Source organism: Pelodiscus sinensis, chromosome 8 (assembly GCF_052426305.1).
Source record: "Pelodiscus sinensis isolate ZL-2025 chromosome 8, ASM5242630v1, whole genome shotgun sequence".
Classification (NCBI taxonomy): domain Eukaryota; kingdom Metazoa; phylum Chordata; order Testudines; family Trionychidae; genus Pelodiscus; species Pelodiscus sinensis.
In genome coordinates, this window is record NC_143059.1 from 43636107 (window position 1) to 43776597 (window position 140491).

The following is a 140491-nucleotide window of genomic DNA, read 5'->3' on the forward strand; positions in this document are numbered from 1 at the left end:
CACTAAATCTCAACAGTTTGAAATCCTGGTTGCAACCAAGTCCATCAAAGTCAATGGGACATTTGCCATGAGCACAGGATTTTACCCACCATGTGCACATTGCAGGCAACACTCTGCTGGCAGGATATTGTTACTCCTGGTTCTTATTTTTAAAACTCTCAACCCCTTTCCAAAAGAATGTTCCTTAAAATGTGTTCTCCAAGCAGAACCACACAAGCTTGAACTGCAAATCTATAGGAGCCTATCCTGGGCCTATGGAAGAGAAGGGTGTGGGTCAGGTTAGTTCAGGAAGGAGGGATGGAGGTAGGCTGTGTTCCTGGTTGTGGCAAGTAAGGGCTCCCCAGGACTGATGCGAGAAAGTAAAAAGTGAGAGCTGGTCAGTGTTTGTTTTTATTGGACTGCTCCAGAACATATGAATACTCGGTCCCCCATGCCCCATGTGTCTCTACAACAGTCTCGCTGTGCATTAGGGGATTGCATGACAAAACACAGCAGCAGTTACAGGCCTCGGCGGCCCCGCCCCTGAGTGCCAGCGTTAGTGCAAATCCTTGAGTCACAGACTAGCCCCGCGGGTTCAAATGGGCAGCAGGAAAGTCCTGGGGTTTGTGTAGCCCACAAAGCAGGGCGCCTGCCAATAGCCTCCTGGCTCCCTCCTGCAGGCGCTGGCGGGCAGTGCTGGGAAGGTGAAGCTGGCAGGGGCCTCCTCCTGCCCCGGGAGGTGAGCCAGGAGCTGCGGGCAGAGGTAGTGCAGGGGCAGGGTCCCGCTCCGGGCTCCCAAGGGCACGGGGCTGTAGAAGGGCTCCGGCCTCATCTCCTGCAGCTGCCGCTTCAGCTTCATGCGCCGGTTCTGGAACCAGGTCTTGATCTGCGGGGGTAGAAACAGAGTCATGCCTGGCGCCCCGGAGCCTCCGCGCCCGGCCCGGCCTCCAGCCCGCAGCCCCGCTCACCTGCACTTCGGACAGCTGCATCTTGGCGGCCAGCTTGCGGCGCTCGGCCGAGCCCAGGTACTTGTGGCGCTTGAAGGAGCTCTCCAGGGTGCTGATCTGCTCCACGCTGAAGGCGGTGCGCAGGCGCCGGCTGCCCTTGCCGCTGGGCGCCTCGGGGGACTGGCACTCGGAGCGGCCGCTCTCCCACTCGGACCCGGACTCCGCGGCGCTCCACGCCCGCTGGGCTGCGGCTGGCGCTGCTGCGGGCAGAGGGGAACTAGGTCAGGGGGCTCCAGTGGCTGGCGCCCTAGAGCGCGGCGGAGGCCACCGCTGGGCAGCTCCCAGCCGCTAACCGCAGGGGAGGTCCCCAAAGTTCAGAGCCGCGGCTCTGCTGGTCCTGGCGCCTATTGGCGCCTGCCTCACAGGCTCTCCTAGCGCTTTCCGAGGCCAAACCGCAGCCCTCCCCTTGGGGCGGCCTCGGGAGGTCAGAGGACTTGCCCACGGTCACAGCTGGAACCAGGAGTCCCGGCCCGATTCCCCGGCCACTTACACCGGCCCATCCCAGCTCTGCTGAACTCAGCGGCAAAACTCCCCCGAGCTTCAGGGGAGCCAGGATTTCGCCGTTCGCGGCTCCACACACTAGCAAAGAACAATGCACCAGCCCCCCTGGCGCGGACACCCGGGCAAACCACAAGGAATACAATTCTAATCACCTCTGACTGAGGACGGGTCCAAAAGCGTCTCACCCTTGGGGCCGTTGTCTAGGCTCTTTATAGCTTCACCCCTCTGCCCTCTTTGGCTTGCACGCCCGGCGGGTTGGAGCGGTTGGGGGGCTGGGCTGGAGCTGCAGGCTGGGTTTCCGAGCGGGGAGAAGAACCCACGCGAGCTGCCTCGAGCGCCTTCTGCCCTTTGCGGCCGCTCGGAGGTGGCCTGGCTGCTCTGGGAAAGCCACTCTACAGAGAAAGGTGCTTTGGTCATCCTGGCGGCTTCTCTTCCAGCACAAGCTAGAGGCGGGTGGGTTTTTGAGCTGCGGAAGCAGGACGCCTCTGGGTCCCTTCTTTTATAAAGGGAGTGCCAAGGAAAATGTTGTGTGTGTAAACAAGCATCAAAGGCCCAGATAAGTATCATCTAATTGCCATCAGGTCTCCCCCACAAAAGATGCTGTTCACACATTTTCCAAAGCTCGGTGAGGGTTGGCTCCACAAAGTCTGCCAATAGATTAGTGAACTCTGTTGTAAGTGATTTACAACACTTGTTACATCCTATCCCTATGTAAATGACACTTACTGCTTGAACTCACTGCAGCTTCAAAAGATAATCGGGAATTTAAAGGTCTTTTCTCTAAAAGGATCGGGTGTTTAGGAATGTACTGTATTCAAGTCATATATTATGGAAAAAACTATGGCTGAGTGAATTGGTAATTTCTGCAGACAATGGAGAGCCAATTAAGATTTCCATAGATCTAATTTAAGTTTGAGATTTTATAAGTCCAGAAATTAGGTTTGTTAAAAATTTATACAGCTAATTAAGAACCATTGTTGTACTTGTACACTTTTAACAGGGTAGAGGGGAACATGTTGCTTTATGGATAGATAAGAAAAAGTCCAGGCCCCAAAGGGCTGACAATCTAAAGCCTTCTTCCTGGCTTTGACTCTCTGCAGTAACTACTGCACTTACCTCAAGGAAGTCAGTAGGGCTCTGGGTATCTGCCACCACAAACACAAAAATAGCAGGATAAGGGCCTCTGGGTGGGCCTAGCACACACCTCTTATTGCTGAATAGTAATAGAGAGGTAACCGTGTTAGTCTGATCTTGGTAAAACAAAAGGGAAAAAATGTAGCACTTTACCGACTACATATTTTTTTTCTTTTCTTATTGCTGGCATAGTGCTTGCTTCCTACAACCACCCTAGTATTGGGTTGCAGGATGGAATTCAATTCTACACACCCGTCATGCACAGAAGTCCTTTGGACTTCACTGGGATTTCTTTGGTTTACCCCTTACCGCAGCATCAGCCACACAAGATTTCTAATATCCTGGGACCAGGGCTGCAGCAAGCTGGGTGAGATAATATCTTTTACTGGGCCAATTATGGTTCCAGCCAAGGCCCAGAAAAAAACATTACCTTGCCCAACTTGAATGTCTAGACTCAGGAAGAGAGGTGAGAGAGGCAAGGGTGTGACAATCAGTAATGTAAATTGGATTGTGTAAGTAGGTCAGCTTTTTCTTCATTCCCATTTCCTAGTACAGGTTGCACTAGAATTCTGTAGTCTGGCAAAATGTGTGGTCCTGTTTCTTGATCAGAGGACCTTGGTAGCCTAGTGGCAGGAGGGCCATCTAGGAGGGGCCGGGTTGAAGCATCAGGATGGGCTGGGGCTGGCAGCAGCCCCCACTCATGGAGCTGGAACTGGCAGCAGCTCCTGACAGCTCCTAATAGCCTGTGACACTGGGACTGGGTCTGGAAGCCCCTGACAGCATAGGAATGGGCTGGCAAGAGCCCATGGCAGTTCTGGGCCAGGGTCAGAGCCCCAGGCTGCCCACAGAAGAGGGGCCAGAGATCCCAGGCTGCCACAGGACAGGAGCCTGCCCTCTGAGCAGCCTGTGACAGCAGGACCAGGGTTGAGGCTGGCAGCAGCCCCAGCAACAAAAGGCAAAGTGGGGCCAGACCCCGACAGCCCATAGAAGCAGGGCCAGAGTCCGTAGCAGCCCACCCAGGGCCAGAGCCAGCCCTCAGCATCCTGTGGTAGCATGGGCTGCTGGAGCCTGGCAGGCAGGCAGACAGGGCAGCAGGAGCAGGGCCAGCAACCCAGCAGGCAGCCTGGCAGGGGCTGGAGGTAGTCTTCCCCAGCCCCTCACACAACTGGCAGAATTGGTGGCTGGGGGCTGTGGTAGGAAAGCTTTACTAGTCCGGCAAATTCCCTGGTTCGGGACTGGTCAGGTCCTGTGGGTGCCACATAAAAGATGTCCAATTTGTAATATAAATAATGTAAGTAAAGCTATAATATTTGTGCAATACAATTGATGTTAGATGTATATATGTTGTATCTTTGTAGTATCTTATAACCATGAAGGGGCAATTCGTGTCCTGGCTTTGTATTCAATCCCCATAGGCTTTGCTCTCTTTCCTGCTTTCACATTGTTGATTACATTCAGTTTCTTGACACCTCTTTGTTTCCCCCCCCCTGATTATTCCTAGATACTCCTTGGGTAGGATTGCACCTCACCCTCCCACCCCACCCCATTGACCTTGTCTTCTCAGCTCTCTTTTTGTACACCCTCTGTGGGATCTCCTCTGCTCCCTCAATTTCAATACCCATCCTTACTCTAATGTATCTTTTCACTTCTGATTTCTACATTACATTCTGAAACTTGGCCTGTTACTCTGACATACACCTTCTGGATTTCTCATTGGTCACTTCACTTTAACATCTCCTGACCTCTCATTTCTGTCACTGCTGACAATGCACATCTCCATCAATCAAATCTGTGTAAGGGAAAGAGTTAATCTTCAATAACTCCTGCCCAGACTTTCATCATTTTGCATCTTATTTATTGTAACCTTCCTGAAATCTACAGCATTCCCTCCAGTTAATGTAAAACAGTTGCTAAAAGCACTCTTCTTTCCCAGTACTCCTGGCACAATCACCATTCTTTTTGAATCACTCCACTTATCTCTGTATGGAGTTCAAACTTGACTTAAGAACCTTCACAGTTCTGCCCCTCCCTACTTGTTAACAAGGTCCTCTTCTGCTCCACTGGTTTGCCAGCATTTCACACAAATCTCTGTTTTTGTCTACACTCCTCCTTATGCAAGGAATTCCTGTTCCAGTCATTAAGGCCTATACACTCTCCTTCAAATAACTCCTCAAGACTCATCCTACTAAAAGATACCGATGTCAATTGCACCAATTGCAGACTAGATGGGGATTGTTGACATTTTATCTATTTAATGTTACACACATTTACATATTTATTTGAAATTTAAAATGCTTTCTTTGTTTGATTGCATCATTATCCCTAGGTCAGTTATCTCCTTAAACTGTAAAATTAACGGTGTCTTTGTACATCTTTTCAATCATCTAGTACACGGGGCCTGATTTTGATTGTGTCTTCTGTGGCCAAGTACTGCTCTGGCACACCAGGCAATCCAGCCCTCCAATCTTTCTATGCCTTGGATTCCTCATCTTTACAGCATGGATAATATTTACCTTTTCTTTCACATTACAATTTACCAGTGCTACAACAAAGATGGGAACACAAAACTTCCTCGGGTAGGTGTACCAAACAGCTTAGGTAGAGGAGTGGAGGGTTGAGGATTGAATTAATTTGCATGTTTCATAATTAAATGAATACATGATGTGCATAATGGAAAATGTTGTAAATTATTGTGAAAGTAAAATTAAAAATAAATAGAAAAACAAGTAAGTGGGAGGTTTTCTGCAAAGCTTTTACGGCAGACAATAGCCTAGTAAAGCTGTGGCTTCTGTTCTAACTTCAGTAGGGATCTACCATTTGTAAGATCACTTGCCATCTTCCATAATCTCCATGCCATCCATATTTACAATTAGCCAGGTTGAATATGCCTCCTAAGAAAGGCCAACTGGAACAGCATTAAAATGCTAAACCCAGACTACATTACAATGTCAAACATAGGTAACAACAGTACCCCTACTACATACCTATTAAAGATGTTTATAAACATTTCTATAAAAGGCAGAACTGTAGCATATGTCAAGATTAATTTTCCTCAGACCTAAATTTCTCAACTTGTGACAGCAATTGTGGGAATGGGTGCCATCTATAGATGGCCAAAATTTTTTGAAACCCATTCAATGAAAAATGGCATTTTTCACAACCCAAATATGTTCACAGAACAATCCTTAAAATTTAAAAGGAAAACAACATCTAAACATTTGCTTTCCAGTCCCCTTCCTCCTTCACATCAGCTCTCATTAGCCCCTTTTTACTTTCCATCCTCATTTTTAGTGTGGAATAAGCAAAACTAAGGGTACGTCTACACTGAACGGTTATGGTATCCCAAAATAGCTACCCCATGTCTACACAAGCCACCCGTTATTTCAAAATACTTTTCAAAATAACGGGAGCACTATTTCACCATCCCAGTAAACCTCGTTACACAAGGGTTAAGGGATGGCTTGAAATAGTGCGTTATTTCAAAATTTGGTGCTGTGTAGATGCACCAAAATTTCAAAATAAGGTATTTTGAAATAGATTCGAGATAAGATATGCAATTTGCATTGCACACCTTATTTCGACTTTAGGGTACTGTGTAGACAAACCCCAAATCAAAAAACATTTTCAACTGGTATATGAAATGTTGTAGCCATGTTGGTCCCAGGCAGTTAGAGCGCCGAGGTGGATGAGAAATGTATTGTACATTTGTACCAATCATTCCTTCTCTTTCACCAACAGAAACTGGTCCAGTAAAAGCTATTACCTCTCCCACATTATGTCTCTAACATTTTTCACAAAATAGTGAGTTTTTTTTATCTACCAGCTCTAGTGCCAATATTTAACCATGGTATTACATAAACCTGCTCAGAGATGAATGTAGGGTAATTTTAAGGGGAGGCAGAGGCTAGTGCAGACAAGAATAAGAGCTGCCAACTGAGCTAAAATTACTGTATTGAACTGGGCCACTTGATTGCGCTGTATTAATTCATGTGGACCAGAGACCGCCCCTGGAAGTGAGGGTTGGGACAGCCCCTCGAAGTGAGGGCATGGGGATAATTAGTTTTCTTTGAAAGTTGCAGTGGGATACCTTCTTTTGCTAGGACTAAATTCACATGAAAATGAAAGTATTTGTATTTTTTTTCTGCCATTGCTTTTCATTTTAAATCTCTCTCTCTCCCTCCATTTGAGTGATTTACCACTCAAATGGGGCAAGTTAGGACATGTATTTCATCCATGGCCCTGTAAGATAAATATTTCCATTCTCCAGATACTGAATGATGCGTTTTGTATGCAAACCTTTTTTTAAACCTGCCCAATGTCAAATAATAATTATAATGGTAAGTTGTGGCTAATACACAATGTATTGTATCTTACATGGAAACAAAACATTAAAGCTGAGAGTCAGATTTTTAGAATTCACTGATGTTTCCCGTTTGCTTTATTTATGAATTTAATCACGAGTTACATTTATAAATGAAGTTTAAACCCATTAAAGCAACTGTTTCAGCTAAAAGTTCATATGTTAAATGCAGATTGTGCAAAGGGACACAAACTAGTCAGTTGGAACAAAGGTATAATATGAAATAAATGTTAATGCATATCTTACAGAAAGCGAGCCTACATATTTGATGTATAGTTTGGATGACTTCCAGGCGTATTGAATATTACAACAGTTAACAGCCACCTGCTGAACTTTGTGCTTATACTGTGTTATTTTTTAAAAGTCACCTTGGTTCTATTTTGATGTGTTATTGGGAAGGGGTTTGATTGGGTGGGTGGCGGATGGAGGGGGTAACATAGAAACAAGTAGTCAGCATTCAAATGCAACCTGTTTTTAAATTTTAACTGGTGACTTATGCTAAAGAAGATGTTTTCCATGAATTTACATCTTTCTAATCAGAATAATTCTGTGGGTGTGATCCTGCTCACATTGAACTTAACACGAGTGCTGTTCTGTACTTCAACGCAGGCAGGACTGGGTCCCTGATGTATGTTCCTCTCCAAGCTGCCTGTTCCTCTAGTGCAGGTGTGGACATTAATTTTTGCAGGGGGTCCACTTAATCAATTTTGGACTGGAAGAAGTGGCTGTGCCAGAGGCAGGCAGTTACAGCCTCCTGTGAGGGGTGCTTATTGCTGGGTTATGGAGACAACAGAAGCTGTTCAGTAGCTGTAACCCCACCCCAGTGTAACTCCACAGCCCCCTTTGTCTCTGCTACACTGTTACTTCCTGTCAGTAGCTGTTCTCCTTGGATTCCTGCGAATCAGTTGTTAAGGGGGTAGGCTCAAGGACAACAGCAGGGGCCTGTGTTAGCTAATGGGCTCTCCACTTTCCTGCCCACAGGCCTCCCCCCAGAACTTCCTGGGTGCCCTCTGGCCCCGCTCTGTGAGCCTGCTTGGGTTGAAGCTGTAAAGGAGGTACCTCCTCAGAGAAGGAAATCACTATGGTGGGGGGCTTAGGGGGATCTTCACTCATGTCTGTACAGCCCCAGGACCTCCCCTTGCAGCAGAGGGGCATGCTCGGCTGTGCCAGGTTGGTTTCCCACATTAAGTCAGGTGCAGAGGGGAGCAACAATTTCTCTAATCACTGTGCAGCACCACTGCAGGTGAGCCCAGCTGGGGCTCTCCAGCCAGCACTGCTCTCAGAGTGGCAGCGGTGCCAATAAAGGGTCATGTTCAGGCCAAACACGAATGCGTTCACCCTCTACCCAGTGCACCATGCTTGGAGCGTGCAAGCTAACTGCACGCAGAGCTCCTGGGAACTTGAAGGGAGGGGGGGGGGGGGGGAATTACAAAAAGGCAGCACTGCAGGGTTCTGACCTGAGTTCCTTCTCCAGCCACAGTGAATTCAGAAGAACAGCCATACAGGAACTATGGTGAAAAAGTCAATAAAGGTTACAATGTGCCCTTTAACTGACTTCCCCTTCACCAGTGAACTCTCTAGCTGAAAAGAAAAAGAGGTGGTTTTCCAGTGGGTGCTAGACAGACCAAATGCTGACAAATACCAGGAAACCCTGGAAATAAACCGAATGGCAAGGTAGAGATGACAATTTAAATGTCTCTGTGTTCTTGTAACTGATCTAAATCAAAGCCCTACTTAAAATATCATCACTGGACTTTCTATTATAAGGCTCTCAATGTCACTATCAGTGACTAAGGGGAACCAGGAGGAAATTTTCCTACAGGGATGCTGTAACAACCAACATGGAAGTGTGTTTGGGCCTAGTCATTTATCAGGCTTCAAACATGATTTTACATAGAGCTGAAGGCCAGAAGAGACCACTGCATCATCTCTTCCTGTGGTTCTAGACTTTCTAGACTACTTTGTATCACTTTCAAGAGTCTAATTTGTCTTGTGTACTCCAAGTTTCACCACACTTACAAACTTACAAAATCAGACATAAAAATACAAGTGCCACGGCAAACTAATACTGAAAAATTGCCAACTCTCTCATTTTTACCATATGATTATAAAAAAAAATCAATGGACACAAATATTGTAATTATATTTCAGTGTATAATTTATGGAACAATATAAATTATCTCTGAAATTAGTTTTTACTGACTTTGATAGTGTCAAATGTCTTACTAAAGTCTAGTTATTCATCAGTTCATCTAAATATCTGACTAGTGTTACAGCAGGCTACATAAAATACACTGTCTCACATGACCTTCTTATTAATAAACTAGGCAAATACAATTTAGATAGGGCTACTGTAAATTGGGTGCATAACTGGCTGGATAACCATTCTGAAAGAGTAGTTTTTAAATGGTTCACAATCAGGCTGGCAGGGTATAAAAAGTGGGGTTCAGCAGGGGTCTGTTTTGGGACTGGTTCTGTTCAATAGCATCATCAATGATTTAGCTATGGCATAGAGAGTATGATTATTAAGTTTGCAGATGCTACCAAGCTGGGAGGGGTTGCAAGTGCTTTGGAGGATAGGGTCATAATTCAAAATTATCTGGACAAACTAGAGAAACTAGAGAAATAGTCTGAGGTAAACAGGATGACGTTTAATAGGGACAAATGCAAAGTGCTCCACTTAGGAATGAACAATCAGTTTCATACATACAGAATAGGAAGTGACTGTCTAGGAAGGAGTACTGCTGAAAGGAATGTAGGGGTCATAGTGGACGACAAGTTAAACATGAGTCAACAGTGTGACACTAGCAAAAAAAGCAAACATGAGTATTGGATGCATTAACAGGAGTGTTGTGAGCAAGACACGAGAAGTAATTCTTAACGTAAGAACGGCCATACTGGATCAGACCAAAGGTCTTACCACAGTATCCTGTCTGCTGAGAGTGGCCAATTCCAGATGCTCCAGAGGGAGGGAACAGAACAGGTAATCATCACATGATCCCTCTCCTGTCATCCATTTCCTGACAAAATGGATTCTTCTGCTCTACTTTGTGCTGCTTAGGCCTCCATATTGTGTGTTGAGTTCTGGGCACCATATTTCAAGAAAGATGTGGGGAAATTGGAGAAGGTCCAGGGAAGAGCAACAAAAATGATTAAACGTCTAGAAAACATGACCTATGAGGGAAGACTGAAAGATTTGGGTTTGTTTAGTTTAGATTAGAAAAGAGAAAAGACAGAGGGGACATGATAGCAGTTTTCAAGTATCTAAAAGGGTGTTACAAGGAGGAGGGAGAAAAATTGTTCTCCTAGACCTCTGATGGGACAAGCAATGGGCTTAAATTGCAGCAAGGGAGGTTTAGGTTGGACATTAGGAAAAACTTCCTAACTGTCAGGGTGGTTAAACACTGTAATAAATTGCCTACGGAGGTTGTGGAATCTCCATCACTGGAGATATTTAAGAGCAGGTGAGACACACCTGTCAGGGATGATCTAGACCTGTGGTGCTCAACCTTTTTTCATTCACAACCCCCGGAGCTGGGAAAATATTTTGTCGAGCAAAAAAACAAAACAAAAAAACCCGCCTTTAATTTAAAGAGCTGGCCCAGTCCCTCTGCCACTCCCCCCACCCTCGTCACGTGTACGTTGGGTGCTGACCCGGGAAAACAAAATGCCAGGTGGCCTGGATCAAAGTGCTGTGACCCCCCAGGAAGACAGAAGTGATCCTCTGGGGGGGGGGGGGGTCAAGACCCATGGGTTGTGTACTGCTGATCTAGACCGTGCTTGGTCCTGCGGGAAGGCAGGGGACTGGAGTTGACCTCTTGAGGCCCCTTCCAGTTTTAGGATTCTATGTACCCGTTGGAAGCCTGAGCAGCCCTGTTGAGTATCATTGATCTAGTCTGACTTTCTGTACATCGTAGGCCATTAAATTTCACCCCAATTACTCCAGCACTGAACCCAGAAACTTTTCACTTTAAAGCCGAAAAGCAGAAAGACATACAGGTCTCCATTTGAAAATGTCAGGAGATAGAGAACCTACCACTTCCCTACTTTAAAGTGGCAAACAATTTTTTTTTGTTTGTTTAAACTGCAAGGAGAAAAGAAAAGCTTGGGCCAAGACAGCATTTAAACACTATTATGATTGTGTAGTTTGGCATGGGGTCAGAAGCAGACAGAGCTTCTATACTAGCACATAGCCAGTAACCAAATCAGCAAGAAAACAATTGTCAGAAATGGGTTCATTTCCTAACACACACGGTTTAATTGATATGTGGTCATCCATCTATTAAGAACTAAGTTGTCCCTGGAATGGTTTCCAGATGGTGACATCAGATATTCCTACAAAAGAAAATTTACATACACAAATTGCACCTCTATCACCAATTCAGATGACATGGAATAGGAATTTGAATGTGACAACATATTTCACTTTCAACCTCTGACATTTTATAATAGGTAAAAAAAAGTCTTCTTTCAGCTCATATGTTAAATCAAGGTGGTGGCTGGTTAGTTTGTTTTGCCAGTTTTTGCTAAGGATGAAACATTCCATGACAATTTATTCTGCAATTACATTTAGAAAAATCTTAATATATATCATCCTGGTGACTTGAATAAAAATAAAGTTATTCTTTAGTTATTTACTCAACTGGCCTTTTAAAAAATATTACACAAAAAGATAGCTGTGCAGTGAGTAACACATTTGTCACCCCGATAGTAACTTTCCACTTCCAGCTACTAAAACAAAACATGTAATTTTTATTTTTCTTGAATTTGAAACTAGCATGAGAGCAACTGGAAGACAACAGTAGAGTGTGTAACCATATCTGGCACTCCCTAGGTCATTTATCACTCTCTGTGCCCATGCTGGCTTATGCCAGCCAGTGCTGTTTTAAATTGCATTGGCCCTATAGATTAAAACATTTTCATGATTCTTCTCTTCTCTACCCAATGAGAAATCTTATCTTTGTGCTGCCCCTATATCATAAGTTAGTGTATTGCATATGAAATGAAAATACACTTTTCCTTTTATCATCTTTCTAGTCCACTTCTCATCTTTCTTGCTTTCACTTGTCTTCAACTCCATTTTTTCTTCTAGTTTCTCACCCCTCACACATTCCTCTCTCACCATATTCTGTTTCTGTTTCCTCTTTCAGTTATCTCCTACTCATTCACTGTCCCTGAGTTCATTCACTCTGGCCAGGTCTACACTGGTGGAGAAAACAGATGCAAGATTTTCAGCAGGATGTTCAGGTCTTGATTTGAAAATGTCAGGAGACAGAGAAGCCACCACTTCCCTGCTTTAAAGTGTAAAACATTTGTTTTGTTTTGTTTAAGATGCAAAGAGAGAAGAAAAGCTTGGACCAAGACAATTGTGTAGCCTGGAGGATTGATCGCCAAGACAATCCATCCTCTGGCAAATGGAAATGTGGCCTCAGTCTTCCTGGCTCACGGCACCAAATTGAGAGGCAACATAAATAATGCAAATCAGCAAAAATGTTGTAATCTATGTGCAATGAGTTAGAACACTGAGGTTGGAACTGGGATGCTTTGTCTTAGAGGTGACTTGCAATGAATGTTTACAATACTTGATTTCTGCCTTTGATAAATATTTATTTGTGTGTGTTACAGTAGTAACCAAAGTCCCCATTGAACCGAGCATTATACAAAGACATACTAAGACATGGGTGGTTCTCAAAGTTGTACCAGCTTAACTAACATTATGATATTATACATCATTAGTTAAAGAAGTTTTTTTACACCCAACAAATGGTCCTGCAGCACCTTAGAGACTAACAAAAATGTAGACAGTCTCACGAGCTTTCCAAAATGTAGATGCTATCTACATTTTTGTTAGTCTCTAAGGTGCTGCAGGACCATTCATTGTTTAAGTTTTTTCCACTTACAGACTAACATGGCTGCCCCTCAGACTTTGTTTGTGGACATTCTTGTATAGCTTTAGCTTGTCTCAGTAAATTTACTGGTGACTTCTAAATTGATACTATTAGTTTTAATTTGATGAGAACATCCACACACAAAAATATATTAAACTGATTCAAGTTATCCATCTGTAGTCCCTGTCACAAGTCAACCTGAACCAAGTTACTGTTCATTTGGCTTAATTTCTTCCTCGTTATGTTTTTAACCTTTTGCTATCAGCAGTATGAGAACCACTCTTGGAATTGCTCAGGGTGCGGGCAACTCTTGGGCAGCCTCAAGGTTATTTCTGCAGCCACCCACACCTGAAATGAATGGGCAGAACTCTTGGAACTTTAACACAATCTTTTCATCCAAGTGTTCTTTAGGCATTTGAATGAAATCTCCATTAATTCCACTTTTAACCCCCATAAGTTATAAACAGGTTGACCAAACTCCACTGATTTCAGCTGCTTAGGTTTTTATCTCTTGCAATGCCATACATTCAACTACTTCTACAGTCAGTAGAGTACACGAATATCTTCAAGACCCAAGATTCTGGTGCATGCATTTTAAAGCATTCCTGCCTCTTTCCCTTTTTCTGTGGGGGGAGAGGGAAAAGGAGGGACAGAAAACCTTTCAGCCACTGCCCTTCCCCTTGGTTTGATATTGTATATAAAGGAATACAAGCCTGGCTTTATTTTATTATGTAGGTCACATTCTACTGTGTTAAGTACCCATTTGTTGCTACAAGCATGCTCAATGGCCTTGTCTGCACTAGGGACATTTTTCAGAAGTTTCTCACTACTGTAGATGGTTATTTATACACTCATCCTCCAGTAGCTATAAAAAAACCTGAAGCTCTGGTAGTCTCCTCTTGAAGCCCTACAGCCCCGCCTACTGACGACAGTTTGGTATGTATGGGGGTTTCAGACCCACAAAATCCTAGGGCCATGTCTACATTAGGAAACAATTTCAAAATAACTAATTCGACTTTACTCCTGATTTTACAAAATTGAAATAGTGTATCCCCACTACACAGAAGCCTCAAAATTAGTCTAAGGCAGGCTCCTTAACGAGGACATGCTACCTTGACTTAGAGCCCCCCAGGAAGCACTGGGGAGTAATTAGTTCAAATTACTTTGGGGAGTAGTTAGTTTGAAATAGTGGCACCGGAGCATTCACGTTAATGCTATTTTGAAATAACTACTTCAAAATTAGCAGTATTCCCCAAGAAAAACAGGAGTACAGATTTCAAATTAAGTGGCCCATTAATTCCAAAATAATGGGCTTGAGAATGTGGACACCCTGTTTATAAATTTGACCTGGGAGGGTTATTTTAAAATAAAGCCCTAATGTAGACCATATCTAGGTCTGAAGAGAAATTCCCTTACCCCTTAGGAAGATTAGATTATGTGGGGTCCTGGAGAGAACAAGAGGCACCTTGGGCTCAGGAGAAGAAAAGGCCTGGATACCTGCAGTTGAGTGGTGGCTGAAGAGAAACCACACAGAGCTCTTAGATTTCTGCAAGGAATTGAGAAAAAAAAAACACCACATAATGAGGGGAGAGGGGTGTTTAGGAGCAGGGAATAGTAAGGAAGACCAATAATTATGTAAACTGAATTCAGTTTGAGCAACAAACAAGCAACAACAATCACCAACCAACTGCAGCCAGTGAGGGACAAGGAAACAAAAAAATCCAGATCTAAAACAGGGAAAGGAAAAAAGGAGTGAAGGGCAAGAAGGGAAAAGAAAGAACAAACCTAGCCTGTATATATTTTCTCTCAAGTTAAATGCAGAAAAAAGCAACTACCAATAATATTGATTGTATGTTACAATACATGTTATGGAATTGTTAATGATAAGTGTACATGTACTGCTATTATCTACAAAATACTTTGAATATTTTATTTTGAAGGCAGCAAATGTTAATTTACAGTAGCACACAAGTTGAAGCATTTGCTTGAAGAAGCTGATAAAGAATGTGAAAAAATAGAATGTGAATAATGGAGCCAATCTTTGGTGTTACAAATACTTCACTAGCAGATGTATGTGCACACAAGTCGCTGCATATGTGCAATTCTTATACTGAGAAACAACCCACTATTTTACAGTGAAGTAGCTCTGGAAAAAGGCTGATCCTTTTTGTCAGACAAATTCAGCCCCTCCCAGAGGCCCACAGATGGTCACATTTCAGCATCAGACAGTACACATTAAAGCTCCATTCCTGCCTTTTTTTAAAGCGTATGGATAGATTGCTCCTGCAGTTGCCAATTTTGGTTGGATGTATTCCTAGAGATTTTAACCTTATTTAAAGATTAATCTTTAATTTCTGGGACTCCAGGACCATTCTGGAGGGCTGGCAACCCTAACTGCTGTTCCTGTGTGGCACCTCAGTGACAACCCTTGGGCTTTGTGAAGGCACAATATTAAATCTTGTTTTACACAATGAAGGGCTGGGGCTTTCGCTGGTGTAACTGTACTTACACCAAGAATTTGGCCAGCATAGCTAAGTCAGTTAGGGATCCTGACTGATATAGGTCTGCAGGCAGACATGGGTACCATAGATGTGGCCTGAAAAAATTACAAAAGTAAGAGAAAGTTAAAATGGAAAGTGATAAGTAACTTAACTATTCCCAGCATTATATGCTATACCTGTAATTTGCCATCTTGTTCCAGTGCTCCCTCAAGAGTTCTCAGTGCCTTCTTATCTGACTAGCATCATTACTGTGCACAGCACCTTGACATATAGAAATGAATGCTTTAAAAAAAGCTATAGGCAGGGAGGTAATGTGCACATTTTAAACTATGCAATTATGTGGCCTGTCCCCGTAAAACATTCAAATGCCCATGTTTAGAATTGTATTTAATATTTCATTTTAAAATGGAAATTAATAAAATTGGATACCAGTAAGTTTTTTTTTTAAATGAGGATTTTAGCCAGAGACCGGGAAGGTCAAACACTTTTTGTTCAGTACTGATTACGGCAGAGTCTTGCACTACATTTTAAGTTTTGAAAAAGCTGCAAGGCAAGGCTCTCTAGTGCCACCTTCTGATGAGAATACATGATCACATACAGAAAGTATTGCCACACAGAGCAGGATCTGGTGGTGAGAACTTGCTGCTTTAGACACTGTATAACTGGCTGGTAAATCTATTCAGTTCTCCAGTGCATACTGTAATAGGGGCCTTAAATTCACCATTTCCAACTGCTTGTGTAACCATATTTTGAAGGACAGTCAGTCGCCATAAGAAAAAACTGTAAATATAGGGGGAGGAACTAAATATTAAACAAAGGCATTCAGGCCTCTCAACAGAGGGGCCAAAGGAGGTAAATGCCCTGGGCCCTGGAACTCCCGACCACCGCTGTTGGGCATCTGAGCAGTGCTAAGGGCTGACAGCCACTGCGGGCCCCGGGGGCGTGGAGCTGGCCTCACACACATTTTGCCCCAGAGTCCATGGTAGCTGTCAGCCCTACTGAAGGCATGCAACAGGCAGTGTGGCCGGGACAGCGAAGCAGCGAGCTCATGGCTCCGTTTTCTCTGCCTCAGCTGGAAGGTATGCGTGTGTGTGTGTGTGTGTGTGTGTGTGTGTGTGGGCGGGGGGAGGGTGGGTTGCCCTGGTTGTAGCAGTCCAGGGCTGGGATGCACCCATTGTAGCTGAGTTCAGGCAGCCCAGGCAGGTCCGAGGGGGGGGAGGAGGGGGCTGCCCCCAATCATGGCTGGGCTAAGCTGTCCAGAGTTTGTGCAGTAGTAGGGGGCCAGCTGAGGCAGGTTGGGCTCACGGCAGATTTGCATTGGAGAGATGGGTGCCTTGGCCACAGCAGTCCAGCGCTGGTGCTTGGTCAGGCGATCCATCCCCTAGCCACAGCAGGTTGGAGGCTGGGCTAAATAGGGGCTGAAGGGGGGCAGTCCTCCACTTGCTGCGGCAGGTCCCTGGGCAGATTACTTGAACACCTGTGCAGCACTAAATAGGTAACTGTGTGGCCACATGTCTTACAGGGAACTTAGCCAGGGATGCCAAACAAAGTACACCAAACTTTGGGCAGCACCAGGTTGACTGCTCACTGCAGTTTATAAGAGAGGACTGTCATCCAACAGCCTTTGGAAAGCATGCAGCCTTTTCTAAATACATCTGCATGTCACGCTAACAACCTGGCCTCAAGAAAGTTCCATTGTTGCATACAGTGTCACTGTAGCCATGGCAGTCCCTGGATATTAGCGAGACAAGCAGGGTGAGATTTCCAGCCTATAAAAGTTATTGCCTTAGTGACGTCTCTCTCGCAAGAAAACTCCTGAACATAACTGATGGCAAAGTTCAGCGAGGTAGAGGTTGCTAGAGTACAGGCTGCCAGACCCAAGCAGACAAGCTTTCACCCTTCCGAGTCAGGAGAGTGACAACTGACCAGGCCAGTGGTGGGCGGCCAACTGGGGTTGTGTGTGGCCCATGCACAGGGCTGCCAGATTCTATTGATTTCCATCCGTGTAGGTTTTTTTCTACTGGTATTACTAAAGTGTCAAGCACATAGAGCAAGGGCACGTGAAGTGAGGTGCACGAAACACTGACATGAGAGCTGTGCTCTCCCTCTGCATCAGAGAAAAGTGCTGCTAAGCTTCAATTGGCACTCCTGTCAAATTGTAGGTATGCATGTGCAGCTAGCAAAGCTGCCTTATCCCAGGAGACTTGTCTTTATTTCAATAATCTTTGCAGAGATGAAGGAGGACCATTCCTGCAGCTCACTCATTAGCTTAGGTTGTCCATCGTTGGACTAGGCTGTACCACGGAAGACCAAATACATAACAGTTAATCAGAATGTGAAATCACACCAAAACAAAATGAAGCCTTGGTTCACGCATTAGTACTTATAAAGATAGTCTTTCATTACAAGATCACTTAGCACTCGGAAAAGTGACATTTATTTATTAATCAAGCAATGCAGTAAGAAATAGAGCTTTTTGTTTCCACTGTGTGCATGTTGTGTGACCACTGTAATGCAGGTGTTGGTCTGAATTAAGCAGCACATAGATAGCTAATTGAGAATTTTTTTTCCACCTTTGTATTCTTGACCATGAAAAAAAAGTTATTTGTATGGAGAAATATATATTACACACACACTCTAAAGTGAGAAGTACTCTTAAACCTTCCACAATGCTAGTCCAGAACCAAACTCCATCACAATCCCACTGCAGGATATCCAACACAGCTTCCTATTGATGTCACAGAACCATCTCTATTCTCTTTCTCTCTTTCTTTTTCTCTCCAGAATCTGAGAAAGTGAGTTGTAGCTCATGAAAGCTCGAATGCCCTGTCATGGGACAAGCCTGCCTGTTCCCCTCAGGAGGGGTTGTTGGGCATCTGAAGCCCCTCACTTGGAGCTCAACCCCTCATGCATCCCAAGGTGCAAAGTCAATGGTATAGATGCCTGCACACAGTACAGTGTGACCTAGGAGCCAGAGTCAATAGTACAGGGATGATTAGAGCCCCTTGTGGGGTTGGTGCGGCAGGGATAGGGAGACCCAGCCCACCTTCTGCACTCGGTGCAAACCTAGGGCCCTGTCTGCAGTGGCTTAAATCACCAATAGCTCGGCAGAGAATCCAGCCAAAACACACCGAGCACCCAGGGTTCAACTCCCCACCCTGTGCTACATCCTACCTGTTTCTCTCTCGTAGTCTGCTCCATCTCTTTCGTCTCATCGGAGGGCTTCTGCTGTGGTTCCCTGCTGACTGTGTCTGGGTGCACTGGCACACTTCCTGCAGGAGCTCCAGCAGCACCTCCTCCCTCATGAGCTGTCAGCCCAGATTGAGCTGCTCCACAGCCTTTATAGTTGGCCTCCAGTTGGAGCATGCCCAGCAGGGCTGTGGGGGCCAGGCCTTTTCAGCCAGGCTTACCCATTTCAGCCCCAGTGCAGGGTTATAGAATCATAGAATACTAGAACTGGAAGGGACCTCGAGAGGTCATTGAGTCCAGCCCCCTACCCTCATGGCAGGACCAAATACTGTCTAAACCATCCCTGATAGACATTTATCTAACCTACTCTTAAATATCTCCACAGATGGGGATTCCACAACCTCCCTGGGCAATTTATTCCAGTGTTTGACCACCCTGACAGTTAGGAACTTTTTCCTAATGTCCAATCTAAACCTCCCTTGCTGCAGTTTAAGCCCGTTGCTTCTTGTTCTATCCCCAGAGGCCGAGATGAACAAGTTTTCTCCCTCCTCCTTATGACACCCTTTTAGATACCTGAAAACTGCTATCACGTCCCCCCTCAATCTTCTCTTTTCTAAACTAAGCAATCCCAGTTCCTTCAGCCTTCCCTCATAGGTCATGTTCTCTAGACCTTTAATCATTCGCGTTGCTCTTTTCTGGACCCTCTCCAATTTCTCCACATCTTTCTTGAAATACATTGCCCGGAACTGGACACAATACTCCAATGGAGGCCTAACCAGCGCAGAGTAGAGCAGAAGAATGACTTCTCGTGTATTACTCACAACACACCTGTTAATGCATCCCAGAATCACGTTTGCTTTCTTTGCAACAGCATCACACTGCTGACTCATATTCAACTTGTGGTCCACTATAAATCCTAGATCCCTTTCTGCCGCACTCCTTCCCAGACAGTCGCTTCCCATTCTGTATGTGTGAAACTGATTGTTCCTTCCTAAGTGGAGCACTTTGCATTTGTCTTTATTAAACTTCATCCTATTTACCTCAGAACATTGGTACACCCCATCACATAGCCTAATAAGTTTGTTAGTCTTTAAATGGACTACTTGTTTTAAACCTGACAATATATTTCAGGAAAAACAAGTAAACACAGACACCTCTATGAAACCTCCTACTAGTGGTAGTAGAGAGATATCCGTTCACTACATTAAATGCAATACAACAACTTTACTTCATTTGAATACTGAGAGGACTTTTCCCTTACAAAAATTACATTTTGAAAATTAATTCCTTAAAATTATGCATATTCCCCCTTTTTGCAGGGATGGGGAGCTAATTTGCATTTGGGTATTTGTGCCCTATTAATCCCAAGACTGATAGATCTCTCTCACCGACTTCATTTCCAAAGCTTAGAGAGCTTTTTTAAAGGACAATTTGTATTTCAAAGTGTTCAACTCTTTATCTCAAGAACATAAGTTATGAATGTAATTCCTTCAGCAAAGAAAAAAATGTGATGGAAAAGATCCTTAGATTCCAGAGCATTCCATAAATTGCTACAATTACATAAGTGTAGAAAGAATACCTTCACTTTAACTCTACCTTTATAGCTAATACATATAGTGGTTTGTTATGATTAAAGTATATATACACACACATTTTGGAACTGCAAAACTACTATTAGTTTTCCTCAAATAACTGCAACTTTTTTCAATTTGATATTCAGAAATGTGTTTCATATTGCATCAGACCTGAATAGTACACACAAAGCTAAAAAACAGGAGCCAAAATGTCTCAACAGTACCCCTGAAACCTATTCAAAATGGGGAACAAAGTAGAAAAACCAGAAAAGCAAAAAGCTCAATGAGGTATATACAGAATTTGCTCCATTTAAGAATCACAAAATCCTATAGGAAGCCCCCTGCAATTTGTGACTGTGTACACACCCACACAAGGAAGGAATTCTCAGCCATAGATTTCATATGACTTTTCTAATATTTTTATTAAACAGCTTCAGGTAACAGATCTTGGATTCAATTTTAATGGGTATTTTTTGGTTTTCATTGCACACATGCAGTCTATTCATAGGCTTCTGGGACCTAATTTACCTCTCACTTACACTGAAGTTAAGGATATCAATGAATTACACCAGCATACAGCTAGCCTGAAAAGCTGCTACAACTTATGGGTATGTATTAAGGATGTTAGCGTATAGTGAAATAAACGATTAACCAATAAGTCTGATCTTATTGGCTAATCGTACTGACTACATACATTCCCCTTGCCATTGCTGCCTCTGTATCAGAGGCAGCAAGTGGGAGGAGCAGAAGCCAGTGCCCATGGTGAACCTTTAAGCTGGTTCTCCACAAGCACCCAATCCTAGGGAGCTGGCTGCTCTCACCAACCCAATTCTGCTGCCTCTGATAGAGAGGAAACAGCGCAGAGGGTGAGGCGGGCACATGGGAGGTGGTACATACGCAGACTGGCTCCTGCCTCCTGCTCTTGTCCGGGGGGGAGGGGCCCAAACTCCCCGTGGACAAGGGCTGTGTTGGCATCCCACCTGACCCCCTTCCTCACGCTGCTGCCTTTAATAAAGAGGCAGCAGTGTGGGGTGGCAGGACTCATCCTGGGAGTGGTGCCGGAAACCCGCTGGCTGCCGGCTCCACCATGGAGACTATCAAATAGTCTTGTAACCGCTTACTTTTTGTGCAGTTACACAATTATTGAATTAATCTAACATCCCTAGTACATAAAGAATGCAATTAAACACCTGCAGCTGCTTAGGCTCTGGGGTTGTTTAAATGTGGTGTAGATGGTCAGGACCAGTAGCCCCAAAAGCCAGAATCAGCTGACAGAGACCATCCATGGGTGCTTCAATACAATGTAGACATTCCTTAAGTAACAGAGCTGAGCACACAAGTGGGGATCATCATGGTGCAGGGAGGTACTGACCAGCGTTCCTTCTAATCTTTTCCATCCACGTGAGGAATACATTGTTTAGATGTACGGAGGCATGTGTGAATGTGCACCACCACTAGAAACAAGAGCCTAGCTATGGATGCTCTGCTAATCATGTGGGCGGCAATTGAATCTTTTGAGTGGCCGCACAAGTGCCCAGCTTACAGGGCATACTGGACCCAACCTCTCACTTTTCCTCTGGCCTTACCTTTTCCATTTTATGTGACCAAAAGGGCTGGAGAGTGGTGTAAAAGACTCTACACTGGCTTTGCATCATGGAACGATCACTCTTCAGCTTGTGGAACCCTCCAGTTAACTTAGCTATAGGGCCAGATTCAGCCAGCAGCATAGCACAAAGTGATTTTGTAACACTGGAGGATTTAGTCCTATATATTTTGGGAATAGAGCCATTATGTAATTCATTTAATGTTGTGGATTTTAGGGGTATAGTTATTGAATTCTCTTACCATACGAAGTATATTAGAGAATTTTAATGAGAGTTGACAATCTGCTGTTTCACACTTTGGCTTTATTTGATCTCACTTGGTGGGGATGAGCACATGTAACTCTTTAAGAATTAGCAAGGGAATGTAGGACCAGTCCTACAGTCCTTAGGCAAATTTCTCAATGTCTACATTACAGATCTTTTTCAGAAAAATGGCCATTTTTCGGACAAAACTTCACTTAAGTCCACACTGCAATCACATTCTTTCAAAAAAAAAAAAAGTTGAAAGATCAGAGGGGGTTTTCCGACATTGGCAAACCTCTTTCTATGAGGAAGAAGCCTTTCGGAAAAAGGTGTGTGTGGACGGGGAAGAAGTTCCTTCGAAAGAGGAAAAAGCACTGGTGGCCACTCTGTCCATAGTAATCACAGCTTAAATGTGAGATAGCGTCCACACTGAATGGATGCTATCTTTCGAAAAAGCAGTCTGCTTTTTCGATGCACTTTGGCAGTGTGGACGCTCTTTCAGAAGAAGTTTTTCCGGAAGATCTCTTCCGGAAAAGTTTCTTCCAAAAGAAATCTGCAGTCTAGACATAGCCTTATAGATTTCAATAAGAATTTTGCCTGAGTAAGGAGCGTAGAACTTATTCCTTGGATAGAACATTCAAAGTCTGCTTTCAGTTACACATGTGCAATTACCGCCGTCAGGGAGTTTGCATGCCAATAGGAGTTGTACCACATAACAGCGAAATGTCATGTCTCATGCCATCTTACACATCAATTTGGTATATGTGTCAACAAGCAATACAAATAAATAAAACCTAGCTAGAAACAGTTTTATTTTAAAAGCTCTGTTGTACAACCTATAGGCAAGTTGCTTATATTAATGCCCCAAAAAGGTGTCTCCTTGTGAGAAATGATTTTCAGCAATTATTATTTACATTAAATATTTTATTTATGATTTTGGAATTAGATCTATATTCAATACAAAATCTAAAAGTTTAATATTTGATTGACAATATATCTTTCTACCATATAAAAGTATTGCAAGAGTAATTATATACATATATAGCAATACAAAGTCTAATATATTAAAGCAATATAGATATGAAATTAATGTTAGATGCCTGAACAGTATCAGTCATTTCATGCAACAAGTACAATATTTTCTTGGCATAGTAGTTAATTTAAGTATAGGTAAAGGTGAAGTGAAATATTAACTTGTTCACATAGGTTCAGAGCATACGTCATTTCTCAAAAATTTTAAATGCTAAATACACAAGATTTTACAATAATCTGATTGACCATAACAAATTGCTGGTTGTACCGAAATGAATCGACAAAAACATTTTGAGCTGGTCACCCTGGTGGAATGTAAGTCACTTAATGGACTGCTGTCTTTCTCTGACAAGATGTAGCTTTTAACTGGATGACAGCCTTTTAATTGAGAAATAGCCAACAACTAAAGATAATTAGCATGTTAAAATAAGTAAATATAGACAACATTTTTAAAAGATTTATGTCTGGCAATTTTGCATCTGTCATTGCCATTTTCATTAAGGATGTTAAAATGTGATTATCTAGATAATCATACAGTCGATATAAATTGTATCGACTATACAATTAGTTGATAAAGGGATACTCTGCAGAGCCACAGCAGGGGTAGCTCATAGCTCCAGGAGCTGAATCCAGCCAGGACTGAGCAATCCTGGCTCCTGCCAGCTCGGGAGCCACCTGTGCTATGGCTCTGCATTTTAAATGTAGAAAGAGCTTCTGGGCTCTTACTAAATTTAAAATGTAGAGGCGCAGAGATCAGCGTGAACTGGGACTGCTTGGTCTCTGCTTGTGCTGGCTCCAGTAGCCCATTTGCAGCTATCAACCCTGTCCGCCGCAAACAGGGGATGCTTGGTGGCTACAGCCCCTGTCCACGGGAGGGGAAGGAGTTGAGTTCCCTGCTGGGACCACAGTGAACAGGGGCTGCTTCACAGCAGTGTCCCCTACCCACTCCCACTGCGTCTTACAGAGGCAGCAGAGGGGGCAGGAGGCACTCCAGAGATGGTGCTTTGGGGGAACAAACTTTTAAGCTGGCTCCTCCCAGCACCAGCTCCTGTCTCCTCTCAGAGAGGCAGCAAGTGGGGGAGGGAGGCTAACGCAGAGAGCATGGGTAAGCAGGGACTTCTTGAGTGGGGACTACTTGACTGCTCACCCCATGCTCCCTGCGGCACTTCTGCTTTTGAAATGTACAAGAGCCCTGGAGGGCTCTTGTACATTTCAAAAGGAGAAGTGCCCGCAGAGGGAACCGGTGCAAACAGGGACTGAAGCAGCTCCCGCTTGTGCTGTTTCCCTGATGTACCTCTGCCTCCCCTGCTGCTCCCCCCTTGCTGCCTCTCTCTGATAGAGGCAGCAAGGGGGCAGGAAGCGACTAGCAGAGTCACTACTCGACTATCCAATAAGCATTTGCTTATCGGATAGTCGACTAGTTGCTTACATCTGTAATCTTCATATACTGTAGTAATGTAAGTACTTCAAACTCAGTGCTTTGCATGTTGTAAATGTATTATACGAACAAAAAGAATAGAAACAAATGTTACTTCCTTAAGTTGTGATTCAAGATAAAGAGAATAGCAGAAACAGAGCACAAGTTTGGCATTGTGTTGAAAATACATTACAATGTGAAGAAATAATTGTTGTAGCATACCTTTGTGTTTGACAGAGAGGGGAGCAGGAAGTTGATGATAATATATTGCCATCAGACTGGGATCTCTCTCACTGGATACAAACCTCAACTGAACACATGCACATTCATTTTCTGTTAAATATTTACAAATTCAGCAGCAACAGTGAGTTACATTAGAAATGCATGTTACAATTTACAAAATACAAGTGTGTGTGTTTCCCAATTTCTTACTAAGCCACTTTCTTCTACTACTAAAATATTGCCTTACTAAAGAATAGAGAGTCAATGTCATTACAGTAGCATGACCAGAACACTCCAACGACAAGAATGCTTCAAGGCAATCAATTCATACCAGGGGTTTCAATGGATTTTTTCTCCTTTTAGAAACAGTTCTGACTCCATGATCTGAGAAAGGCATTTTGCTTTTTTATTTTAGCTGTTTGTAATATTAACACCTCTTCCTTCAGAAAATAATTTAAAAATACTTGGCTATATCTTGTTGATAAGGCTAACGTCCTAGAGATTTTGCTTAAGCTTTAGGTACCTTACTGACCTTTCTAGCTTTAGCACCACATTTCATTGCCAGTCAGAGTGTTTTATAATAGCAGCTCACTGTAAAAATATTATAATCACCAAATTTTGGCATGCAGTTGCAAAATTGGTGCAAAGTTATTTTATCATCACATTTTTGAACATTACAATACTAGAAAAGTAACCTCAGCACAAGACAATCATGTTCAAGTAAACTCACAAATTTTACAACTAATACTTATAACAAGTGAGATGAAACAAGCAAGCCCTTAAAATTACTCTGTTCATTAGACCACGAGGGCAGAAGCGGTCAACACAGTGGTAAAATGTTGATTCAGACCCGAGTGCTATATGGATATAGGCTGGCTCAAGAGCATTAAAAGTACAGTGTAGTTGCTCCCCTTTTACTTATTCTGTCTGATGTCCAATAGGAAGATTCTCCATCCTCAATATCAAGAGCATAGTTTTGACATTCATAATTTAAAAATACACAAAAGTGAAACCCATCAAAAATGTAAGGCTAGCAAAGCATCAGTATCAGTAAGAATACACAGTGATAGGATAAAAATGTACAGTGCTTGTATAAAAATATATTCTATGATTTGTCAATTATAGTCTGAATTATTTTAGGCTAAAACAACACAAACATTAGCTTCTTTACACACTACTTCTCTTCTGACCACATCTACGGACTATTCTTTCATCCTACAGACCAAATCATCCTTTCCCCCTTAACTTAGATCTTGGATTTTTCATTAGATAGCATTTTATGATTGTGATAAGAAATATATCCATTTCATAAGAACAGCCATATTGGGTCAGACCAACGGTCTATGTCACACAGTATCCTGTCTGCCAACAATGAGCAATGCCAGATGCCCCAGAGCAGTGTTTCTCAATGTTTTTTTTTTAAATGAAGTACCACTTTTACAACAACAACAACAAATTATAACTACACCCAGTACCTACAGTTGTCAGACACACATTTTTTTTTCTACCATTGCAACACATTTGTTTAAACAACTTAATCATAGCTGGCCAGGCAATTAAATTTTTGGGTGTAAAAAGTACAAAAATATAAAGTGCTGTAAAACTTAAAACAAAAATTCAGTTTTCTCCAGATTTCAGTTCTGTTGATGTACCCCCCCTAGACTTCTCTCAAGTACCCCTAAGGGTACTCGTACCATTGGTTGAGAAACACTGCCCCACAGGTAGGGAATACATCAGGTAATCCTCATGTGATCCCTCACCTGTCATCCATTTCCAGACAAACAGAGGCTAGGGACACCATTCCTACACATCCTGGCTAACAGCCATTGATGTACCTAACCTCCATGAATCTATCTAGCTCTTCTTTTTTTTTTTTTGAATCCTGTTAAAGTTCTAGCCTTCACAATATCCTCTGTCAAGGAGTTCTACAGGTTGACTCTGCGCTGAGTGAAGAAAAACTTCATTTTCTTTGTTTTTTTTTACTTGCTGCCTATTAATTTCATTTGGTGACCCCTAGTTCTTATATTGTGGGAATAAGTAAATAACTTTTCCTTATTCACTTTTTCCACACCAGTCATGATTTTATAGGCCTCTATCATATTCCCTCCCTTAGTCTCCTCTTTTCGAAGCTAAAAAGACTTGGACTTTTCAATCTCTCTTTATATGGGACCCATTCCAAACCCCTAATAATTTTTGTTGCCCTTTTCTGAACCTTTTGCAATGTCAGTGTATCTTTTTTAAGATGAGGTATTCAAGATGTGGGCATACAATGGTTTTATATACATTTCCGATAGAGTTAATATTTTAAAACTAATTTCATTGTGTCTTTGCTTGGGAATTCTATGGGAGTTGAAGTCATGTTCATCCATACTTTTATATTCTGGAATTAAAATCAAACAATCAGGTAAAATGTAAACAATTATTGAAATGTTGCCTTCATTCTGCGCAATGTGTCCTGAATTTTTCGAGCACGTCTTTCAGCTGGTATCTGATGGAAGTTGGCTCTGTTGTCAGCTGCTAAAGCAGAAATGTCTGCATCATTAAAATGAGCTATTCTTTTTTTGAGGTAAGACTGGAGCTTGAGATCTGGAGTAAATGTATAGGGGTTTTCTTGAAATGCATGAACCTGGCTCACAACTTTTGCAATGTTTCTTAAAAGAAAATAAAGAAAAACATTAGTCTGCTTTAGTGCTGATAATAAAACATTAAAAGAAAATTGAAAGGCATCATTTCTACTGTATTTGTCTCTAATAATTTGTCAACATGAGTGAAGTGTTTTAAACTCCCAGAAGTGCACTGTTGAGTTACTTCTTGTAACTCACTAGACAATATTCCATCGAAAATGATATATGTATAATTAAAACGATTACCTAAGTTTAGTCCACTTATGAGCTCCATTTGTCATAGTAAATCCTCCAGTTTCAAGCTGCTGGACATGCATGGCCAGAACATGGGCTGATGGAATTGTAGGGAGTGTTTTGAATCTCTGTCCTTCCATCAAACACAAACTGTCACTTTTTAAAAACACCTGGTATAATTTACACAAGGAAAATCCATGATAAATGTCAGAGTAGGCTTCATAAAGTAGTCCTTTAATGTATGTCTTTAACAAATATTTTTGTTTTACAGTAATTTTCATGTATAGTATATAAATTAAATTAAATGAGATGAAAGTGATAATGCATTCGATCAGACTTGTGACAGATCGATTAAGGTAGAGAAGGGAACAAAGTTACATTAATTAGAAGATAGCCCCTATGGAGTTTTTAATGAACACTTATAGTTTACAACCAAAATGTTATAGTTGGAATCACAGAATGCACCTTGGAGCAAACTAAGTTTCACAGATACACAAAAAAATTAGGCCTTGTCTACACTAAAACAGAAGATTGTTATTACCGTGATCGATCTTCTGGGGTTTGATTTAGCAAGTCTAGTTACCAGTGTCTTGTACTCCTGGTTTTGTGAGGAGCGAGGGAAGCTAATGGGAAAGGGAGCGTTTTCTCCTATTGGACTTCTGCTGTGGGGACACTGCCAAGTTTGGCTTAAGGTAAGCCAATTCCAGCTACATATTCTGCGGAAATGCTATAATAGTTACTGAGAGATGTTGAGATTTTCAAAAATTACTAGGAGATGCAGCCATATAACTCTCTTTGAAATCTACAGGAACTGTGCACCGACCTCCTAGCTGGCTCTGAAAATCTCCATCATAGTTTTTAGTCATTCAAAGTAGAGTTTTACACAATAGAATGGAAATGTTAACATTTAACATAAAGAGGCAATGGGTTAGATCTTGCAACAGCTGCCTAATTAACAGAGCAATAGAAGATGTCCAATATGATTTTATTAGCACTACTGATAAAAATGGGTAAAATCTGGAATGTTGCTGACAATTGAAATATTGACGACTCCTTGTTAGGTAAGTAAACTGGCTTCTGTATTTGGCTAAGTAGACCTAGGGGCTATTTGGCAGGACTCTAAACTGCACATCTCTCCCCCTTCGCTAGAGTTTCCACACTGGAAAGCTAAATTTAGTTTTCTTTTGGGTTTGCCTGATATCTTTGGGTTCTTTAACAATACAAAGATTTCTGGTCAGTAAAGTCACTATTAAAACAACAACCTTCCCACACAAAACATTTGATCCCTTATGTGCATTTGGTCATAGCTGCTGATTTATCAACTAAAATAAATGGCTAGTGGATCTGGTGAAAAAAGAAAAGTTTTGGCAAATTTGCCGTTAAGTTGTGTACATGGCCTAATTTTCCTTTTTTTCCCCCTCCCCCCCCCAATTAAAAAGGAAATTAAAGGAAACTGAAGTATTTCCTCAACCAAACCCCGCCAACAGTTTTCCAACCGGCCATATTAGGACAAAAATTCATTATAAAATTTGAAACATCTATTACTGTTCATAATTAACTTCTGTTACCTCTGTAGCGTCAACACATCTATGGGAGAGTTAACTGTTCTGTCCCAGCTATCATCGAGAGAACTATTAATTAAGTGCTAGTTGCACAATATTACAAGACAGAAAAAAATGCAACTTGATTTTTAGAGCCCAGGTTGGCATTTTCATTTTAGCAGGTGAAAAACCCAAACAGTCAATGTAACGACTTCAGGGTAATCAAATTTATTCTGAAGTCATTAAATAAGGAACAATTTTTATGCAGTTTCAACTGTATGTGGCTTCAATCTTGCGAAGAGCACCAATGAAGCGTGACAAATATTTCACAGGAGAGGCTCATACTGTACCTCAACAGCCTTGAGTTCTTCCATTATTTCAGACACTTTTGATGGCAAAATTTTCCAGGCCTTAAAAAAAGTAATAAAATACAGTACTTTGATATATTTTCAGAATAATCTTGGGTAATGGAACAGATTTACTTTTGCTAAAAACAAAATAGCTACAGGGGGAAAAAAGTCAGAATGTCCTCACTTACTGGTAGCTGTCGTACTATAAGATTTTCGAGCCCTCTAAAGATATGCATGGCAGTAGCAAAATTTCTTTGTTCATAGCAAGATTTTGCTACAAGAAGAAATTTTGATAGCAAATTCGCCTGTAACTGAAAAAAAAGTTGCATATTAAAATGCACCAAAGCACACTGGTCCATGATAATATATATAATAAATATATTATTTCTATTACCTAGGCACTAGTTACAAAATAATAAATAGCAGTATTTGTCTAGTGCTAACACATACAACATATGTTTGGAAGTCATCTTATGAAGCCAAATGCTATGAAGAATCTTAAAATGGATTATTCTTATTTCCATTCCAGGACATAGTTGTAAGGCTAAACTAACTCTACTGACAGTAAAACTCTTGATCCTAACACTCTTAAGTAGCTGGGAAGATAAAATTAATTCTAGGAAGGCAAAAGAAAAGAAACAATTGAGAACAAGTGAGGGCTAAATGACAATCACTCATCTAAATGTGTTCAAAGTATAGTACCAAGTGTATAAACTTGCATTTAAAAACAAATAAGTTGACTTTGTTATATTCTGATAGGCTGAATTACAACAATTAATGGAATAATACTATACTCAAAACTGACAGAGGATTAGAGAAATTTATGTTATGGTGGCCATACCCTGATAAATTATGTCAAGTACTGTTTTCAGAAGCAGGAAAAGCTGCTCTCCATTTGTATGTTTCTGAGAAATGTCATAGACGAAGCAAACAAACAAATACAACAGCAACAGTTATAAGGAAAATTCAATTTGGAGGTTCGGCGACAAACCTATCATACTCTCCTAAGATTAACGAAACCATCAAAAGTTCATGCTAAAGTTATTATAGGAGAGTTCTTTATGCACAAATATTCTGACTAAACACAGAGGAGCATGAAGTAATTACCCACCTGTAAATGTTGTTCTTTGAAGGTACACATTTTAATCAATTACCACTTTGGGGTAGATTGGAAGACCTGGATGGAGCTCTCATAGCTTATCATTCTAAGGCACATTACACTACCCCCACTGAGATATCAGTGCTCATTTCTCTTCAAATTGGAAACAAAAATACTTCCATAATAGCCAATTTAAAAAGCAACACAGAAATATTCTGATCAGAATAGAAGGCAGAGAGTGAGGGGTAATTCATTAGCCTCAGCGGCGAGGAGTCCTGTGGCACCTTAGGGTATGTCTATACTACAAAGTTAATTCGAACTAACAGGCCTTAGTTCGAACTAACTTTGATAGGCGCTACACTAGCGCTCCGCTAGTTCGAACTTAATTCGAACTAGCAGAGCGCTTAGTTCGAACTAGGTAAACCTCATTTTACGAGGACTAAGCCTAGTTCGAACTTACTAGTTCGAATTAAGGGCTGCGTAGCCCCTTAATTCGAACTAGTGGGAGGCTAGCCCTCCCCAGCTTTCCCTGGTGGCCACTCTGGGCACCACCAGGGAAACTCGTATGCCCCCCTCCCGGCCCCGGAGCCCTTAAAGGGGCACGGGCTGGCTACGGTGCCCGTGCCAGGTGCAAGCCTGCCAGCACCCAGCCAGCAGACCCTGCACTTGGCACACCATGAGCCAGCCACCCGATGCCCCCCAGCCTCTTCCCGGGACCAGGCTGGTGGCTCTCGGGAGCCTGGCCAGGACCGCAAGAGGCGGGCACCCGCCTGGTCTAGTGCAGACATTGTGGACCTCGTCCACGAACTCCGCACTAGGCACAGGAAAGTGGCCGTCTAGGGCAGGAGAGCTGCCAGCCTGGCCACCCAGGAGCAGGTTTGCATGAAAATCAAGGTGGTCCACTGAGACCCCCGACCCTGAGCCCTGAGCTTACAATGGCTGTACTGGGTCAGACCAAAGGTCCATCTAGTCCAGTAGTCTGTCTGCTGACAGCAGCCAACCCTAGGTACTGTGGAGGGGATGGACCAAAGACAGTGACCAAACCATTTGTCTCGTACCATCCATCTCCAGCCTTCCACAAACTTTGGGCAGGGACACCATTTCTACCCCCTGGCTAATACCACTCCATGGACCCAACCTCCATGACTTGATCTAACTTCTCTTTAAACTCTGTTCTAGTTGTAGCCTTCACAGCCTCCTGCAGCAAGGAGTTCCACAGGTTGACTCTTTGCTTTGTGAAGAAGAATTTTCTGTTACCAGTTTGAAGCCTGCTACCCATTCCTTTCCTTTGGTGTCCTCTAGTCCTTCTATTATGGGAACTAATGGAGAACTTTTCTTTATGCACCCTCTCCACACCACTCTTGCTTTTATAGACCTGTATCATATCCCCCCTCCGTCTCCTCTTCTCTAAGCTGAAAAGTCCCAGTCTCTTTAGCCTCTCTTCATATGGGACCTGTTCCAAACCGCTGATCATTTTAGTTGCCCTCCCCTCTCCCAGCCTCTCTCTTCCCCTCTCCCACTTCTTTTTCCCAGTCTCCCCCAGTTTTGTTCAATAAAGACAGATTCTATTTTTGAACACACGTTTTATTTTGTACATCAGGAAGGACGGCTAGGGAAGGGTAAGTGGAAGGAGGTGAGGGAGGAATGGGGTACGTGCCCCCGATGGGGAGGACTGGGCTGGCTCTGCGGGCTTCTCGGGGTGGAAGTTCTCCTGCAGCCCCCCGATTGCCCCCTCCCTCCGGATGGCAGCCTGTGGCAAGTGCAGCTGGTCTGATGGCCGAGTGCTGTGATGTTCCGCGTGTGGGCACTCCGGGCACTCCAAGCCAGGACTGCTTTGCAAGCGGGGAACCCTGAGAACTGTCTGTCCGGGGTGGGGGTCGGGTCCCTTTAAGCACAGCCCTCGGCTAGCCTGAGACAGCAGCTCCACGCTCTAAGTCCTCATCTGATGCCCTGCCGGCACTGCTTCCGGCCATCCTTAACCTCTGTTCAGGGTCCACTCTGTGTGGACATGCTAGTTCGAATTAGCAAAACGGTAATTCGAACTAGTTTTTAAGTCTAGCTGCGCTAATTCAAATTAGCTTAGTTCGAATTAGTTAATTCGAACTAAGTTAGTTCGAATTAGTGCTGTAGTGTAGACATACCTTTATAGACTAACTGAAGTGTGGGAGCATAAGCTTATGCTCCTACACTTCAGTTAGTCTGAATTGCAAAAGTGGCGAGGAGTCCTGTGGCACCTTATAGACTAACACGGCTACCCCTCTGATACTTGACATCATTAGCCTCAGAAAACCAACAAATGAGCAATACACTCTTCCTTGTAGATATTATTTTAAGTCTCTATTTGTGAGAATCATCATCTCCAGAGAGGTCTTAAATATTAAGAAAAAATGTATGATGGCCACTTGGATTTGGATTAAACTGGTTTCATCTGCATGCACAAATTCAGTTCCAGATCTTTAATCAGGGTCATAAAGGAAATGACCATGAAAGTACTGGGAGTAGCCTAAGCACACACTGCCAGTGGTAATGCTCTTTGCTTGGCATAAGGACTGGAGAATTTAGAACTAAGAATATCTGAACTCTTATCACCACTCGTTTTTATATAACAGTTGTTATCAACACCCATCACAAGTTACAGGACCACTTGTGTTGGTTGACTTTATCACGATTAATTCAGAAAAAGCTGTATTATTGAATTAGTGAAATGACTTCTGATGAAGATATTCAGAAAGTATATAGCAATGCATACAACAAGTTCATGTTTTAATGATCATCAAGCTTTATTTTTTTCTTGAAAGTATTTAGTTCAGTTGACATTAAAAGTCAGCATCTGTTCATTGGATTTCTGATGGGTTAACTGATGCTATTGTCAAACTCAAAACCAAACATGTTATTCAATATCTACAATTAGTTTAGAAAAGTGAGAAAATATAATTACAAGTGTAAGAAAAAGGTACATTTTGTTTTAGGATTTGTTGCTTGTGCTAAAACCATAGAAGAACTGCAGCACCCTGCCTCCCAAAGTGTTAGTTAGAAAGTCCTTCAATGGTAAGGCCATTTCAATAGCAAAAAGTTAAACATCTGCTAACTTATAGTAATAGAAGATAAGAATTCCTTTAAGTCTAACCTCACCATCAGAATAAATTCAAAAGTGTAAGTGGATCTGCCAATGCACTGGCAGGAATATTTCAGGCTTTTTGTGTAGGTTTGTTTTATAGAAATAGTAAACAATAACAAATAACCAACTATTTTCTGAGTCAATAGCCAAATAAAAATAACAAACCTTGGAAGTATGACTTGTAACAATTTCAGCAGCGACCCAGGTGCTGATATTGTCTGCATTCCTTAAAAGCTGCAAGAGATACTTGTCTTGTATGCAATTTGGCAGAAAGAGGTTACAGACTTTAAGGGACAGTGATTCAGTGGAAACAACTCTGTGAAACAAAAACATATAGATAATTTAGACATTACAACTACAAAACATGAAACGGATGTTAGCATTCTAACCATTTTTAAAATGAACAATATGTTGTTTAGCTACAACCTTGATTAATACACTTTAAAAAGACATGTGCTGGGACTCTGTGTTAATCTCTATTCTCTGTGTAGACTTTTTAATTACAGCACAGGTACCAACATCCACTGTACACACATTTGCAGAAAAAGCTACTTAAAATTATCATAAGTTTTACAATTTGAGCAATTTCTTTTATTTGACTAACAATAACAAAAGCATTTATCATATTGTGAAACAGTGGTCAAAGAACCACACACACACCAAAAAGCCAGTCTAGCTCTTGTTTTGTGGACTATAAATATAAAGACAAAAAAAGTGAGATTATAAAAAGAGAGCCCTGTCTAGGCTACAACATAGCAGGAGCCAGAAAATATAGGGCAAACGTGTGTACTCTTTTCTTAGAGATACTGTTGAATCCACAGTGACATTGTGACATTAACAGAAGCTAGTTGAATCCATATGGATTAAAACACAACAAGATTGTGTGTGAACAGGTGATAATGTTAACATTTATTTTGGATTAGAAATGGGCAACTAAAAATATGAATAACTTTTCTTTAAAAATGTCCTATGCTTACTTTGTTTATGAATTATTCAACCAGTACTACATGATATACAGAATTTCAGTTTGTTAATTTATATGGCTATAATTATAATATCCTTGAAATTCAGAGTAGAACTGATCAGAAATATTTGCTGAATAAGCTTTTAAAAATATTGTGATATTTTTCAAGTCACCATGAAAATGTGGTCTAAAGAAAATGTTGTAGTCTGCTGAGCCTCATTTTACAAGTTCTCTGAAGGATAAAATTCAATGTAAAAAGAAAATTCACAGAGAGGAATAATGGAAGACTACCCATTTTTCTCTTTCCATATATTCATAGGGTATAATACAAAAATCAACAATGCATCAGCAGAGAAGGAGGCTGGAAAAGTAACACACTTACTTTTGGATAGTGGCACATTTATCTTTGACGCCAAGTGCTCTTGAATTCAGGAAGTGTACTGGATGGCATTTACAGAACATTTCCTACACAGACAAAAATTTAAATCATAGCAACTATTAGGTTTGCCAACTATGTTAGGTATCATAAGGAATACTTTTTCTTCCTGTTTTCATCCCTCTTCCTTAATGTACTTGGTGGAAACCATTATTTACAGAATTACATTATCAAAACTCCTGATACTAGTGAATACAGACATGGCAGGAACATGGGGAAGAAATTGGTTTTTTCCCCTCCTACGTGTGGTAAACCTCAAAGGCAGGTGAGGGAGGGAAGGAAATAGGGGTGATTACACAAACACACTGATTTGTTCTCACTCTCAATAGAATCTAGTCTTTTTACCTGTTGTAACAGTGTCAGTTGACAGCAAAGCTCTTGTACACTATATTCAGTTAAGAGAGATCCTCCTTCATTTGTTTTAGCATAAGAGCCAGAGAATTCTTCTGTAGAACTGTAATAGCATGGCTTCGGTAAAGCTGACCCCACTGTGTATGGTCTTTCTTTTTGATGATGTGTAATAGAGTCATTTCCTTTGGAGAGTTTCCAGTTAAAGCTCTGTACAAAAAAAGGAGCTTATTCCAGCTGTAGCTTTCCTAAGCCTACATTGTCTCCTCTCAATACAAGTTACTGAGGGAATCTAAATTCTGCAAACTTTTGCCAGTGCAAGTTATGTCAGCATATAGTCACCACAGTCGGTATATTGCTTGTGTGCAGGCAAATGTGGCTCCTTGCATGGACATTGTGCATACTCACTAGAAGTGCATTATCAGTAGGTATCCCAGAATACAACTTGCCAGCAAGCAGCACCCTCTGTTTTGGGAAGTTTCAGCAATGCATGGTGGAGCAGAAACAAATTATGCAAATGGTTAACTTCCCAGCATGCCACTTTCTCCATCCCAATAATGTCGTCTATGTTCTATAATTTTCACACCATTAAAAAAAGTCCCCCAGAGCCCTCATGACCCTATTTGCTATCCGCCAACTGATAGAAGCCTGGATCCTGCACAGCTCTGGATTATTTTGGTAGGTGTTGCATGCACAGAACACATGATTCTCCAGTATCTGCAGAGCTGTAAGAAACACCAAATTAACAGGGAACAAAATGACTTTGTAAAGGACAAACTGCTGTGGGACAAAGCAAAAACAATGCCAGATGGGTGGTGGAATTCATGAAGCATCTGCAGATGGTGGGGTACTGCTTCTGGGTCTGAGAAACAGTCACTAACAGGCCCTGCCTCTTCCCATCCCCACCCTGCTCCTACTCCACCCATTCCTCCAAGCCCTCCTCACTGGTCTGCTCTCCCCCCCAAACCCTTACCTCTACTCTGCTCCCTGCCTGTCTCTCCCCTCAAGCAACATGGGTTGGGGGACTAACAGGAACCTGGAACTGGCAGCAGGCATTCCCTCCCCACACTCACTGGTGGTGGCTGGAAGCAAAGCCACCCCATTCCACCAGCTCCCATCTGAGTTGCTTGGTTTCCTGTGGCCAGTGAGCACAAGGTGCAGTCTCCCCCCCTTCCTGCAAGTCTCCACCCCTGAGTTCCATGGTTGAGACCTGGAGGAGTGGAATGGGCTGGTCTGGATTGCTCCAATTCCTGCTGCTGGTGAATGCAAGAGCAGGCCTGAGCTCTACTTTCAGCTCCAGGCCCTCTGCTAATCACCGACTGCTGGTCTCTTGCCCCTCCCCATCCTGGCATTTGAGGGGAACATGTGACATTTCATGCCCCCTCACCACACATCATCCCAATCTCAGGAACACCAGAATAAGACACTTCAGTGGAGAAGCGAGTAACAATTGCACTGTCTTGCAATGCTGGATGGCTACCAGTCAGTGGGAAAATCAGTTTAGAGTTGGAAAATCCACTGTCATGATGCAAGTGTGCAGAGCCATTAATCATTCCCTGCTAGGAAGAGCTCTGACTACTGGCAATGTGCAGGACATAGTGGATGGATTTGCAGCAAGGGGTTCCCAAACTGGAGTAGAGCAACAGATGGCACACACATATACCTATTTTGGCACCAGGCCTCCTTGCCACAGAACACATCAATAGAAAGGGCTACTTCTTTCTGGTTATGCAAACATTCATGGATCACCAGAGATGCTTCACCAACATCAGCATTGTCTGATCAAGGAAGGAATGAGTGGTGAGTGAAGGTAGGGCTGGGGGAGGCAAGCTCGCAGCCCCACCTTCAGCCCTGCCCCTTCTGTAGAGGCCCTGCACCCCAGGAGCCAAGCTGCTTCCCACGCCATGGGAAGGTGGGGCAGCATCCTGCTCCCCCCCAGCATGAGGAGGGCAGGCAGATGGGCACGAGGCCCCAGCCTCTCCAACTTTGCAGCATGGGGAGGAGGGCGGCTGGAGCACAGGGAGGGCAGGCACTTGAGGATAGCAACACTCTGCACCCAGTACACCTACAGTAGATGTTCTGGGGGTGGAGTGTGGGCAGGGCCTGGCTGGCAGTTTGGGAAAGCAACACTGTCCCCCACCTAGCATACCAGCTGCTCACGAAGGAAGTTGCATGGTGCTCGCCTCTTTAAACTTATATTCAAAAAGCTGCAAGCAGGGGCTTTCTTTCATGACAGTGGCTTACCATTGGTGACATTTAAATGCCAATAGCGATCCCAGGGCTATCATGAAGCTGCCTGCTGGCTACCTTTGCAGCAGCATGGAAAGAGCCAACTACTGGCACAGCAGCTGTGGAATGACAGTTGAATGTGCTTTTGATAAATTCAAGGGACGTTGGCATGGTCTACTGACAATATTAGATCTCAGTGAAAAAAAATTCCAAAGATTTAAAGCTGCCTACTGCGCCTTCAATAATATCTATGAGGCAAAGAAGGGAAAGTTGCAGCTGGGATGGATGGGCTGTCTCCTGAGTTTGAGCAGCCAGACACAAGGATTACTAGAAGAGATCAGTGAGTAGTTATATGGCTTAAGGAGACTCTGAAAGTGAACGTCAACTGTGAGCTGTAGTAATGTCTTGTAGTATACTAGACATTACTAGAAAGCAGCTGTCCCTGGCTTTCTGGTTGGGGGCTATGAAGAATTGTGTGGCGCTTGGTGTACATCAATGAATATATTATCTGTTCATTTTATGATGCTTGCTGAATATTCATGATGATTACATGGACAGTCACTACTGCTATGAGTTACATCACACTATGCAACAAGTACATCAGTACTAGTAGGCATTCTGCAGCAGCACATATTGGGAACGAATAAAGATGTATTATCTTCCAAATCAATAACATTTTATTAAACAACGAAAACATTGCAGAAAATAAGTCTGTCACATTTTTAATGATCTGCTTTTAACTTAACAAATGTATGGAACAGAGCTTAAGAAGTGGAAAGAAAATTCATATTCGTTTTAGCTACCCATACAAAAAATTTGGTTCTCACAGATCAACTTATGGGAAGCTGCGATTGTCCTTAGCATTCCCTAGTGTGAAGAAGTAGGGGTAGGAATCCAGCCCCTGGAGCCTCATGGAATGTTGAGGGGGCTATAGGGAGATGCTGTAATGGAGCTCTCCATGAACTACAAAAGGAGGCAAGACTGTGATGACTGAACATGTAAATCCACAAGAACCTATAGCATTTCTTCACTGCTTCTAGAGAAACCCCATTACATTCCAGTGCATCTCCCTCTACTTTTCCCCAAGAGTAATTTCTCCTGTCTGCTTTTTTTCTTCCTTCCTGCAGGCTGTAATATTCACCCTCCGGGCCCTTTGCTCAAAGATTGATGCAGCACTGGCTTTCAGGGTTCGCTGAACTTATCATGCAGGGTCCCCTTCTTGCTCCTAATTCTCTATTCCTACAGAATACCTGAGACTGCTCTTGCTTGTGCATGCGTCTTGCTGGGGCAGGGCAGCTTGCATGTTCTTATGATCCCAGAAGCTATGCCAGTGGGAGCTTAGTGCTCCTGGTAGGTTCAACCAAGCTGGAAAAGTCAAGGGGTTGGGAGGGAAGAGACAGACTAAGCATGCACACCGATCCTCCAAGATTGGGGGTTTGGCTCAAGGCTAACAACCGTGACCATTTGTTACAGAAACAGCAACAAAGAATTCCTTCTCAACTAGAAGTGGAGGACTTTTGTTGCTGCCCTATATGCCAGTGGACATGAAGGGCAATGATGATGATGACGACAATGCCTGAGTAAGGCAGGGTACTCCTCAAAGCTTCAATAGCAGCAGCTACAATTAAAAAACACACATTGTCAGCACAGAGGCCACAAAGTGCAAGTTAAGATTCAAAACTCCCTTCCCTTGCTTCTCATAAATTTTAAATAAAAGACTTCTGAGAAGTTTTTAATGATCTGCTTTTAACCTAATAAATGTGTGGAACAGAGCTTAAGAAGTCAAAAGAAAACTCATTAATTTTACTGACACTTCTGCTTGGGAGTGCTTGTGCATGGTGGCACTCAGTTCCAGCTATGGTGAGTATGGCCCTCCGTGGTGAGGGAAATGAGGAGGATTAGGGACATGGAACAGCTGCCACATGTGGAGAGATTAATAAAGATAGACTTTTCAGCTTGGAAAAAGAGATGACCAAAAGAGGATATGACAGAGGTCTATAAAATCATGACTAGTATGAAGAAAGTAAGTGTTATTTAGTCCTTCTCATGCAACAAAAACTAGGAGTCACCAAATGAAATTAATAAGCAGTAGGTTTAAAAACAAACAAAAGGAAGTATTTCTTCACACAGCATGCAGTCAACCTGTGGAACTCTTTGCCAGGGGATGTTGTGAAGGCTAAGACTATAACAAGGTTCAAAAAAGAACAAGGATAGGTCCATCAATGGCTATTAGCCAGAATGAGCAGGGATGCTCTGCCTAGCCTCCGTTTGTCATAAGCTGGGAATGGGCAACAAGGGATGTATCAACTCAGTGACTGCCTCTTCCGTTCATCCTCTCTGGGGCATCTGGCATTGGCCACTGTCGGAAGACAGGATACTGGGCTAGACGAACTTTCGGTCTGCCCAAGTATGGCCATTTTTAGTAGGAATACTGAAAACAAAATAGCAATTTTTTAAGTACATCAGAAGCAGGAAGTTTATTAATTGTCTAGTGGCTCCACTAGCTGTTTAAGATGCTAAAGATACACTCAAGGACAATACGGTAATTGCGGAGAAACTAAATGAATTCTTTGCATCAGTCTTCACAGCTGAGGATGTTAGGGAGATTCCCAAGCCTGAGCCAGTCTTTTTAGGTGACAAATCTGAGGAATTGTCCCAGATTGAAGTGTCATTAAAGGTGGTTTTGGAACAAACTGATAAACTAAACAGTAACAAGTCACCAGGACCAGATGGCACTAACCCAGAGGCGTAGCGAAGAGGGTACGGGGAATTGCCCCCAGGACACCACACTAGGGGGGCTCCAGGCTGGGGTGAGAGCGAGTGCACGCTGTGCAGGCTCACCTGGCATAGGCGGCGAGTTCTATGGCTGTCCTCCCCCCGACCCCAGGCCGTCCCTGCTGTGCACAGCATTCAGTTGGCTCTCCCTTGCCTGCGCATGCTGCACATGGCAGGGACAGTCCAGGGCTGGGAGAGTGGGTGAGGAAGGGGCGGCCATAGAACTCGCCATCCATGCCAGCGTTCAGTCAGTTTCCCCTTGCCTGCACACGCTGCGCAGAGTTTGCTGGTGACTGGGGAGATGCCCGGGCGTGACGGGATATCACGGCCCAGGACTTTAAAAGTGTGCGATGCCGCGTGGTGCCGGCCTAGCTTCCGGTTTGGGGACTTTTGGGGCCCAAGTGCAGACTCCGGCCCCGCAAGTGGAAGGCAGAAGGTACGGAAGGGCAGGGCAGGAGGAAAACTAGGGGTAAGGGGTAGGAGAGGAAGGGGCTTGTGTGGAGGGGGAGGGGAGGGGAGAACCTTGTGCGGAGGCAGAAGGGAGAGGGAAGATACAAATCCCAGGGAGCCAAGTGGAGACAACGAGGGAAAGGGCAGGAGGGGAGGTGTCAGTGGGAGGGGGTACAGGGTGATGCTGGGAGAGGAGAGGAGAGGAGAGGGGGAAGGGCATTGGAGGTTAGAGGGGAAAGGGGGAGGTGCTGGGAGAAGGCTTGAAAGAAGGGATGGGCATGAGAAAGGTAGGGATGGAGCAAGTCATGTGTGAGGGCACAGATGGGCATGAGGGGTATGGGGGCAGAGGGTGGTGAGGGGGTGGGCATCAGGGAAAAAGAGGGCAAAGGGGCCAGGGGCAGTGAGGGAAGGGGGAGGCACCAGGAGGGTGTAGGGCTAAGGGAAGGTGCAGGTGCCAGGGGATTCTGGGGGTGAAGCAGAAGAGCAGACACTGCAGGGGAGGGACCAGCACCAGAGGAAAGAGGCAGGGCAGGTGTGTAGATGGAGGTGTTAGAAGAGGGGATGAGGAGGGGTAGCTCACCTGATCAGAGTGGGTCTACTGGAGGTGTGGGCACAGGAGAGAGAAAAGGGCTGGTGGAGGGGGGCAGGTTGCAGGAGGGCTGAGGGCAGTGCGAAGGGCAGGAGTCAGGACAGCAGAGGAGGGTGAGGAGTTGGGGGGCAGAAGGCACCAGGGGAGATGATGGAGCAAGGAAAGGAGACATGGTAGCAGATAGAAAAGGTAAAGGTTTCAAAATATTTATTAATAACTTGGTATGCTGCCTATGGCCAGTTTGTTTGCAGTTTGGGTTTATGTGGGGGATCTACATGTGGCTGGCAAGTGGGAGCCAAAACAAAAAAGTAGTCAGTGTAATGATCGTCTGTTGATATGCGTTTTAGTAGTTAAATTCTTCGACTGTCATTGCTCATGAAAAGTGCTGTCACATGGGTAGAAATCGGGTAAATATTGCATTTTATTAATATCAGCAGAGCTGACTTAAATGGGGTCTGTGTGTTGTGTAGTCTTGCCTTAATCTCTGTATTCTCTCCAGGTGCTGGCTGTGTAATCACCTGTGCTTCTTGCCTGAGCCTGAGGCTGCAGCTGAGCTTTTATTTGTATGTGCAGATGTTCATAAGTCAAATGTTTGTAACACGCAGATGTCAGGCAAGCACTGACTGTTATAGAGAGAGACCTATGTGGACCCAAAGGCTTCTGTAGTGGTCCCATAAAACATTCACTAAATTAGTTTATTCATGTAGCTTTGGTTGGCTAACAACATGTCCAGAAAACTAAGTCTATGCATAAAGCCAATAGTTTTTAAAAACGGAGACAGAATTCAATGAAGCTATCAGAGAATTATTTAAAATAGTTCATTCTTTAGGCCCAATTTCATTAAAATGTCTTAGTGCTCTCTACAGTTCAATAGATCATATTTATATTTCTTACTGGTTTTGCCTGGATTGGGCAGTTTATTGCAAGTCTTATCCAGAAAATAAAATCTAACTAAAAAGAGGAACGCTGCTGCTAAGACTCTCTGTAGTTTAATATAGCTGGGCTTACTGTATTCAATACAGCTATTGCTAGTCATAATAAAGCACATAATTTTGCCCGTAAAAAAGTTTCACACATAATTACTGCTATGAAATGTTCACACTATTTGTTCACTTAAGTATCTTTGCTACCCTATCATTTCAGTGCCTAAAGATATAAAAATTAGACATTTCAAGAAATGAATCAAATCACTGACAAATATATGCTGGCTATAGTTGCCAGTCATACAGTAACATGACGCAATTTAAAATTAGCTGTAATTTGTATTAAATAATCATACTTATCTCTTTAGTCTAAAGAATTCTTCTCTTGAACTTAATTTGTTTAAGGAGAAATGGAATGAATTTAAGGCCCCAGGGCTAGACTATCATAACACTGAAAGAACTGGTGACGTGTTTATTCCCTAGACTTTCATTTTTTTATAACAATCTGTCACTTGCAACATGCTGTCCAGTCTGACAAACTATTGGGTGGAGGAGAGAATACTCAAGTTTCGGCACAGCGAAGCTACAGCTCAGCCCCACGCTGTTCAGGGTGGGCAGGAACTGGCTCTGCGTGCTGCCCCTCTGTGCTGGCACTGCCTCCTTAGCTCTCATTGGTCACAGCTCCCAGTTTCTGATGAATGAGAGCGGTGGGGAGAGGTGCTTGTAGGTAGGTGTAGCATGCTGAGACTCCTGCCCTGTCTGCCATCCACACACAGAGCCACACTGGCTGCTTCTGGGAACAGGCCAGCAACGTAGGGCCAGTGTAGGCAGGGAGCCTGTCAATTGTGACCGACTGGGAGACTCCCCAGGATCAACCAGTTGGTCACAACCGACTGGTTAATGACCAATGATCTACAGAATTCTCACTCTGAAATTACTTTGTCTCAGCAGATGTCTTCAAATTCTGTTTTATGTAAGTGCATAGTGTTTCAGGATGGTGCAGTAAAGTTACTAGTTTTGAAGTTCCATAGTCAAACTTTTTTCCTGTTCATTTAAATGTCTTATATAGGTTATTTACAACAATAGCAAATTTTTAAGAAAAAATAAATTTTCAGCAATTGAGACAGAAAATGGAACAGACAAACATTTACTGCCTCTAAAATATTGTGGGTCTTCACACACAAAAACTACGCCCAAATAAATCTGTTAGTCTAAGATGCCCACAGGACTCCTCGTAGTCCTAACGCCATTTGATTTAGTTGACATTTTACTTAAAGCTTTCACCAAAATAACAAATAGCAAATCATTACTGATCTGGAAAGTCATTTAAGCACATGCTGAGCTGAGCTTTAAGTCAAAGAGATATAAGCATATATATTAGAGCTATGCTGATTAGGGGCCTAATGAGTTAAATTCAACATTCCTTTATTTTTGTAAGACAAATATACAAAACAGCATTCTATATAAAGTAAGCTAAAGAAACTACATGCCTTTTGGGACACTTCTTCAGACAGCTTTTTACACAATGAGTGTAAAGATTTTGTATTCTCCTCTTCCTCCTCCTTCCACTCATTCAGGTTATAGTTTTGGAATGTGCTGCCATGTTTCCCACCAGTTGCATTTTCAAGCACTGCCAGCAAACATTCACCATGACCATTTAATGGAGCAATCTAAATGGAAAGCAGGTTTAATAGGCATTTCAAAGTAATAAATGAAGAGCTAAAGAACATTTTTATTTTTGTTTGTAAGAAAATTCACGTTTTACTACAGCCATATAAAGTTACTAGGAATAATTTTTTCACACTTATATTACCGAAAAAGATAGGGGTCCTAATAATATTGTTCACCCATATAACATAACTTCCTTTATCATGTTAGTCTGTAGCTGCAAAAACAAGGAGTCCTGTGGCTCTTTAAAGACTAAGATTTGGGAATAAACTTTGTGGGCAAAGACCCACTTCGTCAAATGTGGGATGCTACAAGTCTCCTTGTTGTCATAACTACATTTGATTTAGTTGACATTTTACTTAAAGATTCCACCAAAACAACAAGTTACCTTGGAAGAAACGAAGTCCTGTAGTGTGCACAAAAGATCAGCTTTTACTGCAAAGTCTACACTGTAACAGTCTTCAATCCAAGCCTGCAGAATGTAGAAACTGCGATTGTATATTTTGATAAGCAGAGAGGTTGGATCCACATTTGCACTGGTAATAGTAGAAAGGCAGTGAGTGCACTGAAATTGTCATTTTAGTCTAATCTTAAGAGAGTAAGAGAAAAGTTCAAGAATTTGCTGCCAGTTGTATTATTAAAAACCAACAACAAAAACAGCCTTCCCCCCTCCAGAAACAACCAACCAAAGCTTCCCTTTCTCTGGCATTTATACATCTAGAGGAATAAAAGTTTTATTTACAAAAATGGCATACTACCCAGGTATTTATTGAGGTAAAACTCTCACTAAAGCCTATAGTTGTTCAAAGTGGAAGCAGGAAAAGAGTACTTTGTCTAGTACAGAACTTATTCTATTTTCACTGTGTTCCATTCTTAGGCCTGGTCTACACACCTAACATTTAAGTTGACCAATGTACATGTGCCACTAACACTTATAGTGCAGACATTCCTTATTCACAAGAATTTTTTAAACTAATCTATGACTCAACTCAGTTAGGTGCTTGCCCCCCCCCCCTTTTTTTTTTAAGAAATACTTCTTTCATGTTAAATAGAAAAGCCTCCTAGTACTTGGACAGTTTTGTTCTTAGAAAAGCTTCAGAGGGGTAGCTAAGTTAGTCTGTAACAGGAAAAACTTAAACAACAAATAGTCTAGTAGCACCATAAAGACTAACAAAACATGTGGATAGTATCATGAGCTTCTGTGGGTTTTGCCCACAGAAGCTCATGATACCATCTACTTGTTTTGTTGGTCTTTAAGGTGCTACTAGACTATTTGTTGTTTAAGTTTTTCTTGTTCATAGAAAGTTACTGTACCTGGATAAAGTGCAGTTGATTTTATCAAGAAGAAACTTCAACAATTCTTCTTGTGTGCAGAAATAACGAAATGTGTAAAGGAACTGCTGTACATAACCTTCTAAAAATGCATTTCTGTGGAAGACATAAAAAAACTTCAGACAACAATAATACGGTGTTTCTCGTAGTAAAGCACAACAGAAAAGTTACAAATGGAGCAAATTAAAAGTCTGATTTCCCATTCCATGGAAAATTCTGAAGTAAAAAAAGTTCTATTTTGAAAGAAAGAAAATTTAGAATTCCCATTCCATTTGAAATTCCATTCCATTTAAAATAACTGATTTAACTTTCCAAAATTACACATTTTTCAAATTAACCATCACAATTTCAACATTCCTATTCTATTATAAATTCTGTGGTTAAGAATGGATTAAAGACAGCTGCTACTCTAATTAGTAGTGAGTGAGAGATCTTACTTTCTTGTTCAAAGGACTGAATTTATTTGTCTGCTATATAGTCAGGCAGGTTAGCTGGCAAGAAACCAGGCAGGTTCCCACTGGAAACCTGCATGGCTTTTATCAACATTTTAATTTCCTGTGGAAAATTTCAACCTGTGTCCAAAAAATATTCTTATTCTTCATATTTATATTTATTGTGTATAGTAACATCAAATTCCTGAACTTCATGTCTTTATTAAAAACTTGAGTTTATTTACCATCAAAATATTGTGTATGCCAAAGGAAATTATATGCTGGACAACATTACTGAAGTCAGCTAATATGCCATAATAGAAGCCAATTATATGAGCAAATTAGGTTGAACATCTGTAATTTGGACTTCCCTTGTCCTGCAACACGCCTGGTCCAGCATCGTCAGCGACCCTGTGGAGACTCATGGACTTGCAAGGTAAAATGGGAAGGCTGGGGCCAGGCATGGTGCAGGACTATGGAAGAGTGGTGTCCTGGAGGCTGAAGTAGCAGAAGAGAGGAGAGGAGGGGGCTGACATGGACTTCCCAGGTCCAACAAATTCCCTGGTTTGGAACTGGTCAGGTGCTGAGGATGGAGGGTCAACCTGTATATAGACATTCCCATACTGATTAATAACTTCATCTAGTGCTGGAGAGGAAGATGGTGATAGTTTTTATCTCTGATGTAGCACTTTTCACTCATACATCTCAAAATCCTGTCACAAAAGGAACTAGGAATAATTATCCGCATTTTACAGATGGGGAAAAGGAGTCAGAAGTGAAGTTCCTTGCCCAAGGTCATAGGAAGAACTGGGAATGAAATCCATGTTTCTCAAGTCCCAGTTCAGGGCCATATCCACTGGACTGTGATGCCTCTGATAGTTTTCAGGGTCCAAAACATAAGTTCGCACACCATCATGACAGTCTCTCTGTTCAACCACTACAGCAACAAAACTGACAGAGTAATGCTGCTGCAGCACAGATGCTTCTTACATCAGTGGAAGAGGTATTTCTGTCAATGTAATTTACCTCTATGGGCCTGATAGCTAGCAAATCTAGCTGCATCTACAGTGGGAGTCAGGTCAACCTAACTAGATCACACGGTGCAAACTTGTTCAGAGCCCAAGTGATGTAGCTTGGATGATCTTATTTTTAGGTGCAGACCATGCCTTGGACCCAAAGCTAGACTCTAATTCAAGTACCAGGGCTGAGTGCGAGGAAGAGTGAGAGGGGAGGAATCATACGGATCTCTCCTCCCATCTAAATCAAACTTCTTTGCTACTGTAGCCCCCAAAACCCAGAATGAGAGGACAGGATAATCTGGCTGTACTGACTTTTTTATATGGCAAAGCCTTTTGTTGTAAGTCACATTTTGCTGCATGACATTTCCTCATCATTATCTTGAGGAACAGAGAAAGTCATAGGATATTTTAGAACGTTTTCGTTCCAAATTCATTTTTATAAGGCCAGATTCTCCACTCCCCTTCTGACTGTATAAAGCAGCTGGAAAACTGCCCTGCGTGGTACCTGCTGGGGAGTTTCTTTGCCTAAGGGAATTCTCAGGTGGCAGAAATGTAAGTGAAACCTGCTTTATGGCAGCTGTTCCCTGCCCTCTGCACACAGAGCACACCAGCACAGCTTACTGAGCTCCAGTAATGAGAGTTAATGGATCACTAGCTCAACCAGGCACTGTGTGTGTGTGTGGGGGGGGGGGGGGGGGAAGGGGGGTAGGGGGAAGAAGAGTCATGCCCCCCATGCCACTGAGGGAGGGGCAAGAGGCCAGCAGCTGGGGGTGGGTACGAGAGCCTCTGCTCTTCCAGCCACACTGCCTGGCTGCTGCACTCTCCCAGGCAGCCTCTGGTCACACTACCAGGTATAGCAGGGAACACTGCCCAGGGACACAGCCCTCCTCCCTTGACAGGTAATGGGATGGGGAGGAAGGTTCTTTAAGATGTCTGATGCTCTATGGATGGGCGGCGGGGGGGGGGGGTAATCAGAGGATATTGTCTGCTCCTGCAGGGTTGGGAGGTGTCTGAGCTTAGGGCTGCAGGGGCAAGACAGGGAGGCATCTGGGCAGTTCCTCCCACATTTTACAAGGGTTCCCAGCTGCTGGCCCCATACCTGGGGTCCCAGATGCTACTCCCCAACCTCTTCTGAGTTCCCCCTCCTGGAAACATGGCTCTGCTCCCAGCTCCAGTGAGGTGAAGCAGATGAGCTGTGGCTGAGTGAAGCCTATGGGGGCTCTGGTGGAGGATAAGGTTGGCTGCCAAAGCAAGCACTGCCTGCACCTTGCTGTCCCTTCCCAGAGGCAGTGTCCCTAGGCATGCACAGCATCCCCAAATGTAGTGGTGCCCTAGGCAGCTGCATATTCTGCATATGTCTAAGGATGGCCCTGGGTGAGAAGAGAGGGTGACAGCACTCTCCACAATCTCAGACAGCCTCTAGTCACTGGTCACGTTGCCTGGGAGAGGAGGAAATAGTGTCTGGGACAGAGCCCCCTCCCCCGCCAGGTAATGAGATGGGAAAGGGAGAGGTGGGGACAATGTATGGGCCCAGGACTTAGGATGGCTCGGGAGGAGTCATGTGAAGACTCCTTGTGTTCTTCCCCAGCAGTCACCTATGAGCAAAATGCTGTTGGTGCTAGGGTGAATATAAAAGGCTTGCTTTTGGCTGTCCCAAGATCAAGGGCTAGCAGCCAACTTGTCCCCACTCAGGTCCTGTAATGGGCACACCTCAGCTGGGCCCAGGAATTGAGACTTTCAATAGAAGCTCATATATTTCTGGCTCTTAATCCAAAACAGAGATTGCTAAATAAATGAAGATCACATGAGATGTCATTACAGCCCTGTGCCACCAGAAAGCTGTGATCCAGTGGAAATATTCAGAGCTGGAACCTAAAAAAACCCACTGCCTAGTATTTATCATTAAAGAATGTGTTTGTTTTAGCATTTATCCAGATCACAACCACAACCATAATTTCCTTTTTTTGCCTGATGCTAATGACCGCAAGTAAATAAGATTTCTGCATACTGTTAAGACAGGCAAAGGAGTAGTTATACGATGCTGACAAACAATTTATACAAGTTTAGATGAAGCCAGATTTGTATGAATTCTTTATTTTTAAACTAAATTATGGTTTTTCTGCTCTGTAAATTAGTGACTGTAGAATACAGCATACCTGGAATACAGATATGCCATTAACCCAAGTGGTGTTCCAGCTTGTAAAATCCTTGACTTGTTTTGATTATTATACTGGTGTTTCTTCATATTATAGAAAATGAGCAAGGACGACTCATCCAAAGGGCTGATGTCCAACACATCAGTTCTTGTAACGTTAATTACTGTAAGAAGTGCACATGATTCCACTCCCCACTGCTCTACATACATGATCTGTGAGAAGAAGAGTCAAAGCAATGCAATGGAAATAATTGAAAAATGATGAAAATAAAAAAATAAAAATCAGAGAAAATAAAGTCAATTCAACTTTAAGCCACAATCACTTTCTTCTTAACAAGACTAGTTAACAATTACTTTAATTTCAGTCATTTTTCTTAATTCTTTATAAGACTTTTAAAATGTTGTCTATTGACTTGGGCATCCAGTTACATATTATAACAAACAAATAAAAATAAAGTTAAATCAAAGCTGACTTGCCTGTAGGTATTTCTTTACCAATTCAAGAAGTTCCACCTTGGATTTCATTTCTTGTAGCTGTTCCCTCAATTTGGGCAACATACTTTTAACCTCAGAACCTTAAGATATAAAATAGCATAAAAGTGCATTTAGGTACAGTTGTGAGACTTGCATGGAATAACTTAAGGTGAGCACCTTTATTAGCATGTTAGTACTAATTTTACCTTTGTTTTTTCTCTCCTGCTGAGAAAGTTTCTGGTAGAATTTTAGAGTTCTCCTATAATTTTTTGTCTCGATCATTAGTAGTTGTTCAAGTTCCTATAAAATGGAAAATATTCAGATTTGAATATTAAGCTATGCTACTGGGCAGCTCTGAGAAGCAATTTGATATATTAAATAAAAAGGTTGATTCTTGTGCAACAAAAGTGAAACTATCCAACAGATAGGAACAGGAGATTCACCAAGAAAAATATTAATGTATATTTTTGATAGAGGAGAAAGTTACCCCAAGCCTAATTATACCTTTCAACAAAGAGGGGTGATATAAAATTAAAACTGAATATTTAAAAAAATACAGACACCACCGCTTATTACATTGACCAATACTGTTTCATTGTTTACTTGTATTTTCCTGTTTGTTGTCTCTTGCTTTATACTTAGATCAGTGTTTCTCAAACTTTTTAAGACCGAGGAATACCAAACAATATTTTTTTAGGAGGAGCATCCAGGATGTTTTGTTGAGGAAAAAAAAAATTGGGGGGAAAAAAAAGGGTCAGGAAGAAAGTTAATGAGGGGGGAAAAAAAGGTTGGGGGAAGTTATTGAGGATAAAAAGTTGGCTGCCCCTTTAACGGTGGCCATTTTGAATTCTGTTCTCCGCAGCACACCGGTGTCCTGTGGAACACAGTTTAAGAAACACAGACTGTAAACTCTTTGGTTCAGAGACTTCACTTTTTTTAAAAACAACGTTCTGTTTTAGACGGGGGGCCCTATGACTAGGGTTCTTGAGCTCTAAAGCAATAATAATAGTAATAATAAGACTAAAATAATAGCTTTTTAAAAAGTTAGCTGGCTGCAGTCATCCTTGGAATATGTAGGAATAGCCCTCATTAAAAGCCAATGGAAGTTGAATCCATTTAGGACAGATTTAAGATTTGTTCAAATTGTTTAGAATATATTTAAAACAAAGATACAATTAAATCCATTAACCTGTATGCATCATGCACATTCTTTAAAATAACAGACTTATAAAGTAATACTAAAAAGTCTCTAGGTGGTTTGATCAGATGCTGAAGTTGAGTTTGTGGTTCACCTAAAACCTGCATGGAAGATTTTACAGTGATCAGATGTTGCACCACAGTGGTATTTACAGAGGAACGTGCAGGTTTTCTACTTCAAGGCTATTGATTTGTGACTTTGCATTTTTCCTTGTGTACAAACAATAATCATGCTATCCTTACATGAATTTCTTATGTACTGGTATACTGTGAACACCCAGGGTCTACCACAATCCCATGAAGGTCAATGAAGCACTGGCTCTACCTGATGAAAACTATCCAAATGCTACAATGCTATATATGATCTTCATTTCTATGGGCATGAATGGTTAATTTCATCACAACTTTAAAGAAAATGTTGAGAGAAAGGCATTACATTTTTCCCTATACATTTTTATGCAAAATGTGCCCAGCGATTAAGAAAATGGACCAGACCTTTAAAACCAGATTAACTGGCTGCATAGGGATTCCTTTCTGAGCCAGTGCTCAGCACTTCTTGGAGTATACACAACACTGTAGCCCACCCTACTGCCACCCACCAGGCAGCCCTCAGAGCTGCCCAGAGCATATTATGTGATGCTCCAGCAGTATTTTAAAAGGCCCAGGGCTGCAGCAGCCACCACTGCCACAGTAGCATCCGGAAAGCCCAGACCCTTTTGAATTTCCGGGCCCCAGGGCAGTTGTCCCCTTTGCTCCCATGTCCCCATCCTCTCCTGTTGGCGGGCCTGCTATAGATTAATTCAATAAAAGTGCCTGCCATACAAAAGAATACAGCCCTTACTTTAACTGTTCCTTCTTGAAGAGACTCCTAAAGATTTTTGAAAGTGACACTAAGTTGCAACATTGATCCTGGTGTGCTTGACACCAAGCATTTGAGTTTAAGCACATAAGAAGGGCCATATGGGTCAGACCAAATGTCAATATAGCCCAGTATCTTGTCTTCCCAACAGTGGCCAATGCCAGATGCCTCAGAGAGAATAAACAGAACAGGGAATGATCACGTGATCCCTTTCCTCTCATCCATTTCCAGCCTCTGACAAACAAAAGTGAGGGACACCATTCCTAGCCATTAATAGACCTAATATCCGTGAATTTATCTAGTTCTTTTTTGAACTCTTAAAATCTTGGCCTTCACAACATTCTCTGGCAAAGAGTTCCATAGGTTGATTGTGCGCTGCATGAAGAAAAGCTTCCTTTTGTTTTAAACCTGCTACCTATTAATTTCATTTGATGACCCCTAGTTCTTCCGTTATGAGAACAACCTTTCTTTATTCACTTTTTCCAACCGAGTCATAACCCCTCTTAGTCTCCTGTTTTCTAAGCTGAAAAGTCCAAGTCTTTTTTAATCTCTCATGTGGGACCTGTTCCAAACCCCTAATCATTTTTTTTGCTCTTTTCTGAACCTTTTCCAGTGTCAATATATCTTTGAGAGGAGGTCACCACATCTGTACACAGTATGCAGATGTGGACATACCATGATTTTATATAGTGGCAATAAAATATTCTCTCTCTCTTTTTAAATGATTCCTAACCTGGTGTGCTTTTTTGACTGCTACTGCAGATTGGATGTTTTCAGAGAACTATACACAATTACTCCAAGATCTCTCCCTTGAGGGATTATAGCAAAATTAGTCCCCATCATATTGTTTGTATAGTTGGGATTATTTTTTCCAGTGTGCATTACTTAACATTTATCAACATTCAATTTCATTTGCCATTTTGTTGCCCAATCACTTAGTTTGGGGAGATCTTTTTGAAGCTCTTCACAGTCTGTCTTGGTCTTAACTATCTTGAGCAGTTTAGTATCATCTGCATATTTTGCCACCTCACTGTATATCCCACTCTCCAGACCATTTATAAATAAACTGAATAGGATTGGTCCCTTTGAGGGACACCACCAGTTACCTCTCTCCAGTCTGAAAACTTACCATTTATTCCTACCCTTTGTTTCCTGTCTTTTAACCAGTTATCAATCCATGAGAGGACTTTCCCTCTTATCCCATGACAACCTACTTTACTTAAGAGCTTTTGGTGAGGGACCTTGTCAAAGGCTTTCTGGAAATCTAAGTACACTATATCTACCAGATCCCCTTTGTCCACGTGTCTGTTGACCCCCTCAAACAACTCTAGTAGATTAGTAAGGCATGATTTCCCTTTACAGAATCCATGCTGACTTTTCCACAATAAATTACGTTCATCTATGTGTCTGACAATTTTAATCTTTATTATAGTTTCAACTAATTTGCTCGGTACGGACGTCAGACTTACAGGTCTGTAACTGCGAGGATCACCTGTAGAGCCCCTTTTTAAATATTGGTGTCACATTAGCTATCTTCCTGTCATTAGGTACAGAAACTGATTTAAAGGATAGGTTACAAACCACAGTTAATAGTTCCTCAATTTCATATTTAACTCTTGGGTGAATGCCATTTGGTCTCAGTGACTTGTTACAGTTATGTTTATCAATTTGTTCCAAAACCTCCTCTAATGACACCTCAATCTGGGATAGTTCCTGTGTACTAAAGTGTACCTAATACCCTTTCAACTTCCTCACAAAACTCCCTGTAAGCTGCCTCTGTTTGCAAAGCTCCCTGGTCACTTACTAGTGGCCTTCCTGATAACCTGGGGTGGGGCTAAGGTTTGGCCAATGAACAAAGGGTTCTGATCACTGCTCTGCAGAGATGGGGTACCGGAACAGGGGACACCCTGACTTCAGCCCTCGCCTTTCTCTTCCCTCCCCCACCTCTACACAGCTGTTAGCGGTTTCTTGGGAGCAGCACAGATGCAGGACGGATTTGAGGGGGTAGCTGAACACATGCTGCTGGCATGTTCTGCTAATCAGCAGAGCATGTCGTATAGAAATGCTAGGCAGGCTGGATGTGGCTTGCCAGGTGTATTTTGCACACCCCTGCCATAGACACCAGCTATTGTTTCTCAGAGGTAGAGTAACTCTGTTTACAGGAGAAGTTCTTCAGCTATTCAGATTCTTAACTTTCACTTTTAATTATGTTAGAATATATGGAGCGTGGCATGTCTTATTTATTTTGTCAACAATGCTCAGCCTGGCTATATTCTATCGACCATTATTTGGATTATGAAGGACATCTGATTTGGTGGTATTCAAATACCTTCTCCCAAGGGTGCAGTCTGACCTCAACCTTACTCACTATAAAAATCAAGACAAATGAGGCAATAGTAGTAGTTCCTTCTTCACTTTCCTGAGGAGAAGGGACACATCATCCCCAAATGTGTTCTGGACTAAGAGGGGAGAATAAATGGGTGGCCTGGACCATTAAGGTGACTGTTCTAAAAAGAAGTGGTCTGGCAAGAATGCTTATGGGAAAGTCTTTATATATAGATATGTTTGGACAATATTGGTTTAATCCTTATTAAATTTATCTATTGCAAGGTGGCCATTTCCTATTCAATACCATAGGATTTTTCCATAAGATATTCATTTCTACCAGTTATGGGCCATATAAGAAATTGACATGTGACCTGATACTTCAAAAATATGTTGCATGTGCTAGGTTACAGAGTACACATCCCCAGAGCTGTGTGGTACAGCTAAACAAGTCACTAAAGTACAAGAATATATAAGTTAAAGTACATTTTTACATATAGTGCTCAAAATGGGAATAGTACAAGTACAATTAGTAGACCGGAGAAAAGTAATTCGTACTAGAGAGAAAAAACAATAATTGCAATCTGATACATAAAATTAAAACTAGCAAACCAAACAGAATCATAAAAGGAGATCTGCTGACATAGTCATTAGGAAATGAGGATATTAGAGCATAAAGTGACATGGTTTTTCAAAGTGATGGCTTTTGCACTTGGCTCCAAAGCTAAATCGTTGGCAATCCAGTTATATGAAGCAGAAAGCATTTTAAAATGGACAAGTTCACGGAAAGCATTAGACAGAACTACTGTGAGCAAGATCAGTACACACATTGCTCAGAGCTAATACAGTCTATCAAATAACTGATTGATAAATCTTTCCCATTAAAAGTGAATCTATTTACTAGAAGCTGAATTTGAGGAAAAAAAATCCTATCATGAAGGGGTATGTTTTTGACAAGACATACAAGGGTTTAGGTCATTAACACTAATAGGAGTCACATAACTAAATCCCTGTGCATTTGGCTAAAGATTTATAACTCCATGTTCATCAGATTCAGCACGATGGACAAATAGGAAAATATTAAATATACAGCTAATTAATTTGAACTTTACACGACTAAATACAAAATCCTAAGTCCCTCAGTGAAAGAAAGTTGGTGACCAGTACACAATCAAAGTTAGAAAATGAAAGGTTGACTTTTGATGTTTGGAACCTATTGGATGATTTAAAAAGTCTTCTAATCTTGAAAAAATAACTAGGATAACTAGCAATCAGTTCAAATGAAGAAGATGAAATTTAACTGACACTAATATTTTACCCAGTTGGGTAGTATATAATTATTGAGATAAAGTCACCTCATGCATGAACAAACTGGCTACGTCTACACTGGCCCCTTTTCCGGAAGGGGCATGTAAATTTCACCAGTCGTCGTAGGGAAATCCGCGGGGGATTTAAATATCCCCCGCGGCATTTAAATAAAAATGTCCGCCGCTTTTTTCCGGCTTTTAAAAAAGCCGGAAAACAGCATCTACACTGGCCCCGATCCTCCGGAAAAAGTGCCCTTTTCCGGAGGGTCTTATTCCTACTTTGAAGCACTTTGAAGTAGGAATAAGACCCTCCGGAAAAGGGCACTTTTTCCGGAGGATCGGGGCCAGTGTAGACGCTGTTTTCCGGCTTTTTTAAAAGCCGGAAAAAAGCGGCAGACATTTTTATTTAAATGCCGCGGGGGATATTTAAATCCCCCGCGGATTTCCCTACGACGACTGGTGAAATTTACATGCCCCTTCCGGAAAAGGGGCCAGTATAGACGAGCCCACTATGTTTACATATATTTTTCATCAAGACCTTTAAAAACAGCCATGCAGTGCCAGACTAATGGTCCAGCAAGCCCGGTATCCTGTCTTCTAATAGTGGCCAATGCCAGAAGCTTCAAAGGAAATGAGCAGAATGGGGGGCAATTATTATGTGACCACTTTTGTCTAGTTTCAGCCCCTAGAAGTCAGAGGCTAGGGACACCCAGAGCATGGGGATTGCGTCCCTGACTATCTTGGCTAATAGCCATTGATCGACCTAACCTTCATTAACTTATCTAATTCTTTTTTAAAATCCAGTTATGCTTCTGGCCTTCACAACATCTCAGACAATGAGTTCCACAGGTTGATTCTGTAGCATGAAGTAGCACACTTCCTTATGCTTATTTTAAAGCTGCTGCCTATTAATTACATTGGATAACCCCTGATTCTTGTGGTACAAAGGGTAATTAACACTTCACTATTCAGTTTCTTCATGATTTTAGAGATATCTATCAGATATTTAAAAGATTGGGATTGTTATTATCTCTCCTCTTACAGAAGCTGTTCCAGACTACTAATAATTTTTGTTGGCCATCTCTGTATTGTTTCTAATTTTAATATTTTTTTTTTAGATGGGCCAACCAAAACTGCATTCAGTATTAAAAGGTCATTATGATATTTTTGTTTCATTTATCCCTTTTTGAATGGGCCTAATGTTAACTTTTAACCACTGCTGCATCCTCAGCAGATATTTTCAGAGAACTATGACATGACGACTCCTATATCTCTGAGTATAACAGCTAATTCAGACCCTATTATTTTGTAAGCGTAGTTTGTATTATGTTTTCTAATGTACATTACTTTGCATTTATCAACACTGAATTTCATTTCCCATTTTGCTGCCCAGTCAGGCTGTTTTCAGAGTTTGTTGTAGCACTTCAGTTTTGGATTTAGCTATCTTGATTAATTTTGTTTCCTCTACTAGTTTTACCACCTCATTCTTCATAACTTTCTAGATCACACCTCAATACATTGAACAGCACAGATCCCACTACAGGAACTTGAGGGATTCCATTGTTTGCTTCTCTCCACTGTGAAAATGGATAATTTAGTCCTATCCTTTGTTTCTTTTAACCAGTTACTGATCCATGATATCACCTCTCTCATATTCCATGATTTCTTATTTTGCTCAAGATCCTCTGATGTAGGATCTTTAAATCTGAGTACACTATATCAACTGGATATGGTTGTCCACATGGTAGCTGATTCCCTCAAAGAATTCTAATGGGTTAGCCAGGCATGATTTCCTTTCAGAAAAGCAGTGTTGACTTTAATTCTGTTTCTTACTATAGTTTCAATCTGTTTGCTCTGTACTGAAATTAGTTTATCAGCCTGTAATTGCCAGGATCACTTAAAAAAAAAAAAAAAAAAAAAAGCTCTAAGAAACATTATATTAGCTCTTCCAAAGGCTGATTAAGCAATATGTTCTACACCATAGCTAGTAGTTCTGCAATTTCACATCTGAGTGCTTTCAGACTCGGGTGAATGCCATCCCTCCCTCATGACTTATCACTATTTAATTCATCAATTTGTTCCCAATACCTTCTCTATCGGCACTTTTTAGGTGACATTTGTAGAACTGTCATAGAATAAAGAACGACTCAGGTGTGAGAATCTCCTTCAGAGTCTCTGAAGGAAAGACTGATGCACAGACGTAACTGAACTTTTCTGCAGTGTCCTAGTCTTCCTTGAGTGCTTTTTAGTATCTTCATCAGCCAGTAGCCTGTTTGGCAGCAACTCATTTGTGGGTAAAATTTTTGCTATTAGTCTGAGTCTTTTGCTAGTTGCTCTTCAAATTATCTTTAGGTCTGCCTACTTATACTTTTACACTTGACTTGACCTGCCCGTGTTTCTGCTCCAATTTTCCTCATAAGCTCTGACTTCCTTTGAAAACTAGATGTCTTTCCCCCCGCCCTCCATAACTCTTATGCCAAGTGAGGTCAGCTGCAACAAGGAGCAGATTTAATATCTAGAGTGACTGGCAGCGGTGAAAGTAACTTGAAATTTCTTACAGATACCGTCCTACTGCAATCTGGGTCCCTGCCAGCTCTTTAAATAACTCCGATGGCTTTTACTGCAGTTCAACACAAGGGTGCACCCACTTACTTTCACCTTTGATGACTGGTAGCCCAATACCGGCCAAAATCCATTATTTTGGCACAGCAGTTCCCACTGTTGTGCACGTAGCAGTGTAGGTTGGCTTATTCAACTACAATTTGCTCTTGAAGTCTTTTTCCCCAGCTGCACATTAGGGGAGAGCTCATTCAGACCCTGTTTATGCCTCCAACCTCCTCTTTTATTCTGTTCAACCATAGTGGCTTTTTTTGATCCTCATATGGATTTCTTTTTAAATTTTGTGTACAGACTTAGTTTGAGCAAATATTATAGTCACTAGTGTTTTAAAAAAGTTTTTATGCAGCTTGCAAATATTTCACTCTTGTCATTGTTCCTTTTAGTCTCCTTACTTTTGTATAGTTTCTGAAGATAAATGCTACTATGGCGCGTTTCTTTGGTATTTTTTCCCTCGCCGATATGTTAAATATCACTGTGCAATTCTGTCTCACTCACATCTCTTAGACCAGAGCCTGTGCTCCATTGAGGAGTAACTAAAAAATTGCCTCTTCTCTTATGGGTTCAAGGCAGAGCTATCCCATCTATAGGACAGTTTGGGGGAGCCATCGCAGGCTTCATGCTTTGGGGGACCTTACAGAGCCCAGGGTGGCTTGCGTGACTACAGGAGGATCTGATGCCAGCAGGAGGAGTCAGCAGTGGGTGGTGGGAAGCAGAGTGACTCAGCTCCAGCATGCTCTGTTCCCCCAGCTCCCATATCTCTTGGATGGATGGAACCACCCCCTCACTCACTGGCAGCAGGAAGCAGAGAGATGTATCTGCGAGTCAGCAGAAAAGAGTGGGTTGAAGCTGAATTGCTCCATTTCTTCCTTGCCACTGGTGAGTGCAGGAGCGGGTCCAACCACCACACCACAGGACTACTCCCACTAGCACCACCAACCTCATCCAAGGAACCAACTCCAGGCCCAGGTTTCTACACCCCAGCAATTCCAGACATCTCAGCACCCACCCAGTTTTCCTGTCATCCACTCATCAAGCTAATCCTAGATAGACATCAGCTTCCCCCACCCACTGTTGCCAAAGGTTCCTATCACTCCATGTCCTACTCCTAACACTGCTTTGGTCAGAATGTGTGGATTATATGCTGAAGTTTATAATATTGCAAAATTATAAATACGCAAATAACTGGTTCAAACAAGTGTATTTTCACCACATTAATCATATTCAATTTCATCAATACAAAATTATTCAGCCTTTCTTTAAGAAATTTTTAAAGGATGGAACAAAGAGACCATTCATGTTACTGGTGAGGGAGAGAAGAATAATGTGATTTGCCTACCTTTCTTTTACTTGGCATATAGTTATATCAAGCTACATTTGCCTGATTTATACAAGATTTTAAAATCAAATATGTCATTTCTCTAGAAAAGCAATGAACCGCCATATCTGATTATTAATTTAATATTCTGCTATAAAACACTTTAATCTTATGTTTATGCAACAAGCTTACTTGGATAAAAAGGAGCGTATGTTAAATTAACATTGTGAGGCAAAAGAGGACCATCACCTCCTCGTTTCTATTGTTAAATATCCTACCTTTATCAGTAAGAATCACAATACAACCACATTTTCATAAATCAAAGTACTTACCACTCTTTTAGAGTTTATATTTTGTGACTCATTTACTTCCTGCTTCCCAAGTTCTTTCACATAATTGTGAACTTCTGAACTAAAGCATTCACCTCCATAGAATGCACTGCTCCAACCAGGACTACAACCACGAAATTCAGATGAACTGGGGGAGACAGGGTAATTATTTTCAGATGTCTCCTCTTCTTGTTCTATATTCTCTTCTACAGAGTCAGGACTGAGACCATTATTACTTTGAAAACAACTTCCCCTTTTTTCAGTTCTTAATATAAACTTCCGCATCCTCAATTCTTTTTCAAAATTATCTAGTGGAAGCTCATCTGAGTCCTTTTCAGCCAATGATACATCTGAAGCAGGTATTGCTCTGGTGCCAGAGGCCACCTGTATCTTTTTTCCTTTTAAGGAGAACAAAGAAACAAACAGTCATACACAGGAACTTACCAAATTTCTGTTTATTTTTATTTTTTTAAGATTTAAATGTCAGGCATATGAAAAGCAATTGCCAAGTCACCTATGCCCTGTAACTGTGGCCCTGTCAGTTGTCATGACAACCACAACCAGATATTTTAGTAATCCAAGAGTACTAGCACTTTGCTGGCAAATAGAGTGACAAAAAACAAGTGACCCATAAGTTTAAAGGGCAGAAGTCTAACATTATGTAACTACACTTAAATGCCCAAGGTCAAAAACATTGCGAAAACATGGAACTATTAAATCTTAGTTCAAGAGTTTCTGTAAAATGCAATAAAAATGCATACTGAACATGTATAGAAGCTCTAAAATCCATAGTTTGGGATAGAGGCTCCCCACAAAAATAAATGAGGGCCACGGACATATGCACCCACTAGTAAATAAGTGCTTAGCTTGTAAACAATTTTTTTTCTAATCTGTAAGTCTCAAACCTCTTTACAAAGGGCATGGAGGTGATATGGAATTGGCTAGGTCCCCAGCTAGAGCCAAACTGCACACACAGCAAGTCGGCAAAGGGGACCTTGGAGTACCAAACTTCCTTTGGCAAACAACAGTTATTTATGGACATTGAATACAGGACCAGTCCCCTAAACTGTGTTGGAGCTTGTCTATCTTATATCAGCCTCAAGAGACGGAAATAAGAGTCAATGACTGGTCACACACATCTTCCCTCTTATCCCAATTCTATTCTATGCTGCCCTATAGAGCCTTTATGTCAGCACTATGCTAACAGATGGTCTCTTGGACCTAGATATGCCTGAATAATCCTCTGGGCCCCAGATATGCCAGTTTTAGAGCTAAATGGTACTGTATGAAAGCCTGGCTCAGTGTACACATTCATTTTGAGCCAGTATAAAGGGTTAACATGTTTATGACACCATACCAGAGTGACGTTATCATTAAATCTTTGTCATTACAGATGAATGAATGCAGAGTTTAAAACGCTATGTTAATCACATTCAACCAACTTTTGGCCACATAGGAAAATCACTTCAGTTTGGAAAGGGATTAGTTCATGAGTGCTCTGCGATCAAAGCTTGCAGTTGCACAGAGCGGTTGGAAGACGAAAGATTTAGGGGTACTGAAACCTGGAAGGTTTCTTATCCTTAGACCATGAACAATGAAGTTTATGGGAGTGAAGCTGTGGCTTCTGCAGCAGGCCAACTTTCTCTCAGAATGTCAATCCAGTGAATCCATGTGCTGAAGAGGGTCATCTAACTTACAGATATGGACGTCAGACTCCAGAAAACCATTCCATAGCCATCTGAGCTGAGGCTCCTTAGGCGACACTAGGTCCATAGGTTCTGGAGCACCCAGGGCACAGTTTGACCATATTTTAGCTGGGCCAATTCTACATCGTGGTGCTGCAACCCCATATGCCACATCACAACATCATTGACTCAAATTTGGCACATCTGCCCCTGTGTCATGATGGGGAAAGGGGTGTTGCAATACCACTCAGATCTGCCCCTGTGGTCTGGTGTGCCAAGTCACAATGCCACTCACTCAAATCTGGAGCTGCTGGATGTAGGAACCCATGAATTCGGGGCAGAGGTCAGGCTACTGATAGTGGTGGGGACACCTGAGAGGAGCAAGAGGAGGGTTAGGTATGGGGAAAATCTATGCCCACCATATATTTTAAATCGGATGAAACTCCTTGTGCTGTGGAGCACTGTCGGTCAGCCCACAAAGGAAGGCACAATTACATACACAACACTGTATCCCATTAACATCAGTAGTTCTTCTCTGTAGTTTACACATTTGCTTTCTAACTGGTATTTTCATTAATGTGGCCCTTTACCAAAAGTGTAAAAAATGATCATTTTAAGTCTGACAGATTAGATAGCGGTTATAAATTATGCACACACACAAAAAAAAACTAGATTGCCTTGTAAAAAGTAGGGGAGCAAGGTAAATAGAAAGGTTCCATGGTAGACCTCTTATTTTACTATTCAGCACAGTATGTTTAATTCCAACAAGTCACACTGAGCAGACAAGGCAATAATATGATCAGAGACTTTAGAGAAGAATCAGCGTTCGTTAGTCTCTCAGTTAACTCTCAATTACGGCAGTAGCCCACAAGGAATCACAAGCATCTACTCAGGGTCTGAGCTCTTATTGGAACTATACTCGAGACACTGAGTTGAACTGATTCAGTAAAACTGTTCTAATTCATAGTAACAGATTCCCTCCCCCATCAAAAAACACCACTACAAGACCTATTAAAAGAGCAAACATATAAGCATATATTATAGTTTTTTTCCACATTCATAATATGCTTCAGTAAGCAATGGAATTCATTTGGTAACCCACTAGGCATATTGTAAACACCGATCCCTATAGACTCCAGTGCTTGGCGAGGTCCCAACCCACATGAACATCTAACTAAAAGTTCTTCTCTCACCTGTTGTCTCTCTGCTGCTAACCAACAAACTATCAATTCTCTTCAAACTCCGTAACACACTGCCACAATCTGAGCCATCTGTTTCAGTTATGCTGCAAATAAAACGGAACAGGTAACAATTAAGATTTCATATTCTGAAATATGGATGTCAGGAAAAGCTTAAGTATAAAAGTGGGGTATTATAGATCAAGCCACTGTGTTCACTAGAACTTTGTCCCTTTTATCTACAGCATGATATATCTATGTATTTTTTTTAGGTTTTATTTTCTAAGGAGATCTTCAAACGCTTTATGGATGTTAAAATATACTGGGGACGGTGCAGTGATTATCTCAGTACCAACTGTGCAGCACAGTTGTTAACAATCCCCAAAACATCAGACTGTGTTTACACAAAGTGCAATGCTGAATGGCAAATGCAGTCCTTCACTCAGGATTCACTCTGCATCACAGTGTCAAGCTTTGGGCAGCAGTCTGACTCCAAGCCATTCCTATTTAAGATAACCACAATTCTGAGATGAACAAAACAGTGTTAAGTTCAAACAAAACAAAACAAAAATCCCACATTTTGCCTGCAATCCTCCAGTATATTTTTTGCCCAGTAGCTGTTTTTATTCATTTTAACTTCCACCACATATACACACCTTCAGTTCTTATATTTTTATTCTTTCTATGCATATTTTCTATCCCCTTTTCAGGGTTCTATTATTTTGCTCACTGCACCTTCTGCTAATCATTCTTTCCCCCACTCCTAAACTCTACCTTTCTGTCTCACCCAGTAAGGTTTAAAAGATACTCAGCAGGTCCACTTTTCTCTGCCCCCCACCTTCCTTTATTCATCTTCCTCAATCCAGTTTGTTTTCCACAACAGCTTTATACATTGGCATTCCTTTTAGCCATTCAGCTAGGAGAGAATTTCAGTTTTGCTTCCTGGTGAGTTGCTAAGGCATGGCCAATGCATGGGCGATAGATGGTACAGAAATAAGATCATCTGAGGAATACATTGAAAACTAGGATATCAGAACTGTTATATGAAACAGGAAAAATTCCAGTAAGCTAGGATGTGTCATCACCCTATCCACAAAGGAGAAGCTTACTATAAATTTCAATTACAAAATCTGCTAAAATGTACTAAAAAAAGATAACATCACTCACAGGAGTGCCTAACCTATCAATTCTAAATTGCCAGGCTCCATGCATCTGGAGGTCTTTTATTGTAAAAGCAGTATCTCAGGAATATGTTGTTGGCAGTTTTTCCACTATAGTCCAAAAACTGAGTTTATCTTTTTCTATTGAGTGAACAGGATGATGCGTGTCCTTTTCTCCTTCCTCTATCAAGGGCCTTAAACATCACATCAGCACCTCATGCTGAGAATGACTGATTCAGATACTTCAAGAATCCAGTCATAACGGCTGAGTATGCTGCCTGCACAACTTTAAAGGCTAGGATTTTCAAAGGCAGCAGGAGAATTTAGAATACAATTTTCAGTGGCTTCCAGGGGCCTACCTACTTGAGATGCCTTTCTCCACTGGGGCTGGATTTTCAATCAGACCAGCACGACCTATAGTCCTCAACTCTGGATGTCTTCCAAGTTGCACTACTGCATCAGTATGTACATTACACCTCAATTCTGACTATACAGCATCTTTCAAACAGAAGCACTGAGCGTTCTGCACAGAGTTCAAATCAATATGCGCAAACAAGGATAAAGTAAGCTGGTGCCCTTTGAACCCAGAAGAAGCGTTAAATGAGCCCTCAAGTGTGAGGAATGCAAGTAACACTTACCCTGCTTGTGGAGTGGTTTTCCCATTTACTACCTTGTAAAGATTCTCCAGTAATTTTTCATCCCAATAAAGGTCACAAAACTTCTCAGAAACTGCATCACAGAAAACGTCAAACTTAAGATCCTTTAAGGTGAAAATATAGTTACCTTGTTAAAAAAAATAAAATATGATTATTTAGGATTTTTTTCTGTCTAAGAATATATTTATCCACAAAGATAATGATCTACATACCCATAACAAGAACTTCAGCTCCATTTTCCAGATAGCCATCAAATGCAAATTCTTCTTGTATAAGATTCACTGTTTTCTGTAATAAAGTGTTATTTATCCCACTTTTCTGGGATAATATTTCTACACTGAAGGGTGAAGACACATTCTGATTCACTGATGAATGTGTTATGTGTCCTGGTAAAGATAAGATACTGCCTATTTCAGTATTACATTCTTTGTTTTCTAGATAGCTGGTTTGAATAATTTGATTAGTTGAAGGCAATGACAAACTATAGATTTCGGATTTCATTTTATCATGTTTTGTCTGTACTTTAGTGGGTTCATCGTTCTGTAGCTGGCAAAGGGAGGATTTATTTTGTAGATTTATATCAGTGTTATAATTTGCTATTGTACTTAAAAGGCGCACAGGCAAATGATTATAGCAATCATAAGCCATTTGTGACTGAAGAGGTTTATTTGGTATTTGCTCTGATATAGCTAGCTGCACTGGTACAAGCGTTAACACTTTTGTCTCTGGGTCCTGATTGAGAAGGAAGTTATTTATAAGAGGTGGCCTCTGTGGCATGGCAGAAGCTGAGGAGCTTGAAGAAATTGGAGATGAAGTGTTCTTTTCTTGTAAATTGCATAAGGAATCTGATAGTGATGGCGATTCAACTGTGGATTTAACCATATTGCTTGGACTTTGCTCCTTTGAAAGTATTTGGGATAAATGGTTTTGTGTTTCTAAATCTTGCTTGGATATCTCAAGTGCAGCTATAACTTCTTCAGCAGCATGGTTTTCAGTGTCAACTACAGATGCTGATTTGTTGTTGCCATCCATAGGCATTTCTTTCTTTCCAGATCTATTAAGTTGTTGAGAAGTAGATGTATGCATCTCTCTGGGGAGTGGGAAAAAGCAAAGCATTTTGTAAGGACAGCTGTGTTAGATTTAAGTGTGACATTTCCATTTTAACTTACACTGGATTAGCACATACATACTTTGTTATCTCTGTGTTTTGCTGCAGTATAATAGGCTTAAAGTGAGTTGCAGAAGAGGTGAACGCAACAGGCAATGTACTTGCCTCACTGTTTAAAGACGTTTGACAAGGCACTGGCCCTTTAATTGCTATAAGCTTACTTTCACTAGTAATTGGCACAAATCCTGGAAAAATAAACAGAAGCAGGTTAAAGACAAGCAATGCTCGTAAAATATAAAGACAAAGTAAATAAACTGTTTAAAAAGATATTTTTCACAGCTGTGTTACACAATATTTGGCAATAATGTAAATGTTGACCCTAGAACAAAGGAATAGCCATACAACAACTTGATTACTTACCTAGACTAGACTCTGAAGCATCTATTTTCTTATTTTTATTTTTAGACTTAAAAGGAACATTATCTTGGAAAGAGTTTACTTCTTCCTTGAAAGCCTAAGAGTAAAAAGCAAGATCCATAGTCTGAACAAACAAAGCAAATACTTTACTCAAACAGCCCCAGCAAGTTATTACTAATATTATCTTTAACAGAGTGTTTCATGGTTTTGCAACCTCTTGTAATTTCCAAAGGAGGACCTAACTGTGTGAGGGCAGAAGGGTAAAGATGGAGGGGATATAGATCTCCTCTGAGTAGTAGAACTATTTGTAGCAAGCTCATACAAACTGAACATTTTATCATACTCCAGCACACTGCCCTGAACCCCCTCACCTCAATCTCCAGTCCTGAGCCGCACCACACACAAATTTCGTATCAACTCCCTCAAACCCCTGCCCTGAAACATCTCCCACCATCACTGGGTGTGCATGCATGTGTGTGTTCAAATCAAATGCTTCTTGTACGGGTATGCACAAGAAGAGGGGAGAACTTAAGTATGCAGCCAGGTACCAGAAAGGAGAAGAGAAACTTTATATTTGTTTCACCATCCTTTCTTTTCCTTACATTATTAGCTTTATTGAATTTGTGCTGAAGTTTGAGACACTGCTGTACTTCACTGGCTCAAAATATTTTTTCTTCATACAAATTCTTTGCTCCATTGCACCAGCTACAACAAAAGCATAAAAAATTGCTCTCCCCTAAACTGGTTTTGGGGTCTCTACACTAGTCTCCTACAATGTCCTAGCCTTAAATTAGAACACCCAACTTCTTGACATGCTGTTCTCTATTAAGAATGGATTTTAACATTGCTTTGAAGACCTACAGAATCTGGAAGTCAATTATTCACATATATTGAATTTGAATGTAGCTGCTAGAATATACAGCTACAAGCAGGCATTAGAAATCAGCTAAGCTTTCTAAAAATAGAATACAATTTTCATATCTATTTTATATTCCTTCATGAAATGAAAAAAAATATTCATTTTCAGCAATACCCAAATACTTTTATATTAAATGATTATGTCCCCACGGGAGCAACAACCTAATCAGTTACAAGAATTTACAAATTGAAAGAACAAAAGAATTACACAGCCATCACAAAAATCTTACTAGAACACATAGCATAGAAATAATTGGAAAAATGTAATACATTGAAGAAAAATTGCTCCTACCTTGAAGGCAGATTTACTTAACAATGCCAGAACCTTTTTGCTGTTTATACTTTGCTCAAGGAGATAACTACTGCATATCTAAAAATATTAAACATTCTGAATTAAGACAAATTTCCACTCAATTAAGATACTTAATAGAGGAGCACTGTCAAGATAAGTATTCAATTCTGTAAATGTAATTCAGAAAGTTTTATTAACTTGTTCCAACTAACTGGTTGACAACTTCAAAATGGATTCAAATACACCCATTAACCCTCAAGGGCACCATTAAAGCACAAAAGCAAAAAAGTGATTGGTTACCATTTTATGAGCTATTAGACCATAAAAAAATTAATTGATATATTTTGATATTCAATTTCATTATTAATAGGTTTCTAGCTATGAGTGAACACCTAATATTATAAAACTGCTTCCTCATCAAGTCACCTTAATTGCATCAGCTAAAGAAGGCCTTTCTTCAGAGTGTTTTTTTGCCATATCCAGAAGAAGAGTCTTTAGTTTCCTTGGTAACACTAGTTTTTGATCAGGTGGATAATTGTATTTGGCTGCTGTCCACAAAACTGCAGCAACACAGTAAATACAGACCTGTTGAAAAAGCAAATGTAAAATGTAGAGGCAAGGACAGCAGTAATAAAACATGAACATCCAAAGAACTGACTGCATTCTGCCCTCAAATATGCTCTTGTACACCCTAGTATATGACAGGAAATAGTTGTTATACATAAGAATAGCAGCTGATTTTCCAAATCAAGGTCAACACTCATTAGTTGCCTTACTCTTTCTCTTAATATATGCAAGAGGATTTAGGGGGAAAGCCAAGATTTTGTCATTTTATAGAAAATCTTTCATATGAAAATAATTCCAGGTGAATTGCAAACTGGGATCCTGCCCCAAATGCAGCTGCTTCCCACGGCTTCCCTTGGCTAGAAACAATGAACCAGAGCCAATGGGAGCTGTAAGAGCTATAGACCTTTAAGTAAACAAAGTGGCACTGCTTTAACATCCTTTAATATTTTACAGAAGTAAGTAGTAAGGTTGTGGCTGTTTCTGCATCAACATTTCATCAGTCAAAATTTAACGCATACATAAGTCACCAAATCTTGATCTCAATGAAGTCATTAGCAAAACTCCCACCTATAAGAGACAACATCTGGCTCCTTTGAAGTCAACTGGAGTTTTGCCATGGATTTCAACAGGACCAGGATTTCTCCCTAAGAGTTCATAAATTTACTAAAATGACCTTTCAACTGAGGACAGACTTCCAAAGATTTTTTTTTTTTTTAAACAGGGAAATGACTAGCACAATCATTTGACTGGAATTACATTGCTCAAATTCTCACACTGTAGTCACAACTATTAATTTCACAATGGCTGCATCTACACTGGCATGATTTTGCGCAAATACCTTTAACGGAAAAGTTTTTCCGTTAAAAGTATTTGCGCAAGAGAGCGTCTGTACTGGCATGTGCCAGTGTACACACTCTTGCGCAAGAAAGCTCCGATGACCATTTTAGCCATTGAGCTTTCTTGTGCAGGTAATTGATGTTACCTGTCTATACTGGCCTCTTGCACAAGAACACTTGTGCAATAGGACTTATCCCTGAGTGGGTGTGTCAGAGTATTTGGGCAAGAAGCACTGATTTCATACAGTAGAACATCAGTGTTCTTGTGCAAATACTCATGGCCAGTGTAGACAGGCGGCAAGATTTTGCGCAAAATCTTGCCAGTGTAGATGCAGCCAGGATGTATAAATTAAATAAGTTCTATCTGGGCAAGACCTAAATTTTACAGTCAGGGAACCAAGAACATGTTTCCATTTTGTCCTGTACTGTTTTAATAGAAAGCTTACATGCTTCCAGGATGAATTATTTGGAAGCACAGAGAAAAATCAACATCCTTAAAGATTCAGGAATACTGGATCTAAAGGAATAAAAACAAATCTTATGACCTGTTCAGAAGTTCTTGGAAGTACTGGAAATGGTCTAAAAAGAAGCAAGTTACAAACTTAATATAGAATTAAAAAAATAAAAAGAAAGGTTTGCCCATTATTTATGGATGAAGAAAGCACTGAAATTAGGGAATAGCATGAACGAAATCAGTACCCTCAAGGGAACATGTCAAGAGGCTACTTGTACAATAAGGCCAGGAACACAGGTACACCAATATCAAGATGACAAGAAGCTGTTATATTACATACACATACCAAAGCTGATTGATGAATGACATGAATGGTGTCTAAGAGGGCTCAGGTTGGCGGAACAGAGCTATATTCCCTCCTACACATGCACAGGATCCACTGGTTTATCTGAATCTCACGGATTTTCTCTTCTGCTCAGCTGCTGCCTCTCCCAGCAAGGCTATATATCCCAGTCTCCAGGTCATGAAGAAAGGGAGGACCTATAGGCTGTGTCCAGACTCAGGGGTTTTTTCGAAAAAAGTAGCCTTTTTTTGAAAAAACTTCACCTGTGTCTAGACTGCAGCCGCGTTCTTTCGAAATTAAGTCTAAAGAACGCGGCTTTTCTTTCGACGGCGGTAAACCTCATTTCACGAGGAAGAACGCCTTTTTTCGAAAGTGCTCTTTCGAAAAAATGCGTTCTTGAAAGCAAACAGGGCTTTTTAAAAAGAGTATCCAGACTCACTTGCTGCTTTCTTTCGAAAAAGTGGCTTGCTTTTTCGAAAGTTCCGTGTGCAGTCTTGACGCTTTCTTTCGAAAGAGGCTTGCAGTCTAGACATAGCCATAATGAAGTCACTATCCTTTTCCCATGCCACAAACTGAAACAAAGCCCTGCTGCATTTGAGATTGCAGGGGTTGCAGTCTCCATATCCCTAAAGAGAGATATTCTGTAATCAACAAACCAGGTAGGGAATGATAATGAGACCTAAATTTGTATCAGCGAAATGGCTGTAAGAATACTAAGAAACCCTCACCAAAATCTGGAGTTTGATAAAAACTAGAAAGAGACCAGCAAATCTAAAATTTGTATACATCTTACGTTATTAACATCAAGCAATCTAAAAAGCAACAAAAACTGTAGCCTTTGGATGCTTAAATTTTCCACTTTATGCTAAAACTGCCATTTTGCATGTTCAGTTCAAACCACAGCATCAGCTCTGAGGCCTTTGAAGAAGTCTGAGTAGCTTTTTAACAAAGATGCAATTTAAGAGGAACCAGCAACAGACAGACTTATCTGGAATGGGTTATCATTTGCCCATTGCTGGAATCCTGTCTATCTTGAAGCAATGATAGACCACACTCTCACCTTTAAAGTGCACATGGAAAAGACTAAATGCAAAGTTAGCATCTAGAACAACTCATACAGGAAGCTTGGAAGTTAAAAACGGGGAACCATACAAACAGAACAACTGCACTTCACTTTGTTCTGCGATGATCAAATATACTTGTCTGAAGTAGAAAGGATCTGCTCATGCAAAGAAATTGGACCCTGTGTTGAATGACAGCTGCCACTCCACCATAGGAGTCTAAAACCAACGAACATGAATAGAATCACTTCCCAGAGTCACTCCATTAGCTATTAGGAGAGTGGTAACAAACAAAATGGTACAACTAGAACAGGTTTAAGATACTGGACTTCTTCAGTGTAGCCCTGCAACAGTAGTTATCCTCTTGAAATCATGGACAAAACTTCCTATCTGCAACAGACCTCCTTATAAAACAAAATCACTGACAGATACATGACTGGAAAGATGGTACACGGCTCAAAATAAACAAGGATGTCAAAATGCACTGTGATGCCACCAACACCTTCTCATGAGTGCAGAAAAGGATAGGTCAACTTGGAGATGTTTAAACCAACTTCAAATGAGAACGCGTGGGTCAAAAGTCAATATGTGGAGTGGGTCTATTCCAACAACCCAGAAACAAACCATGGAATATTTATTGGTCTGCTAAAACCTGGAGGAGCTGCATTCCATCAAATACCTGGTCAGAGCTACAGACCAAGCATTGGTCTGTAGGCCCAGCATTGAAAGAACCTAGGATTGTGGTGCAAAAACACAAGATGATGACCAATTTCATAGTACAAGTATCTAGCTGTTTGCAACTGTTCTGAAGATAATAAGCACACTTCAGGCATATCTACACTAGGAAATTATTTTGAATAACTATTTTGAAATAGAATGTCCACACTACAGGGAAGCAAACAGTCAAAGGCAGCAGGCTCCTCAATGTGGACATGCTACCTTGACTTAAAGCCCCAGGAAGCACTGGGGAGTAATTACTTCGAATGACTCCGAGGAGTATTTATTTCAAAATAGCAGCAGTGGAGTGTCCATGCTTACTACTATTTCAAATAACTATTTTGAAATGTGCATTATTCCTCATGGAAAGTAAGAATTATTATTTCAAAATAACCAGCCTGTTATTTCAAAATAAATGAGCTTAGTAGTGTGGATGCTCTACTTGTTATTTCGAAATAAGTGTAGACCAGGTCATAGTGCTCTTTATTACTATCATCCTCTTTAGCCGAGTGTTCCTTAGGATTTCTCTACATAGAGAAATTTATCTGTAGAATTAAGGAGAAATTTATACCAGCATAATTCTACTGATAATCATACCACTATCATACTGATGTAATTCCCCACCTGGACACACATTCTGGAGTAACACAGGGATTTGTACCAGTAGAGCAATAGCAGTAGAATTATACCAGCACAGATCTGCTGGTAGATTCCCCACAGAGACTCTAGACTGAAGCCTTAGCTTTGAAGTGCTTGTTTCTGCATTAAATTAATAATTTAGAATGCTGTAGCCTCCAGTGCCATTTCCATTGTGAATGGATTAAAAGCAATCAAGCTTTATGGAAGTGCATTTGAAAATAGATTTTTGGGTTCACACTTCAATACTTGGGGAAAAAATAAGAAGTGCTTCATAAGAAGCCATCATTTTATTCATGAAAGTAATACCAAACATTTGGTGGATGAGAGATGTACTCACTGAATTTTGAAAATATTTAGCTTTCAGCCTCAAGCCTCGGTGAACAGCAGATATATGCAGCAGTCTATTTTCTTGCCTAAATAAAATGCATAACTACTCACATGTAAGATACAGACATGCCTCAGAATTGTATGACATTACCTTCTCAGTAACAAAATCCACTTCTTCAATTTCAGGAGCCAGATAAAATGCATCATAATACTCTAAAAATAAATCACAACACAAACGAAAACAAAACAAAAAGTAACACATTTGCTTTCCTCCCTTTCACAGCAAGAAGGCAGGGATAGGGAGTAGTTTTTAATAACTGTTTTACCTTCATCTTCTGGAGCAGCAAAGAGAACATTTCCATGACAATCAATCAGCACAGAATCCAAACATAAAAACACTGCAAAATAGGTCACAAGACAGTCTTAGCTATACCAAAGTGCATCCGTAGAATTCATTCTTCAAACACCAATAATTATGACTGAATTTGTTCGAACAATATTTACTAGTAACAGCCTGACGAATGACGTAACACATTAAGTTTGTGTGTGATATATTTAAATAAAACTCGAGACACAAACCAGCAAAAACTTTAAAAGGTTAATAAAATTACCCAGAATAAAAACAAGAAAGCAAGACAAAGTTAGACCTTTAGGAACAGAAAGAATTTCATAACAACATCACAATACTGCATGTAAATTCTCTTTTCATGTAGTGCAGAAGAGTGATGTAAGATGAGAACAAAAGAAGCAGCTCTGACTGGATCTTCCCTAGTTTCCTCACAAGATAAACCTGAAGGTATGAAATTACTAGCCTAAGACTTTTTCTTCTAAAACCTTGAAGTGATAATACAGTGGAGATTAAATGTAACAAATGCTCAACTACAGTCCCTCTAAAGTGAAATTAACTGGGACTACTGACAGTAACTGCAGAGGCAATGTTGCCAAGGAGACTGAACACAGAAGTGCCACTATCTGGAAGTGCCACTATCTGGAAAGGAATTGAAGGAATGTTTGGTAGCAAGACAGATTCATGACTCCTCTGGGAATTTTAATATTTAAAGTCCAATCCAGCAAACACTTGTGCATAAGTAGCTTTACTTATCCAAGTAGGCTCACTACAGAAGATTCTCACTTGCATAATAAGCATTTGCTGATTAGACCCTCAACCCTACTCTAAAAATATATTTGATACATAAATATTTTAACTAAGATGAATTCTGAAGAACCTAATTTTCCTATATTTAACATTAAGAATGTAAGAACATTTTATAAAAACTTAACCATTGAAAACAGATGGGCAAGACCTCATCTCTTAGTTCTTAAAAGTATAGACCATCTTAAGGTACTTGGATATGATAAGCCATCTGATTAATGTGGTTCTGCCCCAGTGGGAAATCATCAAATAAAGCCTTTTCCTATGAAAAAAAGTATTAGGACAATAAATTTACATGATATACATTCTAAAAAAAAAAGAGAGAAGTTTGAATATGATCTGAGAAAAATGTGAAAAAGCCATTAACAAATCCAAGAAAAGCAAGTTAAGACAGTACAGCATGGAAACTGAGTTATTAGCCTCAACTCAGGAGAGCACTTAGCCTGTGATTAACTTAATGCTTAAATGCCATTGTCTTCAATAGTACACAGTCCCATCCTTCGATACTGTCCTGAAGAGGGATGCTTTCCTGGACTGGGAAGTGGGGATCATTACTTATTATATAACAACTGAGGCACTGCCCAGAATCACCATTAGGACTAGGAACTCTTTGCACTATATACACTCTAACAAGTTTAGATTTTAATGCCCTGAACCTGAAATCAGATCCATGGAAGCCAATCCTGGAGCCTCACTGAAATCATTGGGAGTTCTGCAAGGATCAGATTGCAGGGGGAAAGAATCTTTCTGCATGAAGCCTACAAAAGATAAGAGGAATGGAAATAATCAAATTTGCAAAAAAAGGACTCTGTGCATGCAGAGATCCATAATACCAGATCCCAGTGTATGATTAGGCTCAAAATACAAAGATGTATAGGGTATTTTAAATGCAGCTGAGCTACCTCATTCTTAATTAGCTAATTATCTGGAAAATAAGGGATCTGAAGGAAGAAAAGGTGGCTTTATAAATATGTTCAAGAAGGGAAGCCTACACATAGGACAGCATAGTATAGCCTTTTGTTTTATTTGAAGTGAATTTTCTAGTGTGAGGTTGGTTCCGGCAGCTACAGTTTTAGGTTTAATAGAGTGAAAGTCACCTCTGCTACTTTCTTTAGGGCTAGTCTTTCTAGGAAGCCAAAGACTAAGGGTAGTGACCACAAACATATTCACAAAGTCTAGTCCAGGGCTGGGCAAAATACGGCTTGTGGGCCAAATGAGGCTGGCCAAGCCACCAGATCCAGCCTGCAGATGCAGCAGGGAGCCCCAGCCAGGCTTCATGAGCTGTCCCCACCCCCAGCACAGTCACATTGACTGATTTCTGGCCAATGAAACCTGCCCGTTTGAAAACCAGGCAGCACACGAAGCACCATACCCCTCTGACTCATATTTATTTGTGCACATAGCTCCTGCAGCCTGTGCAGAAGTGGGGCAGGCAGGGAAGCTGCCTCACAAGTATGCTGGGCTGCTGGCTGGGGGTTACCCAGGTAAGTCTCCCAGTCACTGCCTGCCTCTGATACTCCAGTCCCTCCACCTCCTAACGCTCTGCCCCTCATTCCTGCCCCCCATCCCACATAACCCAATCCCTCTCCCTCCCCTTCTGCACCCATGCCTCCTTCCAGATCCTGCGCCCCAATCCTCTGCCCCAGGTCACAACTCCCTGCTGCCCTAGGTCACAATCCAAACCTCTGTACCCCAGTCTAGTGCTTCATGTCACAACTGCCTCCTTCACCCAAATTCCCTCCCAGACCCTACCCTCCTTCCTTTCACCCAAGCTCCCTCCTGAACTCAATTTCCATCCCAGACCTCCTCCATTAATATCATGGAAGAGTGTGGTCCTTGACCAATTTCCTCGCCCCATAAAAATTATTGCCTACCCCGGTCTAGTCTTGTCTTTAATTGTAACTTTAATAAAATTTGTAAGACAAGTTATGATTGCCCAAGTATATAGAAATTCTACACAGGCCTATTCACAAGTTACAAATACAGTAATATATCCTTAATGATAATGTTGAGGTTTGATGGATCTCACAGCTTGACCATCAGTATATGGATGGTTCTAGCTGGCGTCCCTCACAGGGACCTTCATTTTCCCATTCTAGGTACTTTCTTTTTATTATGTGATTCTGTCTACACCTACATTCTGCATACATCCATTAAAGTCTCAACCTTCTTTTCTCTTATTGGTCTGTGTCCCAGGAAACCTAAGGGACCCCAATTTTCTATAGACTGTGTAAATCCCCTTAATTCTCATTAGCACGGACAATCTGTATCTTGTGGTGAAGACCCATGTTTCCTTTACAGTATTTTTATGATCTAATATTAATATTTGGGTAATTTTCTGCCATTTTAACAGCTGCTACCTCCTTTTCCCACAATCTTAGGGAACTAGGTTATTTCTTGGTCACATTTATTTCTTGTCTCCAAGGCCCAAAATAGCTAAAGTCTTCCAGGCCTCAGTCTACAAGCCCTTACATTTCAGCTTGCCTTACTCATATCTAATACTTAGTTCTTCTAAATACAGATCTATCTTATACTTTCCAAATCCTACAAATTAACTAGAACATGATGAGCATATAGAATATAAATATTGATTAATCATAACATCACACAATAAATAGATATATTATTGGCTTTTGAACTTCTGACAGTCAGGCAGGTTAAAATCAAAGTAGTTAATCTGAGGAAGGCCTATAATATGTATATACATTTAATATACCTAACTCCCTCATTCAAAAAACTAATACAAAAACAGAATATGTTGTTCCAGTACCATTCACTGTATAGGTTTTCATAAAATGGATTTCAGGTACGGGTGGGCACATTCAGAGTAAACAGTATAATAAAATGCTATCCACTCAAAGGTTGTAACAGGCCTGATATGCTTCAATCAGATATATTTTGTAATCCTGTAATTAATAATCATTCCCAAATTTGAAAAGAAAAAAGGTGCTTTGGTTAAAATGAATTTAGTTACAGAAAGCTATATTTTAAAGTCTCAAAATTAACAGTCACTCAAGCCAGTCAGTTTCCTATTGTCATTTAATCTGTCATTATTCTACACTGTCAGTCTTTTACTGCCATAATGAAGACAAAGTAGGTTAAAAATTCATACATTTTAAAAAGACTCAAGAATGGGTACAATGACTCATTCTGAAGAATGTGGAGGGAAAGGGGGTCTTAAAAAACCAGTAAGAAATAGTTTCAGTAAGTATCAAGTGAAATAAAGCTGTTCTAGAATGAGTAAATACAGAGAGGGAGAGGGAATACATTTTCCTTATCAGAATGGTTCTAAATTGAAGAACAATTTTTAGCTCAAAAAAGTTTCACACTGAAAGACAGAAGACCCCAAAATGAAGATTGGAGAATGAAGGGAGGATACCCCCACTTAAAGTTGTGATACAAACCAGTAATATTAAACAGTTTTTAATTTTCAAATGCTAGACAAAGTTAAAATCTCAGATATGCAAACTGCATCAGTATCTTGAAACACAGCCACTCTCTGGATGCATGTATATGCGCAGTAGTAGAGGTTTCCTAGGCATATTAAGTTAGAATCTGGCCCATTCTATGCAGTAATTTGGAGTCTTTCCAAACATGAGGGGCATGCACTATGGTGCTGAAATCTTCTCTGACTCACCACAGCTATCAAATGTTTAGTTGAAGAGCAGTATAGCTTAAAGTGCACAGACACAACATCTACTTTTATAGCTAGTTTCCTTTAATAATTTTAATACTATAAAAAGATAAAATGGCTGAATGAACACAATCCTAAAATGATATGAATTATTATATTTTACTACTTATATGTTTATATTTATTCACTACTGATTTAACTAGTATCCTCAGGCAAAATTTTAAAACATAGAAAGCAAAGGGGAAAAAAAATCTTTATATTAAAATTGTTTATCATTAGTGTAAGCCAGATGAAATATGTTCAACATTCCTACTAAAATTCAGGAGAACACACATGAAATCTTCCTCCTCACTGCAACCTCTTTATGCCAGAGGGCACAGTAGTAAACAGGGGTCTTAAATGTCCAGGTTCCAGCTGTGGGAGGATTCCCCCATTACAGCCTGATATAGGGACATGTGTGAGAAGGGGGAAGAGGAAGAGAGAGAGCCTCAGCAAACAACACTGTGGGGATCCAACACTATGTAATCCCAGAAGGATGCTGGAACATACAGGAGTCTTCCATGTGCTTGTTAAAGGTAAAGCACAGATTCTCACCAAAGGAAATTAATCACTTTATGTATTTCCTCCGACATACTAAAAGACCAAAACACACACACACACACACACACACACACACACACACACCCCCTTAACTCCAAGTGCACTAAAAATTTAAAATCACAGCCTCTAACTGAAATTAACCACAATATTTTAAGATTTCAGGTTTCATTTGAGTTGTAGAAGAAACATTTAAATTGACATATGCAGTGAAAAATCCTGATCTATATTCAGCAATAATTTATGCAAGATACTAAACAGTGAATATACATTTAGAGTATTTAGAAGCCACAAAGGCAATACCTGGATAATCTAGGTAAGTCTGCAGAGTAAATAAGCATTCATGACATAATGCCCAGAGTTCATAGTCTTTCAATGGCTTACCATACCGAGACAAAAGTAGTTTCAGAGAGATGCACTGAAAATAAAATAGGAGGGAAAGAAGTTATAAGACAAACATTTCTAAAAGTAAAAGTATCTGACATTTGGATAAAAAGTACTTTAAACTAAAGGAACACATTTTAAAGGCATTGGGCTTAGACATTTTATTCCATTTATTGTTACTAAATGTCACTGGTAACTTCCCATAGAAAAACCTTTGCACAACTACAAGATAAATTGATTCTAAATGTCTGAAACACAGAAAAAAAACTAAATTTAAATTAGCTTTAACAGAAACGGGGGTGGGAAATGTATTTCTGGAGAGCTGGTCCGTTTGAAATCTTCTTGCTTATCACTACATAAAGATTCTTTGCAGCATGATGACAGAAGTAATTAAAGAAGAGACACTGCCTGGTAGAGTCCTGCATGAGACACATGGAGAGCCCTGCAGGAGGCCTGGGATCCCATAGGTTCCATAGGACCACTGGCATAATAGCAGGAGTGGGATTAAAGAATACTCCTGTGCAGGAACTGCAAAGATCAGAATTGCTGCTCTATCTTAACAGTAGCATATAGATCTTACCTTAAAGATTTCATCAATGTTTCTTGTACTTCTGTGAAACAAGTTACATAACACTGAACCAAAAAATGTCAGGATTATGTGTAAGTAGAACATTTTATTATTTTTAGTAATTGTTGACAACTTAAATGTACACCAGTGGCATACTGCATAACTAAAAGTTGTAGCTTGTTAATCAAGCTAGATATTTATACATGGCCATCACACTAGTGTAAAGGAATACTACTGTACTAACACAAAAGAGTATTTACTCTTCTTCGTAGGCACTAGTACTTCCTAGGCTATAATTTATGAATAGTTGCTTTGGAGTAAGATTTCTGACTTGACCCCGAACTGTGCCTATGACTTCCTCCTGGAGAAAGTCTTTAAAACTAAAATACAATCTCAAAATTTCAAATTCAGCCATGGGATAACTGCCAGAGTTGAAGAAATTCCTCAGACAGTCTGGGTACATCTACACAACAGTGTTATTTTGTAGTGACTACCATTATTCCAAAATAATAAAGTCCATTGCTACACTACAAGCAGTTATTTCGACAAGGTCAAAATAATGTTGAGCTGGAAGACTTCTTACTCCAACTCCTGTAACCCTCATTTTACGAGGGGTAAGGGAAGTTGAAGGATGAGTGCTCTTCCTCTGACTTCCTGCTGTGTAGACAGCGCCAAATGCTGAAATAAGCTATTTTAACTTAAGCCACACAAGCTTCAAAGAGGTAGCTGAGGTAGTCTGTAACGGGAAAAACTTAAACAACTAATAGTCTAGTAGCACCTTAAAGACTAACAAAACATGTAGATGGCATCATCTGAAGAAGTGGGTTGTGCCCACGAAAGCTCATACCACCGGCTGTTGCAGTCTGCAACTCTGAAAGGAACTCAAAGCTTCTGCACAGAAAGCTGATAATACCTTTCCTCCTTTTGTACCCAGATTGCTTCCTCTACTTCACATATCGAGTGCTTCTTACCAAATCAAGGAGCTAATGAATCGCTGGCATGGGATGGAGGAAGATGGTTTAGTTCCCCATGCTCATATACAGCAACAGCCTCCACCCTTAATGCTCAAATAACGCAGAGAGTAAATATGAAACACACAAGTTAGTAGGGGAGCAGAAACATCCTAAATGCTCTCACTACATACAGGGAGAAGGAGAGGGAGGATGAAGGAAACAAAGGAACATTGAATACAGCAGGATAGTAGAATTTAATAAGGTAACAAAGAAGAAAAATAAGAAAAAAATAGACATGAGAGGGATGGAAAAAGAAAAGTTGCAGACAAGCATTATTTATTTGGTATTCTGAGTAACATTTCTCTGGCAAGTGTCCTAGATCTCAGTTTTGGGGAAAGGGATTAAATAAAGACTGTAGATATTTAGGAGTATTAATGTACTGACTACAGAGGATCCTGTAGTTCCATCATGAGGTTACCTTGGTTTCTTAGAGGTTAAACATCTCTAGTCCAGCACCTGCTGGTCCAGCAACATCCAGGGTCTGGCATGATTTTAGTTAGCTGGATGTCCATTTATCACAAGTGTGGCCAAGTTTCCCGCAGTCCCATAAAGTTTGTTTGCAGCCTCCAGTCCCAGTCCTTAATGTTCTGTCCTGTTATTTAACACCAATTTACCCCTAACTGTCTTCTAAGAGCCCAGTAAGCAGTGGAAGTGTTGGTAATACTGCTAGACAATATTGACCTCCCATGGTTTGGCAAATTGTCTGGTGTGGCACTAGTCAGGATCTGAGGGTGCCAGACTAGAGAGGTTCAACTTGTACCTAATATTGTTATTGCCCCCTCTGGTTGGATGTATTCCATAGAATGCTAGACAATGGTTATCTAAGATGGTATGCAATGCCAAAAGTTTGTCACTATGGAGAGAAGGGAAACAGGAAAGAAAAGGAAGGCTGCTATCAGGGCTTGAGTGTCCCTACTCCCTGTGTAAATTATTAAGAAGGAGGACCATGCATGTTGTCAGAAAATACTCCATGCTCTTGTTTGAGCATAACCATTCGACTGAGTCCAATTAAAGGAAGTTTACTTTGGAAGCAATGTTGCCTTTCTTAGTTATTGCTATGAGGCAATTTTTTTCTTTTTTTTAACTCCAGGCTCCAAATTAAGTATGTTAAATAATGGTAACTTACTAGTCGAGTAGTCGATGGAATTTCCATCAGCTACTTGACTAGTTGATGTACATTTCAAAGGAGATAGGTACTGCCACATCTTGTACGTTTCAAAGGAGGAATGCAGAACTCTGCGTGCAGCCCGGGGCCAGTGGGAAGTCCTATAGACTTCGAACTCCACAAGGGCACTTCTACTTTGAAATGCACCTCCCCCACCCCGAGGGCTCTTGTACATTTCAAAGCAGAAGCACCCACGTGGAGCCCGGAGTCAGCAGGACTTCCCACTGGCCCCAGGCTGCACATGGCGTACTAGCTTTGAAATGTAAAAAAAAAAAAAAAAAAAAAAAGTCCCCAGTGGGGGCTCGTGCATTTCAAAGTGGCAGCGCCGCTCAAACCCAGGATCAGCTAGGGACTCCACAGAAATGCTGCAGGGAGCCTGGGGTCAGCTAGGGAGTACCCAGCCACGGCATTTCAAAGGGGTAGCACCACATGGAGCCTGGAGTCAGCTCCATGTGGCACTACTGCTTTGAAATGCCAAGGCAGCGTTTCAAAGGGGTAGTACCACACAGATCTCAGGTACTTTGAAGTACCTCACCCCCTTTCCTGCCTTTATCTAATAGAGGCAGCAAGGGGGAGGGGAAATCAACTAGTCAACTGGACTATCCAATAAGCATTTGCTTATTGGATAGTCGAGTAGCCTTTAACATCCTTACCCCACATCACGAAATAATTTAAGCATATGACTAAACCTTACTCTCATGTTGTTGTTCCTCTGAATTCAGTGGGACTTTTTTTTTTTTTCTTTAAAAGCCTATTTAAGCTTTTCAGATATAGCCATTAGAGATGTCCAGCAAATGAAGTCTAAGAAAGACAGTATATTCAGAGCATGTAGCACCACTGAATTAGCTAGCTTGTTGATATCAACTTTATCCACCAGCCCCATATTTATAGTACTGCACCACCAGCCATATATTTATATGCACAAGTCTGTGCAAAATTCTTGCATTTCCAATATTTTGGGAATGTAAACTTTTCATGTTAAAAGCGGTTTACAAAGACCAGTTTAAGGAAATATTTTCTTCAAAGTATCTTTGATGAGAACTGTGAAGGTATATTATAGATTAATATGCATTCTAGGCAGCAATAACTTTTGGCTATTAATGATGTTGATAAAAAAAACAAGGAAAACATGTTTCATGATATTCTTATAACTCATTGTTGATCACAGTTTTACACACCCAAACATCTGTGAATAATAATCTATACTATGTCTGCCTTCTATGCCAAGAGTAATAATATATTATGTGAACATATGCTGGCATCTTATAAACAGCCATAATCAGGCAATGAGTAACATATTAGTCCTGTCAGAGAGCACGATGAAACAGACTATTTTTTTTAAATGATATTCCACCAATGGTCAGTGTCATTCTCTAAGTGGGTTTTCACTTCTGTCACACTTGACTGATATGAGTGACCAACAGAACATAGACTATTTTGGAGCACAAACCTCTAACTCAAGGTTCCTGTTAGTGGCTCTCCGGTGTGAAAGCGACAGTATTTCTATAAAAACCGTTTAAAAGCATGAGATACACATGATTGGAATGAAATTGGTTAGAGAAATAAAGGATCCCCACTCAACCTTGAAGTGGTAAATATTTATTTATGGAATGACAAGCTATCACTAAGTGCCCTTACAATATACATTGCAGAAGCACAACACTAGCAAGTGAGCATTTTTAGTACTGCCAATTAGCCATAAGCACACCAGAAGCAGGGTTAGGGCATTAGAAAGATAGGGGTTTTCCTCTCCGAGGATAACTGTCTATTCTCCAGAGTGGACAAGGTTAATCACAAATTAGATGGGACTTAGAAGGAATGCTAAATAATTAGAGAATACTTGGAGAGGCTAGAATAGTTCTACTGAAAACTGTATTTGTAGATATTTGTATATGTACTATATAATGCCTAGTACACAGTAGCTTTGCAGATCAATTCACATACACATTACCTATTCAGGAGAAAAGGTGGCAAAGTACATTCTCATATCCCCTCTTTGTTCCCTTGCAGTAAATAAAAAACACTCACATGCAAATTGTGTGTTCAATTCCAAGAAAAAAAAAGTGTTCTATAGAAATTAGAGTCTCTTTTGGCCTCACTGGAAAAAGCACATAAGATTCAGGACACGTGGGGAAAAAAATTAGGTGTGGCACTTACACACAAAAGGCGTCATACCCCTTTGCAAACTCTAAGAATAGAGATTAAAAAAAACAAAAAAAAAAAAAACGGGGAGGAGATTCTGTAGGCAAAGGCTACCATATATTGGAAACTGCAGAAGACAAATACATTTGGTACTAAAAACAGAAAGACAGTTGCTAGCTTTTAAAAAACCTTCCTTTAAAAGGAAGATTTACAAAGAGCCCATGACTCCATTTTTAGTTGATAGGTGAAAAACATCTACTTAAGAAGGCAACTTAATTTTAGAACTTTAAGGAATTGTTTTGGACAAAAATTAATGTCAGTGGTGCTCTTTTAGGAGAGCAGTACCACAACACCTCAGAGAACATGTGACAATGCCTTTGTCAACATCTTGTTTGCAAAAAAGCTAGAACTTCCTGTGAGATAAACTTATCACACTAAGGCCCTTTCTTTAAGCCAGTAGTAGATTTTTTTCTAGATCCTATGTTAGGCACAGACCTAGGAGAGCTTCTGGATTTTAATAGGGTCTCTTGAGCATTAAGTATTCATTTATCATAGCCTGAAATTTTATGCAGAATTCTTAACTAAGACAATATCCAGGGTGAAATCCTTACCCTATGAGAGTACAATGAGAGTTTTATATCTGAATTCAAGGTGGTGGTGGTGGGGGAAATACTACTTCTCACTGAAAGAGAGGAGGTGAAAGGTAAAAAACACTTATTAAATCTGTGTCCAGAAGGAGCAGGCTAGAGACACACACACACACACACACACACACACACACACACACACACACACACACACACACACGTATGACTATGAAATAAAGTAGGTGCATGGAAACTCAATGGAATTGATAATCACTGCATCATGCACAAAGATATTAGATTGATTATCTATTTGACTTCCCCCATCCCCCAAAGAGTAAGCAGAATAAATGGAAATAACAGAAGGTCAGATAAAAATAATTACCTGCAACAAATATCTTACAAGCCAAAGAAAATGAAAAATCCATGGGGTTAGAACAGAACACAGGGGCACTGTGTCTGTAGTTAGAAGAATTCCCTGCAATCTGAACCCAATGGAGTTTGTCCATGCTTGCACTGTGATCCTGGTAGGCAGGAACAATGTGGGGGTGTAGATGTAAGTGAGGGTATAAAGTCTTCAAGATGGAGTTCCTTTTTGATAACGCAGAAGCCTAGCTGTATCACATACACTTCAGTTAGGTATCTGTTTGTTATTTGCCACTATTCAGGCTGAGGGGGAGATACCTGAAAGTTGAGACCTGATATAAGGCAGAGACTCTTATGGCAGGCAGGTTGATCAATCTTTTCTTTACATAATTTTATTGGATTTAATTTTTAAAAGGAAACCTCCATTTTAGGCAAAATTATGCAAATCCAGCGTGGACAGAACTTTCATGCTGTTCATTCTGTACAAGTTACAGCATAACCAGAGAAGCTTAAACAGCACGAGTAGATATTCACAAATTCTCCTATTCCATGGTTTGTTCAAGTGTGACACAAGAGAAAAGCATCTAATCAGACTAAAACTTGTCCACTCTGAGAACTTTCAAAAAGTAGTCAATGTTGCACCAATTGTCTAGCAAACACCACTAATAGCATCAACTCTCTCCTTCCACCACTCCATCCCTTTTTTGGCTTTTCTTAGAAGCTAAACATTTTTGGTCAATGTATCAGAATGCAATTATGCATACACATAATATATACATACTATGAAATGTAACATAGCACATATAAAGATGGGCCTTTAAGAATGGAAGATGAATACAATATATTTATACAATTCTGAAATAAACTTAAATATGCATATGGCTTTAAAAGACAAAAAGGAGTGAAGCCAGGAGCTCACCTGAGCACTCTTAATTCTTATTAATGCCTGGAAGGCTCACTGCGACTTGGTGAATTTTGAGAGTCAGTAAATATATGACCCTCCTGAAACACAAAAGCAACCCAACCTTCCCCAAAACAACCCCCAAAGATAGTTGATCAAAATATACTTCGTGCTTTATCCCAAGAAATGGTTTTTAATTTAAAATTATATGCTGCCACTTTGTAACATACTAGTGAGCATACAGAAGTATAGCCTGGAAAAAATGTTAAAATGATGAAGGCTTCAGAATCAGGACTCCTTACTTTGACATCTTACCTATAAATCTTTGGTGAGAAAAAGGGACAGACCGAATTCATTATGTGAATTTTAACGCATGCAGATTTGTGAGATCCTACTTTATAAAAGCTAGGTTAACTTGGGGAAAGACAAGGATAACACATAATATTCAAGTCATTTCCTCTCCGCATAAATGACTACAGCAACTATATAATGAAGATTTTGTTTGTACTACCTGCTCATTACTTTTGACTTCTGATTCTCTGCTTCCACAGTGATTTTCGTTATTGTTTGTACTCCTCACAATATTGAGCAATTCTGGAGAACTAATTAGGCTTGACCCATATCCATTCCTATTGTTTTTTGATAACACTGAAGTCATCTTATTAAGATGTGATAAACAATTTTTATTTGACCCTTGAAAAGTTTCAATACAGTCCTCCCGTGCTGAATAATTGTCTACTATTTCTGTTCCAGCAGCTGACTGATCTGAGATTTTTAATGTGTCATTGGTATGTTGAGTTTCAGAGGTAGCCTGAGAATATTCTTCTATATGCTTACATGCCAAAGAAACTTTATTTTTATCCTTAACAGATGGCATATATTCTTCATGATACATGCCAGAGACCTGCGTGCATATGCAAGATGCATCTAATTGAAGATCAGAGACTTGGTAATTCTTTGGTTTTATTCTTGGTGGATTATTAATATTGAATGGACTAAGTTTTCTCTTTGAATCGACCTGATTATTTTCTAGATGTACCGAGTCATGTGTTAGTGATTGTTTTTTATGAATCAGAAGTCCATTGTTTGTTAGAGATGTTAAAACATTATTCGTGTCTGTAACTTCAAGTGGTAGCTTTGGAAAAGTTTTCATTTTTCTCAAACAACCTTTTTTAAAACCATTTCTCTCTAGGTCATTAGTAAATGGTTTGGTCTCCAAAAATATGTTAGCACATCTTTCATTATATAATACATGGTTGTCCTCTTCTTTGCTCTTTCTAGTTTGAGCTGCAAGTTGTGCATGTTGACATCTTTCATTATCCAGATAAACTTGCTTTTCCTTTAAACCACATTCTCTTGCATTCAAGGCCATATTAGCTTCAGAAGATGCTCTGTGATAGCTTGAGGTCATATCTTCCATTGAAGAGGAATCACCTTCTGTGTTGTTTTTTTCGTTTGTGTATAATTTAAATTCCACATTTCTCTGACACACTTTTCCCTTCCACATGTTATCACAGCTGTCTAGATGCAAAAACAGAGGTGCACGTTAAAAATATGCTTAAACCTTTCATGTTTTCTAAAACTTTTCTTTTATGCTTTGCAGGGTTTTGTTCCCTCCCTCCCCCTTTTACATTATAGAAAAAGATTCTGAGCATCTCATTTTTAATCTGAAAGGACATTTTAAAGTCATTATAAATCAGAATCGAAAACTAACTGTTCAGTGGAAGTTTATTTTCACTGAATGTTTGGCTCTCTTAATAAAAGACAATCCACATATATTTTGATGCAAGTGTTATTAAATAGGTTCTATTTTCTAAGCAACAGAAACAAGTACAGTGACAGAATATAATATTTGCAGATCACACTCTTTGATTAAGCGTGTATTAGGACTTCCTGAAAAATATTATTTTAATCTGAAATACATTAAGTTTACCTTGAAAAGTACCAAATGATTCTATTGAGAGCACCCTTCTTCCAACAGCAGATAGACTTCGACAAATATTACTTGAGGAAGTAAACTTCAATTTTTCTTCACATAATGATATGATACTCTATAGACAATTAAAGTTAAAACATTTACTGGTTATTTAAGGTAAATAAATTATCCAAGCTTTTTCGCTTAAAATTATCACTGTTATACAGAGCACCTTGGAATCTGCCAACAGGTAGACCCTGTGGACTCTTATCATTTTGCAATATATTGTACGTATAGTACATTGTTAACTTTACATTCATTTATTTCTAGCATGAGCTACTACAAAATTATTTAATGTTATATTTCAAGTTATATCACAATTTTAGATATAAGAAATCTTAGGAAAAAATGCTATAGAGAACTATTGTAAAATTAAATTTTACATAAATCATTTACTCTGAGGGTTCAAAATTAAAGTCAACTCCACTATTTTACAATTGCCCTAAATTGTTGCCTGTGTTCATATAAAAGTTTTTATTTGATTACAGATTGGCTGTCACTATGGGGAGGATGGAGAGCTCAACCCTCACAACTGCATCCCACTGCTATCAGTCACAGGAACAGTACAGATGTGTGTGCCAGGAGGGCTCTGAGCAGCTGCTTTCACTCACCTTCTGATCACACATTACATAACATCAGGAGGGAAGAAAGTGGTTCTGGTTGACTCATTGTTTGCTTATGCGCCAGGCTGGATGGAACAGTAGTGTAGGCATTCAAATGGCATAGCATAGTGATGAGCAACCTAGCTAGTGAGTGGGCCACACGAGAGGCCCTCCTTTACCTCAGTGAACCACAAGATTGTCACAATCAAGACAGTCTTCTGGGATAGGGTAGTTTTGCTGACTGCACTTGTGTACCTAGAATTTGTGGAGTGTGAGGGTTGAACCATAGCAGTGCTTTGATTGGATGCAGAGGGAGCTCACAACTCACAATTAGTGTTGTGTTCAATTAGCACACACCTCATTTCATGAGCCCTCGCTTTGTGTGTGTCACTTCAGTAATTACAGATCGGAAAAAAAAAAGTCATGGATGGAAACCAGTGGAATCTGGCAACCCTGCATGTGGGCAACTGTAAACAAAATGGGCCACACAGAGATCCCTGATGAGCTTCATGTGACTCTTGGGCCGCAGGATGCCAACCACTGGGTTAGTCTGAGTCTGGGAGCTACCTGCAAAGGATTGGATTCCATGCTCCATTCAAAACCACCTCAAAGAGAGGAGAGAAAAAGGAGGCACTGAGAACTACCAACCGATCACACCTCTGATTCTCTGCACTAGTCCATCACTGAGCAGTCTGGAGAATGACCTAGGTTGTGTAAGTTGCCAACTAACTCTTAGGGGCCACATGTCATCCTGAGATAGCTGAAAGCACAATGTATCTTCCAATCACTTCTGTGCCTGCTGTGGGGAAAGAGATATAGGAACCGGCCATCCCAGCTTTATGCCAAAGAGGACTGCCCCGTGACTGGATGATCCCCAGCAGGGGAATCACAGGTGTTTTCCACTGACTTAATGGCAAGTGAACATAACGAACGGAACAGAATGAGAGAGACAGAATCTGTCCAAACGATAGATAGATATCTCTTGACCTCAGGCAAAAAGGTTGGTCTAAAGCCTTTTCATACTGAACAAGTTGAGACCCACTGGTAAAGAAAAAACAAGTTATAACCCAAGCTATAATACCCTTCTGGTATTCTTGGACTATATAAATAGAAAATTAATGCAAACACAAATTACACCAGTGGTCCCCAACCTTTTTGTGGCCAATAGCACATTCATGTTTTCAGAAGAGTGTGGCGGACGCCAACAAAAAAAGGCGTCAAATGTGAAACTGAAGGCTATTTTCATATTAGAACATAAGAACAGCTGTACTTGGTCAGACCAAAGGTCCATCTAGCCCAGTTTCCTGCCTGCTGACAGTGGCCAGCACCAGGTGTCCCAGAGAGGGTGGACTGAAGACAGTGATCAAGCGATTTGTCTCCTGCCATCCCTCTCCAGCCTCTGACAAACAAAGGCCAAGGACACCATTTTATCTCCTGGCTAATAGCCTTTTATGGAGCCAACCTCCATAAAATTATCTAGCTTCTCTTTAAATTCTATTATAGTCCTACCCTTCACAGCCTCCTCTGACAAGGAGTTCCACAGGTTGACTACATGCTGTGTGAAGAAGAACTTTCTTTTATTAGTTTTAAACCTGCTACTCATTAACTTCAGTTGGTGTCCTCTAGTTCTTCTATTTAGGGAACTAATAAATAACTTTTCTTTATCATCCCTCTCCACACCACTCATGATTATATATACCTCTATCATATCCCCCCTCAGTCTCCTCTTTTCTAAACTGAAAAGTCCCAGTCTCTTTAGCCTCTCCTCATATGGGACCGGTTCCAAACCCCTAATCATTTTAGTTGCCGTTTTCTGAACCCTTTCCAAGGCCAAAATATCTTTTTTGAGGTGAGGAGACCACATCTGTACACAGTATTCAAGATGTGGGCGTACCATAGTTTTATACAGGGGCAGTAAAATATTCTGTGTCTTATTTTCTATCCCTTTCTTAATAATTCCTAGCATCCTATTTGCCTTTTTGACCGCCGCTGCACACTGTGTGGAAGTTTTCAGAGAACTGTCCACAATAACTCCAAGATCTCTTTCCTGATTTGTCGTAGCCAAATTAGCCCCCATCCAACTGTACGTATAGTTGGGGTTATTTTTCCCCAATATGCATTACTTTACACTTATCCACATTAAATTTCGTTTGCCATTTTGTTGCCCACTCACTCAGTTTGGTGAGATCTTCTTGGAGTCCCTCACAGTCTGCTTCTGTCTTGACTATGCTAAACAGTTTGGTATCATCTGCAAACTTTACCACCTCACTGCTTTCCCCTTTCTCCAGATCATTTATGAATAAGTTGAAAAGGATTGGTCCCAGGACTGACCCTTGGGGGACACCACTAGTTACCGTTCTCCAGTCTGAAAACTTACTATTAACTCCTACCCTTTGTTTCCTGTCTTTTAACCAGTTCTCAATCCAAGAAAGGACCTTCCCTCTTATCCCATGGCCATGTAATTTACACAAGAGCCTTTGGTGAGGGACCTTGTTAAAGGCGTTCTGAAAATCTAAGTATACTGTATCTACTGGATCCCCCTTGTCCGCATGTTTGTTAATCCCTTCAAAGAACTCTAAGGGTAGGTCTACACTACCACCCTAGTTTGAACTAGGGTGGTTAATGTAGGCAACCGGAGTTGCAAATGAAGCCCGGGATTTCAATTTCCTGGGCTTCATTTGCATCTTGTCGGGCGCCGCCATTTTTAAATGTCCGCTAGTTCGGACTCCGTACACGCGGACTCCTACACGCGGCACAAACTAGGTAGTTCGGATTAGGCTTCCTATTCCCAACTACCGTTACTCCTCGTGGTACCGGGCTTCATTTGCAACTCTGGTTGCCTACATTAACCACCCTAGTTCGAACTACGGTGGTAGTGTAGACATACCCTAACAGATTAGTAAGCCATGATTTCCCTTTACAGAAACCACATTGACTTTTGTCCAACAAATTATGTTCTTTTACATGCTTCACAATTTTATTCTGTACTATTGTTTCGACTAATTTGCCCAGTTCTGACGTTAGACTTACTGGTCTGTAATTGCCAGGATCGCCTCTAGAGCCCTTTTTAAATATTGGTGTGAATATTAAATGTGAATTGGGTAAAGTTGATATCCAACTAAATTAAGTTTCTAATTTTTATTTTAATTATATTGTAATTCATTTTAAAACAAAATTCTGCATTAATAAAGGGGGGGGATGTCCAATTGTTGAACAAAAAAAGCACCCTCCCCTCCAAAAAAACAAAAACAAAACAAAACCATGGCACCTTTAAATCTCACACTCCCCATCCCCACCATGGCAGGAGGAAGAATGTGAATTGTGTGCCGCCTGCCCCCCCCCCCCCTTGGAGAAAAAATAGAAAAAAAGGCATCAAATATGAAATTGAAGGCTATTTTCCTATTAAATGTGAATTGGGTAAATATGATAGAAACGTTATTTAATTGGATAATTATTTGAATTATATTGTAATTCATTTTTAAACAAAATTCTGCATTAATAAGAAGGGAGGGGGATGTCCAAATGTTGAGCAAAAAATGCACACCTCCCCCCCCAAAAATCATGGCACCTTTAAATTTCACACTCCCTTCCACATGGCAGGGGAAGAATGTCCCAAGTGGCTTTCCAGATGAGAAACTGAAAATACCAGACATTTTACTGGAGGTGGGGGTGTCAGGCCAGGGGTTTGGATTGTGCCTCAGGGCAGGGGATTGGGGTGCAGAGTCTGGGAGGAGAGTTCTATGGGTGAAGATATTGGAGTGGGAGTAGCTGGGGGGCTAGACACTTACAAGCGAGACGCGCTGTTCTCCTGTTTCTCCCACAGGACCTGCCTGGCCACGTGCTTGGGGATTGGTAGGTTCCCGCAGCTGCCATTGTCCAGGTCCGGCCAATGGGCTTGTGCGGGGGGTGGAAGCAGCCATGAGGGATCCTTCCCTGCCGACTCACAGCTCCTGTACCACAAAGGGTCCTGCCACAACTGTTTTGCGTGGGGGGAGGGGGGAAGAAGAGGGGTTGTTGCTGCCTTGCAGCCAGACCCAACCAGTGTGGGATTTGTTCCAGCTACTGAAGCACCTTCGCGGGCTGCCTGCTGCGGTGGGGGCGGGACTCAAGCCTCCAAAGCGCCGCATCGGGCCCTCGCAGGCCCCAGGCTGCCGACCCTGCTCTAAGCAGGGGTGAATGTAAGTAGTTTTAAAAAGCCGGTGTGGGCACATAAATGCCTCTGCGGGTGCCATGGCGCCCACAGGCACCGTGTTGGGGACCACAGAATTACACCAAAAACTATTCATGAGACACAAAATAGCGAAGAGTAAAGGAAAGAATACTCAACATACAGATTCTCTGAATACATCATTTTGCAAAGTCTTACACATCAGTGGTTCTCATCTTCGAGGTAATCAGAGGTCCTTCAAGAAGTACATCAACTCATCTGGATCAGGGGTGGGAGAACCTATGGTCCATAAGATAGATCTGTCCCGTGGGCTCTGCCAGGTGGCTGTGGGGTAGCGGGGAGGAGAGGGAGAGGGAGAGGGAGGAAGCAGCTCTGCATGCTGCAGGGGACAACTCTGCAGGAACCCCCTCCATTGCTCACAGTGGCCAGGAGTCATGGCCAGTGATGCTGTGGGGGGAAGGACAGGCAGAGAGCATTTCCCCATAATGTGCAAAGGTGCATATTTTACATTTACAAACTTCTGGGACCTACAATTACCATCAAGTAATATCTAGTCTCTTCTCAACATCAGGTGTTCTAGACCTTCGCTGCACCACAACCCACTTCTGCCAACAAAAACTATTACACGCCCCGGGGGCGGAGGGGGGCACCAAAACCTATGCCCACCAACACCCCAATAGGAGACCAAATTGACCTATAATGTGAGCCCTGCTGTCCAGGACTGAATCACTTAGGCTTTGGCCCTTGGGGAAGGGAGGTTTCATCTTCAGCCCCGAGTGATGGGGCTCAGGCTTCAGCTTTAGCCTCTAGACCCAGGCCCCAGCAAGTCTATGCCAGCCCTGGAAACCACATTAAAACAGCAGCGTGGGTCACAATGAGGTCCTGACAGAGTTTGAGAACCACTACTCTACATTTATAACAAAGAAAAATTATTTCCTTTTTCTTCGACGTCTAACTCAGAAGACACTTCAGGTCAGTTATACAATCTGGACACCCTTCATTAAAAAAGTCTCGTCTGTTTCTTATATACAGGCATGGAAAAGGCTAGCTTACTAAAAGTTTGTTGTTTTTAAAATCATAGTTGGATACTTTACCTCAATATCTGGCCTGTCTTCAGGATTCTCTTCTTGCATTTGTTCCAGAAGAGTCTGTAGATCCTGCTCAAACTCTGACTCTGTTTCAGGCTCGGTCACATACTCAATTGCTGCTTTCAGGGTTGCACCCAAAGAATAGATATGTGCCTGCATGAAGTATAAATAGGTTATTAAATAACTTATCAATTCACCAGTAAGACAACAAGCCATATCCCTATTCATTTTATATAGATAACTTCTATTCTAGCAGCATCTGAAAGCAAAAGACATACTTCAGCGTTATTTTTAGTGTCCAAAAGCTGAACTATTATTTTTAGCAGTATTATGGAAAAGCATGTTGATAAAAAGAATTATCAGGTTGCATGCTTATAACCCTTCTTCTTATGATGTCTGAGAATTAATATTCAAATTTATATCAGATACATTTTGCATACAAAAGCTTTTGACCCTCCTAACGTGTGTGAATAGCAAGACAGAAGAATATGGGAAGATTTTATGGTCCTCACATTAGATTCCTGACAGGCCTGGGAGAAACTGCAGCTGAACATCAAGGACAGGCTCTATTCAATCTCTCATGGCACTTAGCTAAAGTTGGCACAGACTAAAGTTAGTGCTACATAACCAAGAAAAAGCACAATGTGTACTAAGGATCATTGATGGCCTGGTAGAATCCCTGTGATAAGATGAGAAACACTGACATCGTTGGTGAAAAGGTACACAGAACAAGAAGCATGGACATCGAAAACATGTATTACACGATAAGGAGAACAATCATTTCTGTACTCCTGCTAGTCTCCCAGCACTACTCTACTGCATTTCAAAACACAGGGATGAATCCCACTCTGACAGTAATAACTGCAAAATAAACAAGGAACAACAATCTTCTGAACCAGAGAGTCTAGGTCACTAACTTTGCTTGAATTTGTAGCCATGTGCTTGCTGCTGGTATACTAGAACTTTCAGCTGTAAAGCACATTTTTTTTCCATTGAATAATTTTTTTCTATTAGCCTAGAAGTTGGTTTTATAGCAAGTTGTATAGACTGGATTATAAACCAGTAAACAGCATAAGATATCAAGCTGCAAAACTTCTTTATTTTGATGTTGGATACTTCATTTCTGAAAGTAAAAATGATTTTATGCTGAAATGGAACAAATAAAAATAAAAAAGGAACAAGGCAAATCCTTTGCCTTTTTATATCATCATGTTTGGAACACAGCAATAGATTGGGGGAGGGAGAAGGGGAGAGAGGAGGAGTGGCCTTTTTTGGACATGCTGAATATTCAACATTTAATGACAGATTAATACCCATTAAAGAATCACAGATATAAAAATTATTCTATGCATTTCTGTATGCATGAAAAAATACCAAATAACCTGCAACACACTGTACCATTGTGTTCCATAAAACATGTCTCAGACAAGACTTCCTCAAAATTAGCAGATTTACAACAGCCTAGCTATGCTACTAAATTCAGGAAGACAGTAATGTAAGCATATTTACACAATAGATTTTGACAATACATTTAATTGAATAATTACTGAATCAAAAAACCCAAGAATATTACAAAATATTTTTTAAAAGTCAGAATATTAAATAAACTGATTATGTGTGGAGCAGAAGGCCCTAGGGAAACATTAGCAACTGGGACAACCAATGAAGAAATTCTAGGAAGTTTTAAAAAAACAAATAAGACAAACTTCACACAGCCAAATGGCATCTTTGGTTCCTCTCCTTGGAGTAAGCCACTTTTATCAAGACAAGGGAGCTTTATTTAGCTCAACACATTTCAAGAGATCCAGAATGGAATGGAATGGGATGAACTTAATATGCTTCTAACAATTTATATAAATTCTAAAGCTTCATAATGCAGCAGTGATTAGGACAAAAACAACATGGAGAGCACTTGTGGGAATAACTTGGGTACCTACTTGCCCTTCTTGTAAATAATGAATAACCATTTTCTGAAAATAATCCGAATCTGTAGCACTCAGTATATTTTTTTAAAGCATTTTATTTTAGAGCTACAGTTATGAAAGGACAAATTATTTATAACAAGTCCTCAACACACACCATCTGAAAGGTGTGCTTATTTAGATTAGCTGTTCAACCCTGTAAACACATAGCAAAACCCTCTTGGAAAGCTCCAAGAACCTTCTCCTTCCACATTTAAACTATAGGATTTCTACCACAGAAACGAATTGTCCATGGAAAGAAGCCTAGATTATCCCCTATTAATGAAATTTAAATACATAATGCATTAGATTGTGTCTAATTTAGATTATGAAGTCTTTGGGGAGTAATCATACATGGTTTTTGTAGTGTATTGGTTACATTCAAGTAAAAAAAAAAATCATCAAGTGTTATACCATAACAATGTCCATAGGAGTAGCATGACATAATCCTCAGGTGGAATCTTGTGGGAAAGCATGACAAAGAGGTCAACTATGCAAAATATGTGCCTTTAAAAAAAAAAAAAAAAAAAAAAGCAAATATTTTCCATGCTAAACTGATCACTGAAAAAGAACTGGCCAAGGACACCACTTCTCAGTCATATCATTTCCTTTCAAGTTTGCTGTAGTTGGTACAAAGTGAAGATATTCTTGTGGCCTCTGCCTCCTCTTCCCCCTGACCTGAAACCTCTCTCTGAATCTGGTGGGAATGTGATGGGAATGGGAAACAAGGGGAAGCACAACCTGGGTGGAGGGATAGGCCCTCAGCCTCACCCTCACCAATTCGTCATTGCCAGGTTCACAGAGGAGAACAATTGGCTTCCCCTGCCCTCTTTCAAAAATGAGGTGTACAGGATCTTTCGAAAAAAGGCTTTTCTTTTCAAAAGAATGATGTCTAGATGGCGGCTTAACTTTCAAAATAGTGTTTTTCAAAAAAAAAAAAAAAAATGCCATGACATGATTATGCAAATGAAGTGTGGGAAATTCAAATCTCGGCTTCATTTGCAACTTCGATATGTCTAATTTACATCCTTCTTTCAAAAGAGGGATATAGTTTAGATGTACCCATACTTATATTTCTAACTTTACATACAAGAATGATACATGCACCAAAATAGGTTATACAGCTCCAGCACACTAACATTACAGGCAGTCCCTGAGTTACGAACGGAGACCAGCAGACCATGGAGACGGGGAGCAAAGCCGCGGAGCACGCGGGCAGCAGACAGCCCAGACGTGCCGCAACTGTTCCGCTGCCGGCGTCCTCAGAGGCTTTGCTCCCAGTCTTCCTGGTCTGCTGGTCTCCAGCAGACCAGGGAGACGCGGAGCAAAGCTGCGGAGGACCCGGGCAGCAGGACCGCGGTGCATCTCGGTCCGCCGCCCGCATCTCCCTCGTCTGTTGGGGGGAGGGGGGAGGGGCGCGGCTAGAACCCACCTTCCCTCCGCAGATCAGGCTTTTCTCCGGACGCCTGTGGTAGAGCAGCTGGGGCGCTGCCGGTTGGTCCCGCAGCGCCGCTCTGGGCGCTACTGGACCAACCCGGCAGCACCCCAGCTGCTCTGCTCCAGGCGTCCCCAAGTCAGCCGCTGCTGATCAGTTTCAGCAGCAGCTGACTTGGGGACGCCTGGGGTTCTTAAGTTGAATCTGTATGGAACTGGCATCCAGATTCAGCCTGTTGAAACTCAGAGGCTGATTCCAGGAAGCCCGGGGCAGAGCAACTCTGCCTCAGGCTTCCTGTAGTCAGTCGCTGGTCAGTTTCAGCAGCAGCTGAATCTGGACACCAGTTCCGACTTGCATACAAATTCAACTTAAGAACAAACCTACAGTCCCTATCTTGTACGTAACCCGGGGACTGCCTGTATAGCGGATAGATTACAGGACATTTTGTTTAAAGCATCTACAAATTATGCATATTTATATTCAGAAGCCACACTTCACAAAGCATGGGGTAGGAGACTATCACAAATTTGTATCAGGAACCCAAGACGACTCACACCACACTTCCTCTAACCACAAAACCTACACTTCCTTCCATTATAATTGCACTGGAATTAGATTATGAATATTGAAGGATTACACAATTGTTAAATCACATTGCACAGTACAATTGAGAATAAAATCTGAAATCTAAACTCCATCCATTTTGGAATTTGTTGATATACCTGAGATCAGAAATGTGACCTAGAATTAGTATGGAAGCCATAACTTCCCAGCATATTTTCTTGCAGGAGAGTCCCTCAATATCATACATAACGTAATGGGTCCATTTTTTTTAAGTCTAGTAATTACTTTGAAATATTGTATTATATGTGAATATTTTATTCATTTTACACTACATGTGACAGAAAATTAGTCTTCAAATAAAAATGCTAAATACAGGTTGAACTAGGTATGTTAGATGTCATTTAAGCCTGCGACTGCAGCAAATTTGAGCAGTTACACAATTATTCAATGACCCCCTGGGGGCAGGGCTAGCAGTCAATGTGCTGATACAGAGGCAGTATTGCAGGATGGTGGTAGCCCCTGTTTGCACAGGGGTGGAGGGGGAGAAGGGGTCCGAGCTCCCAGGGGACGGAGGCTGCTTCATGGAACAGCCTCCATCCACTGCGAGCCCAGGTCTGCCACAGATAGAGGATGATCCACTGCAGCAACCTCTGTTCGCAGAGAGCCCGAGCTCCCAGCAGACAGAGGCTGCACTGGCATCCCTTCTGCCCCTCCCCTCCTTTTAATCCAGCTCCCCCTGAGCACCAGCTCCTGCCTAACTCACTCCCCCTCTGCCTCTGTGGGAGACAGAATGGGGGAGGAGACGGCAGCTCCATGGAGCTGGCTCCCCTTGTATATTGGCTCCCATCTGCCCCCCTCACCCTCCACACTGCTGCCTCTCTCAGAGGCAGCAGTGCAGGGGTGGGCAGATGGCTCCAGGGCATGCAATGCTTAAAAGCTGGCTCCACCTTCCTCCACCTTACTTCCTCTTACACAGAGGCAGCAGGGGTGGGTGGGGGAGAGGGGTGGAGAATGTAATGTAGTTGTTTGGATTAACAGATAAGCCGAAGTTTATTGGTTAATCATTTTTAACGACTATATGCTAACATCCCTACTTGAGCCTATTTAGTCTGGCACCCTCGGGACCTGACCAATGCCAAATCAGAGACTTTGCTGAACCACAGGTCAATATTGTCTAGAAGCATTACTAACACTTTCACTGTTTGTTGGGCTCTTACAAGACATTTAGGGGTAAATTAGAGCTAAACAACAGCACAGAACACAGAAAATACTGGATTAGACAGGTTCAACCTGTAGTAGAATATAAACTACATTCTTGATATTAAATTGCTGAAACAAACTATAGGATAACTGTATACCTAGGAGCACGATTGTGTTTGTTTTTTCAAAAAACTTCCTCTGGTAATAATCTGATTTAATTTATTGGAGAAAACTGAAGCATCCAAAAGTATTTGAAAACTACTTAAAATTTTCCTGCAAGGGAAAGAATGGCATTACACCATAGGTGTAATCAAATAATACACTTGTGGTTGGGAAATTTACTGGCAATTTATTTCACTACTCAGATTGACTTATTGGCCTAGCATCTAAATGAAGTCTTGCAAGTCTTAACTTGTTCTTGTGTGAAATGTCAAGCAATCAATTTGCATTGCACAACATTAGTAACTCTTCGCAGACATTCCGGTCTGCAAACAGAGCTGGAGCAAAAAGGAAGAGAAATACGCCAACCTAGTTTAACAAACAAGTGATAGAATACATATTCTATACATTTTTGAATTACATAGGCATGATCTTTAGGCACACGATACCTGTATTGTTGTATTTCAACTGCCCCAAAACTTTCCCTGCATAGTCACTGAGTATCATAGCTGATGAGTCTAGCTCCTTTTGTTCGAAAGCCTCAGAAAAGGTTTGACAGACTTCACTACTAATATAATATTTCTATTGTCCTATACATTTACAAAGCTGACTATTTTTAAATATTTCTCTAATTTCAATAATTGTATCTGAGAGCCAGACAGAGTGGCCAAGTGCCCAGTTTTCAACTGAAAAATCTGGTTGAAAAGGGGACCTGATAGCATTTGGTCAGATGTATTGATCAGACATCCAACATCTTGTGAATGTGGGTGGAGGAGGCATCGGTTCATTCCTTGCACCAGCCCAAACTCAGCTGGCACTGCATCCACCTGTGTCCAAAGAGGAGCCTCTACTGACCTGGATGGGTGGGTGGAGGAAAAGAGGAAGTATAGCAATGGGAGAAGGAGGAAAATAGGGGTGCAGAGCCAAGGAGGAGACTCTGGGGAGAGAAGCAGGGAGGGGAAGGAAGGCAGAGTCAGGGCATGGGAGAGGGGAGGTGGAAAGAGGTGGCATGGTGGAGGTTCAAACATTTCTACCGGAATGTCCTTTTTTTAAATATTACAAAGTTGGCAGCAACCGTAGGCAAGGGAAGAAGAACAAGAGTGGATATGGAAGGACAAAAAGTAGAATCTACAACTGAAAATTGGAGAGGTTTCAATGTGTGAACTCTTTTCCAAGACACCTAGGATTTCTACCTGGACTGCAGAACAATGAAGTGGCAGACATTTCTGTCTTGATTTATAAGATCCAGGCTAATTTATGCACATTTTCATTTTAAGCAGACTCAATTATACAAAATGACGACTGTCATTTCAAAAAGCTATTCTGTTCAGTGAGGCAGATCTTCCCCATTTATATTAGGGGTGCATCTACACTGCACCGTCGCTCGAAATAAGATACGCAATTGCATATCTTATTTCAATTTCATTTCAAAATAGCTTATTTTGTAATGTAGCACTGTCTACACAGTGCCAAATTTTGAAATAACCTGCTATTCCAAAACATCCCTTACTTCTTGTGCAATGAGGTTTACAGGGACACCAGAATAGCGAGCCCATTATATTTTGAAATATCAGGCTTGCTGTTAAGACAGGGGATAGCTATTTTAGGATACTGAGGTATCCTGAAATAGCATTGCAGTATAGAAAGAGCCTTGAAGTCACATGAACAACAGAAACAAGATTTAAAAAGAAAAAAAGTTTTGCAAACATTAATACAGGTGAACCTCTCTCATCCAGGATTCTGTGGTCTAGCAACATCCGTGGTCCAGTAGGACCACAGATATTGCTAGACCTGAAAGCCACAGCCGAAGAGGTTGAGTGTGACAGCCGGTCTGGTCAACAGCAGCCCCAGGAAAAACTGCCACCCTGTGGGGGATAGGAGCAGAGAGCCCCAAGAGCGGCTGCTGCCTTGCACGGGGTCAGGCAGCTGGAGGCAGGGAATCCAGGAGCAGCTGCCTCCCAGCATGGACCAGGGAACTCCAGGAGCAGGGTCCTGAAAGTAGGCTGGAGGCATCCGAGCCAGGCAAGTGGGAAGAGGAGATCAGGCCTCCATGTTCTCCTGTGGTGGCAGCCAGGAGGGTAGCCCCGGGAGACACTTGACTTCCCCTGGTCCAGAAAATTCCCTTGTTTGGGACCACTCAGGTCCCAGACCAGGGAGGTTCAACCTGTAAGTGTGAGTGCTCATTACTATCCCACTAAGTCCCTAAAACCACCACAGTCTGCCACATTTTCTCAGGGGCAAATAAGGAACAAAGAGCATTTGGTAGAAGAACCAATGAGGGAGAAAGGCAACAGATTTCAAATGGAGTCTCACATGGAGCACCCCACACAGCAGAACTAGCGTTACCAGATGGTTTCAACAAAAACACCGGACACACTTGACATTACATAATAATCTACATTACATCTTATTTAGAAAGTACCGGACACTTATATTTTCTCAATTTGTTTCCTGAACAGAAAGCTCAAATACTGAACTGTCCAGTTCAAAACCGGACACCTGGAAACCCTAAACAGAACATAGTGGGAGGGAGACCAGGGATCATCATGGGCAAACCAAGGATGCTGGAACTGCCACCACTGGGTCCCCTTGTCTCCCTAATTGAGGGCACACACAAGTCACTTTGACAAACTAAGGCCAGATTTTCAGAGAGGCACTTAAAACACAGCTGGTAATTTAACTTGCATCAGAGAATTCTTGAAAACAAAATGAGCAGAAAGACTTATGCTTTTCAGGCACAAAGAGCCACTCTATAGCTTCAGTTCTAATGATTTACTTTGCATTATGGAAATAAAACCAACAACAAAAGTAAACTCTCCATTACAGAGCAGAGCAGGTTACTTCTCTAACATGCTGCATCAACTTTGCCTCAGAGTGACAGCTGCCCTTGCTGATGGGCAAACTCCTAGGGTGTGTCTAGACTACAAGGTTGTGTCAACAAAACTATACCTGTGTCTACACTGCCGCGGAGTTCTGTCGACATAACGTCGACAGAACTCAGCAGTTTTGTCGACAGCTGTAAGCCTCATTCTACGAGGAACACCACCTTTTGTGGACAGAGTTCTGTCGACAGAAGGCGCTACTGTCAACAGTATGGGTACGTCTAAACTACATGCCTCCATCGACGGAGGCATGTAGATTTGTGTATTCGAAAAAGGGAAATGAAGCCGCAATTAAAATAATCACGGCTTCATTTAAATTTACATGGCTACCGCGCTGAGCCGACAAACAGCTGATTAGCTGTTTGTCGGCTCCGGGCGCTAGTCTGGATGCTCCCCCATCGAAATGAAAGCCTTTTATCGACATTCCCTATAAACCTCATCCTACGAGGCATAAGGGGGATGTCGATAAAAGGCTTTCAGGTCAGCGTGGCGTGGCCAGACTAGTGCGCGGAGCCGACAAACAGCTCAGCTGTTTGTCGGCTCAGAGTGGCAGCCGTGTAAATTTAACTGAAGCCGCGATTATTTTAATCGCGGCTTCATTTCCCTTTGCCTATCTGTCTAATCTACATGCCTCCATCAACGGAGGCATGTAGTCTAGACACACCCTATCTGTTGACAAAACTTCTGTTGACAAAAGCGTGTAGTCTAGACATACCCCTAGAGCCTAAGTATGGTATACTAAAATGTCGCCAACATTTATAACACTACGTATCACACCGATTTCTTCACAGTTTGGCCAAAACAGCTATTGTAGACTAAAAACTGCATCCATAAAAATAGAAGTTATATTGGGAGCCTGTTGGAACATGACAGCTGGCAGAAAGATCAAGCCAATAAAAGCCAGTTCACTTTTTTTAATTTATTGGAAGACTGACACACCTTACTACTTACAAAAAAAAAAGTATTCTTTCAAACTAGAACCCATGTATTTTGGTTTGCTGGAGAGATGTAACCATTAAACGGCGTTAGCTTACAGTAAATCTGCTAGCCTTTCCTCTTCAGTAACTAGAGCTCCAATCCTGCCTCAAGTCAAAATGAATATTAGTGTGATAGCATTCTATAATGGCCATTAGCACACATACAAGCCACCATACAATTCAGTATGTTTGACATATTTTGCTTAGGAGAGACAGAGGACTGAACAAAATCCAACTGTTATAGGTCAAAATTTGAGTATAGCTCCCCACAGGCTCAGGGCACTACTAGTCACTTTCAAAAGCATTCACTTCACTTAAAAACCTAGTGGTGTTTTTATACAAACAAAGGGGTCCTTAGCCTGCAAATACTTGAGCTTGAGTAACGTTACATATGCTACTAACTAGAGGCACTGACTTTAACGGGACTACTGAGCCGTGTAAAGTTAACTCACTCATGTATTTGCACATTTGGGGCCAAATCAAATTAGGGAAAAGCTACCTATGCCACCATTTTAATAATACCCTCCCAGCCAACAAGAATTGCACATACACCTCAAATTAGGGATGTTAAATATCAGTTATTTGACTATTCTATAATCCTGGGGGGAGGGAACGGGGGAAGGAGAGCAGTTAGTGTGCTCTGGCCCCACTCTCGAGGAGCCCCTGCTAGGTAGGAGCTGGTCTGCAAGGGGAGCCAGTTTAAAAACCGGCTCCCCTCGTGGACTAGCTGCCTGTTGCCCCACGCTGGTGCATCAGATACAGAGGCAGCAACATGAGGTGGCAACAGCCCCTTTCCGGGGGAAGGAGGGGAGAGAAGAGGGGGTTGAAGCTCAGTACATTCACATTTTACACCCATTCTGAAATTGTGAGCCTCACATCTATTTCTCTAGTCACATCAATAATTACCCAGATTACTTCCTCTATATTTTGACGATACCTCTTATAGTGTGAAATTCTTGCCACTTAATTAAACTAACACAATATGTTCCCAATTGACACATGGGACCTAGAAAGCAGGTAAACAGCTGTTGAGCAGAGATTATTATATTACCTCTCAAATTCATACCTGAATTAGATTTTTATTGTGCAACAAAAAGTTAAATTACAGTGATTAAAAAAATACTAAATATATATATTTTTAGTTTGTGCTTGGGTTATCAATTAAAAAAAAATGCCGCCAAGGTCCATGTGGTGCAAAGACAACTCAGTCAGGGTAAGATTAAATTTATCTATGGTGACAAGATGCCTATTGCAAGATTGATTTTAAAAAAACTGAATTGTATTGTGTAGAAAACACACCACTAAAATGATAAAAGAAAATGATTAATATAGACAAGTTTCTTTGCGGAACTAAACCGAAGCTTAGTGTTCCTTTTTAAGCAAGTGTATTAATAAATCTCTTCCACCTAACCCCTCACATTTCTCTCCAAACTACAAATAAAACCCTGAAGAGAAATGATTGCATTTAAGGGTCCCAGTAACCAAAAATCTAGCATTAAGAATTGCAATCATACATTTTTACATTGTATTGCTACCTCTCTTTTCATATCCAATATATCTTATCCCAGATACATAATATATTGCCCTTTTATATGAAAATTTTATTTTAAAGCTTCAATTATATTTCCCATATTTCCTGTGGAGTCCATTCACTCAGGCTCTAAGGTGTTACCCTCATATGTGGTTCAACAAACAGAAGCTGCACATTAAAGCAGAGCTTGGGGGAAGCTTCTCAGACCTAGGGCAAGGGCTCAGTGTGTTCCATGTAACAGACAACTAAAAGAAAAACTAATCTCTTTTAAACCTCACTGAACAAACAGAACTACTTCTGCACAGAAAGAACTCTCCCAATAGACCAAGAGGCTATCAAAAAGATTTATGGAAATCTGATCATGCAGTTTTCTGCCTTTTGAGGACATTTCTCTGCAAAAGAAAACACACAAACTGATAAACATTAATAGCCTAACATTTGAACATGAGCCCTCTAACAACCAAATCTCACATTTAAACTACCATGTAATATTCTTAAAGCCTAGTTTGAAAATCCAAATTCAATATGCCTACAAACTCAACTTGGGAACCAAGATGTACTGTATTACAAATCTGTTACTATGCTGGCCTCATACTCTGCCCTCAATTACATTTGTGAACGAAAAAAAATACAAAACAAGGACTGACTATGTTAGTAAGAAGAGTTGGTCATTGGAACTTGGTTAATAATCCTATGCATGAATAGAATCCAGCTTCCTTTTCCACAGCATTACAGAGCAATTACAGCAAATCAAAATAAAAGTTGTATGCTATTTGTGTCACTGAGGGAAGCAGACAAAACTCTGAATAAAATACAGGACACTGAATTGTGGAGAATGGAAACAGTCAGCTACAGTATCTCACTTACCCAAGCACTGGAATGAATTTAAACAAGACAAATCAGTTTTACTTATATTAGTCAAGATTTTCTGGACAGCAGTCAACTACTAAATCACAGGAATTTCATGTTACTGCTGGATGAGCTTCACCAGGAAACATACTGTAGTCAATCGCTGTGGAAGACAACCCACGAAACAGCAGGAGACATAGAACATCAGAAGAATTCCATGTTCTATGTCCTATCAAGCAAAGTGTTTTGGAGAATGGATAAAGCAACGTCTCCCTCTTCCTCCCATTACCCCCATCCTGCACAAAGGTGGCTTTGGAGAGAATAGGCAAGTAACAAGACTTTTCATCCTGTTTCGAGCAAGTATGGGGGTGAGAGCGTGGGTGTAACACACAGGCCCACTGATGGCTCACCACTCTTTTTTCAGGTCTGACACTCATTATACCAGGGTGGGCAATAATTTTTAAAAGGGAGCCACTTCAGAAATTTGTGAAGTGGCCCTGGGCCATCCTGGAAGGGGTGGGACCAGGAGACTTCTTGTCCTTTTCCCCGACCCTGATTGGCCAGGTGTGGGGGAGCACGAAAATCTTCCCCCTCACTGCCCCACCCTGCCCCCTAGAGAAAAGTGCCAGTTGTTTTAAAACAGCTGGCAGTTCCCTCTAGGCACCTAGCGGGAGGAGACCTCACGCACTCTCCCTGTCCCCAGGCTAATCAATGCCTGTGGGCGGGGAAACACGTGAAGTATCCTTGGCTCCGCAAGAGCACGCAGCAGCTAGAGAGCCACGTCGGCAGTTTTAAAATAGCTGGCATGTCTCTCTAGCCATCACACGCTCTTGTGGGGGCAAGGAGACTTTGCATGCTCCCCTGCCCCCAGGTCCTGATTGGCCTGTGGGTGGGAGAGCGACAGGGTGGCTGTGGGCCAGATCCACTGGCTTGGTGGGCTGGATCTGGCCTGCAGAGGGACTTTGCCCATCACTGCGTTACACCAAAACTCCTTTATAATCACATCACTCTGCATCCCACCTGCCCCTGCTCAAGCCCAATCTTGCTGCTTCTCCTCGCCAGTTGGAATTGATATTTTAAACCAAGCCCCTACTCCCCTTCCTCCACTCCACCTCACAGTGCTTCCAATGCCAAGAAACATGGCACAGTAGCTGGCAGACCCCACACTGCAGCCACGACAGCTCAGAGGCAGGATGGAGGACAGGATACAGTGCTTGGGATGGCAGCCCAAGGACAGGCACAAGGAGAGGGGCTTATGTGCCAGCAGCAGGCTCTTGAGGGCTCTCCTGCTGCCAGGCTCTTGGGGAACTGGAGCACAGTGCCCGACTGCCCAGAGTCCGGCTGCCCACGCAGAGACTCCACCCCCTCCACAGAAGCTGCACTTACCGTGGCTGCCAGAGCACCCCCAAGCTGCCTGGGAGAGTCACCACACAGACCTCTCCACTCCTTCCCATCTGCTCCTGGTGGGTGGATGACTGGCCCTGGGTTCTGCAGGCAGGGCTGGGTTGGTGAGCAGCTTAGGTGTGCCTGCATGGGGGAGAGGTCGGGATAGCAGTCCCCTGAGCTGCTGCTTTCCCCACCTCAGCAGCCCGAAGCGCCGTGTGCACACAGCACGCTACCCGTGCCTCTCTGCGCCCTGCCACTGGGGTTAGAGCTGAGCCTGGCTCACACCATAGCAGAAGGGGAGTTATAGTTGAAAGTTAGGGGGGGAAGGGCCTGGACTGGCAGTGGGCTAAGGGAGAAGGGTTCCGGGCTGCTGTGGCAAGGGGAGGAGAAGGGGCCTCAGCTAGTGCGGCTGTAGGCAGGGTTCTGCAGGCAGGGCTGAGGGGAAGAGCTGGGGTTTCCTACCCCCCCCCCCCGAGAGGAGGGTTGGCAAGCACAGCAAGCAGGGGCACAGCCCCCCAGTTTGTATCTAAAAAGAGTAATGTTTGGTATCAAATGCAAACTGGAAAGACTCTGGTCCCAAAACGCATTGCATGGTGTGTATGAGGCATTATAAATATGTACTACAATTATGTTCTTAAAATGTATTTGGCAAGCAATGTATAAGCCCAACCTCCCCAGACAAAGGAACATGATTTGTTTGTCTGAGCAGACTGGTTGTCAGGCAGAAACAAAGATACAGTTGCATGCAAGGTAGACTAATCCATGAAGCAAACTAGCATTGAGGATGGAACTTAACACTCTTGGCAAGAGATGGAACTCACAGCTGCAGAAAACCTGCCTGGATGGGCAGTGGGTATAAGAGGCAAAGAAAGGCAATGCCTTCCCAAACTGACTGGCTGGCCCTGCCCACACTCTACCTCAAGCCCTTCCTGTTTAACACAGCCCCCCCCCCCCCCCCTTTCCTGGGACTTCCTAGGCTTCAGCCCTGCACTGAAAGCCTTCCCCATGCTCTGGGGCTGGGAGGCGGAGAATGCCCACCTGCTTACCCTTCCCATGCTCTGGAAGGGCCAGGGCTGTACAATGCAAATGCCTGCCATCTGCGCTGGGGGCGGGGGAAGCAGGGAAAGCTAGGGCTGTGGGCTGCAAGTGCTCCAGGGAAAGCTGGAGTAGGCTGCAGGCCACCTGTGCTGGGGGGGGGGGGGAGGGAAGGAAGGGAGGGGGCTGATCAGGGTTTGAGAGGCATGGGCAGGCCTCAGGCAGCAGGGGTAGATTTGGAGGCTTGTCTTCCCCAGTCCTCTGTTCACCCGCCACCCATGCCTTCCTGCCTCCAGAATCAAGGTAATTGACCTTTGAGATGATGATGATGATGATGATGATGATGGGCAATCACTCATTGTTGAGAGTGATCATCTTCCATGGTAGTTGTGGACCCTCAGGTGGCTGATAAGGCTGATCCTTGAACCACAAAGTTCCATTGCAATGAGAACAGCCGTTGACCATGACTAGAAGCTAGTCTCCCCTTCCTCCTGTGCCTCTTCTCTTCCTCAGCTGGTCGGCAAGCAAATTCAAAATGTAGGGAGCTGTTGCATAGGGCTTTTCTCCATTTTGAGAGATCCTGGGCAAGTGTCTCCCAAGTATCAATGTTAATGTTGCACTTCAAGTTATCATTTAACAAGTCCTTAAAACACTTCCGTTGACCTCCCATGTTATCTCAGCTGAAAGAAGGATACTGTAACAGGACCTGTTGTGGGAGGCAATGGTCTGGCATCCGAACAATGTGACCAGCCCAGCGAAGTTGCTGACAGATTATTATTGCATCTTTTTGGCATCCATTACAGAGCAGTTACAAGAAGCCAGACCTCTAAGATATCTGAGAGAAATGGAATCTTTCAGCCAAGGGGGTTGAAAGTCTGAATATATACAAGAAAAACTGCTTTGAATAAAGGACTCTAGCTTGCTAAATTCAGCTTTGGTCTCAGAAGCATATTTTTAATTGTTTGTAACCATTTCTATCCTTATTCCTTGTAATTGGCATCACTTAAACCTATGTCTGTTCGTTAATAAACTTGTCTTATGATAATTCAGAGCACGTTACACCTTTAAGTGGAGAGTATGCCAGTGCTAGTTAAATTAATAAGCTATATGCCATTTCTTTAAAAGAGTAGCAAACTTAACTTCTGTGAGTGTCCTGCAGCAAGTGTTCAAAACTACAAGGCAGATGGTGGGGGGAAATTAGGACAGAACAGGCATTGGGAGCACCCACAAAAAGTAAGTGGGCACTGACAGCTAGGGTGACTTGCATGCTCATATAATGGATGTAGATGTCTAGGCTGAGCTACTGCATCACAGTATTTAAGTATCAGAGTTGTAGGGAAGGTGGTGACATAGCCCCAAAGTTCCACAGGATGGAAATGCAAATTTAAAGACACACCTAAAGTCAGATCTGGGGAAAGCAACCTGGTAGAATTTACATCATCATCAAGAGTTTGCCTGAGATCACATCAACAGACCTAGCTCACAGACCCTGAACTCTGCCTCCCCGCCACTTCCTATCCCTGCCAATTCCAAGTGGGAATTTTAGTCTCAAGACTTCACTACAATTATAAGGTGTAGTAGGTGAAAAAAAACTACTACATTTTGTTTCCTTTTCTTAAAAAGGGAGGGGTCACAGTTATCAATATTTGTGCTAAATGTTACATCTGCCATAAGCAGAAAAAAATTAAGCAGTGCTGAATGCACATGCATGCAGATTTGGATTAAAGAGTTCAATTGATCAGAACATAGGTGACATGAACAGCTGTGCTATTAAAAACTTATAAACCACATTCACCCATGGTAGACATCTGAAACTCTTGCATCTAAATGCAAGATCACATGCTAGAAGTGTCAGAATTTTCTTCAGAGATCCATAGTCCCAGACTGAAGGGTAGAAACTTGATTGCCTTGGGTTGAAGTGTTAGTTTCAAACTCTTATTGTACTATGTTGATGATAGAAATAAATCTACTGAAGAACTCAGTAACACAACAATTTCTGTTGTGCGTCTCTTCCTGATAAAAATTCACTGATCACCAGACTAGCAAACTGGGATAAAAGGCAAGGGGGCAGAGGCGGGGGGAGAGGAGTAGGAGCTGGGACTGCACAGAGAAAAAAAGCTACAATTACGTAAACTTTTGATTTAGAGAACAGAAATGTATCTTTGTGTTAGTTCATAGACTCTAAAGTTTCCTACTGTGCTGAGTAAACATGCATTTTTTAAAAAATACAAAACCAGGCAAATACTGAAAGACAGCAGAAACCGGAAACCAGATCAGGAATATACAGGATATGTATAAATACAGGAGGCCCCTGAGATGCGACCATCTGCGTTCCGACCCCCCCACTTACAACCATTTTTTTAAGTGCGGAAGGGGCTGGAAACCCCCGTCTTACGTCCTTGGCCTGCATTTACAATGGTGTATGGCACCTACCTTAAATGCAGGTTTGAGTTTACGATGCCCCTCACTTGCAACGCTTCCTTCAGAACGAATTGTGGCGCAAGTTGGGGGCCTCCTGCAATAATTGCCTTAAAATTAGTGCACTTCTCAGCCTCTTTTATAATAGAGTGCACTTGAGACTTTGTTTTCCAGAAATACCACTGTCTACTGGAACCAAAGCTATGTTTGAGTAATACATGTTTGACATCTCTGGATTAGGTGTTTTGGCCTTGAGAGCCTGGTAAATATCCATAGTTTATTTACTGATGTCAGATATAGGAAAAACAGTTAAAAAGTCAACATTTAAACAAAATGTAAACACAAACCCCGCTCCTAATCCAAGTACACTGGGGAAAATGGTGTTCTCTCAAATACTACTGCATTGCATTGATGACCCTTGTAAGAGAGCATCTATAGAATACACCTGTGTATACAACAGGTACATATCCAGAAAGTGCTGAGTTTCACTAAAAACATTAGGTTTCTCAGAGTACAATATTAGTTTGTCCCTGTGGACTCAGGACGATAAGAGCTCTACTTAAGGCCATGTCTAGACTACTGAGAAGACTGATGCTGTCGCGGTCAATCTTCTGGTGTTCAATTTGGTGGGTCAAATAAAGATCCACTAAATCAAATGCTGAGGATACCCCCCCTGTCGATGCCAGAACTTCTACTCCTTGCAAAGAGTAAGGGAAGTAGACAGGAACATTTCTCCCATCAACCTTCTGCTGTGAGGACAGTGCTACAGCTCAGCTTATGGTACTTCGACTTCAACTACATGTTTTACATAACTGGAATTGCGTACCTTAAGCCAATCTTCGGCAGCAGTGTAGACCTGGCCTACATTTTTAACACTGTAGAAAATAAAGACTTGTATATTTAACTGTTTTTCTTCTCTCTCTACTGTTCCCTTGCCCCCTCTGCAAGGTAGGTCCAATCTGTAAGCACTGCTAAAGCAGAAGAGTTAAATACTAGTAAAGCTAGATATTATAGGATTTTTAGTAGACATGGATAAACTGGTTTGGGAAATAAAAAAAGGCTTGCATCTCATCCAAAACTTTAAACCAAACTAAGATTAGAGAGTTTTTAGGAGAAGTACTCTTCCTCCAATGCTCAAATCCCAAAATTATTCCCAGTATTCAATATTCAAAGCTTAGAAACTTTCCCCAACAGCTGTAGCTGCTAGTCTCACATCTCATGTGTTGAGAGAGTTGGCAACAGGGAAAGACTAATGCATTCTTGAGCACCTTTGGGCCAGAAAAGCTCAAAAACTGACTTCCAAATGACTGCCCAGCGAGGGCCTACACGTGGAACACAAAACCAAGCTCACCAGAGGTAAAAGTCTTTAGACAAATGGAGAGAAAACAGGCTTATGTAGGAAAGAAAAAAGGACGTAGACCTCAAAGAACTGTAATGAGAATGCAAAACAAGTAAGATTATCTTGGCATAAAGAGTAGAGAAAATATTCATCCCTCATGACCTAAAGGAGCTGTTGGGACATCAGTCTAAAGGAGAGAAACTAAAACTTTCAGTGCCTCTCAAGAAGAAATGGCTACCAACCATACTTCACTCTCTCAAAACAAAGTCAGAATGTAAAGAACATTATTAGTAATAATTTATTACTGCTCTCCTTACACACTGACTGCCAAAACCTGGATTATAGACTGACAAGCCATTTGACCAATGATTGCCTATGTAATTATATGAAATATGCCTGGGGGATTAAGTAGAAATAGGAGAGGAACTCACATCCATCAAGCCTCCAGAGCTGTACCATACCATATTATATATTTTTTCTATTTATTTCTCACTCTCATATTTGTAGCACTTAATTGCCAAACAAAAGATTATAAACCTCATTATACAAAAGGCAAGTATCAAAATAAAAACATTATTTGTTTTAAATTATGTAGAAACAAAATACATTTCCTTGTAACTTGACTGACAAGAAGAGATGCTGCCCATGAAACCATTTTAAGCATTATATAAAATACAATCCAAAAAATTAAATTCTGTATGCAGGAATTTCAATAGAAAGTAACAAAAACAAACATTCTTGCAACACTGAAATTGGATGGCTGATTTGGGAGACTAATGAATTACTGTAAACAATTTAGTACTAATTTAATTTAACAATGTAGAGCATTTGTGAATTGCAAGGCAATAGACATCCATTTGTTTCTTCATTAAATCAAAGATAAAATTGTTGATTGCCCCACCATGGATTATTTTACTGAAGATAGCAAACAAATTTTATATTTAGCAATAAAAATTCATGGCTAGTCTCTGAACAAACAAATGTAACCAATGAAGGATACATAAAACAATTCTGACCAGCTGTGGTCTAAGGCAGATCAATATGCTGTTCTGGCAAAAAAAGGTTCATATTTTCAGTTAAATGAAAAATTACTTATACAGAAAATTGTTAATGCACCATTTCACTTCAATGGAAATTTATATTTAATACACCTATACATATTCTGCATTTGCAAAATAATGTGCTCATCCATGAGCATTAAATACAAACATAAAACTGTACGCAGAAGAAAAATAAGCATTCATTATTGTAAAAATACCAAGAATATGAACAATATCTTTATCTGTTACTTGCCTCAAATGTGTTACCAGTGATATCAAATTCTGGTGGTACAAAGGCACCTTCTGGATCATCTATTAAAAAAAAAAAAGAATGCCAGATTAAGAAATAGACAACTATATATGCATATAGCATGTATTGACAGTTTGAGGTCCCAAAATGAAATCTATATAATTGACAAGTCTGTTGGCTATCCCACATCCAAATTGCAAAGATAACCCTGTACAGAGCAGATGGTTCCAGTGCTGTAAGGGAATTTTAATTCTTACCAAAAGACTCTTTAATAATCACATATGGAAGTATTCCTTTCTGTAGTGGGATTTTATATCCCAAGGTGCAATGCAATTTTTGCATTATTGCCTCCTGTTGCATGGAGCTCACAGTATCACTCCTTTAGAAGGAAAGGAAAGGCACACCTTAACCTGAATTGCTTACACATAATTTCCTCTTTCTTTAAAAAGAGATCGACAGTCATCTCTTCTAGCAGATTAAATAGGACTGTGACAATGTTCCAGAAATGACAAGGCAGTAAAAGAAGAGCAGTTTGATTCTGAATGAGTTGTAATAGGACAAAAAATAGGTATAAAATGGGAGAAGCACAGAGAAGATTGGAAAAATAGTCATTAAAAGTAGGTCGCTGCATACCGAATTCTTCCATTACAGGCAGTCCCCGGGTTACGTACAAGATAGGGACTGTAGGTTTGTTCTTAAGTTGAATCTGTATGTAAGTCGGAACTGGCGTCCAGATTCAGCCGCTGCTGAAACTGACCGCCAGTTCCGACTTACATACAGAATCAACTTAAGAACCCCAAGCGTCCCCAAGTCAGCTGCTGCTGAAACTGATCAGCGGCTGATTCCAGGAAGCCCGGGACAGAGGCTTCCTGTAGTCAGCCACTGGTCAGTTTCAGCAGCAGCTGACTTGGGGACGCCTGGGGCAGAGCAGCTGGGGTGCTGCCGGGTTGGTCCAGTAGCGCCCAGAGCGGCGCTATGGGACCAACCGGCAGCGCCCCAGCTGCTGCACCACAGGCGTCCGGAGCAAAGCCGCGGAGCACGGGAGCAGCTGGACAGCCCAGATGCGCCGTGGCTGTCCTGCTGCCCTCGGGCTCCGCGGCTTTGCTCCCCATCCCCCTGGTCTGCAGACCAGGGGGACGGGGAGCAAAGCAGAGCAAAGCCCCGGAGCACGCGGGCAGCGGACAGGACCAACCCGGCAGCACCCCAGCTGCTCTACCCCAGGGTCCACAACAAAAGCACCCAGTGCGCCCCCCCCCAGCAGACCAGGGAAACGGGGAGCAAAGCCGCAGTGGCGGCGGGGTGCCACGCCTCCCCGGCTTTGCTCTGGCAAAGCCTCAGAGACGCGGGACCCCTCCACCTCCCCGGCTTTGCGCCCGGTGTCCCTGGTCTGCTGGAGACGGTCCCCAGCAGACCAGGGGCACCCGGAGCAGCTTTTCTCGCCCCGGAGGTTGAGGTGGCGGGACCACTGCGCTCTGGGCAGTCCCACTGCCTGCGAGCTCCGGGGCGAGAAAGCCCCGTTCATAAGTGCGGATCCAACAGAAGTCGGATCCGCGTAACTCGGGGACTGCCTGTATTAAGTTTCTCTTATCCCTGATCTACAATAGAACCATAGTCCAATACACAAATACCCTCCCTCCCCAAATTCAAATTAGTAATTCGTGCATCCACACTACTAAGCCTGTTATTTCAGAACAGTAGGCTGTGGAATTCGAACTCCGTACTCCTGTTTTTCATGAGGAATAACACTAATTTTGAACTTTAAGTGTGAAATGACGTCAGGGTGGTGCTGCTAATTTGAACTAACTGGCATCTGGGAAGCCTCCCATAGCTCCCCAGAGTGCTTCCTGGTTGCTCTAAGTCTAAGGTAGCGTGTCCACATTAATAGAGCCTGACTTGGACTAATTTTGATGTTTCCCTGTCATGAGGACATGCAAGTTAGAATGTTAAATTGGGAGTTCTTAAATTGAGTTTAGTAATTTTGAAATAATTTCCTAGCATAGACATGGCCTCTGAGTACTACTAGACACAGGCAATGTTTCTTCAACTAGAAGTAAATTTTGAAACATCCTAATTAAGACTTCCTAATAATATGAATTATGTTCATTCATATAATTTGCTTCACTGAAAACCCCATACACTGAGTATTTGCATGTGGCCAAAGTTAGCTAATGGCTGACAACCAGGAACTAAGCTTAGATTTGTATCTCTTATGGGCATTTCCTTTCATTCTCCAAGATCTTAATTTTTGGTAGTTCAAAGAACTTTGGTCCACTAGACATATTCCCCCTTTAGTGACGTTTTGTTTCTTTAAAAAAAAAAAACAACCACACACACACCACAGGTCAAATTTGATCCAAGATTTAGATTTTGTAAGAATGAACTTTAACAAAACTGAATAGAAGTGTTACTTTATTGAAGTTATAATAGAAACAATTCTTTTAACACAAAAAATCAATTCACCTCTAGTGTTAAACCAACTATTGCAGCAAAGGGCTAGTACATGGGAATCTGAAAATATATTAGACTTAAATATGAATCAAATCTATTTTGAAGTTGTTCAAGATAAGAAATACAAACAAATAATGAATACATTTTAAAATATATTTTCAGCTTTATGACATCATGTTTTATGACATCCCAAACAAGGACATTTGATTTAAAACTATGATTTTTAACCTGATATAATATCATTAATATTATGCAATTCAAATGATATCTCCCATTCCTACAGTGTCCTTTCAAGAGGTATATCAAAATTATAGCACACGCACTTAATGCAATCTAGAAGCAAAATGGTAGATTTAGTCATTCTGTCATTTTATTAAAAATTCATTAGGCTTTAATGACATTTAAACTTAGGAGAATAGGTATAGAGTGGAACTGATCTTGAGTACTGTGCAGATATAAAATTTGTATTTGCATCTGAATCTGCAAAAATGAGCCTTAGATGCAGATATCCACAGATTTACAAGACTCTACCAATCAATGAGGCTTATACAGATAGGTACTAGGTTCCCCCTTCCTCATTCTCCAGTGCAATTTTCTTAGTTGTAATTTCCTGCATTGGGAGAGTCTATTGTTCATGAGATTTTTGCTGATTTCTTTTCATTTTATCTAATGATAGACCTTAATTTATTATGAAATCAGATATCTTTTTGTGAAGGTCAGCATCAGTATGTCTCCAACAATATATAAAAGATCTTGAATTCTACCACATACAGATATCATCGAACCATAGAACTGGAAGAGACCTCAGAAGGTCATCAAGTCCAGCCCCCTGCCCAAGGCAGGACCAATCCCAACTAAATCAACCCAGCCAGGGCTTTGTCAAGCCAAGACTTAAAAACCTCTAAGGATGGAGATTCCACCACTTCCCTAGGTAACCCATTCCGGTGCTTCACCACACTCCTAGTGAAATAGTTTTTCCTAATATCCAACCTAGTCCTCTCCCATTGTAACTTGAGACCACTGCTCCTTGGTTCTGCCATCAGTCACTACTGTGACCAGCCTCTCCGGAACCTCCTTACAGGAAGTTGAAGGCTGCTATCAGATCCCCCCTCACTCTTCTCTTCTGCAAACTAAACAAACCCAAGTCCCTCAGTCTCTCCTCATAGGTCATATGCTCCAGCCCCCTAAGCATTTTGGTCACCCTACGTTGGACCCTCTCCAATGCGTCCACATCCTTCCTGTAGTTGGGGGCCCAGAACTGGACACAATACTCCAGATGTGGCCTCACCAGAACTCAATCCTCCATTCTGGAAAAGAACGATCAGGTCATATCTATTCTACTGCTAGATCTACAGCCAACTCCACCTCAAAAATGCTAAATGTCCATCTTTCATGGACAAATTTTAGATAAGAGAAAAAGCATCACAATTATACTTTTGCCCATACTTTCATACATGCAAACAAATATCTGCACAAATCTATTGTTTATTATGTTTAAAATAAGTGCATTAGACTCATGTGGGAAAAAAATCTGTGAAAACAAGTGGATCTTATTAAATAAAGGTTTCCAATTGAATTTATTATTAGTGTAAAAAGTGACTGTATAGTGCTCCTAAACCTAGTTTAGTTTCACCTGGACTGCCATTCATCAAGAAATTCTGCTTTGCAGTCCAATTAAATCTTTGCAAGTTTGTTTTACTACATGCTCTCAGCATGACTTTGCATACTTTTAAACAAATTGCCTAGAAGCATAAATACTTACCACTGAGTTGTTCCATGAAGCATACATTGCCATTGGTGTTAAAAGCCAAAGTGTCAGGAGTAATGCAAAGTGTCTGGAAGATTGCTGAATGGAAGATGCTCTTCATAGAATGGCTACACTCCAGGCAAATTGCCCAGATATCCTGCTCAGTAAGACAGCTATCCCGCAGAGACAGAATATCAGCAAGGGACACATTCTCCTGCCAAGACATGAATTCAGAATTACTCTGCATTTCCTGACATTACTTGTAGCCAATTTTGTCAAATGTAATCTACAATACACAACCTGATGTGATTCTAGCAAATTTTCAGACTTCCTAGGACAAAGAATTTAACTTCCCACCCCTACCCCCAAGTATTTAATGTAAAATACTTTCAGCGCAAAAAGTATCTTAGGAAACAGAAATCTCCTGCAAGAACATCTCAAATTAATATCCAAAAACAGGTATTCTTCTAATCTATTTAAATTGAGACACTCCTGCACCACACTTAAAAAAAAAAAAAAAAAAAAAAAAGACAGTTGTGAGGTAAAGGAACAGGGACTAGGTCATAGGAGATTTGGATTAATTTTTTGACTCTGCCACAAGCTTCCTGTGTGACCTTGAGGAAGTCACTTCAAGCTCATTTTGCCTGTTTTCCCCATCTGTCTCCTTCAAAGAGATGTTGAAAGATGCTTATTTTCTGAGCCTCAGGTAATACAACACATGCTCTGCCCCCTCTCCTCCCTCCCCAATACCTTAAGTCAAAATTTTAGATAAGGAGTTTCCAGCTGCCTGATGGTTGCCCCAGGATTTTGTTTATCCAGTGCTCCCCAATGGTCAAGGTAATACATGACTCACAGCTTAAGGCTTTCTTCACAGCCTAATTACTAAACCAGAGAATAACTTTATGTTGGCAGGACGATGCATTGGAAGTTCTGACCGGCTCTTATGATTTATAAACTTCTAGGACTGTATGCTTCCTTCTCTTAAAATAACCAGGAATCAAATAATGAATGCTAAATCTTGAGGATATTTTCTAAAAGTTGGGGTGATTTTGGAGCATGTGCCCATATTGATTTTAAGTGGGATTTGTATTCCTAGATCTCTTGGGCCCTTTTGAAAAAATCTTTCCTTCAAGTTCAAGGCTCATCAGGCTTGCAAGTTAGCATCTCAACAAAATGAATTAATCAAGGAGACCTTACACTCCTAGAGCCATATCTCATGATCATCCACAGGCACAGGAGCAATGAGAGCCATTGAATCAAACTCTAAACCCCAATATATAAAGGAGCCACTTCAAGCTTGGGGCTGCTGCAGCACCTATATTAGGTCTTCTGTAGACTCATTGCTTGTGTTATCACATCAACTCTGATAGATCTTTATCATGTGGTTAGAAACCTTTTCAGGGATATAAGTTTAGATTCTACAGTCTCTGAAAATGCTTTGTGGTTCACCGACAAACCTGGATGTTTACCACCAGTAAATTACCCCATAAGGCACACTTAAATGTAAAAACAGCATTTACATGTAAAGAGGTATCTAACAGAGTGAACAGAGAGGAATTAATAGACTATTCCTTGACAAACAGGACAGCAAAAAGGCAATTTCTCAAATCTAGAATACAGAGTATCTATTCAAATGTGGACTCTTAGGAGCTTGCCATAACATCTAGCTCTTCTATAGTACTTTAAGAGATTAAGAGTTTGTTTTCCCCACCATCACCCCACTTTTGTGTCTCCAACTTTTAATCATTCTCCTTGATTATTCCTAAGAATGCTTTAATTGTGTCAATAAAATAAGCATCCTTAATATTCTGAAAGCAGTCTGGGAGATCTTCCAAAGGGCAGTTATGGAAAACTTATTGAGTCATGATTCATGAATCAGCAACAATCAATAATCTGGTTCAGTCTGAGGAATAACAAGATATCCCTGATAGGCTTCCAAATTGCTAAGAGATTTGTATTCATGCTCAATGCTCTGAGAGTAAACATAATTGTGCCAAATTTTCTCCACCGTGTGACAGGCTCAGGGAAACAGGCCACTGGGCAGTGCTCACAAGTGGATTACTTGATCCTACTCAAATTTGTGAAGAGAACAGCAGCCTGTCCCTCCTCCAAATTACTTATTTGCATTACTATGAGCTTTCTTTATGGTTTAGGCTACTCTCTTTTGACTGTTACTACTTGATGAATTCTACACTGACATTGGCAAAGATACAAGAAGAAAGAGAAAGTGCTATGTAACTACTTTTGTAAGTTAAAAAAAAATCAGACAGGACTTCCTGAGAAAAAGGAAAATTGTGGGGAAGGGAATACAGCATATTGAAGGCAAATATCCCAAATCCAGCTTCTTTATCACTATATAGGCCATGCTTCTCCATGGAAGATGAAAGAATCATTTCCATTCTGACAGAGAAGCCTGAATAACTTCAGTACAGTATCTACCTAGAGAGGATGAAATCCACCCATGCCAAACTGGTGAAAATGCTACATTGGAGATCCTCAACTTTATTTCCAGTGGGATAATAAAATTATAGACTTAAAGGAGTCATAAAAAGAGGATGGGGGGCAGAAATCACATGCACACAATATGAAGTATTCTGCCAATGGGATGACAGAGAAAAGAACATTTGAAGAAGGACATTGTGCAATATTTTGAATATCTAATGTTTATACTGGAGGCCTGATTGTTAACTTAGAAATTTAGATCCTAGTTAGCCCAGGAAACTATGATAAATTAGTAAAATGACAACGAAGTGTAATGAAGTTAACAGAGTAGTTCTTCGGGGTAAGCAGGGACTTTTACTTAGTACTGTTTAGACCTATCCTTGTTTGGTTTTTCTAACATTAACTCCAATAACTGATTGAAATATTGGAGCAATATGGAGAAAGGAAGTCTTAGTTAAAAATTTAAGAAGAACCAGTGCTTGCCATGAAACTTCTCATCTCCCTAACAGGTCTTCCAACCAAGCAGGAAAACCCAGAGCTGAGATGCCTGATGTTTGCAAGAGTAAAAACCAGGCAGAAAATTAAAATGTTCAGAAGCAACAAAAACCAGCATGGCTATGCCTACACTGGCAGCTTCTTGCGCAAGAAGAGCTGTTCTTGCGCAAAAACTTGCCTATTGCCTACACTGCACGCGCGTTCTTGCACAAGTAAATTTACAGTATAGCGTTGTAAAACAGGGCTTCTTCCAGAAGAGTTATTCCTCTCCCCACGGAATAAGCCCTCTTGTGCAAGAGCTCTTCCACAAGAGGGCAGTGTAGACAGGCAACTTGAATTTCTTGTGCAAGAAGCCCCTCTGGTTAAAATGGCCATCAGAGCTTTCTTGCACAAGAGAGCATCCACACTGCCATAGATGCTCTTGTGCAAAAGCACATGCCAGTGTTGTCTTGTGGAAGACTTTTTGCGCAAGAACTCTTCTGCAAAACAGTTCTTGAGCAAGAAGCTGCTAGTGTAGATGTAGCCATGCATGTCTTTTTTAGAAATTATTTAGCTGTCACCTTTCAGAACCAAACATTAGGGGCCTACTTCTCCCCTACCTTGCACCTATGTAGTCACTTATCTGTTCAAAATGAGTGTGACCAAACCAAAATGACAGTATTTTACACTCACTTTGAAGAAGAGGAAATAATTATACAAGGGGCAAGGTGTGGAAAAACAGGATGTTGGATTTTCCACTATTTTGCTCAGAGTTAGGGATGTACAATCACATTTAAATTGGCTAACCGGTTGAACGTACTGTTTAACCATTTAACTGATAAAAAGGGTGCAAGTGGAGGGTGGAGTGTGCTCAAGCCAAGCTGGGTGGAAACACCTCCCACTTCCCACCACAGGCAGAGGCTGCTCTAGTCCAGCCAGAACAGCTTCTACCTGTTAACCAGTGGGGCTGGAGCAGCTCCCCACCTGCTACCAGCAAGGGGCTTGCCACAGACAGGGGCATTAAGAGTGACACTTACTGGTTAAACATGCACATCCCTACTCAAAGTACTAATTGGTTTGGCACATTTGCTTAATTCTGCACACCACTTCATTTTCAAACATTTCTTCCTCTCTCAGTGCCAGTACCATTCTTATCACATTTCCATCTCATTTTAAAGCAGAAAACAACAGAAAAAATGGGGGGGAGGGGGAAGAGAGGAAGGAAGGGAGGTTGCTCTTTGAGCAACTGAACCTAATACATATATGAAATGTATCCATCACTAAACTACCACTTAAAATATTTTTGGTCTGTGTTATCCAAATGAGGCAAGCACCATGCTCCAAATCATTCTTTGAGTTATGGAGACGCAAGTCAGAGCTTAGTAATGCAAAAGTAGAACTATGTATGACAAAACAAACAATTTCAAACTAGAGCCAGCTCTATCTTTATATGTTGATTTAGTACAGTGAGTAATTTAAGCAAATAAACAGTATAAACTGATTTAGCAGCATTTCCTACTGCTTAAAATGCTGTTCACATGGCAGCAATTAAGTCTTTACTGAAGAAATAAATGTTTTCTTATTATTGAAGGAGTCTTAACTGATGTGATTTTGTCTGATTAATGTTACAATGAAATCATATGCCAATATTTGTAACACAAGTTTCAGAAGAGTAGCCCTGTTAGTTTATAGCTGGAGAAGTTTAAAAAACAACAAATAGTCTTGCAGCACCTGACAAAAATGTAGATGGTATCATGAGCTTTCATGGGCACAACCCACAAAGAAGTGGGCTGTGCCCATGAAAAATCGCGATACTATCTACATTTTTGTTAGTCTGTAAATTGCTACTAGATTTTTCATTGTAACACAGTCTGTAGACAATATTTATGATACAGCAGTTAAAGCATATTGATGAATATGTTGTAGCAAGAAGTAGGGGTAAGGGAGTAAGTCCATTTAGGAACCCAGATTTCTTTGGGGCTAAAAGGAAACAGGGAGCCAGGCAGTCTTAGTGACATGAAAAAATGCCTGTTTGTAATGGTCCCTAAATATACTTCTCTAGTCCCTGTGTAGTAAGGCTCCTGAGACTTTTGATCAGTGCTAATCTTAAAGCTTCGGCCAGAGATGTGCCTATGCTGCAGTTTCACAGGCAGCAGACAGTTTCGAACATTTCCTTTAGAACTTGCTGCTTAGAGGGGTAAGCGCTTTGCAATTTGCCCGCATCGCTTTCAAACGGGAGGAGACTCCGGCTCCCTCTACAACTGAAAGGCGACGACCAGGTCACGGGGAAAGTTTCTGAAAGGCCAGTCCAGACTTAGTTCCCCGTTAATTCAACGCTTCCAGAGATTGTCCCCCAGTTGGGCACCACCCCGCTGAACGCCGTGGCGGCTGAGGGGGCGGGGAAGCGCAGCCCGGGAACCAGCAGCTGAGACGCGACTAACACCTATCGCCAGTGCCTGCAGGGCAGCAGGTGCATGCGGGGGCCAGAGCTGAGCTCTTGCCAAGGGGGGGGGGGAAGTGCACTTGGCCACACTCACCTCATCCTCCAGCAGCGTCGGCAGCGGCTCGAAGTCATAGCAGCAGCAGCGCGGCGGCGCCACCGCCTCCTCGGGGAACCCGGCCACTGCAGCCTCCATGCCGCCCGCCTGGCAAGGGAGTGGCAGCGCAGCCTTCCCCCCCGCTAGCCTGGCCGCGCGCGCGCAAAGCCCAGCCCCCGGCAGCGCCGCACGCCCCCCCTTTAGCTCCTGGGAGCCCCGGGCCGCCGGCCCCCTGCTGGGCACAGACAAGCGAGCCCTTCGCTGCTAAGGAAGCGATCCCCTAGCAACGGGCACGGTCCGACCCAGGCGGGCCGGGCTGCAGCAGCTCCCCCCGCCCAGCAGCCTCCTTTCCCGCACTGCCCCGCCCCAGCCCCTGCTGGCTCGCCGGGGTCCCTGAGCCCCCGGGCTGCTCCGCCGCCCAACCAATTCGCGAGAACAACTTGTGCCAGTGGCCCGGCCTGCCGCAGTGCTCGCTCTCCGCCGGCGGGGCTCGGGCTGGTGTCAGCGCGCAGGCTGATTGATGCAGGCGGCTTCCTTTGTAGCTGCTCTGCCGGGCTGGGCGAGCGAAGCCTGCGGCATGTGATGCACTGGCAGACGGGCCCTTTGCAAAGGTTTCCCAAAACTTTCCCCCGTGTCATAGATGATGGAAACTGAACGGTATCAAACCCAGGCCTGCATTGAGCTACAATCAGAGGATCATGGAGCCTTACTGGCTTCAGTGGGGCTCCAGGCAAGCGCAGGGATCTGCAATCTGGGAATTGATTGAGGGATCAGGGGCTTAACATGGATAACATTTTCTGCTCACTTTCCCTCCATTTGGATGTCAAATTAAACTTAGTTTTGCCCCATGACCCCACATTGCACACAGCCTGCGATGTGATCTGCCAGCAGGGGCCCTACAGCTTGACAGAAAGTGGTTGAGATACTAATTTAGGAGTTGGGACAGCTGAGTTCAAGTCCCTGCTCTACTGCAGATTTCTTGTGTGAGGTGAGGCCTGTGTGACTAGGTCTCTTTGTGCATCAGTTCCCTGGCTGTAAAAGGGGCATAAAGGCACTGCCCAACCTCAGGGATGTTGTGAAGCTAAATTAATACATTACAGATTGTGGTATCCAGCTACTTGTGACCCAGAGACTTCTTGATGCTAACTGGCCAAAAGCACAGGGGTACTGAGCGGGATCCCTTGCATCAAATATATGCATAATAATTTTCTAAAGGGTAATGAGAGAATACTATCAAGAGTCAGCATCCGACTTACAATAAATTTGAAATGTGTGTTTTGATAAAGTTTGTGGAATTAGGTATCTGAACTGAAAATTGTATTCTCAAGGTATGTGCGAGTTAAGACAGGTCAACAGAAGGTGATGAACATGCTCTTGGCAAGCAAGAGCGAAGAGCTGCTTTTTCCCTCCTGTGAGTGATCAAGGGTTTTTTGTGTAGTGTCTGCTTCATTATACAGACTGGTTTCAGAGAGGTAGCCATGTTAGTCTGTTTCAGCAAAAACAATAGGGCACACACAAGAAAAAAACCAAGCAGCTAGTGCAGTGGTCTCCAACCTTTGTAAGCATGAGATCACTTTTTGAATTTAAGTACAATCCAAGATCTACCTCAGAGCCAAATACACTTGTCCTGTCTCCTTTGTGCCCCTTCTCCAAAGCCCCACCCCTGCTCATTCTATCCTGCCTCCCCCCCAGGGCAAGGGCAACGGATTGGAGTGTAGGCTCTGGTCTTGGGCTAAGGGATTTGTAGTGCGAGAGGGATTCTGAGCTGAGCTTGGGGCAGGCCATTGGGGTGCTGGAGCAGGATCTAGGTGCAGGCTCTGGGAGGGTGTTTGGATGCAGTGGGGCTAAGGGCTATGGGTACAGGAGGGGGTTTAAGACTGGGGTAGAGTTTCAAGATGTGGGCTCCAACTGGACTCTGCTTACCTCAGGTGGTTCCTGGGTGGTGGTGCAAAGGGGCTAAGGCAGGCTCACCCCTGCCCTATTCCCAAAAGCAGCCAGCAAACACCATCTCAAGTCCTGTTGTGCCCCCTCTCTACTCTGTGGAGATAGGATACAGGGTAGGAGAGGGGGCAGCTTGACATCAGCACCCCTCTTCTCCCTCTCCTGACCTGCACAGCAAGTAGGAAGCTGCTGGGGGTGGGGGGAGGCAGCTCCAAGGCAAAGGGCAGGAGATGTGCAGCAGTAGGGGGAGGGGCAACTAAAGTGCCTCTTGGCCAAACCAGTCAGGATCACCTGTCAGAGGCTCCAAGATCTACTGGTTGGTGACCACTGATCTAGGGCCTAGTCACTCCAGTTTATGATAAAGATAATGGATTGGGTGTATAAATACGGGTGCAGGGAAACATTCTGATTTGTTCCACTGACGAGGCAAGCTGACAACATGACTTGTCTCATGAATGGAAGATCATAGCCAAGCCTGGCTGTAACATGCTGGAAGAATTTAAGGTGCACTTTGTCACATAAGACATGACAGCAACTAATAAATCTAGGCTCCAGAATGCATGTTATGGTTTTATGTTATATGTAACTATTTGTTTCCATTAGTTCTACTTGCTCCCCCTTGAAACTTTGTGTTACCTAAACTTTTATTTGTTATGAGGAGCAGTGAGCTGAGTGGTAACTAGTAAACTGGTTGTACAGTTCCTTTGGGGGCAGTGAGAGTGTCCAGTGGAAAAGGGCAGGGACTGTGCACTTCCCTGCAGAGGGACATCAGACCCAGGTAGGCAAAGAGATGTTTGCCTGGGGAAGTAAGGAGCTGACCTGTGGCAGACATGAACAAGGCTTCTTTATACTAAGGACAAGATGCCTCATAACCCTGGGTACACCAGGAAACATCACAGTACTAAAGTAATGGGAGCTGCCTAAGGAGCGTCAGGCATGTCTACACTAGCACTTAAATTTACACCCAGTTTGGTGAACAGTAAGTGCTTGTGTAATATGTCCTAAGATAATGCCAATGAGAAATCTTAGAAATGACAGTAAATCTTCGTATAATACAAATACATTGACCTCATAGTGTCCATTTCATATTTAAAAAGTAGAAAGAAGGATGATTTCTTATGGATTCTGTGTTCTCTTTCACCTCCCCTTCACATGCTTATTCCAAGTGTGCTTTCTGCTGTGATTTCACTCCTCTCCTCACTCCACTACTACAGCTCTGCACCCTCAGTAATACAGTAAGAATGGGGGGATTTTCCTGACTTAAAGCTGCTGTGTGGAAGGACGAGCAACCTTTGTTCACCTGTGATGCCTCTTCATTTCCTTGCTCTGACTTGCACAGGTTGAAAAAAAAAACAGAGACGATCAAAGAAGAGAAGTGTTGGAGAATCCACACAAGCAGTTATTGGAATGCAGTAGCCAGATAAAAATCAGATACCTTGAGAAAGTCAGGAGTACCCAAGATCACACCAAAAATAGGTCACTTCTGTTCTTATATAACAGGTTTCTTATGTGCATAGAATCCCCCCTTCCATTATTTGGATCATAAAGCATTAGGCAAATAATTCAACTACATGTAAGATGTACCATTTCTCATTTGGAGGAAGAATCTTTCATGTTAGATCAATATTAAGGCAGATTCCCCATTCTCATTAAAAATGATTTGCAATTTATTTAATTTGCATTTAAAAACTTACTCATACAAATTTCCCTGATTCAACTTGGCACAGTTTGAAATAATCCTGATTATATTTGATTTTCTATGTTCCTTTGCAGACAAAGGTGGACATTATAAGATATTAAAATAATACAGGCAGTCCCCGGGTTACGTACAAGATAGGGACTATAGGTTTGTTCTTAAGCTGAATTTGTATGTAAGTCGGAACTGGTTCCAGATTCAGCCGCTGCTGAAACTGATCAGGGGCTGACTACAGGAAGCCCTAGGCAGAGCTGCTCTGCCCCCGGCTTCCTGGAATCAGCCGCTGATCGGTTTCAACAGCGGCTGAATCTGGACTCCTGGGTCAGAACAGCTGGGGCGCTGCCGGGTAGGTCCCCGCAGGACCAACCCAGCAGCACCCCAGCTGCTCTACCCCAGGCGTCCCGCAACAAAAGCCTGGTCTGCTGGGGACCCCCTCCTCCCCAGCAGACCAGGGAGACCCGAGCAAAGCCGTGGAGGCGCAGAGGTCCCGCCGCCTCTGCGGCTTTGCTCCGGGGCAAAGGAGCAAAGCCGCGCGGGCAGCGGGGTCCCGCCGCCTGTACGGCTTTGCTCGGGTCCCCCTGCTGTGCTGGGAGGGGGGTTCCCCCCAGCACAGCAGGGAGACAGGAGCAAAGCCACAGAGGCAGGGGACCCCACCGCCTGTGCAGCTTTGCTCCGGGGCAAAGGAGCAAAGCCGCACGGGCAGCGGGGTCCGCCGCCTGTGCGGCTTTGCTCGGGTCTCCCTGCTGTGCTGGGGAATCCCCCCCAGCACACCAAGGAGACCCGGAGCAGCTTTTCTCGCCCCGGAGGACGCGGTGGCGGGACCACTGTGCTCTGGGCGGTCCCGCCGCCCGCGAGCTCTGGGGTGAGAAAAGCCCCATTCGTAAGTGCGGATCCGACGTAGGTCGGGGACTGCCTGTAATACTTAGCTGTTTAAATTTTCCAAAGTGCTGTTCTAATGTTAACTAGTAATCCTCACATGTGTTATCTTCATTTTACAGAAAGGGAGGGAAAATCAAGGAACAGAAGTGATGGTTTGATTCTACAGCAGTTAGTCCAGGGACTAGTCCAACTAAATGTAATATTCAAATTCAGCTCTGATGAAAGTGGATACAATTTCACTGACTTCTGGATAAGCTCATTAGAAAATCCAGGCAAAGACCCAATTACCAGACTACTTCAACACATTTTAATTCCACTGACCAATGTTGCCTCTGAAGGATTGCTGAAGGTTTTGGCTGTCCACATGAGATAAGTTAGCTGTTCTGTACATAGTGTCTGAGCACTCAGATCAATTTATTAAGAACAATTTGGTACTGATATTTCTCACATAATATTATTTACATGCCAAATGGATAACGTAATCCAGCATTGACACTGTCTTTAGCTCCTGAGAAAACATTCAAACTCATGAAGTGAAAGTATTTATTCCACACATTCACTGTGTTCCAAACTAACTGAGAGTCAATGTATCATATTGACATGCATCTGACGAAGTGGGTCTTTGTCCATGAAAGCTTATGCTCCAACACTTCGGTTAGTCTATAAGGTGCCACAGGACTCCTCGCCGCTTTTGCAGATTCAGACTAACACAGCTACCCCTCTGATACTTAATGTATCATAGTTAGTCACTTTTTAAAGTAGCTCTGTATTTCTAAAGAGATACATCAGTTGAAGACCAATGTCACAGTTCAGGGCAACAATTTCTATACTGCCCCTCTGGGGCACTCACTCTCAGGCTTCCAGTTCCCCTGACCATCATCTCTGTGGTGGGGAGAGGAGACCCATCTCTCTTTCCCAAGCATCACCAGAGCAAACAGTTCCCTGCCTTTTTCCTGATCCAGCAGGACTGCTGGATGAGCTCCCATCCTTAGGGATAGGTTGTAAGGACTTGGCTTACTGAGGTCCCATAAGACTGTGCACTTGTTCTAAGATGAAGCAGTGATGAATTTGAAACCACAAGGAAAATCCAGGAGTGGTTCAAAGGACTGCAACTGCCAGACATCATGTTAGTGGTAGATTGGTCTCTGATAAGCTTATTAGCATACATATAAGTTCTTCTATTGTTTTTAAAGTGTTCTCTGTTTTTACCTTAATAATAAAATAGATGTGCATAAGAAGTGCTGCATGGTTTCTTATAATAGTAAGCAATTATTTTGTTATGAACCTCTGAAGAGAGGTTTGCTTAGCGACCTTTCCTTTTTCTGGAAATAACACAGAGAAGGCAGGAAGCTGTTCAGGCTAGAGCTATCCCATTCAGAAGCACATGTACATATGCACATGTGTGAGAGAGATGTCTGCACGAAACAAAGGTAATGACCAAGAGAGAGCACAGACTATGCTCCCAGGACTGTTTCCTCTCTTCCAATATCTGCCTTTTGCTTTCTCCTATCACTGGGTTACCAAATCTTAGAAGAGATACACCACTGGAATGGTGGTGGGATGGCCTCAAAGTCCTACTTCCCTTAAATTAAAAGAACAAACCATCCTGTTACAGGATGATTCCAAATTTTCCCCTGTGTTTGAGAGTGAGGCTTTTTTTCCCCACCTCCCCTGTGCCCTTCCCCTCCCCTTGATGGAGTTTGTGCTGTGATTGGCAGGTGGAAACTGTTGGCTTTTAATTAAAGTTTGAATTGTAGAAGCCTCTGCTGATTGGCTGAGCCTTGGTAGGGGGAGGGGCTTTATAAGGCAGTGGGCAAGCAACCAAGGAGCTTGCGAACAGGTGAGTGCTAACAGGGAGTTTTGAGAGGGAGTTGGGAAGGGCGGGAGGTTCTCTTGCCTTTCTTTTTAAATCCCCTTTCCAGGACAGCAGCGATGGTTGGTGATGGGTCTGCTGTTGTTACCTGCACAGCGTGTGCCATGTTTGTCTTCCTCCCGGAAGAAAGAACGGATTTCATCTGCACCAAGTGCAAGCTGGTCGACATTTTGGAAGAAAAAATTAGAGGACTAGAGGCCCAAGTGTCGACCCTATGCTTGATCAGAGAGGATGAAGACTTCCTCGATAGAAGGCAGCATTTAATCCTTCAAGCACGGCAGGCAGAAGAGCCAGAGAGGGCAGTACGTGACCAAGAAGAGAACTGGCAGCATGTAACTTCTAGAAGGGGAAAAAGGCCAGCACGGGAATCCCCCGATGCTATAGAGGTAAGCAATCGCTTTCAAGCTCTCTCCACAGGCTCTGCAGTGCTGAAAGCTCTGGAAGGGACCTCACAAGGAAGAAACCAGAAGGGAACACCATCTACTGGAAGGCATGGGATGCATAGTCCTACGGATGGGGGTTCCACAGCCACCACGCCCAAAAGGAAATGACAGGTGGTGGTGGTCGGGGACTCCCTCCTAAGAGGGACTGAGCCATCCCTCTGCCGTCCGGACCTGGAATCTCGAGAGGTGTGCTGCTTACCGGGAGCTCGCATTCAGAATGTCACTGAGAGGCTTACCAAGCTGATCAAACCTTCAGATCGCTACCCCTTCCTGCTTCTCCACGTGGGAACTAATGATACGGCCAAGAATGATCTTGAGCGTGTTACTGCGGATTATGTAGCGCTAGGAAGAAGGATCCAAGAATTTGGAGCGCAAGTGGTATTCTCCTCCATCCTCCCTGTTGAAGGGAAAGGACTGGGCAGGGATCGTCGAATTGAGGACGTAAATGCATGGTTGCGCAGATGGTGTCGCAGAGAGGGCTTTGGTTTCTTCGACCATGGAACTCTGTTCCGGGCGCAAGGATTGTTAGGAAGAGATGGGATCCACCTAACCAAGAGAGGAAGGAGCATCTTCGTGGGCAGGCTTGCAAACCTAGTGAGGAGGGCTTTAAACTAGGTTCGTCGGGGGACGGTGACCAAAACCCTGAGGGGAGTGGGAAAGTCGGATACTGGGAAGAAATGCAGAGAGGAAGGGGCAAGAAAGGAGGACCCATGTTTCGAATGGAGAAGATAGGATGGGCAACAAACAGGAAGAACTGGAGGCCCTGGCTCAGACCAAGAAATATGATTTAATTGGGATAACAGAGACTTGGTGGGATGACTCGCATGACTGTAGCGCTGTCATGGAAGGGTATAGACTGTTCAGGAACAACAGGCAGGGGAGAAAAGGAGGAGGAGTTGCACTATATGTAAGAGAGCATTACGATTGCTCTGAACTCCAGTATAAAGAGGGAGAAAAACCTGTTGAGAGTCTATGGGTTAAGTTTAAAGGAGCAAACAACAGCATTGATGTTGTGATTGGTGTTTGCTACAGGCCACTGAATCAGGTGGATGAGGTAGATGAGGCTTTCTTCGGACAACTGAGCGAAGCTTCCAGATCACAGGCCCTGGTTCTCGTGGGGGACTTTAATCACCCTGACATCTGTTGGGAAACCTATACGGCAGTACACAGGAAATCCAGGAAGTTTTTGGAGAATGTTGGGGATAACTTCTTGACACAGGTGCTGAAGGATCCGACCAGGGGCCGTGCGCAGCTTGACCTTCTGCTCACAAACAGGGAGGAACTAATAGGGGAAGTGGAGGTGGGTGACAACCTGGGAAGCAGTGATCATGAGATGGTAGATTTCAGGATCCTGACCAAAGGAAGAAAAGAGAGTATTAAAATACACACTTTGGACTTCAAAAAAGCAGATTTTGACTCCCTCCGAGATCTGATGGGCAGAATCCCCTGGGATGTTAACATGAAGGGGAAAGGAGTCCAGGACAGCTGGCAGTATTTTAAAGAAGCCTTATTGAAGGCACAGAAAGAAACCATCCTGACGCGTAGCAAGAGAGGCAAACATGGTAGGAGACCGGACTGGCTTACAGGGGAAATCCTTGGTGAACTTAAGCACAAAAAGGAAGCTTACAAAGAGTGGAAACTTGGACAAATGACCAGGGAGGAGTTTAAAGGTATAGCTCGAGAATGCCGGGGGGTTATCAGGAAGGCGAAAGCGCAAATGGAATTGCGACTGGCTAAGGATGTGAAGGATAACAAGAAAGGTTTCTACAGGCATGTTAACAAGAAGAAGGTACTCAATGCTGAAGTACTCAATGCTTTGTATTCATGGACAAGGTTGGCTCCTGGACTTCTGCGCCAAGTGACGCAAGATGGGATGAAGATGGACAGCCCGTGGTGGGTAAAGAACAGGTTAGGAACTATTTAGAAAAGCTAAACGTACATAAATCCATGGGTCCGGACTTAGTGCATCCGAGGGTACTGAGGGAGTTGGTAAATGTCATTGAGGAGCCTTTGGCTATTATGTTTGAAAAGTCGTGGAGATCGGGAGAAATCCCGGATGACTGGAAAAAGGCAAATGTAGTGCCCATCTTCAAAAAAGGGAAGAAGGATGATCCAGGGAACTATAGGCCAGTCAGTCTTACCTCGGTTCCTGGAAAAAACATGGAAGGGATCCTTAAGGAATCTATATTGAGGCACTTGGATGAGAGGGAAGTGATTAGGAATAGTCAGCATGGATTCACAAAGGGTAAGTCGTGCCTGACCAATCTGATTAGCTTCTATGATGAGGTAACTGGCTCGGTGGACATGGGGAAGTCAGTGGATGTTATATACCTTGACTTTAGCAAGGCTTTTGATACGGTCTCCCACAATATTCTTGCCAGCAAGTTAAGGGATTGTGGATTGGATAAATGGACGGTAAGAAGGATAGAAAGATGACTAGAAGGCCGGGCCCAGCGGGTAGTGATCAATGGCTCGATGTCAGGATGGCGGTCAGTTTCTAGCGAAGTGCCTCAAGGTTCGGTTCTAGGACCGGTTTTGTTCAATATCTTTATTAATGATCTGGATGAGGGGATGGATTGCACCCTCAGCAAGTTTGTGGATGACACTAAGCTGGGGGGAGAGGTAGATACACTTAAGGGCAGAGATAGGGTACAGAATGACTTAGACAAATTGGAGGATTGGGCCACAAGAAATCTGATGAGGTTCAACAAGGACAAGTATAGAGTCCTGCACTTGGGACGGGAGAATCCCAAGCATAGTTACAAGCTGGGGACCAACCGGTTAAGTAGTAGTTCTGCAGAAAAGGACCTGGGGGTTACAGTGGATGAGAAGCTAGATATGAGTCAACAGTAGTAGGCTAATGGCATATTAGGTTGCATTAAGAGGAGCATTGCCAGCAGATCCAGAGATGTCATCATTCCCCTTTATTCGGCTTTGGTGAGGCCGCATCTGGAGTATTGTGTCCAGTTCTGGGCCCCCCACTACAAAAAGGATGTGGACGCATTGGAGAGGGTCCAGCGGAGGGCAACCAAAATGATTAGGGGGCTGGAGCATATGACTTATGAGGAGAGGCTGAGGGACTTGGGTCTGTTTAGTCTGCAGAAGCGAAGAGTGAGGGGGGATTTGATAGCAGCCTTCAACTTCCTGAAGGGAGGTTCCAAAGAGGATGGAGAGAGGCTGTTCTCAGTAGTGACAGATGGCAGAACAAGGAGCAATGGTCTCAAGTTGTGGTGGGAGAGGTCCAGGTTGGATATTGGGAAAAACTATTTCACTAGGAGGGTGGTGAAGCACTGGAATGGGTTACCTAGGGAAGTAGTGGAGTCTCCATCCCTAGAGGTGTTTAAGTCTCGCTTGACAAAGCCCTGGCTGGGTTGATTTAGTTTGGAATTGGTCCTGCCTAGAGCAGGGGGCTGGACTTGATGACCTTCTGAGGTCTCTTCCAGTTCTATGATTCTATGAAATGCTCCCTTTAGATGGTGGGCTGCCTCCTCAGTAACCCAAGCTATGCACCCTAGTGGACCAGTCTGTATTCTACCCTGGTCCCATGACCCATCAGGGACATTAGTTGGTAGCTCCTTCATGGAGCCATGAGTACATGCATGTATCTGGAGTGGTTCCCTCCTCCCTCCCCCACCACACACACACTTGACTCTTTGCAGTACGAGGGAGACCCTAGTGCACATTTACATTGAGGCTAGGTCTACATTACAGAGTTTTTGTGCAAAACCAGCCATTTTTGCATAAAAACTTGCAGAGCATCCACACCTCAAGTGTGTTTTTGCGCAAGTAAAATGAAAGAACAGGGGGTTTTCTGGTGTAGGTATTCCTCTTTCTATGAGGAATAACTCCTTTTTGCATAAGAGCTCTTGCTCAAAAAGGTGTGTGTGGACAGGGAACAGGGGGTTTTTGCAGAAAAAGAGGCAATTGAATAAATGTTCAGGTGCCCTGGTGGCCATTCTGTAAATAGCAATCAGAGTTTCCTTTTGAGAGAGCATCCATGCAGTCTGGATGCTCTCTTTTGCAAAAGCACAAAGATCTCTTCCGCAAAAAGCTTCTTGCACAAGAAGCCTGTAGTGTAGATATAGCCTGAGCGTGCCAAGTTGCAGCCCCTTTTCTGGATCCTCCAGCACATTCTCCTTGGGTTCTAGCTACACTTTTTCCTGCACCTCCTGATTATCCCATCTCTGCCCTGACAAAGTCACAAGACTTCCTTGTCAATCTCCCCCTGGCATTGGCCATGATGGCCATCCATTAGACCAGGAGGAGGATGCTGGAGAGAAAGGTGCTCTGTGACTGCCAACCCTATTTCTGCTCCTCCTTCAGATTACATATCCGGGCAGAGTTCCTCTGGGCCATATCCACTGGCTCCCTGGATGCCTTTGAGGAGCAATGTCTCAGGTTCTCTGTTTGGTGTCCCTCCCTTCCCCATCATCCTGACTTTGATCCTATGACTTCACCCTTGTCCTGTTTTTATTAACTGTCCCCTGACATTGAGACATGGCTCAGTGTTTCCTCCCTTTAGGCTGGAGGAGGGGCATCTTTAAGTCTCTTTTGCTGTGCTCCAGGAAGAGGAACTGAACTAAAGTGTAAGGGTATATCTAGACTACATGCCTCTGATAACAGAGGCATGTAGATTAGGCTACCTGGCATAGGAAAATGAAGCGGCGATTTAAATAATTGCCGCTTCATTTAAATTTAAATGGCTGCCGTGCTGAGCCGATCAGCTGTTTGTCAGCTCAGCGCAGTAGTCTGGATGTGCCGCAGTCGACATCAAAGGCATTTGTCGACCTCCCAGGTAAACCTCATCCCAGGAGGCATACCTGGGAGGTCGACAAATGCCTTTGATGTCGACCGTGGAGCGTCCAGACTACCGTGTTGAGCCGACAAACAGCTGATCGGCTCAGAGTGGCAGCCATTTAAATTTAAATGAAGCGGCGATTATTTAAATCACCGCTTCATTTTCCTATGCCTGGTAGCCTAATCTACATGCCTCTGTCGCCAGAGGCATGTAGTCTAGACGTACCCCAAGACATATGCTTCCTTGGAACCAAGTCACTGATGCATATTATCTTCATTTTAGTCTTAGAAAAGGATAGATGCATACACATCAGTCTGCAACTAACTGTGGAACTTTTTGTCAGAGGCTATTATGAAGGCGAAGACTATAATAAGGTTTTAAAAAGAACTAGATAAATTCAAGGAGGACAGGTCCATCCATGATTATTATTCAGGATGAGTAGGAATAGTGTCTCTAGCCTCTCTTTGTCAGAAGCTGGGATTAGATGACAGAGGATGGGCCACTTGATGATTACCTGTTCTGTTCACTTCATCTGGGGCACCTGGCATTGACCACTGTCAGAAGACAGGATACTAGGCTAGATGGATGGTTGGTCTGACCCAGTATGGTCATTCTTATGTTACACTGGTTTGGTGACATGCTGCAGCACAAGTTACCATGTGTCAGCCAAAATGGTCAGGGCAGTGTGTGTGTGTGTGTGTTACACCCAAGTCTTCAACTGCTGAGACGCAAAGTCTCGTTGCAGTGGGCAGCCTAGGAGGCTGGAGGGCGCCCCGAAAAATAGTTTAACGTCTGTGACTTTACTGCTAGGACCGGGGTCCCGTTGCAGAGGGCAGCCAACAGACTCTCAGACGCCCCGGTGTGTGTGTACGCTATACACCCAAGACTTCAACTGCTGAGACCGGGGTCCCTTCCAGTGGGCAACCTGGAGGAGGTTGACGGGCGCCCCAATAAGTTTATAGGGAGAGCTTATAACACCTCAGATTTTAGCTGCTAGAATCCAAGATTCCTTCGCAGCGGGCAGCCTGGGGAGGCTGAGAGGTGCCCCAATGGATCTGCCACCTGGGAGTGACACAATCCAAAATGCCCAAGCTCTCCCTATACCTTTCCCTTTGACCGGCTGAAGTTCTTTTGTTTGTTTTCGGTTCAGGTACAGTAGCACGGGTTCAAGTCAGAAGCTTGACACTCACTGGCTTATTATAGGAGAAAGAAAGAGAAAATAAAATAAAAGAAACTTGGTTCAATATATATATATATTTTATAAGTGAATGAGGGCATCCCACTTATTCCCAAAGTTTATAGCTAAATCACCTTACCAAAGGCAGTTTACAATAGAAATGAAGCTGTTTGCCTTAAGAAACTATAATAAAGTAACTAAACTTATAACAGAGAGACAATTAAAGTGTACACATAAAGAAAACACATTGCAGGTACAATTCTCACCCCCGCGTTCCAGACTTGGCGTGGCCAGTGTCTTTCTCTCAATCACTCGGGAAGAAGTAGGGCGAGGTTGGGCGTCCCATGGACCTCGGGAGACAATCAATACCTGCCAGCAGATGTAGGTGATTGGAGCTCAAATGCGGTGGACAACTAAACCCTCTTTATACCCCTTGGGTCACATGGGCTTCTTCCTGGTCTCAAGTGGCCAATTAGGAAAAATGGCTTTGAATGCCAAGTTTCCCACGAAGGGTGCAAAGCATAATTCACACCTGGGAAGATGCAGACAATGGGCACCTCTGGTATGTGATGGGTGAAGATTCCTCTCCTGAGACAGTGCAGATGTGTCAATTATTGGTACTAGCCATCACAGCAACGGGAGGCCTCCCAGTCATCAGCTAGCCCATTTACTATCTGGTTTCTGTTTATGATAGAGTCAGGGACAGGCACCACATCTGCGTTCCCAGGGCATCAAAGGCTGACTGCCTTTCTCTTGCTCTCTGGGGGGGGGGAGGGAACAAGATGGGGTTCATGGAAAAACAAGATGGGGTTTGTGTCTGGCTACACCATGGTTATCAGTTGCACATTTTTCTTTGGATTTTTGACTTTTCCCACTGTGTTACTATGGCTTCAATAGCAAAAAGAGTGAATTCTCAGTTTGAATTACCCCACTCAGGATGAAATCCTACTGAAGGTAAGGCAGTTTGTAGTATGTTTCTTTAGAGAGAAATCGCTCGATTCAATTATCTCATCATGAAAGCACACCCATTTTGGACAGTAGAGATAAAGCCCAGGTTAAAGAGTAAGCTTAGCTCCTCCTCCTGCTAACTCCTGTGGAGGAAAGGCCATTAGACTTTTGCACCTACACATTCCCCAAGAACTCAACAGATACACAGAGAAGTGAGCTGAGAATGGGGAACTGGTACTACCATTCCAACGCTGCAGTGTCTGGGCTTTATGTCCTAGGTGAGGAGTGGGTGCCAGATATGCAGCTTTATGCTTGGTCTCCCTCTCCCCATTCCTTGCTTGTGGCAACCCTTCTAAATCCTATGAAAACTACAAAGTGCCTTCTCTTCGTAAGGATTTTAACTTGAGTTAGCTAAATGAGTTAAGGGCACACCATATTTTCCTCGGGCAAAAATTCTTTAGCTAGCAGGTATGATCAAAAGAAGAACCATGCTCTATGCATTGCATACTATGCTATTTTGTCGCAGGAATCCTCTGCAGTGTTTTCATGTACTAGTGATTGCACCATTAAGTAGTGAAGGGAACTCCCCCTACCCCATTCCTCCCACTCTCCAATCCAGCACCCTGAACTAAGATAGGGTATGTCTACACTACAAAGTTAATTTGAACTAACAGCCGTTAGTTCGAATTAACTTTCATAGGCGCTACACATACAAACTGCGAGTTTGAACTTAATTGGAAATAGCGGAGCGCTTAATTCGAACTAGGTAAACCTTATTCTACGAGGACTAACGCCTAGTTCGAATTAAGTAGTTCGAATTAAGGGCTGTGTAGCCACTTAATTTGAACTAGTTGGAGGCTAGCCCTCCCCAGCTTGTGCTGGTGGCCACTCTGGGCCAAGCCAGGGAAACTCTTTTGCCCCCCTCACGGCCCTGGAGCCTTTAAAGGGCCACGGTCTGGCTACGGTGCTTGTGCCAGGTGCAAGCCTGCCAGCACCCAGCCAGCAGACCCTGCACCTGGCATGGCATGAACCAGCCGCCCGCTGCCACCCAGCCCACCGCCTCTTCCCAGGACCAGGCTGGCAGCTCCCAGGAGCCTGCCCAGGGCCACAAGAGGCGGGCGCCCGCCTGGTCTAGACCCCTGACCCTGAACCTAGAGCTTAGACCATAAGAACGGCCGCACTGGGTCAGACCAAAGGTCCATCTAGCCCAGTAACCTGTCTGCCGACAGCAGCCAGCACCAGCTACCCCAGAGGGGATGGACCGAAGACAATGACCAAGCCATTTGTCTCGTACCATCCATCTCCAGCCTTCCACAAACAGAGGTCAGGGACACCATTCCTACCCCCTGGCTAATAGAACTCCATGGACCCAACCTCCATGACTTTATCTAACTTCTCTTTAAACTCTGTTATAGTTCTATCCTTCATAGCCTCCTGCAGCAAGGAGTTCCACAGGTTGACTATTTGCTTTGTGAAGAAGAACTTTCTTTTATTAGTTTGAAGCCTGCTACCCATTCATTTCATTTGGTGTCCTCTAGTCCTTCTATTATGGGAACTAATGGAGAACTTTTCTTTATGCACCCTCTCCATACCACGCATGATTTTATAGACCTCTATCATATCCCCCCTCAGTCTCCTCTTTTCTAAGCAGAAAAGTCCCAGTCTCTTTAGCCTCTCTTCATGTGGGACCTGTTCCAAATCCCTAATCATTTTAGTTGCCCTTTTCTGAACCCTTTCCAAGGCCAAAACATCTTTTTTGAGGTGAGGAGACCACATCTGTACACAGTACTGAAGATATGACGTGCCATAGTTTTATACTTCCCCTCCTCCTTCTTCCACTGGCTTCCCCCTTCCAGCTCCCTCCTCTCAGGTTTCCTCCTCCCCTCTGCCACCCTCTCTCTTCCCCTCTTCCACCTCCTTTCCCCAGTCTCCCCAGAGGTTAATCTCTCCGACCCCCAGTTTTGTTAAATAAAGAGAGTTTCTATTTTTGAACACACGTATCCTTTATTTTTTACATCAGGAAGGGGGGCTAGGGAGGGGTAAGTGGAGGGAGGTGAGGGAGGGATGGGGCATGAGCCCCCGATGGAGTGGACTGGAGTGGCTCTGTGGGTTCCTCGGGGTGGAAGCTCTCCTGCAGGGCCTCCTGGATCCTGACAGCCCCCCGATTGACTCCCCCAGATGGCAGCCTGTGGCAAGTGCAGCCGGGCTGATGGCCAAGTGCTGTGACGTGCCGAGTGTGGGCACTCAGGGCACTCCAAGACAGGACTGCTTTGCTGTCTCTCATCGAGGTAGACAAGCAAGTGGGGAACCCTGAGAACTGTCTGTCTGGGTTGGGGGTCGGGTCCCTTTAAGCAGAGCCCTCAGGTTAGCCTGAGGCAGCAGCTCCATACTCTAAGTCCTAACCTGATGCCCTGCCAGCACTGGTTCCGGCCAGCCTTAACTTCGGTTCAGGGTCCACTCAATGTGGACATGCTATTTTGAATTAGCAAAACGCTAATTCGAATTGGTTTTTAGGTCTAGATGCACTAGTTTGCATTAGCTTAGTTTGAATTAACTAATTCTAATTAAGTTAGTTCAATTTAGTGCTGTAGTGTAGACGTACCCATAGTGATAAGTAAATGGGGAAACTGATTTTCAACCTCCACCCCCTTTTGGTGATGTTAATGACTTGCAAATTCAAAAAGTAGCCATTCTGTTTACCATTTCTTCATTAAACCTTCCTGTTTTAGTCGTGGGACTCACATCTTCCTCCTTTCAAATGCTTGGATTTGCTGAACACTGTCAAAATTTTGGAGCATATGAGCTAGCTACTCAGAATGCACTAGGAATGTTAAATATCAGTTAATTGAATAGTTGAGTACCTCATGAACTCTCATCAGTTAGTCAACTATTCTATAGTCCTGGGGGCGGGGCTAGCACACTCTGTCCCCACCCCTGAGGAGCCCTCTGCTGCTCTGTGCTGCTGCATCTGTATCAGAGGCAGCAGCGCAAGATGCCAGGCAGGAACTGATCCATGAGGGAAGCCAATTTAAAAAACAGCTCCCCTCATGGACTGGCTGCCTGTTGCCCTGTGCTGCTGCCTCTGATACAGAGACAGCAGCGTGGGGTGGCAGCAGCCCTTGTCTAGGTTGAGTCTGAGCTCCCGGATCCTGCACAAGCCGGAACTGAGCTGGGCTGCCTGTCTGCCTGGCTGCTAATACACTTTAAATGCAGAGCCACAGTGGGAGTAGGTCCCTAACCTGTTGTAGGCCAGGACTGAGCCAGCCTGCTAAAAAATTTACTGGCAAGGGGGAGGAAGGGAAATGCATGTAGTCTATAGCATTAACCTATAAGCTTTTGCATATCGGTTAATCGGCTACACTATTACATCCCTAGAATGCACTGGTGGAAGATGACAAATTATCTCCAAAATACAGGCAGTCCCCGGGTTACGTACAAGATAGGGACTGTAGGTTTGTTCTTAAGTTGAATTTGTATGTAAGTCGGAACTGGTACATATTGTAGGGGAAACTCTAGCCAAACATTTCTCCAGAGCTCAGTTTTATTCTCCCACACCTCACTTCCCTCAGTCCTTTATTCTCAAGCTGAGGTGTCTGCTGAGAAAAGCCGCTCCGGGTCTCCCTGGTCTGCTGGGGGGGGGGGGGGGAGCGCTAGCTTCGCGTCTCCCTGGTCTGCTGGGGGGAAGCAGCTAGTGCAGGGTTGCCTCACCCCATTTGTAAGTAGGGATCCGATGTAAGTCGGATCCATGTAACCCGGGGACTGCCTGTAATTTGAACACAAATAGTTGTAGAAGGGAAATTTGATATATCATTTTTATGGCATGTTATGTCACTAGTTATGTATTTCATGTACATTACTAACTTTTTTCTTTTTCACTATAGCTGTATGGTTATTCTTTATAGATTACATAATTATAATAGACTACATTAAAATTTAGGTGCATCAGCATAATAGATAAAAGCACACATTTGTTACAGCATCACATGATGCATTCTATTTTTAATAGCTTTGTTTACTGGAAGTTGGTCTGAAAGTTCTCATTTTAATTTAGTTTGAGTGATACCACATGATCCAATGGGGGTGAGTTTGATGTAAATAACTAGTCATTGCATGTGTTTGTACTATTTCTACCATATTTACATTGTTTTTATTAAACAGGTTTATTCAAATTCCGTATGGTTTAATACTGTTGCTGTCTATGAAACTGCTGTTCCTTTTAAGCAGTTATAGCTTTTAAGACAAAGAAAAGACTTCTGCTAATGGCTGGCTGCAAATCCCTGTTTGGCAGCAGTGAAGATGCATTATAGCAATGGTCTCCAACCTTTTTAACCACAAGATCGCTTTTTCAATTTAAGTGCAATGTACAATCTACCTCAAACCCAAACAACCTTAACCCACTTCCTTCCCATCAGTTCTTTGAGGCCTTGGCCCTGCTCCACCCCTTCTCCAAGGCTTCACCCTGCTCACTCTATCTCCCATCCTCCCCCATCCTCACTCACTTTTACCAGGCAGAGGTAGGGGGTTGGGATGGAGGCTCTGGTATTGGGCCAAGGAGTTTGGAGTGTGGGAGGGGCTCCAGGCTTAGCCGGGAGGGGGGGTCCAGGATGGGATTCAGGGTGTAAGCTCTGGGAAGGAGTTTGGTGTAGGGCGACTCACATTTGGGGCAGGAGGTTGGGTGTAGGGAGTTCAGGGGTTCAGGAAGCAGGCTCTGTCTGGGCACTGTTTAATTGAGACAGCTTGTGGGTGGTGGAGGTAAGGCAGGCCTATTCTTGTCCTGGCCTTGCACCACTCCTGACAGCAGCTGGCTTGTACAGCAATGGCTCCATGGTGCCATGTTCTGCCTCTCATCAACAGGAAGTGAGCCCACAGCTTCAACTGGCCACAGTTCCCCATTACTGATCAGTGAGATCAGCAGGAGTGGTGTCTACAGGCAAAGACAGCATATGGAGACCCCTTGCTCTGCCTTTCTCAGGGGCTGCAGGGATGTGCCAACCACTGCCGGGAGAAGCAATTACCACAGGGATAATTACTCCAGCCATGACAGTTTTGGCATTTTAGAACTCACTACTCAAAGAATTAAATTTAAGTGTAAGAGAGAAATGAAAATTATGAAATGCACAGACCAGTCAAAACCCAAAAATAACATGCTTTGCAGGCAGTAAAAGACGTAACAGCAACAACCCATGTTTGTGTTGGGTTGGAAGATGAGAGGGAAGGACAGTGTGTGTTTGTGAGAATGACAGAGACACAGTGTATAAGAGTGACAGAGATTTGCATTACCAAGCAAATTTGTCTATGAAACTGCTGTTCCTTTTAAGCAAGTATAGCCTTTAAGACAAAGGAAAGACTTCTGCTAATGGCTGGCTGCAGCTCTCTGTTTGGCAGCAGTGAAGATGCATTATAGCAATGGTCTCCAACCTTCTTAACCACAAGATCACTTTTTCAATTTAAGTGCAATGTAAGATCTACCTCAAACCCAAACACCCTTAACCCACTTCCTTCCCAGCACTTCTTTGAGGCTTTGTCCCTGCTCCACCCCCTTCTCCAAGGCTTCACCCTGCTCACTCCATCTCCCTTCTTCCCCTATCTTTACTCACTTTCACCAGGCAGAGGTAGGGGGTTGGGATGGAGGCTCTGGTATTGGGCCATGGAGTTTGGAGTGTGGGAGAGGTTCCAGGCTTATCTGTGTGGAGATAGGGTACAGGAGTGGGGAGAGGAGGGACACCCTGACATCATTTCCCCCTCTTCTCCCTCCCACACCCTGCACAGCAAGCAGAAGACTTCCAGTGAGGCAGCTCTAAGGCAGAAGCAGCATGACAGTGGGTAGAGGGGCAACTGAAGTGCCAGCATTTGATAACTTCCTGGCCAAATCAGTCAGGATCACCTGTCAGAGGCTCTAAGATCTACCGGTAGATCCCGATGGTGACCACTGCCTTATAGAAAAAGGCAAATAGTGTGTTCCTATGACATTAGCATCCTGTCACCAAATTCAGAGTTAGGGAC

General features: G+C 42.3%; 2 protein-coding genes across 3 annotated transcripts in view; both read right to left on the minus strand.

The window, feature by feature from the left end:
• Positions 1–1985, minus strand: part of LOC102461221 (uncharacterized) — a 2892-nt gene extending 907 nt beyond the window's left edge. The window contains exons 1-3 of one of the 2 annotated variants that reach the window (XM_089780178.1): positions 1673–1985; positions 948–1186; positions 1–865 (exon numbers count right to left, since the gene is read on the minus strand). The exon at positions 1–865 is cut by the window's left edge and continues 907 nt beyond it. In XM_089780178.1, coding sequence (XP_089636304.1) covers positions 575–865; positions 948–1186; positions 1673–1904 — 762 coding nt within the window. In that variant the 5' untranslated portion in view covers positions 1905–1985 and the 3' untranslated portion in view covers positions 1–574. Of the gene's footprint in view, positions 866–947; positions 1187–1639 lie in introns of both variants that reach the window. The other variant, XM_075935776.2, reaches the window with a different exon arrangement.
• A 20872-nt stretch (positions 1986–22857) lies between these two features.
• On the minus strand, positions 22858–121407 carry KNDC1 (kinase non-catalytic C-lobe domain containing 1). Its single transcript, XM_006121025.5, has 30 exons — positions 120734–121407; positions 115296–115494; positions 111089–111147; positions 92066–92212; positions 86160–86277; positions 84738–85747; positions 77407–77521; positions 72046–72117; positions 71871–71932; positions 67202–67360; positions 66776–66853; positions 65569–65662; positions 65231–65393; positions 64253–65130; positions 64023–64167; positions 62240–62331; positions 59365–59759; positions 49617–49710; positions 49414–49511; positions 48938–49149; positions 45314–45427; positions 44388–44535; positions 43822–44001; positions 35363–35575; positions 34964–35046; positions 33783–33933; positions 29589–29711; positions 29401–29460; positions 27522–27679; positions 22858–27302 (listed from the first exon to the last, which is right to left on the minus strand). Exons 1-30 carry the CDS (start codon positions 120830–120832, stop codon positions 27071–27073), a joined length of 5751 nt encoding a protein of 1916 aa, XP_006121087.4. The 5' UTR covers positions 120833–121407; the 3' UTR covers positions 22858–27070.
• Positions 121408–140491: the final 19084 nt, after the last annotated feature.

Coding starts and splice junctions, on each gene's coding strand:
- KNDC1 (XM_006121025.5), bottom strand. CDS start 120,832: ATGGAGGCTGCAGTGGCCGGGTTCCCCGAGGAGGCGGTGGCGCCGCCG. Junction 64,168..64,252: donor AGCTGAAGTTCTTGTTATGG/GTATGTAGATCA, acceptor TTTTTTAACAAG/GTAACTATATTTTCACCTTA. Junction 35,047..35,362: donor AACTGACACTGTTACAACAG/GTAAAAAGACTA, acceptor TTGTCTGTGTAG/GAAATGTTCTGTAAATGCCA.